At 32.5% G+C, this 144179-nt stretch overlaps 11 protein-coding genes and 1 non-coding gene across 15 annotated transcripts; 6 read left to right on the top strand and 6 right to left on the bottom strand.

Annotated features, from left to right (window-relative positions):
• Positions 1–6390: 6390 nt before the first annotated feature.
• Positions 6391–13156, top strand: LOC124921192 (SMR domain-containing protein At5g58720). 2 transcript variants are annotated; one of them, XM_047461818.1, is made up of 11 exons: positions 6391–7247; positions 8214–8239; positions 9191–9313; positions 9501–9586; positions 10416–10648; positions 11497–11582; positions 12102–12158; positions 12242–12309; positions 12392–12498; positions 12581–12651; positions 12769–13156. In XM_047461818.1, the coding sequence occupies exons 1-11, from the start codon at positions 6716–6718 to the stop codon at positions 12892–12894; spliced, it is 1515 nt and encodes a 504-aa protein (XP_047317774.1). In that variant the 5' UTR covers positions 6391–6715; the 3' UTR covers positions 12895–13156. The 2 variants fall into 2 exon arrangements, with proteins under 2 accessions (XP_047317774.1, XP_047317775.1); XM_047461819.1 differs by lacking the exon at positions 12392–12498.
• Positions 13157–16097: 2941 nt separating this feature from the next.
• On the top strand, positions 16098–16723 carry LOC124921740 (protein ELF4-LIKE 1-like). The gene has a single exon (XM_047462434.1). It carries the CDS (start codon positions 16138–16140, stop codon positions 16603–16605), a length of 468 nt encoding a protein of 155 aa, XP_047318390.1. The 5' UTR covers positions 16098–16137; the 3' UTR covers positions 16606–16723.
• A 94-nt stretch (positions 16724–16817) lies between these two features.
• On the bottom strand, positions 16818–17692 carry LOC124921334 (CRIB domain-containing protein RIC1-like). The gene is made up of 4 exons (XM_047461982.1): positions 17632–17692; positions 17438–17541; positions 17304–17352; positions 16818–17224 (listed from the first exon to the last, which is right to left on the bottom strand). Exons 1-4 carry the CDS (start codon positions 17690–17692, stop codon positions 16818–16820), a joined length of 621 nt encoding a protein of 206 aa, XP_047317938.1.
• Positions 17693–18436: 744 nt separating this feature from the next.
• On the top strand, positions 18437–18508 carry TRNAQ-UUG. Its single transcript has one exon. It is a non-coding gene; the product is annotated as a tRNA-Gln (tRNA).
• A 316-nt stretch (positions 18509–18824) lies between these two features.
• On the bottom strand, positions 18825–26892 carry LOC124920893 (casein kinase 1-like protein 10). The gene is made up of 14 exons (XM_047461471.1): positions 26395–26892; positions 26265–26305; positions 25326–25395; positions 25082–25230; positions 24920–25015; positions 24236–24306; positions 21955–22016; positions 21795–21858; positions 21630–21714; positions 20399–20525; positions 19895–19968; positions 19749–19815; positions 19484–19644; positions 18825–19397 (listed from the first exon to the last, which is right to left on the bottom strand). The coding sequence occupies exons 1-14, from the start codon at positions 26471–26473 to the stop codon at positions 19086–19088; spliced, it is 1458 nt and encodes a 485-aa protein (XP_047317427.1). The 5' UTR covers positions 26474–26892; the 3' UTR covers positions 18825–19085.
• Positions 26893–44098: 17206 nt separating this feature from the next.
• LOC124921317 (putative E3 ubiquitin-protein ligase XBAT35) lies at positions 44099–46490 on the bottom strand. 2 transcript variants are annotated; one of them, XM_047461955.1, is made up of 9 exons: positions 46380–46490; positions 46080–46157; positions 45917–45997; positions 45736–45824; positions 45553–45647; positions 45392–45473; positions 45066–45312; positions 44895–44980; positions 44099–44731 (listed from the first exon to the last, which is right to left on the bottom strand). In XM_047461955.1, exons 2-7 carry the CDS (start codon positions 46123–46125, stop codon positions 45178–45180), a joined length of 528 nt encoding a protein of 175 aa, XP_047317911.1. In that variant the 5' UTR covers positions 46126–46157; positions 46380–46490; the 3' UTR covers positions 44099–44731; positions 44895–44980; positions 45066–45177. The 2 variants fall into 2 exon arrangements, with proteins under 2 accessions (XP_047317911.1, XP_047317910.1); XM_047461954.1 differs by having other exon boundaries at positions 46080–46194; positions 46380–46482.
• Positions 44267–45171, bottom strand: LOC124921343 (putative E3 ubiquitin-protein ligase XBAT35). The gene is made up of 3 exons (XM_047461992.1): positions 45087–45171; positions 44895–44980; positions 44267–44731 (listed from the first exon to the last, which is right to left on the bottom strand). The coding sequence occupies exons 1-3, from the start codon at positions 45169–45171 to the stop codon at positions 44267–44269; spliced, it is 636 nt and encodes a 211-aa protein (XP_047317948.1).
• Positions 46491–47227: 737 nt separating the features above from the next.
• Positions 47228–48596, top strand: LOC124921545 (dihydroneopterin aldolase 2). 2 transcript variants are annotated; one of them, XM_047462218.1, is made up of 3 exons: positions 47228–47397; positions 47935–48142; positions 48229–48596. In XM_047462218.1, the coding sequence occupies exons 2-3, from the start codon at positions 47946–47948 to the stop codon at positions 48434–48436; spliced, it is 405 nt and encodes a 134-aa protein (XP_047318174.1). In that variant the 5' UTR covers positions 47228–47397; positions 47935–47945; the 3' UTR covers positions 48437–48596. The 2 variants fall into 2 exon arrangements, with proteins under 2 accessions (XP_047318174.1, XP_047318175.1); XM_047462219.1 differs by having other exon boundaries at positions 47938–48142.
• Positions 48597–55404: 6808 nt separating this feature from the next.
• On the top strand, positions 55405–56266 carry LOC124920937 (V-type proton ATPase subunit G 1-like). Its single transcript, XM_047461527.1, has 3 exons — positions 55405–55570; positions 55705–55805; positions 55908–56266. Exons 1-3 carry the CDS (start codon positions 55483–55485, stop codon positions 56049–56051), a joined length of 333 nt encoding a protein of 110 aa, XP_047317483.1. The 5' UTR covers positions 55405–55482; the 3' UTR covers positions 56052–56266.
• Positions 56267–61526: 5260 nt separating this feature from the next.
• On the top strand, positions 61527–63940 carry LOC124922234 (long-chain-alcohol oxidase FAO1-like). The gene is made up of 3 exons (XM_047462968.1): positions 61527–61739; positions 61815–62087; positions 62180–63940. The coding sequence occupies exons 1-3, from the start codon at positions 61527–61529 to the stop codon at positions 63938–63940; spliced, it is 2247 nt and encodes a 748-aa protein (XP_047318924.1).
• A 12295-nt stretch (positions 63941–76235) lies between these two features.
• On the bottom strand, positions 76236–77993 carry LOC124921613 (eukaryotic translation initiation factor-like). Its single transcript, XM_047462285.1, has 5 exons — positions 77724–77993; positions 77426–77594; positions 77133–77258; positions 76555–76620; positions 76236–76469 (listed from the first exon to the last, which is right to left on the bottom strand). The coding sequence occupies exons 1-5, from the start codon at positions 77906–77908 to the stop codon at positions 76422–76424; spliced, it is 594 nt and encodes a 197-aa protein (XP_047318241.1). The 5' UTR covers positions 77909–77993; the 3' UTR covers positions 76236–76421.
• Positions 77994–79509: 1516 nt separating this feature from the next.
• Positions 79510–80549, bottom strand: LOC124920875 (acid phosphatase 1-like). The gene is made up of 2 exons (XM_047461447.1): positions 80160–80549; positions 79510–80095 (listed from the first exon to the last, which is right to left on the bottom strand). The coding sequence occupies exons 1-2, from the start codon at positions 80543–80545 to the stop codon at positions 79708–79710; spliced, it is 774 nt and encodes a 257-aa protein (XP_047317403.1). The 5' UTR covers positions 80546–80549; the 3' UTR covers positions 79510–79707.
• Between the last annotated feature and the right edge of the window lie 63630 nt (positions 80550–144179).

Raw genomic sequence — 144179 nt, forward strand, 5'->3', positions numbered from 1 at the left:
TTTATGGGAATGAAAATCATACTGCCACATATATATGTAAATATATATATATATATAATAAATTTGAAATGTAAATATATATATATAAAAAAAAAAAAAAAAACTGAGTTTGAATAGTAAACTAGGTTAGTTTGAGAATAAATGAACAAACTAGGTTAGTTTGGGAAAGTGAACGCAGATTAGTTTAGGAAACTGTTCAATGACTGTGTGGCATTCACATGTATTCAAATAAACCACTTAAAAATTACCATAATCATTAATTTTTCTGTTCAAATAGGATATTTTTAATTATAACTAGATTTGACATTTCGGGTTTCGAAGTTCATAATTAATTAAGATATTTTTTCTATTAAAAAAAAGAATGACAGGGATGAGAAATTAAGGGAGGAAATTGTTGAGAGAATAATATCATCACTGTTATTGAAAAAAAAAACATAAAGTATAAAATACAGTATATTGATAAATTTTATTATTTGTTAGCCAATTTGTATCACGTCATATTTTTACCTATTATCTCTTTTAAAGTTTTCTTAATCATTTCTCTTAAATAATAAAATAAAATGTATACGTGACATTGTAGGATTTAAATGCACGTGATAAAATTATACAATGAAATTATATAAACGGATTCTTAATATAATATATATTATAATATATTGAAATTTTATATTATTATAAAGAAATAAACTTACCTCTTATAAAATATAATGAATAAATAAATATATTGGTGATTTAATATATTTAATTATGTTTATAGTGTTCGGGGCAAAATCTAGGTGAGATCAGGACGGAGCGGTGGACACAAATAACATCCTCATCCCATCCCCGTTCGATTTTGGGACAATTCGGTTTGGTTTTCGCGGGGCGGTTTCAAATTGCTATCCTTATTTATAGTGCTCAAGACAGAATCAGAGTTGTAAGCACTAAAATTCTACCTACCCCATTTATAAATTTTAAAATAATTATTTTGATAATATTTGAATAAATAAAATCAAAATAATTAAAATAAATTTCAAAGTCTCATCAAACAATTAATTGAATTAATTATTATAATAATTAAATCCTAAATTAATTAAAGATAATTACCAAAGAAAATAAATAAAATAACTTGTGATAAATCTTGTATCCATTTTGTCTCAAATTAATTAAAAAAAATAAAAGGGATTAAAATAAATAATTTAGAATAAATGTTGGATCTATTTTATCCCAAATAAATTATTTATTAAACTAAAAAATGTAAGCATATCATAAAAATTAATTGACAAAATAAATGTCATATTTATTTTAAATATTTTAAAAGATTTAAAAACAAAGGCAAAATGGTAAAAAAAATCATCTTCAAATAAACCCTTAAAGTTAAAATAAAAAATAATTCTGTAATCCAATGCAGCCAAAACCTAAAAGAATCGCTGCAACAAAAATTACAGTCATTAGATGAGCGCTGAATTGTCATCCAACGCCCATGAGTTGTCTGCGTCGCCTGCTGTTACAGAAGGAATGCACTTTCGTGTCGTACATGATCGACTAACGCACTAATGCCATTAGTCGAAAATCGAAACGCAACAGAACGCTCCATCATGGACGGAACCCAAACAGAGCGTCTCGCGTTCGTCATTTATGCTCGAAACGATGTCGTTTCGCCATGGATCGTCGTCTTCATCGCGATCGCTGGACAGATATGAACAACAACCATCTTTGATTTTTCAAAGATAGAACTTTGTCATTTCTTAATCATTTAGCCTGATTCAAAAAGTTAAATGATCACCCTACTTTGATGATAATTTACCCTACATCTAGGATTGTCATTACGACCTACACCAACAACTGACCGGAAGAATAGTCAAAACACCATTATGGATGTTTGACTAAATGAAGCTCATTTGGTCGATCAATAGACCTTGGGAGGCTATAGATAGCCTCCCTCGATCAATCTGAAGACAATAGATCAACTCTCAAGCTCTCTATCAGAATTTTCAAAAAATTCGCCATTGAAGCTTCAAACTTCTAGATTTTTGAAATTTTCATACAATACCTTAAAGATTGGATCTAGGCATCCCAAAAACATCCCTAAGATCTAATGAGTGTTTTCAAATGCTTGATAATTTTTCAATCACCCTTTAATTCAATCTTCCAGTTTGAAATTAAAATTTTTATATTTCAGTTTTCATAAGTTTGTATATTGTCCGATTGTTGAATTTTCGATTGGAAAACGATCCTAGATCATTTGCAAACTTTTTGTTGAAGCTAAAACCGATCAATCAATCTAAAATAGAAAACCGCAAATTTGAATTTAGAAAAATCTAAAATCGAGTTTTCTATTAGCTGCCCATAAAATTTCCCAACATATTTCTAATGATGTTAAGAACCTATTTGGATCATGTTTCATCCATCCCGATCATGTTTGATCAAAATGAAAATTTTCAAAAAAATTAAAATTTCAAATTCTTGAATTGGTCCAAATTCATGTTTTGATATCAATCAATCAATCATATGAAGCACAAGGAAGCTATTACCAATCTCTTTACACTTCATTACAGCTAAAAACCAAAAACTCGATTTTGGTCTCAAAACTGTTTTGATGAAATCAAACATCATTCAAGTTGAATCAAACCTTGAGATGATGTTCATATTGTTTCTGGGAGTCTTGTGAAGCTACCTAAACCCCTAAATCAAAGGATTCGAGCCTCAATCAAAACTGCAAAACCTGTAGTTTTGATGTTCTTGAGGACCAAGAGGTTCGATTGTGGTTTTTCAACTAGGACCGAGAGGATCGAATGAGAATTTTGGACATCATACCAAAGATCTTCAAACCTAGGATTGAGAGGTCCGATCAAGAACTGGTATAGGATCGGGAAGCATTTGCACTGACCGTGAATTCAAGCAAAGGACCGAGAAGTTTTTGCACCCGACCGAGAATTTTAGCCAAGGACCAGGAAACTTTAGCACCCCGACCGAGAATTCTAAGCCAGGACCTAGGGTCTTAGCCCCCGGCCGATAAAAATGTACCTAGGACCGAGGACACCAGTCCTAAGGGTCTGTTTGGTTGCACTTCTAATTTCTAAAATATTTTTGTGATTTTGAGACTTCAAACCATTTTTTAAAAATGTAAAAAAATAGAAAATGATTTCAAAATAATTTTGAAATATTTTCCACAAATGGGCTCATTTGAAATTTATTTCTAAACCATAATGCCTTTAAAACTAATACTCTTCAGGTATATTCCTTTATATTCAACGTCATCAGCAACATGTACTAGCATTTAAATATTATTGTTACAATTTAAAATACACAAAAAACATGTGCATGTCTACGACCAGAAGAATAATTGGTTAAAATAAAACGTTATACAACCAATTTCAAAAGACAAGATTTTATAAAGTAAATACCGTTTTCAAAACGGGTACGGAGGATAAAACGCGAAAGTCTTTCCCGAGTATCACCAAACTACGAAGTAACGCAACTCTAGTAAAAAATACGTTTGTATACGTTACATTTTTATTGATTAAAAATCAATTGGCGAATCTTTATCTAATAAATAACCTTTAAATTAATTATTTTTAATTAATTTAAATAAAAGATTATTTTAATCAAATTGTTATTTATTTATTTCAAATTTAAAAGATTATTTAAAATTTGATTAAAAAATATTTTTTATAATTAATTTTAAAATTGTCAGGACTTGTTTTAATCTTTTAAAATAATGTTTTATTTTTATGAGATTACTTACACACAAACCGAAGTTAAAATTTTTCGAACCTCGAACTTTTTTGGGATAAGGATTTTTTAGGGGTTACAAGAGTGTAGTCGGGGCGGGAGACACACATATCATCCCCGCCCCATCCCGGTCAACTACCGACAAACTGAGGAAAATCCGTCCATAACATAACAATTCAAATTGGAAACCACAAAGAGGATTATAATTGTCATATCTAATCATAGTTATCAGATATGTATCATTCATAATGTTATTATTATGATTTTTCTCAAATTAATTCCAAAAAACTAGTAGAATCGGTCGGGGAGTTAATTGTTTTTTTCGAGGATTTAGGAACTCGCTAAACCGTTGGGTAACATGTTTGTATTTTTTTATTTACATGATTTGTGACTTTTATTTATTTATTTTATTTTATCATGTCATACTTTTCGTTATGCTTACGCGATTTTTATCATTTTTAATATACACGAACCATTTAAATAAATGACCGCGATATTTTAGTATTCAAATAGACATAGGGGTGGGTCGGTACGGTATAACTTAATTTTTGTATTCATACCTTATACCTTACCGAAAGTTTTGATATAAAAAAAATCCATTTACTTTACATTGATTTCAGTATACCTTAACTTCGGTACGATATCGGTATTATACTTTTGATATCTAAAAAAACATATTAACTTAAACAAAAAAAAATTAATATGGTTATTACATAAATGTTACACAAAAATCAAAATTAAAGATATTTATTATAAAATAAAATATATATATTTTAAAATCTAACATTTTAAAAAGCAAACAAATGTTAAGAATTAAATTTAATTACAAAAATTGGAGTTAACAAAATAAACCTTTAAGTTATAATATTTTATATTTGAGATTAATTTGGTAAATTTTGAGTTCTTTCTAGTAGCTCTCACTCCTTTCTTAGCTTTAAGTAAAGCTTTCACTGGTGATAGTGAAGAATGTGGAAAGCTAGTCTTCAATAGTTCAATAGTAAGAATCAAGTGAACCGGATTGAATGTCAAGAGCTCTTGTTACCGAGTGCGTTAACCTGTCTATGTTCGTTTACACCTTGGCCTACCAAAGTTCAGACAAGAAGTGGATTAGCTAACTCGTTAGAACGGGTGCAGATATGGTGCACGAGTAAGGCAACCTATGCAGTTGCATAGGCCCCCATTTTTAATATTTAATAGTATTAAATTATTATCTTATCTTTTCCTTTTATTTCTCATTTAATATTAAATATATATTATACAATATATATATTTTTTTATTTCCTTTTTAATCTCTTATTTCTATGTTATTAACAGAGCAGCCCCAATGTTTGGAAAAAACCTAATTTTTGATTGCTAAAAAAAATAATAAAAACCTTTTATTTCTCATTTAATATTAAATATATATTATACAATTTATATATAATTTTTTTTATCTCCTTTTTAATCTCTTATTTCTATATTATTATTATTATTATATTATATTAACTATTTAAATCTCATTTTATATAATTAAATTTTTTTAAATTTTTTTATCATTTTAGGGGCCCAAAATTTAAATTTGCATTGGACCTAAAATTCTTAGGACCGACCCTTGATGTAGAGCCCTAGTAAAGCGGTACTCCATGCTTCTAACTCGATGAAAATAAGTACACGCAACTAACTTGTGAACTCGGATAGCCTAGGGCAGATGAAAATAAAAAGAAAGAGGATAATAATCTATGTACACACCCGATGAAAGATAGTTTCAATGAATCTTTTTTTAAGAAAGACTCGAAAAAGTAGCCTAAGCTTATATAAGGCTGACTACTGGATCACTCTAGTGCTTCGTGTATTACGGACCCTCTGCCATCTATTACAGCAGAGCCGTTTCATGAGCGGGAGGACTAAGCGCAGTAACATATTAAACTTATTAAATCTATTTTTAAAAGAAAATAAATCAAAGACATAATAAAATAAATATCTATTGTAAAATAGAATGTAAAGAGATTATATCTATTGAATAATATTACCGTATAATAATATTTTTATAATTAAATTAATATTAAATTTATTTATTTTTTTATAAATAATATATATATATATAATTTATAAATATTATTTTGGTATTTCAGTATATTAGATACCAAAATTTTAAAAATCTTTTATTGTATTTTTAATTTCTGTATTACTACCATATTTACCTTTTTCTCAATATACCGTATAAATTGATATTTTTGATATATTGTGGTATAATATTTTGGATATATCTATTTTATCGATAATTTTTCTCATTCATTATTTTTTCTCTTCGTTTAAATAAAAATTACAAGTTTTGACAAATTATATATCAAAAAATAAAATAAAAATAGTTTAATAATAATTTTTTTTTATCTCGATCCAAGTTCATAATTAAATATGGTATTTTCCCATAAAATATTAGTTTAAAATAATTTTATATTAAATAAAAAATCAATTTTGATTCTTTAAAGTTTTTGACTATGAATATATATTTTTTATAAATTGCCTAATTTAACTTGTTAAAGATAATTTTAGTTATAAAAAATTGATACTTTATTTAGAATAATGTGTCTCTCCCAAAACGAAAAAGTTTGTGGGCCTATTGGTCCTACATAATTGGGGGAGTAGTACTAATAAATACCAGTACGACCACGATAAGACTCCTTTAGGCATACACATCTCTCATCTAACGACTTTATTTTGCCTTTCCAATTAGGGTTCGGAAAAAGGATATCATCAATCAATCGATCACCTTCATTCAACAAATACCAATTCCTCTGGAGTCAACATCTACAGAACCCTAATTTGGATAGAGACCAACATCTTCCAGATTAGGGTAAGTACGTACACACATCAGCTCTTACAACCACTTATATATAATCGAGATCTCTTCTTCCCTTTTCTCTATATGTTGTTGATCATCTTGCGCCGTTAATACCTGCACGTACGTATATACATACATACATACTCTTCTAGTGTTCTGTTTCTGTTTGTAAATTTTGTTATGAAGCAATCCAAAAAGAAGCAGAGATCGCGAGCAACAAAGCAACACAATGGGAAATCTGTTGCGCCGATGCTTCCCAAACAGAAGGAAGAAGAAGAACAAAGGAAGGATATTACAACTAGTTTGAATGTGCAATTCTCGTCTATTTCCGTTGGGGAGAGAAAAGAGGGGTTTCCTGAAAAGGATTTAGCAGCAGTTGCTGACGATCAGGCGTCAACTTGTTCTAGTTCCAACGGAAGTAGTAGTTGTAGTAGTGGTGGTGGTGGTGGTGGTAATAGAACGTTTTTAGTATCATCTCAGATTTTGAGCTCTCATGGGAGGAGTAAAAAGAAGGTTATTGCTTCTACTGGTACTGTTTCCTCCGTTCTCGGAAAGCAGTATATTGCGACGTCGAATTTCAGGACGGATGATTCGTTAAAGTCGAGATGGAGCAAGAGTGCAGGCTCAAGTAAAGAGGAACGTGAACAATTTTTGTGCTCTATGCTGGGGAACGACTCTGATTTAAACATGGGTGTGGTTAGAGACGTCTTATGTGAGTTCTTACTATCACTCCCAATGCTACTTTATTTAGTCTAATGGGTTTCAATTCCTCTTTGATTTGCAGTGCATATATGTTATTGGATATTGAATTTGGAATGTATATGTAGTTTGTGCCTATGTTTAGTGAATATGGTAGCATTGGAATGATTTTGACTTCCTTGGAAATTAAAAGTGGTCCTGCTAGATTGTGGTGATACTAAGGAACAATGTAAATCTTGTGTAGTCCACGTTTGTGTTATCTAGTTATCCGAGATCTTTTATGTTTTTATTTTCTTTGTCTCACTTCAGCATTTTGTATTTTCAATCCCATGTGAGCACGATATTTCATGTGTGGAGGTTGATTCTTGGTTTCTCGACCTTAAGAAGTTTCATGTGTATGATTTCGACGGTTGGGGTTTGGGGTTTAGTTTGAAATTAAGTTTCAACGCAGTTATAATATACTCAAATTGCTAAATACAGTTTAATTGGTTGTTTCTAAGGAGTTCATTCTCGATATGCTCTAACTCATAACTTATATGTGGAAATCTGTATCAATTAAGGACAACATAATGAGAAATTGTGTAAATAGTTTTCTCTATAGTAGAATCACATATTTGATTTGTAATGTTCCGAGTCAACTTACTTGCAAGAGGCTTTTTATAGAACTTTTGCAAATAGCTGGTTATCAAAAAGGGTATGATTAGGTCTTTTGTTTTTCCAATTATTTGGTTGAACCTTTATGGTTGGCCTTATTTACCTCCTTTGTGCTCAAATTAAATCTATTGCACCGTTCAATAATTCTTATATCTTTTTTGACTGGAAAGGTTTGCCCGGGTTTATATCTTTTTTGTTTTGAAGAGTCAACCTAAACTAAACACAAATTGTACCTTTCTCGTGCAAAAATTACTGTAGCTCTTAACTAATTATTCTGTAATGAATTATTTTCTGTATCTTATGATTGACAATTTTATTTTTGCAGGTCAATGTGGTTATGATCTGGATGAGGCAAGTGTTTATAAGTCTTTTGACCTTTAGTATAGATGCATTCTAATATTCCATGTAGTAATTGCTTGTGCTTCTAGTAATGCTATGCCTCCTCAGAGAGGTGATTGTGCTTCATTATATTATGTTACATAAATTCCAATGAATATGATTAAGAGACTTACCACCAAGAGGTCTCATGTTTGATTCTCATTCAAAGTACCTGAATTAGGTAGCGGGGTTATGTCGGTGGGTTGTTGTGCTAGCCTCGCGCGCGTAAGCTAGCCCGGACACCCCTGGTATCACAAAAAAATGCTAATGAATTGGATTTTCATCTCCAGTTTCTTCATTCATCTAGTATCATTCATGTTAATCCATTTCAGCACTTTTTTTCGTTCCTTTTAAAAATTACTGATTTCTTATTTAACTGTTCCTTTTAAAATTACTGGCCAAAGGTTTTGGGACTATTTTACTCTTTTAGATTTTAGACGTTCTTGTAGTTTTTATTTTGCAAGATCAAATTTGAAATGAGTATGATATCTGAATCTGGAATTATATGCTAATATCCTATATCAACATGTCTCATTTTGTTATGTCATTCTGCTCGTGTAGTTATTAGTAGAATGTAAACAGTAGATATTCCCTTCAAACATCACTTTTTGATTACCCTTATTATTAAAATGATATTCAGTATAATTCTTAGTTATGAATGGCACCAAATAGTTTCCTGTGAAATTGGACATTAAAAGTTAAATTGATATAGTATAGGCATAAGAACTTGATTCTTGACCCACACCCTTTGAGCTCATCAATTTTAAATTAAGATTTGATCGAATCTCTTCAGACTTTACTTGCTCTATAAATCTAGTGCTATCATATTATTTTAGTTTCCTTGATGACATAATGATCTCCTTTATTGAACATCTCTCAACTCAATTTTTTTTTTAAATATCACATGTTCTTCTCTTCTTTCAGGCTTTAAATGTTCTTCTCGAGTTGTCTACTTCATCCAATGACCTGTCAGAATGTGATGGCTCTCAAGATTTAACCACAAACACTGACGATGACAGTCATTTCCATCTGGAAGGCGGTGATCATGTAAGTTGCATTGCCTGTGATGCTTCAACCCTTTGAATATTGTAGAATCATTTCTTAAATTGCTAATTATAGATTAATGTGAAATCTCATGCATTAATAATGTTCTCTGTACTTATATACAATTATTTGCAATAAGTAAGCCATGTAAGGTTTTACGAAATATCATATTTTTTCTATTTTGTTACAGCTACATGATATGGCATCTGACTCAACTTCTCATTCATCGGAAAATGAAAATCAAGATAATGTTTGGTTTTGGGGAAAACCTAGGAGGTACCTTACTTTTTTTTATCTTTATTTGTTTATCTAACAGAATGAGTTCTTATATGAACCACTCACCAGCATAAATAATTCAAGTAAACTTTGATGGATACATCTAACAAATACACCAACCAACCGAATCAAAATGACTTGAGAACCATCAAATCTTAAACACAAGTATTTTGCTTTTAGTGTGCCTTTTGATCACTTGGAAGAATTGTGGTTCTCTTTTATAATCCTTGGAAAAGTAAGGTGTCGCCTTCATGGAGTGTATAAGGCATGGAAGTCTTTTGAAAATTGTCAAGGGAGGTGGATACAGTTTGCATCCTAACATATTCCACTTTATGATTCCATTTTTGTAGAAAGATTCGATCTTTTATCTAATGGTTGACTAGAAAGTGAATAGAGAGGAGTGAAATTAAAGGGAAGGGGAAAGAAAAGTCATAATCTTGCTTTGATAGTTTTTACTCCCTCTTTCCCATCTCTTCTTCTCCTCCTCTCCTTTCTTTGGATCTTTAATAGTTAGTTATTCCTAAAGGTTCCTTCCCCTCCCAAATTGAAGTAATATAAATCTTGGTGGAAAATGGATAAAAAAACCTCCATTCTCTTCTCCTGCTACCTTAAATAGTAAACCAAACGAGGAGAGGGTGTTGCTTCTCCAACATTTTGTCTAAACTAACCAAGGGTAAAGTTAGTCCTTAATTACAGTGCCAACTTCTGGATGGTAAAGGTGTTCTGTTCTAAAGATAAACAGTAGTTCTTTGCTAATACTGCCTGGTAAAGTGCACAATGGTAGCTCAGCTACAATTTTACTTAATATACCTCCCCTCTTTGTTTTCAGGAATTACTCTGAGGTTCTCACTGATGCTAAATCCGTGTATCCAGTTCAACACAAAATTACTGATGCAGACCTCCCAAAGATGGTGTTGGAATCTTTGTTTTGTATGCCTAAGAGTTCTGAACACGAACCCAGTGCCATGAACTGGAAGGATGTAGTAAGGAAGATGGAGTCTCTTGGGCAAAAGGTTGCATCTGATCCTGCTGATTCTGCACGGAAACAACAGAACAATTCTGGTACTTAAAATTTTCAACAATCTTAGATCCTACATTGCATGAAGTCTTTTAGTGTCACTTTTTCCTAAAGTTGTCTCATGGTAGTGGATGTGAGACGAGTCAGCAGGTTGTTTTTTGTTGTCTATGGTGTATATAATCCATAAGCTTGTACCAATATCAAATGCAATTGTTTATCCACGTTAATTTGTCGTCAAATGCTATCTATGACACATAACATGTTCCTACACCAATTACGAGCTAGTCCTTGAGGGACTGGGGGTTTCATTCCCGTTTCGTACTAGTTATTATCTAGCCTTGATGCAACAAATGAGTTTGGTCAAATTATTGAGTTTGGTCAAAATATTGAGTTGCAAGCTTGTACCTGTCTTCCAAAGGGAATGGACATTCATCCACTTAATAAATTATCTATTATACACATTCCTCTTTGTTGGAAAAACTTTCTTCTTTTGTGTATTTACACTATCTGTATATAGAACAGAAAGGTGAACCAATACTCACTCTGGATAGATAATGATAGAAGTTGAATTGATGAAGAGGAGATCGGTTAACAGCTGTTAGTAAATTTTTATTCAATTTAAGATAGTGTTGATTTTGCAGCTTATTAGAGAAGTCTGTATTTTTCTCCTATATTTGTACATGAATTCTCTTGCCCCAATTAGCGAAGTTAATGTGTAAATTTTCACTTGTTTTCCTAAAGAAAATATGTATACTTTTTGTCCTTTATAGCCTGTTGTATATTTTTATATTCTTGACTTTATGTTAGGTCATGTGTTTGGATCATTCTTTTTAACACTAACACAATATTCTTGACCTAGTTTATGCATTTGTTTACATACTCTTGTTTTCAGGAACTGTTGTAAAAGGAGATGACTATCACATGTTTAGAGAGTCTGCCAAGGAACAGTGGGATGCAATGAAATCTTGCTATCAAAAGGTATATTTGGGAAAGTTTATCACTAAATTTTATATTTACTAATATGTTAATGAAATTAATAAAAGGTAACATGTGATCATATTGTTTTGTCACTGCTTCTATCGTTATATTCATGATCATTTTTCTTTATTTTAAATAATCGTTATGTAAATGACAAATATCATTTTGATTCATTATTATGTTCATTGTTAAGCATAAAAATAGTATATATGTCTGCTGGTGATATTTATCTATAGTTGTTAAATATTAATGTCAATTTTTATTTATTGTCACGTTGAGGATATTTTCTTTACAGATAAATACCTGGATCACTCTTTATTACACTAACACAATTGCATTTGATTTGAGTGAATTTAGTAAAAATAAGAAAATTACAAGCTTTTCCATAGGAGTTTGTGTCAGAATGTTCAGCTATTATATAGTAGCAATGCAACTCTGTCGTCGTCATGTTCTTTCTTAATCAATACAATATTTTTTAAAGAATACTTGTTGTTAATGAGTTAGACAATCCTTTTGTAGGCTGCAACAGCTTTTTCAAATGGCGATCGACAATACGCGGCTCATCTTTCTGATCAGGTATGTAAATGTACGATTGCATGTTAATTTGTATCTTGTGTACACTGCATTGCTGGCATGATTAGCTTTTATAAACATTTTAGGGAAGGTTGCACAACAAAATGGCTAAGAAAGCAGACAAAATGGCGGGTCAGCAGATATTTGACTCTAGGTATATTATATAATTAACCTTTTTCTAAAAAACTGATTTTATGCAATGAACTAAACTAGAGTCTGGTGCATATTTATTTTAGAAATAAGAGAAATGAAAATGTTATAACCATTGATCTGCATGGGCAACATGTGAAAAATGCAATGCGAATGTTAAAAGTTCATCTACTATTTGGAGCATATGTACGATGTGAGTGTCTACTGTCCTGTATTTTCTACCCTTTGTGTTTGATCTTGCTTGCAAAACTTTGATGTTTTCAATGTATATATAGCTGTCCAAACATTCCGGGTGATCACTGGATGTGGAAACCACGGTGTTGGCAAGGCGAAGCTAAAACAATCTGTATGTATTCTCCTCCTCCTCCTCATTGTTATTTTAAGTTTGAAATGTGATGATAATATTTAGCTTAACTTTGGGCTATCTATGATTGTTGTTTACTGCTACTACTACTACTACCAGGTTATTAATTTAGTGAAGAGAGAAGGGATCGAGTGGCGCGAAGAAAACCAGGGTACAGTGATAATTAGGCTTAATGGGCAAAGAGAGTTTGGGTTTATGGAGACGGAGAGCGACGAAGATGAATGATCTGATTGATATATATATGAAGACTAGGCTAATTGTCTTTTGGTATATTTTAGTGGTTGAAAATGCTATTGTTGTTGTTGTTGTACATGATGATTCTTTGTTATTTGTTAGATTTTTATTTTAATCATGGGGTGGTCAGATGTTATCCATCCATTTATTATTAATTATGAACAATCCTTAGTTGCTGGTCAAGTAATAACTATTACTTTAACAAGGTAATGTATATTATTACTTATATTTAACCAACAACTTATTATTATTATTATTATTAATTCTTAGTTCTTAGTTCTTGTAGCTCAACTTTGGATTGATTACTTTCTTTTGAAAACTGGTCATACTCCATTTTTTAAAGCCACTTTTATATTATAATACAGGAATAAATCTCTTAATAAGTAACTCATTTAAACTCATAAGTTTATTCAAAATTGATACATTTATTATTTATTTTCTTTATTCTAGTCTCTTTCCTCTCTTATCTATTCTCTTCTTCTTTCTTATTAATGATTTAAATTAAATTTATAATACAATTAAAGTTTTATTATACATAAAAGAAGATATTTCCAAAAGAATGAAAATATATTAAAGTGGTTTGCATCAATAAAAAAAACATTTTTAAGGGTTTATTTATTAATATTGTTTATCACATTTGGATGGAATAAAATGTCTAAATTTTTTTTAGAGATCAAAATGAAAGTGAACATGTTTTGAGGAATATTCGAATATGTAGGCAAATATTCCTCGGTGGTGAAAGTAATTGCCAAGCCCCCCCTTTTTTTTTTTTTTAGGACTCCTAGTTCCAACTTCAATCTTGGAGAAAGGGGATCAAGGCATTGATAGCTAGAAGAGGGAGGCTCCCCGGTTGGTCCAATCAATTAATTAAGTATACAATAAATAAACGAGAGACCTCTGATGAGATTGCGAGTAGTATTAGGTAGTTGGTCAGGTAAAGGCTGACCAAGCCAATGATGCTTAGCTGATCTTTTCGGATGATCAGCCACACTGGGACTGAGATGGGTTGATTTTTCAAGGATGAAGCATTGCTTTTGAGAAAGTCACTAGTTTAAATACTATTAAAATGACTTAATTTTATTTTTTATTATTATGGTTTATGTCATTTAAAATTAAAGCAAGTGTTTGTATTGTCTTTATTTCAAAAGTAAATTTTTATTTTGTTTTTTTTCAATGAAACAGTACTAAGATTTTTCTAAAAAAAATATAAGATATTTAAGAGAGGAGTGATAATTCACTAAAAATTAAAAAATTTAAACATAATTATTTAAATTTATAATTTTAATTATATACAAATGAGATATTAATATATATAACTTATAAATCATTTAAACTTATAATTTATGATGTAATATATGATATAAGTTAGGTATATATATAATTATAAATTTAAATGATTTATATAACTCAAAATAAATAAATAAATTAAAAGTTGATTAATAAAAAATAATAGAAAAAATAAATTTAAAATTTAATGTGTCAATTTTATTAATTTATAATGAATTATTAACCTATCTTTTAAATATTTTTCTATGGATAATAATTTTTTTATTATATTATAAATAGAAAAACAAAATTATAAATAAATGATAAATTAAATTTAAATAATTAATTGATAGAATAGAAGGATAGACATATGATATTTATTTAAAAATTAAATAGAAAACAACACCACAATTAAATATATACATATAAATGAGATTTATTCTTATAATATAATCTTGTAAAGAGCATGTTTCATTTCTTATCATTTTTTTTTTCAATCTAACATTTCATTTGGGAATCTTTTGAACGTCACATTTGGCCGCGTTTGTATTGAGATCGACTAAACAAGTATAAAATTGGGAAAATTCGAGTTAAGATGTCGGAATAAAAATATTACCACCATTGAGGTCATGTACGAGCAGCCGAAAAAAGAGGACGGAGAAAAACAAAAGAAGCCGGTGGCCACTCCCGAACAAGAGAATGTCAAGGTATATATAATAGGGAAAATAAATAAATTATATATATAATTTTTAAACTCTTTAGTAGTTATTTTTCCTTTTTTCTCTCTTTAATTATTTTCTTATATTTCATTTTCTGGTGAATTATATTATAAACTTAATTAATTAACTCAAAACAAAATGTTATATATTCTCTTCTTATATTATCATATTTGGTTAACTCTTATCAAAAACATTTTTATTTACGATTGAATATTAATATATCATAATTTGAGTTATATTTATTTTGAATATTAGTATGATTTGATTTGAGTTAGTTTATCTTGACAAATTTTTATTTTCTATTATAACTATTTTAAAAACTAATAAATAAATTATTAATATATATATATATATATATATATATATATATATATATATATATTAACGGAGAAGAGAAATAATTAATTAAAAAATTAAGAATTTTTATATTTAATTTTTTATTCTTTTAAATATATATTTATCAAATATAATATATATTTGAATATATATATTTTGTTAATTTTTATTTAATTTATTATTGTCTCTATTATTATTTTATATTTTACAAATAAGTTAAATAATAAAATATATAAACATATATTTACAAATTAATTATAAAAATAAATTATTAATAAAGATTGAAGAAAAGATAAAAATAAAATAAATGATTAATAAAGAGAAGAGAGAGAAATTATTAATGAACGAAGAGAGATAAATAAAAAGTTTAAAATGTTGAGTCATTTGCCAGTTCGCTGCACTCTACAAATCTTTTGCTCTCATGTCATTACTCAAAAAAAAATTTGGGTTATAGAAGACAATTTTTTTGTATTAATAAGAATGGAAGTATAAATAATAAAGATGTATGAAAATAAAAATTTAGTTTTTCGGATTTAACTTTTAGAATCTCACTTTAATTTGAATTTACTATGTTATAAGAGGAGTGATAGAGTGAGGGAATTTGGTGAGGGAATGACGTGGCATCACCTTCATTGGTTGGAAAATGTAAAAGTGGGAGGAAAGAGAGAAAAGAGAGAAATTATTTGATTTTTTCATCAAATAAGATTATGACACGTCATTCCCTCACCAAATTCCCTCACCTAATCATTTCTCATGTTATAATTGTGTCTTTTTATTTTGAAAATGTAATATTTGAAATGAGTGTATTTGACCAAATATATATATATATATATAAATTGATCTTCTTTTTCGGCAAAATTGATGCAAAGTGAGTCTGAGAGAGGTAGTTAAATAGGTTGAAGGAAAACGCGCGATGGATTCGAACATGGAGGAAGACAACGACGACTCTCAAACCCTAGAAAGACAACATCGAAGCAGTTTCAAGAGAAAACACTTCCATAACAACAACAATAACAACAGCGATGACGATCCAAACTTCGATTACGACGCTTCTGCTGCTGCTGCTACTGCACAAGGATTGGAAGAAGACGAACATTGCGATTCCGCCGAGGAGGCTTGGAAGACACTTAACAAGAGCTTTCGTCAAGTACAGTCCATTTTGGATCATAACCGAGTTTTGATTCAACTTGTCAACGAGAATCATCAGTCGCAGTTACCTCACAAACTCGTCAACAACGTTGCCCTAATTCGCGAGATCAATGCAAATATAGGTAAAGTCGCTTCTCTTTATTCCGATCTATCCATCAATTTCTCCAACTTAATTCATCAGCACAAAGCTTTAACCACCACCAACAAGGATCAAGTTAATATGAACACTTGAGAGACAACAATTTCTCCGATTCATCTTTATTTTATGAACACTTTGATTTGATTTGATATGATCTGATGAGAAAGCTGAATGAATGAAATTAGATTATTTACAGCAAGTTAACATTATATATATGAACTGATCTGTTAATTTGTTACATTTTCATACATCTGAAAGTAATTAGGTTTGTTTCTATTCTAGATCATCAGCATTATCATCATCAATCAGCCCTTAGAAACACGTTTAGCCCGATCCCCATATTCATTATCATCTTCTTCCGCAACTAAATCCAAACTCATCTCATTAGTAATATCGGACGATCCATTACCCGAAGACCTTTTTTCTCGAGCTTTAGGTCGTGGAAGCTTATCGGATTTCTTTTTATGGGTCGGGACTTTTGCACTCCGGGTCGTTGTCGATTCGTGGGCTGGGGATTCCCCACCTGAATTCTTGATACGCCTTGGTTTGGTGATGGTTGTGGTAGGGTTTGAATTAGGTTCCTTGGATGCTGATTCCAATATTAAGCCTCCGTCGGAAGAGCTACGTCGTCTTGTTTGTTTTTTATTGGATTTACGACGTGAATCTAATGCATCGTCGTTGTTTTGTTGTTCATTTCCTTGTGAAGGTGCTTCTAAATTTTCGAATAATTTCATAGTTAGAATTTCAGAACTAAACAGACATAAGATTTTGGGGAGAATTAGAAATAATACCTGGAGCTGGCGTTGGAGTTGATTTTGATGTTTCGGAAAATTCATTCATCTGTATATTTTTACACATTAAACGTTATCAATTATCATCATTAAAACGAGAAAAGAAAACGAGAATTAGCCCATAGAGAACCGACCCAGGTTGGTTGGGAGTTGGAAGGGCCATCAGATCCGATATGAGCAACATGTTTAACATCGGTGGGGAACCCGATCTCGATAGTTGCTTCTCCTTCTTTTTCATCTGCAATCGCCAAATTAACGAGATATATATGAACAATTGTACAAAATAAAATGAAAGAAAGAAAAGTAATATACATATATACATACATACCAAATATTTGAGAGATGTATCTCAAGCCTTTCAAAAGGCCTTTCACACTCTGTGTTGTCATTTTTGTTGGTTGTGTCCAAAATCAAATGATAATAATAAACAACATTTTCTCCATCAATTTGGTAAGTTTCAGGGATAAAATGTGAGAAATTCATATGTGCAATTTAATTAGATATCTTCTTCATCTTGATCTAAGAAAACCAAGAACAATAATATGGGATAAAAAAGACAAAAGACAGAGAGGGATTAATTAGATCTTCGATAGGGGCAGGTTTCTGTTGTTGAATATGAATTGTTTGTTCCTTATTTTGGTTAGGATGTTTTGGTTTGTGCTCCCTGCCTATATGCATGCATGCTAAATTAAAGTCCATCTTTTTAGGAGAACTTTATAACTAATTATTCAAACAAACGAACATCTCTAAACTTAGTTATTTTCTCCAAACCCCATCACACACATTAATATCACCCCCACAAAAATAATTGTTTTATTATTATCCCTCTTAAAGAAACAATTTTTTAGAAAAATATATATAAATCCATCTTCAAATAAAGCTAGCCGCAAAAAAATATTATTATTTTTTTTAGGCTCAAAATATGACATAACTTTTTGATTTTTTTAATTTAATTTGTTATTTATTTTTATAATTTTTAAAAATAGATAAAAATAAATAAATACATACGCTAATTTAGCTATTTCATTTATGAATTTTTCAAAATAATTTCATGCCTATCTAATTTTAAATTCTAAATCCTAAATCCGTCTCTGTTCATGTTAAAATTTAATATTTAATAATATTAAAACATCGGTTCTATGGTGTAGTGGTTAGCACTCTGGACTTTGAATCCAGCGACCTGGGTTCGACTCCCGGTAGGACCTCTTTTTTAGATTTTTCGAAATGGATATAATTATTTTTTTACCTAATTCATGATACAAACAAGTATTGTTTCAATTTCATATATTTAAACAAACAAAACAAAGCTGTTGTTATAATTGTAATTCTAGGTAAAATTCAACTATCTTATTATTGATATGTTTGAACAAGAAAAAAAAAAGTGAAAGCCAACAAGAGAGCAAGACTATGTGTTGGAATCACAGAAATATGAAACAAAAGATCAATTTAGGTTAATATATATCTTTTCAACTTAACAGAAAAGAAAGAAAATTCCCCCTCAATAGACATGACTCTTTGATGACCGTGAAGAAATCAAATTCTTTTTTTTTTACATCTTTTATAAGCCATTGACGAAAGACACTGTCTTTTGTTTTGTTTTTGGAAAGAAGTGATAAAATTAGGGTACAAGGATGGGTGGGGGGGGATTTGGGGATAACAAAGATACATGACAGTATATATTAATTAATTAATATAGGGAGAAAAGTTGAGCCCCTTACAAAACAAACAAACAAACAAACAGGGTCCTAATAAAATGGTTTTTGTTTGTTTGATTGTTGTTGTTCACTTCCTCTTTCCTGTTCCAATGGTCAGAAGTTCAAAACTCCTAAAAGCATCATCTCGACTGCCTCTGGCAACTTCAGTTCGAACGAAAGAAGAAGATTTCGATTGGAAACCAGCAGGTTGGTTTTTCGGGTTTGTTGTGGTTGTGGTTGCTGTTGATGACAGGCGACCGCCAGTGCTGCCTAAAGCTAAACGGCTCGTTCTGTTTTCACTTGGTTCGCCGGATGAGCTTGGCCTGCTGCTGCTGGGCAACCCTAATCTCCTCGTGCTGCTGTTGTTTCTAGACGAACACCCTCTCTCTGAATCAATTTGCTGAAAAAAATTATAATAATTATTGCTTTGTCAAGAGAGATGTCTCAACAAACTTATAAATAAAATGTTATAAAAGAATGTCTCACCACTTCTTTTGATGAAGGCACGTCATTGGAAGATTTATATCGAGAATGATCATTACTAGTATTGTTATGCTGCCTTGAAGAAGAATGTTGTTCACCAGAAACATTCTTTCTAGTAAACACATCAACTGCACCACTAAGCCTTTCCCGAACTTTTTGTTTCCCTACAATCATATGATTTTCGAACAAACACAGAAGGAAGGAAGGAATCGAATTTTCAGCTACTGAGATGAAATTTCATAGCAAACTGATAAAAAAAGGAACTTACCAGGTGCCTTTTCAGCTCTATCTGCAGATGATCCGCCAGGGTGGTTCACTGGTAATTTTTCAGCTGGCTGTTGTCCAACATAAAAGAGCAATAATAAGCATTAGCCCATTTTATTCAGAAAATCTTTGAATAACTAACTAACTAACCCGTGTTCTGGAACTGGAGCTAATTTGAGGATATTTCAAAACTGTCCAGTCAAATACATAGTCGAACTGATAACCTGCAGCACAACAAACAACACAATTCCATCTCATGTATAACATTTATGAACAACAGCCAATGAATCCATCCTACACACCAATAATAAGTCAAAAGGAAATCTAAAAGACATCAACATGTTAGACAGAAATTGATTGGTGTCTTTTAAATAGAATTTTGACACTAAATATATATAACATTGAGGTTTGATCCAATAGCTTTTCGGGAAATTTCCAAACGAAAATCTTTCAATTTGTTTCAAGTAGGCATTTTGGTAGTGTAATGGTGCCAAATCACCTCTACTAATCTTGCCTTTTGTCATTGTTTTGGAAGAGAAAACATATACCAGATTTGTGTGATCTCATTGTCTAAGAATCTACCAAGGTTTCATTACATTTTATGGCTTGCAATAATAAAACAAGCACAAAATGAAGTACAAATAACAAGCTTACCTTCTCGAATAAATAGGTCTCGGAAGAGTCTCTTCAGGTACGAATAGTCTGGTTTGTCATCAAACCGTAGTGATCTACAATAGTGGAAGTATGATATAAACTCTGAGGGATAGGATTTGCAAAGAACCTGTGAGAGGAAAGACACAATTAAAGAGTTATTGAGTAGGAGAGTCCAAAAGAAACACAGTTTGAGAGGGATGAGAATTGAGTATTTTGGCAGAAAAATAAAGGATAAGAACGCTTTTAAAACTCTTTTACTGTTTCTTTTTTTCTTGACACTTTGTACTTCTCACTATGATCTCAATAGTCAATTTAAATATTACTACAATACCAAAATGCAATTGAATATAAGTTTCTATAACCAAAACCAAGAGATTACAAAAGATTTTTCAGAATATGACATAATATTTATATCAAAGGACATCTAGGCCTTGTTTGATCTATGGTTTCTTGAATAATCAAGTGGTTATTTCCAAATAACCTTGTTTAATCTATGGTTACTTGAATAATATGGTAGTTATTTCCAAATAACCTTGTTTGATGTAGTTATTCAAAATCAGATTATTTGGGGTTATTTCAAAAACATTAAGGGTATAGATATTTATTGGAGAAAAAATAAAATTAATAGAGGGTGTTTTGGTTGAAGATTTGAACGTTGTGATTGATGAGTGGATTGTTCAATGGATAGTAAGTCAATTGAAATTAATCTCAAATAGTGAGATAGTTATAATTACTTAATTTAGTTTGAAAATTCCGAATATGTTGAGGCAAATGTTTATTTTGCCTAAAGAAAACAATTATATCGTTTTCCTACTTTGGGACATTTTTATTGAAAGGATTATAAGTCACTTTTCTAAAAAAAGAAATTAATCTCAAATAACTCAAATAACCCACATTAAACAAGGCCCTAGTCACGCCAAATAAAATGTTATTCAGGAAGTATTATAAGGACTTGCTCGAATTGGTTATTTGGGTAAAAAGGCATTATGAGTGTAAATATATGTTGACTCTTTTTAAAGAATTATATATAAATGATGTGATTAACGAGGGAATAGATGATTTGATGTGTTATTGAGATTAAACACAAATAACCCAAACCAAACAAGGCCTTCGTTTTTCTTTCTAGATAGTTTTTCAAGTGTGTGAACAACTCTATTGTTGTTCACACATAAATATCCAGTGGAAGAAATACAGGAAAATTGCTACCAAATAATAAAGGAAATGAACAAACCTCAACTGGCGTAACCATTTTCTTTTCACTGATGTTGTCATACTTTTGTTTTTTGGTCCCTGCTTTTAGTCCCTGCCAAGGAAGGCTACAACAGGAAAATCTACAGTTAGCAATGAAAAGTCTAAGGAAATTAAAAGCAAAAAATAAGACATCGGAATTTTCCACCTTCCTCGGAGGAAATACATAAGCACGTAGCCTAGTGATTCCAAATCATCCCTCCTGCTTTGTTCTGCAATATCATAACACACAACAGTGATGAAACAACTAGGATGTGAGTTGAAATAAAATATCTACAAAAAAATAAAATTAAATTACGGTACCATACCAATTCCAAGATGCGTGTTCACACTAGCATATCGAGCTGTGCCGGTGAGGTTTTTATTTTCCCTGTCGATCAAATATTTGACAAGCACAGATTCAAACTGGGTGTGGAGTTAAAGAAATATACTTGAAGAATTTACAAGGTTAAGAAAATAAACTGAATGCTTATCCCATCACCAAGAAAAACATGACAAATGAAAGAAATATAAGAATGAGAAGGAAAATGAAATTGCCTAAATAACTTGGAATAGGAAACAAAAATGAGAAGCTGTCTTAGATATTAAGAGGTGAAAATGAATAACAAAATATTGAGATGATGAAGGAATGCTTTGAAAAAATTGTTGTATTGATTCTTGATAACTGGTATTGCAGCTAGTTGAAACAATATAGTGATCAACGACTCAATCCACCATTTTACTGCTAGTATGGCACTACACTTCCAGAAGAGAGATCTTATTTTAAAGGATATTGACAAGATTAGAAGAGAAAGCCAAGATGGAATTTACATGTACAAATGTTCAAAACCACGTTTTTTTATCCTCCATCGATTCAGACACTTTCAATTTCCATTCAGAACAACCTACCACATCTTGTGGCAACTGATTCTACATTTGTAGCCACAGAGATAGCAGGGATATAGAAATAGATGAAGATCTCGTCGATTCCACTGCAAATTCTATTCCATACGACTTCAATCAAGTCAGCGCTTTTGGTTACCAAAGTCATTTAGAGATGATGTGTCTCCCATTGACATGTCTTTTACCCCAATTCACGACTGGTACTTGGTCTTATTTTATTTTCAGTTTATTGTTGCTCTGCCACTAACCTACAAATGACATGGTGTTCTCTATCACTATTGGAGCATACAGCCCTTGGTTTGAGGCAACAATAGAGAATATGAGTTGTTAATGTTCCAGGCACAACAGTTCTCCATCGCAGACTGACATCTACCAAAAGAAAGATTGTAAGCCAATAAACAGTGTCTTTTGTTTAGTATACGATAGAGGAGTACCAAGAGAACGTGACACTGTTCAAATCCACCCAATCCTTAAGGGTGACAATGATTACATAAGGATGGAGTGTTTGGGAATGTAAATATGTAGGATTAGGGTTAGGTTAGGGCAAGGTAAATAATAAGCGACCGAGAATATAAATAGCTTAGAGATCTTATACTATGTTATGTTGAAAATTAAATGGAAGTCCCCTACTCTCTTATTTCTCATCTTAGGCTTAACCATTCTCTTCTCAACCCTAATTTTTCTCCAATTTCCCTAAATTAAATTGTGTTGTATGAGTACCTTAATGGTATGAATATGATAAAATTCAAGAATTTGGTATAAACAGATATCTACCACATTCTTATCTGATTGAAACATAATCTTTTAGTTGGTAACATATAATCACTGTTGAGTAAGTCTGATTAAAAATCAATCTATCTAGATTCCAAAGGAAGTATTGGATAACAAAATATCTCCTTCAAGACATCATGCCTTCTGTTTTTTCTTCACTTTCTGATCAATGCTGAGATTACATATTCTTGTGACTCCATAGATCAATTAGAACACTTCTTAATTTTGACGAAGAATTCATGCTTATGAACGTGGATATTGGCTATTAAGCGTATCATAGATGGCATGAATAAGCATATCATACTTCCAATAAAAAGTAGAGCCGGTTGAAGACTTATCTTATGCATAATCACACCTACCCATAATGTACCTCTAATAAGGAGGCTTATGTTGAAGATATCCGAAGGTCACATCAGGATTTTGAGACTCTTAGCCTTAAGAGCCCTTTGTTCAGTATTATTTGGATTCTTGGTTGTTCATTGTCTGGTTATTTCTTTTGATCTTCATTTTAGGTAGCTTTCATCCTTGGAGGTTCTTCAGCCTAGATTAGTGGTGAATGGTAATATCTTCCCTTTCTCATTTTCCCTTTTTCTTTTCAATTGAGCAGTTGCTTGTAATAATTGAAATCACAACATGCGATAACTCATAATAATACAAGCTTTAACTTTTGAAGAAAAAAACACTCCTAAGGTACAAGTTAAACATTTTTTCAGGCCTCGTGCTGCATTTTTTGGACTCACGTGTACAAATACTTCATTAATACATAGATTTCTTGTTTGGTTATAAACAGAAAATCTTATGTCAAAACCTAGTAAATGTTAAGCATCGATATACATCCAAACCATGAATAGCAATTATTGCACTTATGATAAGAAAACAATACTACGCAGCAATATTCAACAGCAAACTTCAAAAATTGGCCAAGAACTACAGTACCTGTATGGTATATGCTTATGTGTTTGAAGATCCCTAAACTTCTTTGCAAGACCAAAGTCAATAGCATACACCTACAAGTTGAAAATACATAAAATGACCAAGGTAATAGACAACTAAGCATTGTGAGGAAAGAATAACTTTGCCAAGGTTTTTGTGTATTCTTGAATTTGATCTAGTATATATATACATCACAAGCAAACACCTGTTGTTTCCATGTACAGAAGTACAAGGGACAAAAAGCAATATAAATTGGAAGTTAGTGACCTATCTATGAACAAAGACCCGTATACAATATGAACACCCCATGTTTGATCAAGAGAACATAATTATAGTGTGGATCTTAACAAAGGAGGAAACTTTCAGCAAATAAAAACAAAGGAGAAAACTTTTAGCAAAAAACATAAAGAAGCATGAAACCATCATAAGATGCATCTTTAACACCCATACAAACAACCAGAATACGCTATGAGATAAATATCACATGTAATCTTAATTGTTAAATGTTAAAATGCAGAGACACTATAAATGCCAAAATGCTTCAAGTCACACAATCACATGTAGAAAAAAAAAAGACTGAACACTTTCGACAAAGTAATCTAACTTAGGTCCCATACACCCAAACAAATTTTAAAAATAAAATAAAATTCAATTGAACTCCTATCAAAGCGCTCAGATACCACATACCTGATTTGCTTTGCGCCCTAACCCCATTAAAAAGTTGTCCGGTTTTATATCACGGTGTAGAAAGCCTCTTGAGTGCATATACTCAACTCTATTTATCTGCATTGATTATTAGAAGATTGGAAAGGCACAAAAAAATGCAACTCTAGCAAGCAGCATACTTACTAACTGATCTGCAAGCATTAGAACTGTTTTCAGAGTAAACTTCCGATTACAATAATTGAACAAGTCTTCTAAACTTGGTCCAAGAAGGTCTATGACCATAGCATTATGTTCTCCTTCAACCCCATACCATTTAAGGTGCGGAATGCCAGCTTCAATACAAAAGAAAAAACAAATATGACTTGCTAATCTCAGTCTTTATGCAGTCATAAGTCTAGTGAAGGAAAAAGGAAAGAACAAGGATTACTTGCGCCTTGAAGAAGCATGTACAGTTTTGATTCATAGTGAAGTTGAGGATGTCTCGTCTTAACCGATTCCTAATGAATCAAAGACTATAGTCAGATCAAAATAATCCTAAGAAAATGGTTGTAAAGAAAATCAAGCTCGTGAAAGAGCTTCCTGGAATGAAGTCCATCATGAACAGATTGAATAAAATGGAAATTTCAATCTCTATTAATAACATCCACAACCAATTAATACAAAACTATAACCATCTATTGCCTCAACTAATATGAACAACTGAGACAAACATTCATCAGAACTTAAGAGGTAAAATACAAACAGAACTTATCAAATAGTGACATCAAAGATATACTAAAATTTAATGTACAAGGACATAAAGATGCATGAATCGAAAATACACAATGTAGATTGCTTAGGCCTAGGAGAGGCACATAAGTAAATTGTTTAGCATACATACACTTTCCTTTTCAGTCAAAATTGATAAAAGATATATATATATATATATAGAAAGATACATTTTTCCCAGTAATTGATGATCTTCATGGCATGGTCTTGAGCTAGATCGATTTATAATTAACCTGATTATTGGCACTCCTACACCAAATCATGAAAGTAACCAGATATTCCTTTTTAATATGCACAACCAGATATTTGCTTATCATTTTATCCTTGGTTATATGAAACAAAACCTATACAATCCATACCTGAGTGCTATCCTAATTGCTTTGATTACAAATGACTAACCCAATCGATGGTTTTAGGTCAAATAAATTATCTTATACTGGTGCAGTCACAAAGATGGTGAATATGTGTTGGTAGGGTAAGGAGGAGATGGGAAGGGTTGAGTTCCTATAATCTCTGAATATGTTTACAAATATGATAGATAAATCTTTTACAGTGAAATAGCATTCTAGTATCTCCATCATAATGTATATACACATACCATCTTCACGGCTACCTCCTCCCCAGTTTGCACATTTACCGCTGGAAGAAAATTTAGGGGAAATTGTGAAAGTTAGTATTATGATAAAAAAAACGAAAAGGGCATTAGCAATTGTAAAGAAGCTACCTACCTATATAAAGCTCCCCAAAGGATCCGCTCCCAATCTTACGCCCAAGCTTAAATTTGCCAGCAATCATGACATGTTCCATGTTTAAACCCTAAAAAAAACTAGAAAGGGGGTCTTTTTCCTGAGATAAAAAAGATTGATTGAACCTGTAAATTAATTATATCTCCCTCAAATCCCAGGAAAACAGAACATTCCTCCTCCAAATTGCAACAGCCTCCAACCCTAAGCCTTTCCCCAGTTATGGTTCAAAGAGAAGCCTCGCGATATATAATCAGATTGTTCCCGATGGATGGATGGATCGAGAAGAATCGAGGGTGCATTGGCGAAGGGAATTAAAGCGCGAAAATGTTCAAGTGGATTAGAACCATAACTGATGATGCAAAATTGATCTGCAAAAGGGGGGAAAAAGAGGAGGAGGGTGGGAGAGAGCTGCGCAGGCAGACAGGGAGGGGAAATGTGAAATATTTGGTCAGAGGAAGAAGAGGAAAAAAGAATCTAAGGAGAAAACGAGAGATTAAGGGATGAAAAAAGATATAACCAAGAGACCAAACATACCACCAAGGAAACCAAAAACAACAACAACAACTGTCTTCAACAGATGGATGGATCAAAAAGACAACATTATTATTATTATTATTATTATTATTATTATTATTATTATTATTATTATTATTATTATTATTATTATTATTATTATTTCACCTAAAACTTTTTATTTTTCTATTAATATAACTTATGTAATTTAATATATCATTTAATACAATGAGTTACGATAAATACAACAAATGTTTAGCAAAAGTAAGGCCACGAATCTTACGTGGCCTTGCCAGCTAGGAGAGAGAAAAAGCAAAAAAAAAAAAAAAATTATTTCTACATTTTGCATATCCTCTTTCACTAATAGTGTTTCATATTTCTGCATTTCTTTCTCTCTCTGAAACGTATCCGGCATCATTTATTTCTCTTCTCCGGCTGCATTTATTTCTCTTCTCCGACTGCATTTATTTCTTTTCTCCGGCTACATTTACTTCTCCATGGTATCTTTTTAAGGATCTTTATTATTATTTTTTATAGATCTAGGGTTTAGATTTTACAGATCTAGGGTTTATATTTTACAGATCTAGGTTTACATTTTACAGATGTATTTATGGATTTATTTCAGAACTGTTTGAACTTTTAGGAAACCGAAACACCGAACTTGAACAACCCAGTAGATGAAGAACTTAACCTGAACAAATCTATCCCTGTTGAACCCGAAAGGTACCCGATTGCCCAATTGGTATAAAAAATGTAAATTTCAATGTGTCAAAATGTCCCGAAACCTACCATTTCTGGACCTAAAGAGGGTTGTTTAGGGACCCTAAAGGGTCATTTCGGGTCCCGAAATGGGTAGTTTCGGGATAAAAAAATATCCTTCCTTGTCCTGAAATGGTTGGTTTCGGGACAAAAATGTTGTGTTCAGGACAAAAAATGATGTGTTTCGGGACCTGAAATAGGTGGTTTCGGGACCCTTTCTTGTCCCGAAATGGGTGGTTTTGGGACCCTTTCTTGTCCCGAAATGAGTGGTTTCGGGACCCTTTCTTGTCCCGAAACCATTTCAGGACAAAAATTGTTGTGTTTAGGGACCCAAAATAGGTGGTTTCGGGACCCGAAAGGGTGGTTTCAGGACCTGAAAGGGTAGTTTCGAGACCTGAAAGTGTGGTTTAAGGACTTTTTCTTACGGTTGCACTTAATTTTTGCAGTCACATTCCCATTGTTGGAATGACATTTTCCTCCGAAGAACAACTTCTTGAATTCTACACATCATATGCCCATTTAACTAGATTCGGCATTACCAAGTTAGGGAGCAAAAATGTAAGTGGTAAGAGGAAATACTTCAGCGTTGGTTGTGCCAAGAGTTTTATGAAAGAATCGAAGGCCAAAAATAAGTTTCATCAGCCTAGACCAATAACGAAGACAGATTGTAAAGCAAAGATTAATGTTGTTGTTCGAAATGAAGGGGAATATGTGATAACAAGTATTTCTCTTGAGCACAACCATACATTAAGCCCTAAGAGAATACGTCATGTTATATCCTACAAAGTAATTGACGGAATGTAAAGAGAAGATTGGATACAAACGATGAAGCTGGAATAACTGTGGCCAAAACATTTCAATCACTTGTAGTTGAAGCTGAAGGGTATGAAAACATGTCTTTCGATGAGAGGACATGTAGAAATTACGTTACAGAAGCACGAAGGTTGATGTTAAGGAGTGAGGATGCTGAAGCACTCACTAATTATTTCTTAAGAATGCAAACCAGGAACTCAAACTTCTTCTACCTTATTGATTTGGACGAGGAATCCCGAATTAAAAACGTGTTTTGGACAGATGGTAGGTGCAGGGCTGCCTTTGAAAATTTTCATGATGTTATCTCTTTCGATACAACATATTTGACAAATTGCTATGACATGCCTTTCGCTCCGTTTGTTGGTGTTAATCATCATGGTCAATCCATTTTGCTTGGATGTAGGTTATTGTCAAGTGAAGATTCAAATTCTTTCACTTGGTTTTTTAGAATTTGGTTGGAATGTATGGATGATAGACCTCCAAATGCCATAATCACAGACCAATGTCGATCCATGGCGATTACAATTGAGAAGGTATTTCCTAAAACTCATCATCGATTTTGTTTGTGGCATATAATGAAGAAACTTCCTATAAAACTTGAAAGTCATACTGAATACCATCTAATAAAGAAGATGCTGAAAAACATAGTATACAATTCCATAAATATTCAACAATGCGAAGAGGATTGGAATAGACTAATTGAAGATTATCAGTTTGAAGATAATGTTTGGTTAAAATCTTTGTATTTAGAAAGATCTAAATGGATACCTGTTTATGTCAAATGACAATTTTGGGTCGGGATGTCAACATCTCAATGGAGTGAAAGTATGAACGCCTTCTTTGATGACTATGTGCAGTCCAAAACATCCCTCAAACAATTCGTCGAGCAATATGATAGGGCTCTGTTGAGAAATATCGAGAGAGAAAAGAAATTGGATTTCCAATCGTTTAATTCTTTGATACCAACTGTCAGTGGATTTGCCTTTGAAAGGCAATACCAAACCTTCTACACTCTAGATATATTTAGATTGGTTCAAAAAGAAGTTAGAGGTTTGATGTTGTGCGACATCTCAGTCATTGAAGAGGAAATGTCAGTTTGTATATTTAGAGTTGAGGAAATCATTTTGGGGGTTAATGGAGAACATGTAAGAGATGTTTCTTATAAAGTATATTACACCAAAAAGGATTGCAATGTGAAATGTCAATGTCGATTGTTTGAGTTCAGAGGTATTTTGTGTAGGCATATCATGGCTGTGTTGAAAAAAATAAGGGTGAATGAGGTACCAATGTATTATATAATGGACCGGTGACGTAAAGATATTAAGCGTGGGTATTAAAATATCACAAGCATTTATGATTCAGATATGTCTGTGGAAGAAAAAAACGTCACAATAGTCTAACTCGATTGATGCAAGAGGTTCAACAAGTTGGAGTAAAATCTGAAGTCAATTGTTCTTTTTGGATGAACGAAATAAAAGACTTAATGGAACAGTTTATGTCACTTAATCATAGAAGCAATGAAACATCTAAAGACTAAAGCACAGAAGCATCTCCATCTCCATTTCAATCTCCCGCTACATCCATTTTGATACACTCTCCTAACAAAGTTAGAAGTCGAGGACGACCACCAACAAAGAGAAAACAATCTTTAATTAAAAAAATCCCCAAAACTTCGAGATCAAAAAAGAAGGGAAATACGGCCACAACATCTACAGTTTTGGATTCAACACAACAACAACAACAATGGAATGATCCACTTTCAACTCAATTATCATTCACATCACTTTTGTCCTCTCAAGTATATGTCGAAGATAATGCGTGTGGGGATAACATTCAACGAAGATAGTAACTTATTTGAACATGTTGTTGTCACTTCGAATATTTTACATTTTTATCATATCTTTAACAAAGATAGTACTTATTTGATCATGTTGTTGTCACTTATTTGATCATGTTGTTGTCACTTATCTTTAACCATCGATTTCGGGTCCCGAAACCATCGTTTCGGGACAAGAAACCACCATTTCGGAACAAGAAACCACCATTTCGGGTCCCGAAACCATCGATTTCGGGTCCCGAAACGACCATTTCGGGTCCCGAAATCACCATTGGTTTCAGGACCCGAAATTGATGGTTTCGGAACCCGAAATTGTGGTTTCTTTTCCTGAAATGGGTTGTTTCTTGTCCTGAAATGAATTGTTTCTTGTCCCAAAATGTTGTGTTTATAATTGATTATAATTGAAGACTAGAAAATAATTAAATATAATTGAAGACAAGAAAATAATTGAATAAAATGTACTAAATTAATTAAGAGAAATGTACTAAATTAATTAAGAGACCTCCTTATTTATATACAACTTATACGTTTCAGGACAATCTTCTTTTAAAATGTTGACAAAATTATTTAAGATGTTCTTCAGATTTTGGTTTAAATTTGAACGGATGATCATTGTAGTGTATTTGACTCGCAAAGCTTCAAGCATTCCCTTTGCCTACAAAAAATGATAATCCAGCGGTTATTAAAGATTTGTAAAACAAATAAAATGTGAAAATATGTAACTTACATTTTTTATGGTTATACCACAATCCCAATTTGCATCGCCCATGTAAGTATGAATATGTCCCATGCAGTATATTGCGCAATCCGTTTTATTTGAACTATCTTGCCAAGGTAATTTCAAAACATTGACCGGGAATTGGGCAATTTGGGTTGCGATCTCTTGGTCGATAGTATTGAAGTACTCCACAACGTTTTGTACCTGTTTTACCAAAGAAGTTAATAAACACTTTAACATACATTATGTGTAAAAAACACTTCAACATTATCAGTTTCCGAGTTATGACATATTTATGTTCCCATGCTATATCTGGGTCTAGTGGGAGGTTGTCGAGGACTTCAATTACTTTCTTTGCAATGTTGATGACAACAACATAATAATGACTTTCGTATAAAATTGAGAAAAATATATGCAAAAATATCACCAAGATTCAGATGACATATATGAGCAAGAATAAGATAATATAAAAATATTGGACTTACCAGATTAACAGTTTTCATGTCTTCGGGTGTTATTTTGAAAATTCTCATTTCTTCATTTATTCTTTCAATACAAATTTTTTTAAGTGCCCAAAAGTCCTGCAAATGAAATCAACATGACAATAAGACAATTAGTTTAAACAACAATGAAAGATATAGAGACTTACAAAAACGACTGTCGAAAAACTATTTTCCCTTCGGAAGATGATTTGCAGTACTGACTGATCATGTTTGCCCACGTATCAATAATACCACTTTCAATATGGCATTTATTTTTCATGGATTGAAATTGCCCTATGTTGATATTGGTATGCTCGGATACATACAATACTTCCTTCCTGAAACCACATAAAGAAGAAAACAAGTTAAAAAAAGTCATTTCGGGACAAGAAACCACCCATTTCGGGTCCCGAAACCACCCATTTCGGGTCCTGAAACCACACTTTCGGGTTCCGAAACCACCCATTTCAGGTCCTGAAACCACACTTTCAGGTCTCGAAACCACCCATGTCGGGTCCCGAAACCACACTTTCGGGACCCATAACAGCCAAACACATAAGAATTCAACTTTCGGGTCCCGAAACCACACTTTCAGGACCCATAACAGCCAAACACATAAGAATTCAACTTTCGGGTCCCAAAACCATCGATTTCGGGTCCTGAAATCACTCATTTCGGGTCCCAAAACCACACTTTTGGGTCTCGAAACTACATTTTCAGGACCCTTAATCCCACTTTCAGGTTCCGAAACACCCTATTCTAGGGCCCGAAATAACCAATTTTTAAAACCAACATTCAACTAAGAAAGCTTGATTTACCTCGCATTATCAGCATCTTCATTTGCATAAATGAACCCAAAACGACTTCATCTCGGTAATCTATCATGACAAAATCGAAGAAAACTTGATTTCTTTGCTTGTTCTTGATCATATATTGACATTGAAGGCGTGCTGGAATTTTCATGACATTGAGGAGATATTTTCTATGTTTTTGACCAATTTTTTTCCTTTCACCACCACTTTAGGAACTTCTTGACCACCCTCTTTTTGTACCACCAAATCAGGTGCAACTTCATGAATTTGGGCAGACTCGAAGTTCTTCGGCTTGTTCTGCGTCATATATGGAGATTTAAGGTGTGCTGGAATTTTCATTTGTCGCACGGGATTTTTCCTTCTTTTTCTTGGAGCCACCTCTATTCCATCGTCCTCCTCAGTGTGACCCCCCTCACTGTGACCCGCCTCATCAAGACCCCCCTCATTTTGACCTGCCTCCTTGTCACCGGCCTCTTTGTCACCCCCCTCATTTTGACCAGCCTCATTTTGACTGGCCTCCTTGTCACCGGCCTCCTTGTCACCCCCCTCATTTTTACCAGCCTCATTTTGACCGGCCTCCTTATCACCAGCCTCTTTGTCACCCCCCTCTTCAGTTGGTGTTCGATCCTTGAAGTATTTGTGCATGACATCCCTGAAAAGTTTATTCCTGTCCATTGCTCTGTAAATGATGTGCATGACGTTGTCATATAATGGCGTTGCATCCCAGCCTAAACTTAAAGATTCCATTTTTCTCATGACTTTTTCAATCATCACTGTACATTTCGTAACCCACACCAAATTCTCTGTAAAAGTCATTCTATCTAAGTCCGGAGCTACTGTGTTTAGAGGTGTTATATTAAGAGGTGGTAGGCGATCATTCATAGGTGTTGAATGCATTGGTTCTGACTTCTTCCTATGTGGTGACCTCTTCCTAGGTTCTGCTACTACTGCTGCCTTTGGAGTCTCAGACACCCCCTCATCATTATCCTCCTCATTCATATCATCCTCCTCGTTCTCCTCCTCCTCGTTCTCCCCCACATCATTATCCTCATCGTTCTCCCCCTACATCCCCGGTTGTGGAATTCGTCTCACAACGCTTCCGCGTCCAAATCCTCCATTTTCCCACTATGTATTCAGCCTAAACTTCAACGTCGTGTCATTCCAACATGATAGTATTGGAAATCGTCGCTCATTAACTCCTCCCAGTAAAGGGTTGCTCACCCTATACACGTAGCACAACTGAAAACAAACATATGTTAAAACCAATTATTTTTGAAAATAGAGAAATTAATTAATGATAACTTACAATAAGGAACGTCTGTGGTCCTTGGAAATGTCGTTTTCCATTCTCCTTCACTTTTGCCCATGATTGAACTAATCCTTCAAGTACAAATTTGCACCAATTGAACTTCTTGATATTATGAACATCTGAAATAGATTTCAGAATTCTATACCTGCAAGTGAAAAACATATTTGATGATTAATTAACATGTCATATATCATGCAAATGAAAATAACAGAAATGAGATATATCTGGATAGTTGACCTAGGTGATCACACCAGAGAAAGAAGCTGACAACAAATAATACGAAGTCTATCTTGAAATTGTTGTCAACAGCTTTGTTCTCAATCATTTTCATCGACGTAACAGTCACTAAAGGAGCGCCATTAACAGGGTTACCCCATCGAGTCCTAAATGCCTTCAACTTGTCATCGATCTCATTATTCTTGTATTCTACAATGTCCAACTCACCTCTAGGGAGACCCAATATCATTTCAACATCCTCTTCTTCGATTTTGACTTCCTCACCATTCTCTAGGGTGAATACACATTTACTACAGTCAAATTGTCTGACTAGATAATGATAGTAGATGGCCAAAGTCTATTGACTTCACAGCCTCCTTTTGTTCCTTAGACAGTAGTTGAAGAAGATTGAAAAGCCCAAAAGACGATGTCCTAGTTAAAAATAAGTTGTGGGGGGCTGATTTGGGAGCTGCTGCTCTGGGGGATTTGGGAACTACATTGGGAGTTGTTGGGGATTTGGGAATTCCGACTTTGGGAGCTGCTTCTTAGGAATTCCTTTTACGTTTATTTGCCCTACAAAAACAAAAGATAAACATTTAAAAACCATGAAGCATATAATCAGATAAAAACCATGATATCTACTCATTTCAGGCCCTGAAACTAAGCTTTCGGGTCCCAAAAACACCTATTTCGAGTCCTGAAACCACACATTTCGGGTCCCGAAATACCCTATTTCGGGTCCCGAAACCACACATTTTGGGTCCCGAAACCACACTATTGGGACCCATAACAGCCAAACATATCAAAATCCCATTTTCGGGTCCTGAAACCACACATTTCGGATCCCAAAACCACACTTTCGGGACCCATAACAGCCAAACATATCAAAATCCCATTTTCGGGTCCCGAAACCACACATTTCGGGTCCCGAAACCACACTTTCGGGACCCATAACAGCCAAACATATCAAAATCCCATTTTCGGGTCCCGAAACAACACATTTCGGGTCCTGAAACCACACTTTCGGGACTCTTAATTCAACAAACATATCAAAATCCCATTTTCGGGTCCTGAAACCACATATTTCAGGTCATGAAACCACACTTTCGGGACCCTTAATTTAGCAAATATATCAAAATCCCATTTTCGGGTCCTGAAACAACACATTTCGGGTCCCGAAACCACATTTTCGAGACCCTTAATTCAGCAAACATATCAAAATCTCATTTTCGGGTCCTGAAACAACACATTTCGGGACCCTTAATTCAGCAAACATATCAAAATCCCACTTTCGGGACCCTTAATTCAGCAAACATATCAAAATCCCATTTTTGCATTATATAATCATACTTTCGGGTCCCGAAACAACATTTTCGGGACCCATAACAGCCAAACATATCAAAATCTCATTTTCGGGACCCATAATGCAGCAAATACACAATAATCATCCCTTTCTATCGTTAAAATCATCAAAAATATAAAAATCTCTAACCCTAACCCTAACCGCAAAAACCTAAACGGTCTTCAAATCATCAAAATGATCTAGGATTCTAAAAGAGAAGATGTTATTTATCTTGTCCTTGAAGATCTTGGAGTCTTGCATGGAGATGTACCTGGATCACCAGCCTGAAAAAATAGTATGAAGTGAACACGAATGCAGACAATGAAGTGAACATACCCGAAGGAGAAGACCTACCATTTTCGATCGAAAGAAGATGAAGAAAGTTGAAGAAGTTAGGGATGTCGGAGAGAAAAATCGCTAGAGAAGAAGTCGGAGTTCGCCGAAAGTGATAAATGAAAAGAAGAAAGAGAGGAAAGAAGAAAGGGGGGAAACTGAAACGTTTCATTTTTTTATTTTTTTTTATTTTTTTCCTCTCTCCTAGCTGGCAAGGCCACGTAGGATTCGTGGCCTTGCTTTCGCTGGTCAGTCGTTGAGAATATCATTTCTCTAATACAATCTTTTCTCTATTTAATATGGTATTAGAGTCAAACTTTTATTCTTGAGCTATAAATTTAGTCTTTCATTGACTCCATCAATGGTTAATCTTAGCCATTAATGGAGGGCTCTAATTATTATTATTATATTTTTTAATAATATTTTTTTCTTTCAAATAATTCTGTTGATTTCTTATTTTTTCGTCAATCATATTATCTGAGTTTATTTTCAGTTGTTGCTTTATTCCAGTAGTTAATGTCATATGTTTATTAGTGTTAATCCAATCATATGTGCTTCTTTACTGGTTATTTAGTCAACACACTGTTATTCTCTCGCTAGAATGAGTTTTACAGGTGTTCTTTCACCCCAGTATTCTATTCCCATGGGATTCTACCTTTTCGCTGGTTTTCTTAATGCAACACACTGTCAAACCGTCGTTGGATGAATTTTGAGACTCGCGAGTAACTTCGGAGTTCATTCGATTGTTGTTTTGCCCCAGCATTTAATGCCCATGGGATTCTACCTCTTCGTTGGTTTATCAGTCAACACACTGTCATCCTGTTACTAGATGGAGCTCAAGAGTTTATTAAGCTTAAAGAATACACCATAAATATTTCAACATCTCGTATTCAACCTCAAGTTGTTTAAGCATTTTCCGTCTCGAGTTTGAGGAGGAATGCTAAAATATAAGATAATATATGTGTAAGATATTATCACAATAATATATAAATTGTAATATATATTATATTATATTATTATTATACTATATTATATTAGTTTCTTTATAATCTTAATTTAATATCTATATAATAGACATAACTTATGTAATTCAATATATTATTCAATACAATCTTTTAACAATAAAGAGAAAAAGATTTATATTGAATTGTTATATTGAATTATATAGGTTATGTCTATTATATAGATATTACATTGAGCTTATACGGAAACTAATATAATATAATAATGATATAATATACTAATGATATTATCACAATTTATATAATATTGTGATAATATCTTACATATATATTATCTTATATTTTAATATCCCTTCTCAGACTCAAGATGTAAACGTTTGAATAGTTTGAGGTTGAAGATGAGATACTGAAATGTTAATTATGTATTCTTCAAATTTCATAAATTCTTGAGCTCCATCCAGTTACAGGATGTCAGTGTATTGACTGATAAACTAACAAAAATGTAGAATCCCATGGGCATTGAATGCTGGGGTGAAACAACAATATAATGAACTCCGAAGTTACTCGCGAGTCTCGAAATTCATCCAACGACAGGATGACAGTGTGTTGCATTAAAGAAAACTAGCAAAGAAAGTAGAATCTTATGGGAATAGAATGATGGGTGAAACAACACTTATAAAACTCATTCTAACGAGAAAATAGCAGTGTGTTGACTAAATAATCAGTAAAGAAGCACATATGATTGGATTAACACCAATAAAAATATGACATTAATTACCGGGATAAAACAATAACTAAAAACAAACTCAAAGAATATGATTGTCGAAAAAAATAAAAACATTAACAAGATTATTTGAAAAAAAATATAATAATAATAATTAGAACCTTCTATCAATGACTAATGTAATCATTGATGGAGGCAGCGTAAAACTAAATTTATAATTCAAGAACAAAAGTTTGATTCTGATATCATGTTAAAATAAAGAGAAGAAGATTGTATTAAATTGTTATATTGAACTACATATGTTTTGTCTATTATATAGATATTATATTGAGCTTATAAGGAAATTAATATAATATATTTTTACCATTTATATAATATTGTGATAATATCTTATATATATTATTTTATATTTTAATATTTTTAAATATTATTTATTTATTCATATTTTTTTTTTATTTCAAACTTATATATAATATAGTGTCCAATAATGATAATTATTATTTTTTATTGAGGAAGATAATATGATTTATATTCACGTTATCACTATAATGAAGATAATTATATTCCGTAAATAATTTTTTTATTTTGACCATTGAGAATTAATCGTGACTTTTGTGTTCTAGTCCTTAATGTAAACAAAAATAAATAAATAAATATATATTTATTTTTATATTTTATATGAGTTTTAAATTTATTTTTTCACAACAATATTATTATTTTTTATATTAAACTATATATACTACCTACAAAATATCATTTTTTTAAGAATATAATATAGTTATTGTTCAGCCTTATTTTGCAGCGCCTGCCTACCTTTCTTTTTTGTGGCCTAGCTTTGATCTTCCGGAGCTGAGGCAGAAGAAGAAGATTCCGTAGTAAAAACAGAACTAGATAATATTGGGAAATTTGAGGAAATGACCCCAAAATAGGGCTAAATAGCCGATGGTGCGGGCCACTAATTTTTATAGCGCTGGTGACCCCCAAATATTTTAATGACCATTATACCCATGCGTCACGCACCCTCCAGATGCGTGACGCACCCTAAACCCTATAAAGACTTAATTTTTTTTCATTTTCGTTTCATTTTCTCTCTCATCCGGCCCCTTTCTTCCCCGTCTTCTCCGCTCCGCCGTGAAACCCTAATGGTGGCGGAGAAGATTTTCTCTTCTTTTTCAGCGATGAAGAACGAATCGAAGAGGCACCGTCGACCATGGCACCATATTCAACGGCCTATAGCTTCGAAGAACATCCAATGGAGACGAGTTTGCACAGCGCTGAGGATTTCGAACAAATTAACATTTCATTCGACCATTCCACTATATTTTGTGTTTATTTCGTTATATTTTGTTTCGATTTCCTATTCAGTTCGTGTATATTTCCTTTATAGAACGTTCCTCATTGATTCGCTGATTCGTTGAATGCAGGTTGTTTGTTTGGTAGGATGCGTCAAGATGGATGCGTCAAGATGGATGCGTCAAGATGCATGCGTCAAGATGGATGCGTCAAGATGGATGCGTCAACATTGATGCGTCAACATGGATGCGTCAACATGGATGCGTCAACTCGGATGCGTCAACTCCGATGCGTCAACTCGGATGCGTCAACTCCGATGCGTCAACTCGGATGCGTCAAGTAGGATACGATGCGTCACATTTATTTTTATTTTATATAAAAACCCAAATAAGCCTCGACCACTATTCATGCTCTCTCTCTCTCTCGCACCCGACGACGCACCTGCCTCGACGACGCACCTGCCTCGACGTCTCTTCCTGCTCGTCTTCGTCTTCTCGTTCATTCATTGACTTCATGAGGTTAGTTTTAGTTATGTTGGTTTATGTTCATGTTAGGTTTTAGGGTTGGTTGCTTCTTGTTTGCAAATGGTTCATTCATGGTTTATGTTAGGGTTTAGGGTTGCTTCATGCTTGCAAATGGTTCATGCATGTTTTATGTTAGGTTTTTAGGGTTGCTTCTTGCTTTCAAATAGTTCATGCATGTTTTATGTTAGGGTTTTAGGGTAGGTTGCTTCCTGCTTTCAAACGGTTCATGCATGTTTTATGTTAGGGATTAGGGTAGGATGCTTCTTGATTTCAAATGGTTCATGCACGGTTTATGGGTTGGGTTGCGTCTTGCGGTTGCGTCAAGCAGTTGCGTCAAGCAGCTGCGTCAAGCAGTTGCGTCAAGCAGCTGCGTCAAGCAGTTGCGTCAAACAGCTGCGTCACGCATCTGACAGTTGTTTCTAGCTATTTTGACGGTTGCTTTTCTTCTCGTTTGTTTATATTTGTTGTGAAAGGTTTTCACAAACATTGTTGTTTTTGTTTTCCCTTTTGTAGATGGCAGACTTCACGGTTTATGATTTTCCTAGTAGGATTTCATTGAAATCTGTCCTAGCCTTGAAAAAGTATCTGATAGGTTTGAAGCGCTGGGTCTTATGGAGAGGGCTCTAAATTCCCAATTTCAGTATTTATTGAGAGGAGTCCCAGACTTGTTGTTCTCAGGGACCATTTTACATCAGTTGCTGGTTCGGAAGGTGAAGGCCAATTTGAATAGGATGATTTTCAACTTTAATGGGGAGGAATATACTTTTGGTCTGAAAGAGTACGCATTGATTACAGGCCTCAACTTCGACAGATTGCCTATATACAAAGATGAATGCCGAGGTTGTCCACCCTTGCTGATAAAATATTTCAAAAGGAATACGTCAATTCGAATGATGGATTTGGAATCTATTTTCATGAAATGCACCGATAAGGAAGACGCATGGAAGATCGGGCTGATCTGCTTGATTAACTAGTACCTCTTCTCATATGACCCAAAACGGCTTTTAAATCTCAAAATCATCCATATGGTTGAAGATGTTGAAGATTTCCTCCGATTTCCATGGGGGAAGGTGTCCTTTAGATTCACCATGAGGGGTCTTGACCAGGACATGAAACACCACAGGTCCGTATATATGTCCAGGAAAGGGAGTGGAGTTACTAATTCTTTTGCTTATAACGTGTATGGGTTTGTACTAGCACTACAAGTGTGGAGCTATGAGATCATTCCAAACTTGGTCCCTGAATTCGCCACAAGGAAAGACGTTGATGGCCCTTTTCGCCCAAGATGATGAGGGCACATGCTGCTGAGATGATGAGGGCTCATGCTGCTGAGATGATGCTCTTGCTCTTGCGGTAGACGGTGCTGGCATCACTGCTTTGCATGTTACTCTATTATGTCCTAGACCTGCACATGAACTGCATCGTCTCGGGACCTTACGGACCTCACCTTAGGATGTCCTACGTTTAGTTTGTGGCCGACCTTTCTTAACCTTCACAGGTGGTTTTAGACACACGCGTTGTTTGATAATATCGGGAAGATCCCAATTCTCTTCATCACCAACCGGATAACATATCTCCGCATATGTATTCAACCAAGATACAGTTGTATAATACATATGAGAAGGAAAATAAAACGATTAAAAATAGGTTAAATAAATAGGTTCAAAACGATTAAATACCTTGAGCATAAGTCGTAAGGAACCACATTCCTGTGACGGGCAACAGCCAGTGCATGTGTACAAGGAAGACCGGAGACTTCAAATACCCTACAAGTGCAGTCCTTGTCCTTCAAATTGACTTTATAATGTGCCTCATTATCATGCACATACAACTCAAATCGGTTAAGGGATGATACGGTATAGAATCTTGCTTTCTCAAAACCATCACATAATAACTTTTCATACGTTGGAGATAAAAATTCTTGGTGGTTGGACGCTTTTTCTCTTTTATCATTAAACCACCCTTGTAATGTTGTTCTTAAAGACTCAAGCATTGCTGAAATTGGATACTTTCTGGCTTCTCTGCACTGACTATTCAAACTCTCTGCATAATTGTTTGTGAGTTGATTGTATCGCTTACCGGGGAAATATGCTCTACTCCATCTTTGAAACCCAATCTCTTCCAAATAGGCAGCAATCCTATGATCTTTAACCATGATCTTGTCAAAAAACCGATTAAATTGGGGGATAGTGTATGCACGAGAAGCCAAATCAAACTCGACATGACAATTATCAGTTTTGAATTTGGCATTAATATTCATCTTTATGTGATATGTGCACGCACCGTGGTCTGCTTCTAGAAAAACAGCACACAAGGCATTGGCTATACTTGGGTGTCTATCGGATACGAAGACGAGATCATCAACTAATCCAATTGCTTCTCTAAGTTTTTGCATAAAATAAGTCCACGAGTTATTATTCTCTTAATCAACAACGCCGAATGCAACAGGATACAGTTGCTCATTGGCATCCAATGCAACAGCCACCAATAGTTGATCTCTCACCTTGTGCTTGAGAAAACTTGCATCAACACACAATACGGGACGACAGAAGGTTTTGAAACCCCTAATTGAGAGGCCTAGAGACATGAACATATACTTGAAGTGGTCGTGCTCGTCTGTCTGAATATCTGTTATGGTACCCGGATTATTCTTCTCCAACATGTATAGGTATGAAGGCAATTTTCCATAGGAATCCTCTACCGTTCCTCGCACTGCCGTTAAAGCCGTTTCCCTTGCCCTCCAAGCCTTATTATAACTTATAAGTCAAAAACATCTCATAAGCTGACTGCATGTCTTCAATTATTTTTTTAGGCAAGTGGTTATGGTGATGGTCCATGTACTTACCCTTCATGCACTGCCCAATAACCCATGCCGGTGTTTGCATTTTTTTTTCCGACCTCGACAAAACTGAGCATGAGTGTTGTCGATTGAATTTCCGAATCTCAAACATCTCGGAAAACTTACCTTTCACAGCACGTAAGCTCCACTTGCATGTCTCATCCATACATTTCACATACCAAAGATGTTTTCGAGACTTTTTCACTTTGATTTCAAAATGATAAGTCATCGCATATTTATATAGCGTCAGTTGAAGTTCTTTTTTAGTATCAAATAACGTACCGACTTCTAATACGGTTTCACTAGTTAACGCCAATGCAAATGAAGGGTCTGTCGGTGATACGTCTGTAGGGTCTGTCGATGGTGTACCCATTGATGGTCTTGCACTAGATGGTGTACCCATTGACGCTCTTGCACTAGATGGTGTACCCATTGACGCTTTTGCACTAGATGGTGTACCCATTGACGCTCTTGCACTAGATGGTGTACCCATTGGTGTAGGTATTGACCGGTGCGGCGTGCGTGCAACTGCTGATGCAGGACTAGTAGTAGCTTGGAAATCACTAACCCGTTCATAATTAAAGTCAATAACGCGTTCATGATTAATCAGTTCATGATGAGCCCGTTCATCTTCTTCTCCTCCTCCTTCATTTTCACTTTCAAATAAAATCTGTTGAGAAACAACTCGAGAAACAACGCCGGGTATAGTTTTTTGAGTAATGATTGGTAGTGTAGTATCTTGACTTGGGTACTTCTCTACTAATGAGACACAAAGTGGTGACGAAGATGACGAACTTCGACCCGATATCAACCGTGATAAATACATGCCCACATCTTTATCTCCCTCAATAACAACAGGGGGAAGTTTTGCAGAAGGATCATACATGACTTTAATCACTAAATCATATGCAGACTTTTGCACGTTAATCGTCTCATAGATTGTATCAACTAATTCAGCAAATGTAGTACATTTGGGTATATCCATGGTTTTGCATGATTGTGTAGAGAAAAACCTGGTACCATTGGCTGCAATTTGCCACTCTCCATTCTACACAACAAATACGTCAGCAAATACTTCAGCTGCAATTGAAAAAATGATAGTATCAATCGAGAGACACCGTAACAATGAAATGCAAGTAAAGTGTCTGGGGTGCGTTACGCATCTGCGTAACGCAACTACGTGACGCAACTACGTTACGCACCCGGTTTTCCGCCGCGACGGTGGCATTCCACCTACTCATTCCCTAATCATTATACCCTAACAAACAAAGCGTGGAAAGAGAAATAAAGAAGGAGAAGAATACATGTAGCAGCAGAAAGAGACATTGTGAAGGAAGAGAAATGGATTCCGCCGTCGTCTTCGTCGGTCGGTGGTTGTCTTTTTTAGAGAGAAGGAGAAGGGAAGTGAAGAAAGAGAAGAAGAAAGAAAGAATGAAGAGAACTAACATTTTTTTTATTATATAGTAAGGGCATTGTGGACTTTTCACAATGCCCTCAGGTGCGTCACGCAACCGGAGGGTGCGTCACGCAACCGGAGGGTGCGTCACGCAACGGGGGTATTTTCGGCAGAAAATTGTTTTGGGGCCACCAGCGCTATAAAAATTAGTGGCCCGCACCAAACATAATTAGCCCCCTTTTTGGGGTCATTTCCTCAAATTTCCCGATAATGTTTCTACCATCTAATTATAGTTCTTATTAGGGCCGTCCAGAAATTTGGCCTAGTCGAAAAAAAAAATCTTATTTTTCCTATTCATTTTTAACTTGGTATTATACATTGAAACATATAATATTATAGAATAGTTTTATATTTAAATGAATAAAAATATTTTATTTAATTAATTAAATATTTTACATTTTTTTTTTATAATTTTAGGGGACCGAGAGGTGGGCCGGCCTTGTTTCTTAATAACAACCTCATTTTAGTTTAATGTCTCTTGAAATTGTGATTTTTTTACTTCAACTCATGTTTTTTCAATACATTTTATTTTACCTCTAAACTAGAATCTAAAAAATAAAAAATGATATAAAACATAATAGGGGAAATGATTCATAAGATAATCTTCATATAAAGTAAAAAATTATAATAGAAAAACAATGAGAAAACAACAGTTTTCAAATAGGGCTAGTATCTAAAACTTATAGATTAAGTGACTATGTTTATCCAATTCATCATGATCCAAATGAGATTTATATTTTTAAACCAAGATCCATAAAGTCTACAAAATAGAAGCTAAAAAGTAATATTTAGTACAATATCTTTCAACTTGTATTACCACTACTATACTCTTTTGTCATTATACATAATTAAGAGAAGTGTGAACTATATATATACTTGAGTATATAAGATTTATGGCCCAAATAAACAGTTTTCAATCATATCAAACGGAGTAAAGCCTCACAACCTGGTCGATCTGAGCACGACATACTGGGCAAGCCCACTTGTTTGCTTTGATCTCTTTCAAACAAGATATGCATCCTGCCATGTGACCACATGGAACACAAGCTCCCTCAATAGGGGCATCCAAACATATAACACAAGACAAATCTTCTTTCACCACCTCTTCTTTAGATGAATCAATGTGGCTGACATCGATTTTGGGATAATGGATTGGATCATCCTCTTTGATTGTGTAGTCCATAGGTGGGGCTGATGGGAGAGTTGTCACAACTGTTGTGATTTGATGATTGAATTGTTGGTCCCCACTGTCGTTGCTTGAGCTAGCTTCACCAATGACCCCCGGTTCATTATTCATTTTTGAGACATTTGTATGAATATGAGGCAGTCTTGTTACAGTTTCAGATTCAGCTAAATCCATGCTTTCAGCAGCTACTGGGGATATTACCTGAAATACACAATCTGCTTGAAAACCGAGGGAGTGTTTGTTTTATGATCTTGATATCTATAGTCTGAGGCTTTTTGTGTGTCACGTGGGTTATTTGAGATTAATTTTAAACAACCCATGATAGTAAAGCCTTAATTGCATGGTTCTTTGTGAGTCATTGTACCTGAGGAATTCCTTTGCATGCATTGAAGAACTGCTGCAATTGGCATTGACCATTTTCATCTGCTGATTTAAATTGGAGGTGTGTTTCTGCAAACAAAAATTGAACAAATTAGTGAATGATGTATTGCAGTTTTCTAGATTGTCAATAGTTATATGGAAACTTATTACTTACGTCTAGATCCTTGATGTTTACCTCTTCCCTCTCGGGAAGCCACGATACCTCTCCTCCGCCTCCAGCGTCTTGAGACTGTGGATGAAGGCAAAGTCAAATCATTCATGTAAAACTAAACACACAACAAAACAGGAATTGGATTACTGTTGGAAATGTTGGAAATAGTCACTGTAGGATCAGGCTGGTTAAAGTAAGGTTCTTCCACATTGGATTTCCACAATGCAATGAGAGTCCTAGGATTTGCGTCCTGTTGATCCAGACAATCATTGTTAGTTTATGTTCAGATTCAAAAAAATTGAAAGCAAATCTTTCGATTGATCAAATACCAGAACACTTGAATAAATGGCAAGCTCCAACTTAGAAGTATTTGCAAGATTGCGAGAGCCAATTGGTACTACAACAACCCAACTGCCAACAGATATCAATGTTAAGGAAGTGCCAAAATTTTATCGATTCAAACTAAATACTTCATGAACTCTACACTCACACTCTTCTAGAAGGAAGCCGAGGGGCAAAGACTTGATGAAATTCAGGACTAGAGACTTCCTCCCTCAGCCAACCAGAGAATAAGCAGATATGGTTCTAAACAACATTAGAATAGAAAATATCAAAAATTAAAATATTGCTAAGTTAACATCAAAACAGTAAAATGACATATATGCTGCACTACCTCAATTGCACGCACTACATTGTTGTTCCCATTGGTTCTAGCAACATCAACAGGCGTTTGGAAATCGTCATTCATCAATAGCGCATTTGCTGCAAATTTTCCACCATATGCAGACTAAACTTGACAAGAAATGAAGAGAAAAAGGTCAATTAACAAGAAAGCAGAATAATAGTATGCACACCTCCATGATTAACAAGTAGCTTGACAGTCTGCTCAAGCCCTTGTTTTGCTGCGTGATGCAATGGTGTTCCAGCATGACGTCCTCAAGATGATAATTGCGATAAATTAACAAAGACTATCATCATATCTCTATCATTTATCAAATAGAAATTAGGCATATATACCTGGACGATAAGCATTTACGTTAGCGCCCAATTCAATCAAAGTCATGGCAACATTGTACAGTTCGAAACTGATGCAAGCTGTAATCAAAGGTGTGTTCATTTCTTTATCAATCCACTGCACAAACAATTACTCTATCCTTAAGCACGATCAACTAATTTACAAAGTAAACGATTCAAATTAACCTTCTTCACACCTAATCAGACGACGACACTAAATGATAAAAAGCACAGAAAACATGCATATATGCAAGAAAACCTAGGAAATTATATCATATCAATCATTAGATTATAAATATTTACCTCCAGCCCTGCACCTTCTCTGTGGAGAGCTTTGATTCCTTCGACATTAGCACAAGTTACATACTGGTGCAGCAGCTCATCCTTGGATTGTTGTTGACCCATTTCAATACAGAATACAATCATTACTTGGAAGGGGAAACTATATATATATATAGGAGGAGAGACTACTGGAATTTAATTAGTTTAGGTTCACCTAATAACTGTCACCAGTGTACATGTACAATAAATTTGATGACCCACCAATAATATTTATTTTTATTACTTGGGTGTCACACTCACCTATAAATAGATTGAAAATCTCAAATAATAAAACAAAAAACCCTTTGCATCAAAACCCAACCAAAAATTTACTGTAGTTCTTGTTTTGTTTTGTGGAGGCTGTATGAAAACCCCAGAAAAAATCGCGAGAAATGACAGTGGATGATGGGAGTAATAATAACTTAAAATGATTACATGATTGGGATTTAGGTGGTAAAAACATCACAACCTACGAATTTTGACCAAGAAAATAATTCTACTAGTTAGCTATTCGTGGATGTTATTATTACCGGTTAGTTCAATGTTATCCGTACAAATAAAGCATGTATTCACTAAGAAAACGTTACATGTATAAAGAGGGTAACATCGAATTAACCCTTATCACCATTTCAGTTATATGAGAGGCCATAAATGATTGTGTCTTCAATAGAATATAGTCATCATCCCTTGTCTACATTGATCAGGAAAATCCTCTCCACATATATTCTAACAAGGTCAATAATAATTAAATTGGAAAATGAAATAATATTTAATTATAGTGGTTTATTTAAATAACCCTAAACTGAAGAAACCAAAACTAACTTCTTGGTGAATGAGCTTATATATATTCCGCCGTCATCTCATCTCCAGAGTGCAGAGGTACAAAGAGACTGACTTTCAAAAGAAAACGACGATTTATTTGAGACCCATCTTCTTCTTCTTTTGCCTACAGCTCCAGAATTCCTGGTGGGGGTTCTTCATCTTCTTCAGCTGCCTACAGGTTAGTTACAGTCCAACTCCAACTTCGGATAATCAATTTCACTATATTTCCGATTCATCTTCTACATCTAAGCTCTCTAGACTCTTCTTCCGTCCGGGTATTTAGAAACCCTTTTTAAATTGACTAAAATGATTCATTATATTCTTCATATATCTTTGTTATGTCAGTTGAGAAGCTGTTCTTCCTTTTCTAAAGAAAATTTATGAATTATGGAACTTTATGATGTCTGAGAATTCCCAGGAAGGATTGTAGCATTTGTTTCTGGATATGTAGACAGACTGTATTGTTCATTTTACAATTTCTAACCGAACCATCTGCATCCCTAATCATAGGAAATTGGAATAGAGATATAACCCATATACAGTCAAAAACTTTATTGATGATATGACATTATATTTGAATTTTCACTTCTTTCTATGGTCTTTTGGTGTATGTATGTATAGGGAGGGGTGGGTTTGAGTAATTAATTATCTTGACCCTTTAGGGTAGTGGCTACTTAGTTCCATTTGTGTAATGTTTAAGATTATATTACTGCAGCAGGATCACAAATGGAGTTCCAACAAATTCCTACAGGAGACAAGCTTATATTGAGGGGACTTGCTTTCCATGGCTTTCATGGGGTTAAGCCAGAAGAAAAAACACTTGGACAGAAGTTTGTAATAGATATTGATGCTTGGATGGATCTCCAACCTGCTGGCCTAACTGATAACATATCAGCCACTATTAGTTATACTGACATATACGGGTTAGTGAAATACTTTTTAAGCTCAAAATTCATTTATATTTCTTCCAAATTGTCTTGGTTTGGATTTGGGATCGTGATTTGAGCAGCATTGCTAAAGAAGTTGTGGAGGGTCCATCTCAAAATCTTCTGGAGTCTGTGGCGCATCAGATTGCATCCAATACCCTGTCCAAGTTTGAGAAGATATTGGCTGTTCGAATCAAGGTTGAGAAACCACATGTTTCTGTTGGTGGTGTTCTTGATTGTTTGGGCGTTGAGATCCTTAGATTCCAAAAAGGAGACCTATTGAGAAAGTAAATGGTTTGTTCCTTTGTTTTGTTATACTTCAATTATGGGAAAATAATCTCTTCTATGGTTTCAGTTGAATAACTCCCATGGTAGATATGCTATTCTAGTGATGTTGATTCTCAGTCTTTATCCTTGAATGGCTATAACTATATAAGAGGTTTTATTTTCAGGGTTTGTTTTATTCAGCTCATTTGTTAAATGCTGATATACTTTTATTCGAAAGTTAAGCTTAACTAGTTCCAATTTATCTCATTCTTATTTATTCGATTAACACTTGAGTCTCTTGGTTTTCATATTTCATCTATTAAGTGTATTTAAAATCTTTATATACTCAAAACTTTTAGTTTCTCTTATTTTTGTATAAATAATACTCTTGTAATTGTAATAATACATTGAAATATATTATTAATCTACAGTAAGTTCTTGCTTACTTATCTTCTTTAACTTGGTATTAGAGCCATTATTCGGTTTTAACAAACCCCTGTATCCATGGCCTCTTCTTCATCTTCTTCCGCTTCAACCACTCATCTCTTCTATAATCTCACATCCATTAAACTCGATCGCAAAAACTATCTTATTTGGAAATCTCAAATCTTACCTACCCTAAAAGGTTATGGCATCTATCCATATGTTACTGGAACTAATTCTGCCCTTGAAGCCTTTCTCCAAGTTGATGCTGCTGACGAATCTAGTGTCCTCACTCCAAATCCTGCTTTTACCATATGGGAGGAACAAGATCAGAGGATTCTTTCATGGCTTCTCTCTACCCTTTCAGAATACATTCTAGCCCAAGTGGTTGGTGAATCATGCACTACATCTAAAGCCCTTTGGTCTGCTTTAGAACGTACATTCGCTTCTCAATTTCAAGCTTGTCTAATGCAGCTTCGTCTTCAGTTTCAGACGGTAAAGAAGGGCTCACTCCCAATGGCCGAATATTTATAGAAAATAAAATCAATCATCGATAGTCTCGCTGGTGCTGGAAAAAACATATTTCAACAAGATTTAATCTTTTATGCTTTGGGAGGACTTGATCCTGAATACGAATCTCTCACTGTAGCGGTAACCACTCGCACCGACCCCATCGGCATCGAAGAACTCCAAGTAATGTTTCTTACACATGAGATTCGCCTTGAATCACTCCACTCTACCTCTCCAACCGCTAATTTTGCTTTTGGATCGAGAGGGATTTCAAAACCATCCCACTTCCAACGATCGCGATGTTCGGTCTCCTCTCCGAGTGATTATAATGCAAAAAATGAAAATGTCAATAGACTGATCTCTCATAATTCTAATGGATATCAAATAAACGAGCCTTCAAGTTAATCTCAATTTTTACACTCCGACCGGGCTTCTACTATCGTGTTAGGGTATCCTTCTACTAATGAGCCTTCTATTTTAGGTCGTGGACCCAATAGAAATAAAATACAATGTCAATTGTGTGATCATTTTGGTCATGCAACTAATGTTTGTTGATCAGGTCTGTTTTGTAAGATTTGCAACTTTACATGTCATTCAATTGAAACTTGCCGACATCATCAGAATCAAAATTCAAAGACACATTCTACTATGATGACTACACCTTCTTCTGTTTATGACTCGGTCTGGTATCCCGATTATGGTCCTACTGATCATCTCACGACGAATCTTGACAATCTTAGCATTTTAACTCCATACAATGGCATAAAAACTATTAAAATGGGAGACGGTAACCATCTTCCTATTTCTAATATTGGGCAATCATTCATTCCATGTTCCAATAAAAACTTTCATCTACGTAATATATTACATGTCCCATTAATAATCAAAAATCTTCTAAGTGTTTCCAAATTTTCTACTGATAATAATATCTTTTTTGAATTTCATCCAAATTATTGTATTGTCAAGGATCAAGTCACGAAGAGGGAACTCTTTCGTAGTACACTTAAAAATGGGCTATATCGTCTAAACTTAATCGTCAACCCTCCGCCCACTCATCAAGCTCTTATTGGAACTCGTTCATCTGCCAACTCTTGGCATTATCGTCTTGGACACCCTTCATCGTCAACATCAACCTTTATTATGTCTTATTTTCATTTATCTATTATTGCCAACAAGAAATTAAGTTTTTGTGAATCTTGTCAATGTGGAAAAACACACAAAATTCTTTTTCCTGTTTCTCAATCTCGTTGTAAGTCTCCATTAGAATTAATACATTCCGATGTTTGGGGTCCTGCTCCTCTTTTCTATACCAACAGTTTTCGATATTTTGTCAATTTTATCGATGACTAAAGTCGCTTTACTTGACTATATCCTATTTATAAAAAATATGATGTCTTGTCAACCTTTATTAAATTTAAGACACTTGTTGAAAATCAATTCAACACATCTATCAAAGCTCTACAATTTGATTGGGGAGATGAATATAGGAGTATGAAATCTTATCTTGAAACTCATGGCATCCAACACCGTCTATCATGCCCTCATACAAGTGAACAAAATGGTGTTGCTGAACGCAAGATTTGGCACCTTACAGAAATGAATCTCACTCCTCTTGCTCATGCTTCTATGCCCCTATCTTATTGGGATGATGCATTTTTGACAAGTACGTATCTAATTAATCGTATTCCTTAAAACTTTTGGATGTTTTTGCTTTCTGGTCACTCGATCATATAACTCTCACAAAATTGATCTTCGAACTTTAAAATGCATTTTTCTTTGCTATAGTCCAAAGCACAAAGGCTATCGTTGTCTACACCTTCCTTCCGGCAGAATATACATCTCTCGTCACGTCACTTTTAATGAATAAACATTCCCATTTAAAAGTATATTATCAGAATCTACCAATCTTTCTACACCATAGTCTCTCTAACACCGCACTTTCTTTTTTTGCCACGTTCATCACCTCCAATCTCCCTAATTTTAACATCACAAATTCTTGAACTACCATCTTCTCCAACATCCAAACACTCATCATCTTCATCAAACTCCAACCATCCATCTTCACCAACCAACTCTTCAACATCAAACTTCTATCAACCCTCATCAACAACCAACTCATCTTCAATCAATCCTCCTACTCTCATATGTGGACTTTCCACCGTTATACATGCTCCTGAACGTTCCTCTTATCATATGATTACATGTGCCAAAACTCGTGCCCTTCACAACACCAACATTGCCACAATCTCCACCTCTCTACCCACATATTTCTCCACTGTCAATAAAGATACTCAATGGCGTTCCACCATGGAAATGAGTTTAATGCTCTAATTCAAAATAAGATGTGGTCTCTTGTTCTTCGATTCTCGTAGAATATCGTGGGTTACAAATGGGTTTTTAAAATCAAACAAAGAGCCGATGGTTCTATTGAACATCACAAAGCTCGTTTAGTTGCAAAGGGATTTAATCAACAAAAAGACATTGACTATCTTGAAACATTAAGCCCAGTTGTCAAGCAAACTACCATCTGAACCATCCTCTCACTTGTCGTCACTCGTTAGTGGTCTATTCATCAACTTCATGTTAGGAATGCATTTTTACATGGAACTCTACACGAGGAAGTTTGTATGTCTCAACCGCATGGGTTCACTCATCCTGATTATCCTAATCATGTGTGCAAACTTCACAAATCACTCTATGGACTCAAACAAGCTCCTCGTGAATGGTATATACTACCTTGAAATATGATATTCTTTCCATTGGTTTTCAAGAATCCAAAAATGATTCTTCTTTATTCATTTACCATTCTCCACAAATTAAATCGTTATTTCTTGTCTACATGGATGATATTATATTCACTAGCAATTCTTCCTCTCACATCTCATCAATCATCTTTTAATTTAACCACATTTCTCCCTTAAAGATTTAAGTTCATTACACTATTTTTTTGGGATTGAAGCTCATCGATCTACCTCCGACATTTTTCTCTCTCAATCAAAATATATTAATGACATTCTTATCCAAGCCAATATGAGTGACTCAAAACCTCTTAATACTCCAATCTCTTCTAGGTCATCTTTATCTCGCCATGATGGCGACACTCTTCCTAAACAATTTTTGTATCGCAACATTGTTGGTGCTCTCCAATATTTGACGCATACTCGACCTGAACTAGCATTTGCTGTCAACCATGCCTACCAATTCATGCAGTCTCCTACCACCACTCATTGGTCTGTAGTAAAAATGAATACTCTACTACCTTCGTTATACTCCTTATCATGGACTTCTCATTCGTCCATTATCTTCTCTCGATATATCTGCCTTTTCTGACTCTGACTGGGCTGGTTGTCTGGACGATCGTCGCTCCACAACTGGATACTACATATCTTTGGTGACATTCTTATCTATTGGAATTCAAAAAAAACAACAAGTTGTTGCTCGGTCTAGTATCGAGTCTAAGTATCAAGCTCTAGCTCATGCCACTACTGAACTCATCTGGCTCCAATCCTTTCTACGTGAACTTTGCATCTCCCCACTTCAACCTCCACTCTATGGTGTGACAGCATTGGTGGTGCATTTCTGTCGGTCAATCCAGTTTTTCATGCTCATACAAAACATATAAAAATTGATTTTCATTTCATTCGCGAACGTGTTGCTCAAAAATCTCTTTTCATCCAATACATACCTACTGATGATCAAATTGTCGACATCCTCACCAAAGGACTTATGTCAAACCGATTTGCTTTATTACGTAACAAACTCAAGGTGTGTGTATACCCGTTTCGTTTGAGTGAAGGTATTAAAGACTCTACAATTAAAAAGCAGTCTCTTGATTTTCATATTTTATCTATTAAGTGTATTTAAAATCTTTACATATTCTAACCTTTTAGTTTTTCTTATTTTTTTGTGTATAAATTCATACTATTGTAATTGTAATAATACACTGTAATATATTCTTAATCTACATCAAATTCTTGTTTACTTATCTTCTTTATCTCCCATGAACATTTTATTTATAAGCGATAATTTATTCGCTAAAAGGTTATTAAGTGTAACTTATTCTTGTTTCTAAGCCAAATCATAATAGCCCAAATTCTTATTTTGGAAAATTTATGTACAATTTTTTCATCAATTCTCTCATAATCATGTTAATTAATTCACTATAAAAGTATTAAAATACATTTTATTTTAATTATTTTTTTAATATTAAATATTAAAATCCATTGTAAACGTTTTTTACTCTCGAAAGACTCATGCCCAATTGATCCTCTTTCATTGGATAATTTCGTTCGCTCATGTTTCGTAAAGCTATTTTTTCATTTTCGTTCGCTCATGTTTCGTAAAGCTATTTTTTCATTTTTTCGATGAATCAAACACACTGAATGTCCCTTTTATTGTTCTCCATTTGCCCAAGGCGAGAAGGAATAAAGAATCGGCCATCTTTCCATCAAGCTTTGGTAGATTGTCTTATATTATAAGCGAAAATTTCACTTAAAATCACTTATAATAGCATTGTTTATTTAAATGAGTTCATTAGCATTGTTTAACATGTAAGAGTTGATTATTAGGGTTATTTGAGTAAAGTTCTACATTGTATTTTTTTAATATTTTTGTTAATGATTATCCTAAAACACTTTATTATATACTGATATTTATCTTAAAAATGATTTTTTTTTTGTTTTATAAAATACAATTTTATTGATAATTTGAATAAGGTCAAGAAACAACAAATAAAAATGGAAAAATATCCACTTTAAACTTATTTAATTTTATAAAAGAAATTAAAAAAAGTAGAGAAGAATCAAAATATTGTAATATAATAAATAATAATAATGAAATAAATCCAAATATGAGACAGATATAGGTCCATTATTCAATCACAGATCGAAGTTGAAAAAAGCTACGGGAGAGAAGGAAGCTTCAGCGCAGATCTGTTCTTCTTATTGGGCACCACATTGTTTCCTTTCTCTATTGCAGGCAGGCTGATTTCTCCGATCGTTGATAGCTGCAACCGCATCTCTCATTCGCCGATAACTTCGCGATCAGCTTACAGGTTCATTCATATTCTTCCACATTTTCTATTTTCTGCGTCTCCTCTGTTATCTAGCTCAAATCCGTTCATATTTCGTATCAGGATACATGATTGTTCTTTGCGTTTCTGATTTTTGATCTTTTCAGTAGTTTAATGGAATCATGTCAATAATAAGATGTTGTTCTATGATAGAAATGATAAATCGAGTGTATTTTCTATTGGTGGAACATCTAAAATTCTTTTAGGTATTGTTGTGATATACGATTATGATCATTCCTGTCATCTGAAAAGCAATAAGATACATTGTAAGATGGAAGTGATTCAGTTATATTCCAATTTAGCTGTATTCATATTATTATGAAGTTCCTTTTTCACTAATTTAGAACATTTTCCAGTATGTATTGTTTTTGTTTATGATATTGATGCCTTGAGGAAAGAATTGTTCATTGGTATTCTCCTGTAAGAATACATAAATTGCGTAGAATCCTCTATCTTTCCGTAGAATTGTGTAGAGAAGACCATGTTTTCTACATATATTTGAATAATAAATTAGTACAAGGAGAGCACGATTTATAAGCAATACAAAATGAAGAAGAATTTCTTAATATGCATAAATGAGCCTTCCTGGAGAAGACAAACAATCTACAACCCTTTGGAATAATGCCTCTTGGAAAGGATAAAAATGTGCTTATATTGTAGTTTTCACATTTTCTCACTTGTCTTCTTCAATTTAACTGTTCTTTCTTTCTGTTTGACCAATTCTTGGCATGGACGTATAAGTTTTGTTTGCTAAAGCACTTATTTTGATGTATTCTAATGGATTATGAGCTGCAACTGGAATCCTGTAAATTGCACTTCCCTAGTGATATTATCATTTTGACATCCTTTTCTGAAAGAAGGATGGTGCAATGTTTGGTTAACGCTAAATGACATAGTTTCTTCAACTGTCATAAACAATTACTTGTTCTCTCAGTTTCTAAGAATGCCTCTTTCTCGGAAACTGGCAAAATCTTCTTGTAGCTTTTTGCTCTATAATCTCGAGTATATTTTTGATCTCAACGGTTGTCTTAATTTTGGATTAGTTGTTTTGAACTTAGGACCAAGCATGGAAGCAAACAGAAGCCAAAATGGAATTCAGCTCTTGCTTGCTGCAGAGCAAGAAGCTCAGCACATTGTCAATGGTGCCAGAACTGGTATGTTCATATTATTTGTTTAATCTTTCTGATCATGATAAACTGTGAGATGGATATAGATGATGATAACATTGGATATTGTTAAAAAGGGTAGACTCAGCTCACTGAACCTCCCTGTTTCTTACCATTGACAGCAAAAACGGCTAGACTGAAACAGGCCAAGGAAGAAGCAGAGAAGGAAATAGCTGAATTCCGTGCTCAGATGGAAAAAGAGTTCCAGAAAAAGGTGGCAGAGGTAAAAAATAATCTGAAAATTAGTAACAGACCATTGAGAAACTTACTGGTAAAGCATTGCATGTGTTCTAATTCTTCATTTAATCTGTGAATAATAATATAGAGTAGTGGAGACTCTGGTGCTAATGTGAAGAGACTTGAACAAGAAACCGAAGCAAAGATTCAACACCTGAAGGTAGAGGCTGCGAGAATCTCTAACGATGTTGTCCAGATGCTTCTCAGGCATGTCACTACCGTGAAGAATTGAACCAACATCTGATTGTTTTGCTTGTGTTTGTTGTAGCCACCCTTCAATTTGATTTATTTAAACTGCGTTATTGTGGGGAGGTTTGTATTGGTTGCTTGTTTCCGTGACGAATAAAAATGTTTATTTTGCAAGCAAAATTGCTTCGAGTAGTTTTCCGTGATCTGCTCGACGAACTTGCTGGATTGAATAAATTATTATATTTTTTTCTCTGAAAATATTTGTGTTCTATTTGGTTTAGTTTTCATACTGAATTTTGTCATATTTATAAAAGTCTCTTAAAATTTGTTTACCTTAATTCATGTATTATACAAGTAGGTATTCACCTTTTTAACTTAGCACAAAAACATGGATCAAAACATTATAAGTTTGTATTATAATTGAAAGATATAAAATTTTGAATTGTTTATTTTAAAAATTGCTAAAAAAACAATGCAGAGGATATAATTTTATGTTTTATCTTACTAAAAAGGCCAAACTCAGTCCCTTTCTTTAGCTTGGAGTTGAGAAGATACCAAAAAAGGAAGCTTCAACGCAGATCGCCCTGTTTATCTCGTGCTGCGATCGCATCTTAGCAATATTAGATACCTCATCTCCGATTCGCGATCATTACGGCCAGCTAACTGGTTCATATTCATCCACATTCTCTAATTTTTGCTACAGCTGTGTGTTCTCTGATTTCTAGCCAAAAGACATTTCTGTTTCGTTACAGGAATGCCTGGATGGATTTGATATATCGCATTTCTATGTTTTGATATTTTGAATAGTTTTAATGGAATTATGTGATTGAGATGATTTGTGCTAGAAATGTTAACACTATCATTTGCAAGTTCTTGATGATGAAGCATATTTTCAAATGGTGTTGGGAGATACAATAGTGATATTTGCAATCAAATGCAAAGACAATAATATATATGCAATGGTTGTTGTTATGATAATTGAATCGAATTGTCATGTTCAACAAGATGAAAAGATATGCAATGGTTTAAAATATTTGAAGAGAAGGTGTAACTCATTCTCTGGCATCTTCTTATAGATGTTTCAAGTCCTAGAAGCAAATTTCATGATATGTATCTCTTTGCTGAATTTTCTCGAGTACACTTTTGATCACAACAACCGTCTTAATAGCTGAATTCCGTGCTCAGATGGAAGTCGAGTTCCAAAGAAAGGTTGCAGAGGTAAAGATCATTTTGTGTTCACAATCAATCATCAGTCATTAGATAGATAGATAGGTTATAGCTTCAAATACTTGCATTTATGTTTGGACACTTTGTAATATACTCTTATTTTAACCAACCAAATTGCCTAACAGAGTAGTGGAGATTGTAGTGCTAATGTGAAGCGACTTGAACAAGAAACCGAAGAAAATATTCATCGCTTGAAGGTAGAGTCTGCGAGAATCTCTAACGATGTTGTCCAGATGCTTCTCATGCATGTAACTACCCTGAAGAATTAAACTAAAATATGTTTCTTTGTTTTAAATTGTGTTTGTGTCACCCATCACCTGGCTATTTGATTGAAATTGGGCATGGGAAACAAATTATTCATAGAGTTGAGACTAGATTTGTTTTAAATAATAGTAATACATAATATTTAATTTATTGAATTAACTTCATATCCATTTAAATGTCTTTAAGATTCTATACATTTAGAACTTGTTCAGCTGAAATTTATTTAAATAAACAATGTTTATAGCGGTGATTTTGAAAAAAATATAAGTTTTTTTAATTGTCAGAGAGGATGAAATCATATATATATATCAATATATGATTATAGGGAATTTTAAAACAAAACAATATATTACTAAAATTTGATGAAAAAGAATGAACTAGTATGAAAAAAATAAAAGTTTTTTTTTTTATAAAAATAAATTATTTTATAAAATGTCATTACAAATAAGTACCTGGTTCGATAAATTAGAATTGTCCGAATAAATAATTCCAAAAAAAAATTGCAATGGTTTTACAATTAGTTCACGATAACTAAATTAAACTTTAAGTTCGGATCCAGCGTAGGAAAAAGACTCCGTCTTCCAAAAATCAAAAAAATATCATCTTTGGACGCTTTGCAATATGTATATATATATAGATCTGAATTAATACAATAAGTAAAACTTCCATTTTTAACTCATTTGAAACAAATATCCTTAATCTATTAATCCATTTTCTTAATAATAATAATTTTAGTTGCCAACAAAAATAAAATTTTATCATATTAAATAATTAAACGTAACAATATATTATTTTAGAGAAATTATATATACATCACATTTATATAACACCATCATCTCATACAGGCTACAACACCTACCTGATTTGGTAAGAAAGAAAAAATATATTTTTAAAAAATTATAAAAAAATGAGAAATATTTTTATTATTTTGACAAATCAAAGTGCGGTACAAAAGTATTTCTCATTATTTTAATATAATAACCAGATCACTTATAAACTTTAATTTAATGTATTAATATTTCTTAACATGATTGTCTTACCATATCATTTTTCTTTAACTTGAATGGTTAAAAAACAAAATGCTGAATTCTACTCATATTTTTTTAATGTTAAGATAGTCAAATATTAATTAATTCATTTGAATAATATAATTTATTTATTTTTACTAACTATTAAGAGACTTTTTCTTATTTTTATTATTAAAAAACAGTTCAACTCAAAATAATCTTATTCTCTCCTTATGTGATTTTTAGTTTTTTCATTTGTTAACAACTCTTTGACAACTTTTAAAAGTAAGATTACCGATAATATCCTATGTTTGAAGAATCCATCGAACTAGTAGTATCATTGGAATTGTTTGCTTCTGAATTTTTTGCGATGGCCAAAACTTCAACTACTCTAAGGTGACTATCGATATTTTCGAGACTTTATAAATGGTGGAAGATTTTTGAAAAATAGAATTTCGGTCGAAATATAAATAAAAATTTATTATTTTTTAAATTATATGAATATTTTCCAATCAAGGAGACTAAAAATAACTTCAACTGTTATATTTTTTAAAATGTCAAATAAATGGGCAAGTTTTCCTACTCAAAATTGGTATTACTTGAAAAAATGTTAATTTTATCATCGAACTATAATAAAATATTAATGTATATCACTGAACTAATTTTTGTCTGTTCGTACCACTTTAGTTGAGCTTAATGTTCATTTATTTCACTACTCGACAAACACATTCAAAACTCGTTAAATTTTCCGTTAAATGATGACACGTGTGATTGATAAGTGTTTTTTAAAATTAATATATATTATATATTTCTTTTTATTCACTATTTTTAAATAATAAAACTTAATTTTACATTTTCAAAAGTATTAATCAAACAAATTATACATTTTGAGAGGCATTAACAATAATTCATTTTTTTTAATTAATATATTTTCAACATTTATTTTTATTAACATTTCTAAATAATAAAATTCGAATAAAAATAAATGTTAAAAATATATTAATTAAAAAAATGAATTATTGTTAATGCCTCTCAAAATGTCTAGATTGTTTGGTTAATGCCTTTTAAAATGTAAAAAAATTATTATTTAAAAATGGTAAATAAAACTAAAAATATAATATATATTAATTTTAAAAAAATGACATGTGAATCACACGTGTCATCGTCATCATTTAACAGAAAACTTAATAAACTTGAATGTTTTTGTTAATTAGGGATATAGATGAACATTAAGTTCAACTAAAGTGGTATGAACGAACAAAAATTAGTTTAGTAATATATATGAATATTCCGTTATAGTTCGATAATAAAATTGATATTCTTCCAAATTTCCGTATAATATAATTATTCAATTTTAAACTTCATCTCCACCATTCATCTCAGGCTTTATATAGATCGAATTATTAAGTACAATAATATAAATAAAAAAGATAATATTAAAAAATTATATCAAATAATTTGGATTGGATAGTCACATTTCAAGCCTTTACCCATTCATTATTGTCAAATCCATATTTTTTATTTTTTATTTCTTCAAATAAATACATTTTTAATACTTTTACATCATTTATAATATTTTTAAGCTACCATTATACACTTAACTACAACTTAAAATAAGTGAGAATTGAACTCATAACCTTCTTTCTTAAAATTTTAGAGAAATGATTGAGAGAATTTTAGAGAAATGATTGAGAGAGAATTTAAAAAAAGAAATGATATTAGTTAAAAAAATAACAAATTTTATCTCTTTTCTTTCCTCCCTCTTATACCTGTCCTAATAAGTGATATGGTCATAATCATTCCCTCACATATTCTCTGTCCCAAATTCTCTTCATCTATCTATCCTCAAAATTTTATTATGTTTAACCTTTTAAATTTAAGAATTTATAATTTTATTTATTGTTAAATTTAAACTTCCTAATAAAAATTTGGTTGGCACAAAAATTGTTTCAAATCAAACCCAAAACATGTCAAAATATATAATAATGTTTATATTTATATAATATATTTTTTTCACATAAAATATGTACAACTTAAGTTTTTTTATGAATTAATTCTATCAATATTTTATATGAAATAACACAAAACTAGTTTCACATTGATTTTTCAACAAATTTAATCTCGTATTTACTTATTCTTTTTCCCTAGAAAAGCCGAATATAAATATTCACTTTGTTACAAAAAATACTTGTAAACATCAAAAATGAAAATGATTTTACAAACTTTTTTTCCGGTAATCTTGTAAGTTATTTTGAATTACATTGAAAAAGACTCTTTGATCCGATAATTATCAATATCTTTATTTGACTATGTTTAAGATAGTTAAATACATTTTTTAATATTTATGAACTCTCAAAATGTTATATTATAAAATAATAAATCCTTTACAAAATTAAAACTGAAAACAAATTAAAAAATTTGATTGTCAATTAATTAATTGAACTTTTTCTAAAAGTTATAAACATAACTTTGGAAATCACGTTAAATTATAAAACTGAAGAATTATTTATATAATAAATGCTTAATCAATGAAGATGAGTTTTTCAAGAATAGCATGTTAGAACAAATGTCAAATAAAATCATATGTTTGACTTACAATCCAAAAACCCCAAAACTAAAATAATAAATTCTTCAAAATATTTTAAAAATCATCATTTATTTTCCACTAAAATTGTTCCTATAAAGAGGAATAATAAAGATCATCCTAGTCATTCTTAGAAATAAATAAAAAAAAGTCAAAAATTATTATGAAGAAATGACCTTTAATTAATGTTTATATAAAGTAATTAATTATTATATTCAAAACAATTAATATTTACATAATATGTTGATAATAACATGAGTATGAAATTATAAGATAAGAGTAAAAAAGATATAAAATATATTTTTAATTAATTAAAATTTCAAAAGATGGTAAAAGATTAAATATTAAAATATTTCAATGAACGTTTCAATATGAAGATCATTAATATAATATATATAGAGAGAGTAGAGAGAGAGTAAAGATGGAGAAAATAGAGATGGAGAGAGATTGTCATCCATTACTGAGGGGAGGAAGAAGGAGAGAAAGCAAGTACAGTCATGGATTATCTTCAGTCGAAATGGATACTCTGGCCAGTATATGTGAAACCTTCATACAACCCGTTTCATTGATCAATTCTGATCAATCTTCAAATAACAATATCAATCAATTTCTCATGGCTTCTGGTTCTCAGAATCCAATTCCTGATGAGGTAAACTAGTTAGAAACCCATAATTATTATTATTGATTGTTGTTGTTTTGATAAACCAATGTTGATGATTTGTAGGTGGCGGAGATGGTGAAGAAAAGGGTGGGGGAAGCAATGATATTGCTAAGATTTGTTTTGAGAATCCTTTCAACAAAGCTTGGAACTTTATTCATCTCGGGGACAGATTGTCTTTCTACCAAATGGGCATGGCCAAATGTCTTCTCTCAAATGCCTTTAGCCGCTAGGGAGAAAGTCATCCATAAATGGATGAACAATACATTGTTTTTCATTCCAATCAGGCTCGCTTTCGTTCTCATCAAATTCATGCTCCTTTATATCTTCTATTCTCGAGTAATTAATTAATCAACCCTTTTCCGCATCTTTCCCTGTTTTTTTTTGTTCAGAATAATGAAATGATTCTATTCTATTTCGACCCATATCAGGTAAATGATCATAACTTCGACAATCCTTCATGGGCAGCCATGGGATATCATGTCGACAGGTCAAGAAAGCAAACCATGGATCATCACGACAGGAGGCGGCCTTTACAAAAGGGAATAGTTGAAAATGATGATACCCTCATAGCATCCCTAATCCAGAAAGGCCTTAAAATCACTCATGATGATGATTCTAACAACGTTAAGATATCATGCGACGTGGTGATTGTGGGATCTGGCTGCGGTGGAGGTGTCGCGGCGGCGGTGCTGGCAAAGTCGGGACTGAAAGTGGTTGTTATTGAGAAAGGGAATTACTTCCATGGAGATGATTATTCGTCTTTAGAAGGACCTTCGCTTGAACAATTATATGAAAAAGGTGGCATGCTTCAAACACTAGACGGGAAGATTATGATAGTTGCTGGATCGACAGTAGGAGGCGGCTCAGCTATTAACTGGTCGGCGTCTATCAAAACTCCGGAATTTGTTCTACGAGAATGGGCAGAGGAAAGGAATGTTCCATTTTACAAAACCGATGAGTACGCGATCGCGATGGAAAAAGTATGCGAGAGAATTGACGTCACAACCACCCAGAAATGCCATCGCGAAGGGTTCCAAAACCAAGTCCTTCGTAAGGGCTGCGAAAAGCTAGGACTAAAAGCAGAATTCGTCCCCAGAAACTCATCTGAGGATCATAACTGCAGCTTCTGTTGCTACGGTTGCAGGACCGGAGAGAAACGCGGCACAGACACGACTTGGTTGGTGGACGCGGTCGAAAACGGCGCAGTTATCATAACCGGATACAAAGCCATTAAATTTTTACTAATCAAGAACACCAATAACAGTAGTTTGAGAAAACACAAGTGCGTTGGAGTCATCGCCCAAACCTTAAACCCTACAAAAAGAAAAACCCAAATCAAGATCGAGGCCAGAGCGACGATTTCCGCATGTGGGTCACTTCTGACGCCGCCTCTGTTGCTAGCGAGTGGTTTGAAAAACAAACATATTGGGCGAAACCTGCATCTCCACCCGGTTCTAATGGCGTGGGGATACTTCCCGGAATCAAAAAACCCTGATCTGACCGGAAAAAACTACGAGGGAGGAATAATCACTTCCTTAAACAAGGTAATGTCCGACGAAGATGAAACGAACGTGAGAGCCATCGTGGAGTCACCGATAATGGGTCCGGGTCAATTCGCGGCCTTAACGCCATGGGAATCCGGGATGGATTTAAAGAAGAGACTGATGAAGTATTCAAGAACATGCCATTTGTTTTCTCTCATACGAGACAGGGGTTCGGGCGAGGTTAGGAAGGAGGGACAGATACGTTACGAATTCGATCCGATTGACAGGGAGAATATGAAAGCAGGGTTGAGACAGGTTTTGAGGATCTTGATAGCTGCCGGTGCGGTTGAGGTGGGAACGCAACAGAGCGATGGATTGAGGATGAAATGCGGCGAGGGAGGAGATGGGATGAAGGAAGAGAAGTTGGATGAGTTTGTTGATAGGGTTAGTAGGGCGGGTGATGGGCCGAGATCGATGTCGAAGAGTTGGAAAATTTATTCGTCGGCGCATCAAATGGGGAGTTGTAGGATCGGGATGAATGAGAAAGAAGGGGCGGTTGATGATAGAGGTGAGACTTGGGAGGCGGAGGGGTTGTTTGTTTGTGATGCTAGTGTTTTGCCTACGGCGGTTGGTGTTAATCCGATGATCACCATTGAAGCAACTTCTTATTGTCTTGCTACAAGGATTGCAGACTCTCTTAATTAGAAAACTCTCTTTAATTATTGTTTCAATTTTGGTTACCTTAATAATAAAGATACTCTCAGACTATTTAAATTTAGTGCTACAACGAAATAACAACTTGTTATTTCATAGAGTTCACAAATTTAAATTATCGCCAAGAAAAATGAAATAGTCGGTTGTAGATCTACAGTGATCCGGACATCCTGCTCAATAAGCATTAAAATAGGTGGCAAGTATGAGCGGTGACATTGAGCGAATAAAGATTTCATGACAAGGAGTGTGTTTGAGGAATCATAGAATGTGTTTTACTATTGTCCAATGAGAAATTGTCGAAAATTGCATTATTGATATGCTCAATTAATAGCGAAAGCTAACTCAGGACGAGTTAGAGTGAGATACTGAAGAGCTCCTACTATGCTTTGATATTGGAAAAGATCCTCTAAAGGATCTCCATCATATTTAGAGGGAGAAGAGTCAAAAGAGATAGGAGTATGTATAAGTTTATGTTAGGATCAGGATCAACGATATAGACGGGGGTTTGCTTACATTGAACGCTTACACACACTTCGTTTGATATTAACTCTGTTAGAAGTTAATATCCGTTTCTATTCTACGCAAGCCTTCACAAACTCTTAAACCGAGTTTAAGTGCGGAATAGTTTGTTTAGACTTGAAGCAATACGTGAATGAGATTGAAAGAAAGGAACACACGGGGCAAGAAGTTTTATGGATGTTCGGAGTAAAAGCTCCTACATCACCCCTTCTTCTCAACCTTGAGAAGGATATACACTAGAAGATTTTGTTTAAATACAACACTTGTACAAACCTAGCCGAACAACCAGGACTTAATTACTGTCTGTTTTCGAACTCCTAACACACTCACTCTGTTGAGCAAAAACAAATTCCGTCAACTTACAATACTAACCAACTCACACAGAATAGATAGTATGTAATACAGTTTTAACACTCTAGTAAACTTGAGAACTTTTATGATTTTTTTGAGAGCTTGAGAGAGTTGTGAATGACAATATTTCAAGAGACGTTTTATCTTGTATTTCTATTGTCAAAAGGTTATAAAGAAAGTTGTCCTTTTTCTTCTTAAGTAGGCAAGCTGCAACAGTCATATAACGGACACATTTGTTTCATAGAATGTCAGTCCTTATTTGATTGGTTGAGTTCTAGGAGAGTACATCAGATGAGATATTATTTGATCTTGTCTGTACTTGGATGATAGTAAGACAAACTGTCATTAATTGGATTACGATGTACGAGGAGCGTATATCTCAAAAGGTTTGACTCGTCTTTAGTTCTTTTGGCATAGCTCCGCTGCTACCGAAAGATCTTCATCAGTCTTTGCACAAGAATGAAAATAAGTATCTAGGGCGTATAAAGTTGACGTCTACAACTACGGAAGCGTCCTTGCATGGTACCGAGGCTAGTAAATTATAAGAAGTAGGAAAAACCGGAAGCGCTCTAATATAATACCGATTTTATTGAAAAAAATCGATTTCAATAAAATACCAGATCCGCTTATTATATAACCGAAGTTATATAATACCGGAAGATAAAACCGGACGTGCTTCTTATATAACTGAAGTTATATAATACCAGAAGATAAAACCGGACGTGCTTCTTATATAACCAAAGTTATATAATACCAGAAGATAAAACCGAACGCGCTTCTTTAATATAAAACCGATGTGTATAGTACTGATACGCTTTGATATAATAACAAAATCTAAACTACCGGTTACGTTTTGATAAAATGTCGAAGATCAAACAAACCGGTTACGCTCCACAAAATACTGGATACGCTTCAGTACAAAACCGAACTTGCAAATAACTAGACGCGTCTTCACAAAATACCGATTTGCAAAATACCGAACGCGTCCCTTAATATAAAACCGATGCGTAAATAAGTGGCTGCACTTTGATATAATACCGGAGAGCGAACAAACCGGGCGCGCTTCATAAAATACTGATCTTTATAGAATACCGGATATGTGTTTGTAAAATACCAATTTTACAAACTATCAGAAGCGTGTTTGTAAAATACCAATTTTACAAACTACCGGAAGCGCCTCTTTTATAAAACCAAAGTTTGCAAAATACCGGACAACTTTTTCTTTCTGGTTTTCTTAATCTGCACAGGATTAAATTAACACAGTAACGTTCTTATTAATATGCTAATAGTTAATTAATATTAACAATTAATTAACTATTTTGACTTAACAACTTAAATTAAAGCATATTTTCAAGAGTTAGAATGTCATCCACATATTTGGATTGACAAAGAAACATGTCATCCTTGGTACGTGTTGATTTAATGCCAAAAGAGTAGTGTATTTGACCTAAATCTTTAACTAGAAATAGATGTTTTAAACGAATAATATTTTTTTTAACAAATGATTGGGAATTTAATGTAAGAATAATATCATTCACATATGCCATAAAATATGTGGATATTGTTGATGATGACATATGAATAAAATTTTGTCAAACTTGAATTCAGTAAAACTAGTTGACACTAGAGCACTACGAATAGTGGAGTAGCAAGTTTAAGGAGCCTGTTTGAGACCATATATTGATTTGTTTGACTATGTGATTAGGAAAATTTAGATATACAAATTCAAATGTTTGAGACATTTAAACTTCTTCATCTAAAGACCCGTGAAGATATGTATTGTTGATATCAAGTTGATGTATAAAATATTGATTAGAGACCAAAGTTAAAAAATGTGAATAGTTGTATGTTTGGCCACTGATATGAAAGTCTCTTCATAATCAATGTTTTGTTATTGATGAAAATATTTTACCGAGACGTGTTTTGTAATGATCAATTATCTCAGTTGAGTTGTGTTTGAGTTTGAAAATTTATTTATCACCAACGATATTGTGTGACGATGTACAAGGGATAATATACCAAGTTTTATTTTGAACAAGAGCATTATATTGTCCGTCATGGCAAGTCACCATTGTAGATCATTATTAGCCTTAGTAAAACACATAGGTGTGGTAGCGGAAGTAATACAAATGGAGCATAAGAATGTATATAACGTGATTTAATGTGAATGACCATTATTAAAACATGTAGGCGAATGATTTATTATACTAATTTGTTGTGAAAGTGAGATAGTATATGTAATATTTGATGGAGTAAAATATGTAATATTCATGGGTGTTGGTGAAATGATACAAGAAAATTGTGAAGATGACAAATTATTATGAGGTGGTACATGTAGTATTTTTGTCGGAATAGATTATTGAACATCATTAGATGGTAGAGACAATTGCACTAAGTCATTATTTTTTAATAGAAAAGTGAGTTCGACAAAGTTAACATGTTGAGAGATAAAAATGCGAAGACACTTTTAAAATTTTGAATGGTGATCGTTGATGTAGTGTTGGAGTTGGAAGACGATTTATGAGATATGTAGCTGTTTTAAATACTTCATAATAATATAGTGACATAGATGCATGAGACAATAAAGTAAGATCATTTTATGTATGTGACAATTTTTTCGTTCAACAATACCTTTTTTTTAGTATGTGGACAATATAAGCGATATAAAATACCATGATGATTTGTTAATAGTTTGAAATTTTGGTATTCTCTTCCCAATCAGTTTGCAATATTTTGATTTTACAACTAAACAAATTTTTAACGAGTCGAAGAAAGTTGATAGACGTATCCAAAACATCAGATTTTTTCTTTAGCTGATATATCATGTGAATTTACTAAAATTATCCATAAAATGTACGAAATAACGACAATTAGTAGACGAAAAGTTAGAATCAAGTCCCACAACATCCGGATAAATTAGGTAAAAATGAGCTAAATATGTAGATTTATAAGTTGAAAAAGATAATTTATGTGTTTTCCCATATTGACATGATCACAAAATGAAATAGTATTATTAAGGTTAGAAGTGATATGACTAGTAGTAACATGTGAATTTAGGCTCCAAGTGGGATTCTGCAATAATAGACGATGTAACTAGCATTGTCATAGTGTTAGCACTAAAATTTTACATACCCAATGAATAAACTTTAAAATAATTATTTTGATTATTTTTGAATAAATAAAATTAAAATCAATGTCAATTTCTAATTAAATGATTAATGACAATTAAACCTAAATTAATTAAAAGATAATGGCCAAGAAAAATAAATAAAATAATTTGGGATAAATGTTGTACTTATTTTATCTCAAATTAATTTTAGAAAATCAAAAGTGTGAGCAATAAAAATCTACATACTCAATTTATAAAATTAAATAATTACTTTGATTTATTTTTCAATAAATAAAATCAAAATAATTAACCTCAAGGCCAAAACCTAATTAAAATAATTGATTAGATTAATTTTTGTGATAAATAAAATCTAATTAGTTAAGGATAATGGTAAAATCAAATAAATAAAATTATTTGGGATTAATGTTGTACTCATTTTATCTTAAAATAATTTTAGAAAAATTAAGGGATTAAAATAAATAATTTAGGAAATGGGCAAAAATTATTTATTTAACCCAAAAATATAAAAAAATTGGCAAAATATGTGTCATATTTATTTTAATATTTTTTTATGTATTTTAAAATATTAAAATTAAATCCAAAAGGGTAAAAGAAAAATCAATTTCAAACATAAAAATAAAAATAAATATGTAATCGGGTGTAACCGAAATACAGATTTATTGCTACAGCCAAAACCGTGACCATTAGATGGATGTTGAATTTTCATCAAATGCTCAAGAAGCGCCTGCGTAGCCCGTTGTAATCGAAGAAACGCTCGTCCACGTAACAACGAATCAGCTAACGCCCGTTAACTGAAACGCAACGCAACAGAACGCCTATGACTTAGCTAAACGCTCTGTGTTCACATTTTCTCTCAAAACGATGTCATTTTACGCATAGTTCGTCTTCTTCGCCGCGATCGCCGGAGGGATAAGGACGAATCCCATCTTTGATTTTTCAAAGATGGAACTCTACCGTTAGTCCACCTTTTTGGTTGATTCAAAAGGTGAAATGATCACCTGCTTCGGTGATCATTTCCCCTACACATTTAGGCATCAATCATGCATATTCCGACAAGTTGATCCAAGAACAGCCAAAACGCCATTAATGTCTTTTGGCTGATTCAATCCACTTGGATGGATCAACCGACTTAGCCTCCCTCAACAATTCCCTCAACAATTCTGAAGCCAAGAGATCCACTCTCTAGCTTCGAATCGCGATTTACAAAAAATCCACCATTAAAGCTTCAAGCTTTTGGATTTTTTGAAATCTTTACATAAGGCCTTAAAGTTTGGATCTGAGCATCCTCAAAGTTTCCCTAAGATATAAGGAGTGTTCTCTAATCCTTGGTATGCTTCCAATCATCCTTTAATTCATATTTCCAATTTGAATTTAAAATTTTTATATTTTAATCTTCATGAGCTTGTATATTGTATGATTGTTGAATTTTAGGATTGAAAATTGATCCTAAGATCATTTTTAAGCTTTCTATCCGGGTTAGAATCAATCAATCAACCTTTAATAGATAAACCCAAATTTGAATTTTGAAAATCCAAAAATTGAGTTTGTTGTTCTTAGGCCAATCCTCAAGAACAACTGCCCAGAAAGCTCCCCAATATGTTTATAACAATATTGGAAAACTATTTGGATCATTTTTTATCCATCCCGATCATATTTGATTAAAATAAAAAAATTCAAAATAATTTAAAAAATTTAGTTCTTGAATTGGTCCAAACGAACAACCAGTGTTCATGTTTTGGTACCAATCATATATATGAAGTATAAGGAAGTTATTGGCAAGCTCCTTACATTTCAAAACAACTTTAAAAAAAAATCTGATTTTATGGACATAAACTGTTTTGAACAAATTGATCATCACCCAGGTCTATTGATACCTTAGTATGATGTTCTAAATATTTTTGAGAGTTTTGTGAAGCTACCCATGCCCTTAGATCTAAGAATCCAAGCCTCCATCAAAATTGTAAAACCTGCAATTTTGATGTTCTTGAGGACCGAAAGGTCCGACTGATAAAACTTAGTTAGGACCAACAGGTCTGACCGAGGCTTTTTAGCCAGGGTCGAGAGGTCCGACCGATATTCTTCATCTAGGACCGAGATGTCCGACCAATGATTTTTACATCCAACCGAAAAGCTAGAACTAGGGGTGTAAATGAGCCAATCCGCTCGTGAGCCGCTCGGTCAAAGTTCGATTCGAGTTCGGTCAAAATCGAATTCAACCCGAGCTCGAACTAACTCGTTTAAGATTCGAGACAAATTCTAGCTTAGGTAAGACTCGCTTGATGGCTCGTCAAGCTTTTTTGAGCCTAATCATATAATTTTTTTTATGTTTACTTTTTAATCAAAATTTTAAACATACCCATAAGACTATATATGAACTTATTGTTTATGGGCCTCCCCAAAATCCAATTATCCACATAACCCTATTATTTTTTTTAATCACTATACAAAAATATTATATTTATTTAATATAACATAAAATATACATAGGGTGAGAAATATTACCGATATTATAAGTATATCAAAAATATCGTACCGCAATATATCGAGAGTATCAATTTTTTGGTATACCAAAAAAAAGTAAGGTATGATACCGATACCAAAATTATTGGTACGGTAAAGGTTTGAGATTTTCAATATTTTGGTATATCAAGATATACCAAAATAATATTAAAATTAAAAAATATTATACCATACTTATAAGGAAATAAAAGATTTGATATTAATTTAATTATAAAAATATAATTTTTGAAAATCAAATCAAAATATAATTTTACTGTAATATAATTTGATATATATACAATCTCAATGTATTATATTTTATAAGATATAAAACTATTTTTATTTCAATATAAAGTGTTTTATTTTTTAAAATAAACCTAATGGAGTCTAATATATTTTCAAGTTCATCTAAAATACAATACATTACTTGAAAGTATTCTTCTTGAGAAGACTCTCGACTTTCATTTGCATCTCACTCTACAGTCCACACAACACAACACAACAATCTTCCAAGATGACTCTCGACTTCCACAACCATTTTGCAAGAAAGACTACAGAGACTGCCCTAAATCTCGCTCCGATAAAACCCTAAATCTTGTTCAGTTGTTGCTCTATTTAAGTACTAAATCTAGATATTAGTTGTTGATATATCCACTATGGGCAATAAGTTTCAATGCCCACTCCAACTATTATCTTGAAGACTGTATAGACTATAAAGTAATATACATGACAAATGTCAAAACATTCCCTCAATGGTCAATACCTTTGCTTTCTCTTATCTTTCAATTTCTGAAAACTCGTCTTCACAAAAGAACAACTAAGCCGATGAGCAGATTATAACATGTTTAATTTGGAAATTAGATTTAGCTTATGCAACATATATTTCTTTTGATTTCATTTATTTATCTTTTAATCATATTAATATATGTCTATGGAAGATACATCAATTCTACTTAATATAAATATTGGTGTAGCTGAAATTAATGAGGTTATTCTCAACTACAACCAACACACAAGAAAATGACGAAGAAAAAAAAGGATGATGGGTTCTAAACAAAGAAAAGGAAAAAACTTCAGAAGTTTGGAATGATTTTGACATATTTACAATATGTACATTTTTATATTATTTGATTCCTCCAATATGTCAAAATCATTCTAAACTTTTTGAAGTTTTTTTCATTTTTGTTTGGAACCCTCATCCTCTTTTTTCTTCATCATTTTCTTGTCATTTTCTTGTGTGTTGGTTGTAGTTAAGAATAACCTCGTTACTTTCACCTACACCAATATTTATATTAAGATATATTAATCTGATTAAGAGATAAATAAATAAATCAAAACAAATATACGAGAAAGAAAAAACATATGTTGCATATGCTAAATCTAATTTCCAAATTTAACATGTGATAATCCATTCATCAGCTTAGTTATTTTTTGTGAAGATGAACTTTCAGAAATTGAAAGATAAGAGAAAACAAAGGTATTGAACACTAAAATAACGTTTTGACATTTGACATATGTATATTACTCTAGAGTTTATATAGTCTTCAAGAGAATAGTTGGAGTGGGCATTACAACTTTTGTCCACAGTGGGTTATGTCAACAATTACTGTATAGATTTAGTGTTTAAAGAGAACAACAATTGGACAAGATTTAGGGTTTTATTGGAGTGAGTTTTAGGGCAGTTTCTAGAGTCTTCTTGCAAAATGGTTGTGGAAGTCGGGAGTCATCTTGGAAGATTGTTGTGTGGACTGTAGAGTGATGCAAATGAAAGTCGAGAGTCTTCACAAGAAAAATAATTTTAGGTCGTGTATTGTATTTTAGATGAACTTGAAAATATATTAGACTTCATTATGTTTATTTAAAAAAATAAAACACTCTATAATGAAATAAAAATAGTTTTATATTTTATAAAATAAAATACATTGTATATATTAAATAATATTATAATATAATTATATTTTAATTTGATTTTAAAAAATTATGTTGCTTTAATTAAATTAATATCAAATATCTATTTATTTCCTTATAAGTATTATATAATCCATTTTTTAATTTATAAATATTATTTTGTTATATCTTGATATACCAAAATACTGAAAATCGCATACCTTTACTGTACCAATAATTTCAGTATCGGTATCATACCTTATTTTTTTTGGTATACCAAAAAATTGATATTCTCGATATATTGCGGTACGATATTTTTGATATACCTATAATATCGGTAATATTTATCACCCCTATGTATATTTTATGTTATATTAAATAAATATAATATTTTTGTATAATGATTAAAAAGATAAAAGGGTTATGTGGATAATTGGATTTTAGGGAGCACATAAGCAATCAATCTATAGATAGTCTCATGGGTATGTTTCAAATTTTGATTGTAAAATATAAAAAAATTATATGATTAGGCTCGCAAAAGCTCGACAAACCATCAAACGAGTCTTACATAAGCTCGAATTTGGCTCGATCTTAAACGAGCTGGCTCGAGCTCGAGCTCGGCTCGAATTCGATTTTGATCGAACACGAATCGAACTTTGACTAAGAGACTCACGAGCGGCTCGTCTTATTTACACCCCTAGGGACCTCTCGGTTGAGGTGCGAGGATGCTCGGTCGGGTGCGAGATTCTTCGGTCGAGTTCGAGAATTCTCGGTCAGGTTTAGGAATCCTCGGTTGGATGCGGAAATTCTCGGTCAGGATCCTTTGGTCAAGGTTCGAGGATCCTTGGTCGGATGCGGAAAATCATTAGTTAGACCTCTCGGTCGAAGCTCGAAGATTCTCTATCGGATGCTAAAATCCTTGGTCGGACCTCTCGGTCATTGTCGAACCTAGGTTTTCAGTCCTCAAGAAAATCAAAACTGTAGATTTTGATGTTTTTTGTTTAAGGCTCGGGTCCTTTTATCCAAGGGCATGGGAAGCTTCACAAAGCTCTCATGATCATTTTGATCATCATCTCAATGTATCATTTGATCGGGAAGGGGTTTCATTCAAACCAAACAATTTTGGTAAAAAAGGGTTTCTAGTTTTTGAGATTTGATGATGTGTAAGGAGCTTGTCAATAGTTTCCTTATGCTTCATATGATTGAATGGAACTAAAACATGAACACTGGTTGTTCGTTTTGATCAATTTAAGAACTGAAATTTTCATTTTTAATGATTTTTTGCTTGTTTTTGATCAAGCATGATCAGGATGTATTGAAACTAGTCCAAATAGGTTTTCAACATCAATACAAACATTTTGAGAAGCTTTATGGGTTGCTGTTCTTAAGCAATAACTCAAGAATAGAAAATTGGATTTTGAAAATTTAGGTTTTTTTTTTTATTTAGCTTGATTGATTGAGTTTTGTTTCAATAGATATCTTGTAAATGATCTTAGGATCGTTTTCCAATCGGGAAATCCTACAACCAGACAATATATGAAACTGTGAAAACTGAAATATAAAAATTTCAATTTCAAACTGAAAGATTGAATTAGAGGGTGATTAAATGCTTATTGAGAGTTGAAGAACACTCTTTAGCTCTTAGGGAAGTTATGTGAATGCATGGATTAGAGCCTTAGGGCCTTACACGAAAATTCCAAAAATCTAGAAAGTTTAAAGCTTTAATGGCAGATTTCTAAAAATGTTTGATTGAGGGCTTGAAAGTGGATCTCTTGACTTCGATTTCCTTAAGGGGGCTATTTATAGCCTTCCGAAGTTGGTTTGTGAAGCAAGTGGATCAGATTGAGTCAAAAGTCATCAATGGTATTTTGGTTGTACTTGATCCAACTTGCATGATCAGGCCATGATGAAGCCTATGATCGTAGGTGAAATGATCACCATGATAGGGTGATCATTTCAGCTTTCGAATCAGCCGTTTTGTTAGACTATTGACAGAGTTTCATCTTTGACAAATCAAGGATGAGATCCATCCTTATCCTGTTCGTAGTCGAGTGGAAGAAGACAAATCAAGCGTGAAACGACGTCGTTTCGGGTGTAAACTTGAACGTGGACGCTCCATTGGCGTTCCGTTTGAGTTTCGTCTACGATTGGGTGTTTCGTCGCGATTAGGCTAACGACGATGAGGCGCGTGTTAGTTGATCCTCTACTGCGCGGAAGCGTCCTTCTTCTGCTGCAGCGAGCTACACGGATGGCTCATGGGCGTTGGATGAAAATCCAGCGCCTATCCGAAGATTGTGGTTCCTGCTGCAGCGATCCTTCTAAATTCCGGCCACACATAATTATAGGCGATTTAAAAGTTTAATAATTTGTTTGAAATTGATTTTTTTTTCTTACCCTTTTGTCTTTGTTTTAAGTTTTTAAAAAAATATACAAATATTTTTAATAAATATGACACATATTTTGCTAATTTATTTTATTTATTTTATATTTTTAGATTTAATAAATTATTTATTTGAGATAAAAATGAATACAACATTTATCATACATTATTTGTTTTAAATTTTTTTGATTTTTTTAAAATTATTTGAGATAAAATGAGTAAAATATTTATCTCAAACTATTTTGATTTTATTTATTCAAAAATAATTATAATAATTATTTATAATTTTATAAATTGAGTATATAAAATTTTAGTATTTACAATAATAAATAATTGATTAATTCTTATTCTCAAATTCTAATTACTTCTATCACATAACTACAAAAATAAAAAATATAAAAGAGAGTTCAAAATAAAAAAGAAAATTTAAAAATAAAAATCAAAAATACAAATTAATTGACTCGAAGGTCCTCAACGGATTTTTTTTATTTAATCTTTGATATTTTAATGATAATGACATTATGAATGAGCATTAACGACATACTTTGATTGTTAATGTTCTCTGATTTTTTCCAATCATATAGTTCACTAGTAAGGGATAGAGATTTATCTTGTAAGTCTCGCTATTTTAGCCGCCTCAATCAATGTCCCCTAATAGCCATCCATAGTCTCTGGCATAAATACTCAACAAATTCTACAAAAGACTCTAAATATTTGTTACAACGTGACAATGTAAAGAAGATGGGAGGTCGTCTCCACATCCTTGTAATAAATACGACAACAACTCTAAATAATCACATCATTCCGCATACATCTTTTATCAGTAAAAATCCCGTCGTAAATAACACTCCAACCAAAAAATGAGTTTTTAATAGACATCTTAGACTCTCACAATAACAAAACTCAATCCGATTGACTTTATTGAACAAAGTGTAACAATATCCAACGTTTCAAATCACGCAACCTCCAAAAACAGATTTAACCTCTTTTAATTTAACTATGAACAAAACCACTGTATCGAAACTCGGACAAAAACTAAATTAAATTGTCTATAAAAATGTTAATTACAATTCTAATTTTCCTCTACTTATTTGAGATTTTTTCCTTAAAAAAACAAGAAATTTTTAAATTAATAAAATATATTACACTAAATAATTACTGTAAAAAAATGTCACAAGAACAAGTAGACAGAAGTAGTTTAGGAAAACGCACCAAATGATTTTGCCATATATATCAAAAGCTGCTAAAACCCAAATAGTAATTCAACAATTTTTTTTATAAAGAACCTCTCATCCTTTCATATATTAACTTCCACTAAATGAAATACAAAGATGATTATTGATTACAAAATAATATATTCAAATAAAGAAGAGATCATGAAATCAAAAATAAAGAAGACATCATAAAATCAATTATATTATTAGTAATGGTTGGTTGAAAATAAGACACCATTATAAAAACAATTATAAAGAAGACACCATTTAAGGTGTTCAAAATAATTTGTAAAGAATACTAAATAATTGCAGATAATTTCATCATGAATGTTCAATTTAATAAATGGAAATCCAATAAGGCAGGGCATATGAATACATTAGTTGAATTTAGGAAAAACATTGTACAACCATGGCTGCTATTGATTTTACAATACAGATTCAAACTGTAAAATGTTTTCTTTACCGCAGCTTATAGGTTCTTCATGGGCATCATCATACATTGTATCGGCTTTTTGCTGATCTGTCGCGTCTAGAATCATCCTACGAAAACCAACAATGGTTCTTTTGAGATTTAGACACAACAAAAACTATAAGCATGGAGAAATCAGCTTAAACATAATCTTACATGAAAACTGTAAGTAAGCTTATCGTTCACATCAAGGATTTCCTTCCATTTCCTCCCTATGCCCATCTGTTCCAAATAGTTCATCAAACAAAAGGATAAGACCAACAGCAAGAAAACACGCAAACAGACAAACTTTCACAAGAAAAAAAAATATTGAGTCCAGTGAAAGCATGTCTAACTTTCAATTTTTTTTTAATGTGAATCAAACCTAAGACTTTTGATCACTTAGACATGTCTAACTTTTCCTAAACTCTGAATCTTAGATACTTTGCTAGCCTCCAGAATCTTTCCTCAATCCAATCTCAAAGGAATTAACCAGGTTCCAAATAACTTTTTATGTATCATTTTGTCATTCTACCAAGAAAGTCTTCTACTTTAATGTTGAATAATGTTCTCCTATTGGGTTATGATTTAAACACAGAAAAAATTCCTCTTTATATTGAAAAGAATGTCACTAACCCAATCCTACTATTTACATTCTAATTAACAAACAGAAAATCATATCAATCAATTTTTTACATAAAAATGGCACATTACAGAAATACATCCAGCATACAAGTGTAGAAGGGAGCAAGTACCTGAGCAGCCTCATTCGACGCACTCTTGGTCCATAGCGCAATTTTATCCTGTCTCGGGCGAACGCTTGCAACAACACCACATATATCATCAGCTTCATCAAATTGTTCTCCAATCAAAGCCATTAGCTGATCAGTTAAAATCAAGACAATCAATCAGTTTCAGTGGTAAGTAACAAAATTTCCAATCAAATGAAGACTTTTCACTTGGAGAGATTCTCAAATTCATACAAGAAGTGGACTATGATGTTTATTGAAAAGAAATATCAAAATCTTGTAGAAGTTAATGGCATTACAGTTTCAAGCCACATGGTGTCTAGATTAGACTTTCCACTGCTGGTTACAGTCCATTTGCCTCCATTTGCACATTCAGGATCTTCCCACTTGGGCTCAATTCCGGATCTAAACAGATGAAAGTCAGCATTCGTAGGCAACTTGCTAGGCTTGAAGATCTGATCGTATAGACTGCAAAAAATGATCAATAAGAATTTCAATTGTGTTTCATTGATTTGATTGATTCTCGACCGATAACAAAAAGACAAACAAGTTTAGATCGATGATGAGATTTGTAGCAGGGTAAAACAAACACTATACCACCAGAACTCCTCAACGGTTTCGAAAGTGTGGACCTTTCGAAGGGAGGTGCCCCAGGCGGCGCCTTGCTTAGGCTTGGATTGGTTATCCAACCAAAAGGTCCATTGTCTTTGCAAAGAATGAGTCTGCTTCGTCGTCTCCGCCTCATTCGCGGTACCAGACGCCATGGATCCGCTGGATTCCATATGAGTCTATTCAACTTTATCTTCTTTTGATTTGAAGAAGAAAGAAAATAGTAATCGGCGGCGGGAGGACCGACACTGGTCTTATGTTTGAAGAGAAACTTCCAAGAAAATCAGTTCCATTGGGCCGCATGAGCCCAACAAATGCCACCAAACCAGCCTTTTACATTTTTTTTTTTCAAGAAAATGATAAACCTCCTATTATAAAATGAGCCAGGGTGGTACGTCAATTAAACGAAAGTAGAGTCTGCGTAAACATGTTAAAATCTCGAGTTAATTCTTAAAATTTTATGATTTTATAATTTTACATATAAGGTTAATGAGTCTGATTTTAAGTAACTCTTAAATTGGTAAATTCTTACGATTTTAAATTTACGATAATAAAATTTTACGATTTTACGAGTTTATAAATAATTTCAATTTTACAATCTTACGTTTAAAAAATAAATTTATATTTATAAATTAAAAAATAAAGTTACTATTTTTTAAAATAAATTGATTAATATAAATAATTTTATAGTATAATTTGTTTGTACTATGTTATTTACTTATTATCATTTTTAAGTAATTTTATATTTAAATATATAAATTTTAAAATTGATTAGGTATAAAATATTTAATTATATATATAAATAATAATAATATATAATTATTATTTTTTAAAATTAAACTCTTACGATTTCATTTAAACTCTAAATTTTACGAGTTACAACTAACCAACGATTTTACGTAAACTCTCGATTTTGACAGCCTGATCAAGTGTATATAAGAGAGAAAAATGTCTAAATTTAATTTAGTTCCTTGTCGCCAAATCGTCTCTTAGTTCTTCCGGCGAAAATCGTCTTCAAACCCAAAATCTTAGATTCATTCATTGTGTAAACTCAAAAACACAAATTTTTTTCCCATAAATTTTTCCTTATAAAATTATTACGTTTTTTAATAAACTTAACAATATATTTCATATATAATAAGGCATTTTAAATTGTTTGAAACTTTTTTTCTAATACTCTATTTTCTTTATATTGGTTTAATTCATAAAAAATAAAAATATATATATATATATATATATATATATATATATTAATGTAACAAGCTAGCATTATTCCACATATATTTAAATGTTTGAAGTGGAAATTAAACTTATAATTTTTAACTTCTTAAAAATTATTTTTGATGACTTAGAACTTGTAATACTCACCTCAACAGGTAAAAAGAAAGTCATTTTTAATGAACTTTTAATTTTTCTACCTATCCTTTAATTAAGAAGTTACAAATGAAAATTAATCAAAGTATGAATTTATGGATTAAAACATTTTTTGAAGTACAATACTAATTTTCATCACATGACTAGTTATGAGTTTGAAAATTTGTAATAATTTTTTTAATCAAACCCTTGTTAGTTGATTTTGATTTTTAGAATGATATATATTAATAGGACTGCACTTTCATTGAGAGAATATTGATTTTTTTTTTTTTAAAAGTCAATCTTATTCTTATTTCAGGTTAGGGTGACATTAGTGATAATCTAAATCGAGATTTTTGGTCTCTTCATCAAAATATTTTAAAACTTATAACTAAGTTAATGAAATGCAATATTAGAACTGAAATGCAATATTAAAATTTTATTTTCAAATTTAACACATTCAAACAAACATAAGAAAATTGAAACCCAAACCCAACTCAATTACAATGAGGACAATGAGAATATTTCTCACCAAGAATTCCTCACTTTAAAGATAGAAAAAATTTGAAAACATGAATAAATATTATAAAACATAGAGAATTGTTGGTTAATTGAAGAATCAAGCAACATAATAGACCGAATTTGGAAGCTTGAATGTTCTCTTAGCACTAGGAAGTCCCTTAATGCTGCTCCATTGATCACCAAGAATACCCAAAATTCTATAACCAGATTCAACCAATTGTTTCCTAGCTTCTCTTTTGTAAAGTTGAACTGTCTTTCCTTCATCATCTGGTCCCCTTAGGATTAAAGAAGTCCATCCATGATAACCAACATCAACAAGATTATCAATGGTGGCAGATCTCACATATTCCCTTCTAGAAGACAACAAAATGATCTGAACTCCTCTAGCCTTCAAGTAATTAAACAACTTCAAAGAAGATGTAAGAGCTGGTGCACTTCCCTTCCTTATCCATTCCTCAAAGCTTGTCAAATTCAGCTTTTCTCCCCTGTTTTCAATTCATTTTTTAATAAATTTTCAAGAATGTAAAACAAATATAAAAGCTAGCTTACCCAAAATGATGTTTCTTGTAGTAGGGGACGGTTGAGAGAAGGGTGTCATCGATGTCGAAAATCCAAGCATCTCTTCCATCGAGTCTAAGGGTGCAGGAAGTGGAGATGAAAACGGTGCATTCATCAACGGTCCTCTCAGAATCAATGTCGTATTGAGATGAAGTGGCGTATTTCTTGAGATAATCGATGCATTCTTCGGGGACAACTTCAAAATCTCTGATGTTGTTGAGCTCGACATTTAGCCTCCAGCTTTCGCAGTAGTTCTTGAGGGTGATTTCTAGGCCATTTTGCTTTGCATTCTGCAGGCTCATGATGTTCCAATCGGCTGATATTACTACAATGGAGCTTAGGCAAATGAGAAGAATGAGGCTATTGGTGTTTGCCATTTTAATTTTCTTGGTTCTAATTGGGAAGGAAGATGGGACATTAAATAGGTTCGTTGGAAGCTGTCACATGGACCAATTAAAATCAATCTATTAATTTAGCTGGCAACAGACCAATTTGGCTATTTGCACCAAGGAAGTGTTAATTTAATTAGTTGGTTATGTTATATTAAAGAGAATAAATTAAAATAATTTATTGTATTGTATACTATTGTATTGAATTAATGAAAGGTAACAATAATATATATATATATATATAGCCATCTTGTAAATTATAATATTTAAATTAATTATTGAATTTAACTAAACTATCCATTCTCTCAAATTGTAATTGAAATCTTTACGTCTAGAATAATTGTTGCATCTATAAGTAACGCAATAACAATTATATGTATCTTAAAATTAGTATGAATTCAAATATCTTATTTAAGAGATTAAACATGTCAAGTTTGATTCTCACTTAAAAAAATACTATAATTTAAATATGGATGATAATAGTGAAAAATTGTATTAGCCAAATAAACAAAATAGACAAATTTATTTATGTAATAAGACACACAATATTTTTGTTAGATTGAACTTTATGCATAATATCAAAACAATATTAATATAATATTAAGAAAATAGGCATATTCATTGATGTAATAAGAACGGATATCATGATCTATTAATACAAGGGATCCCATTATACAATATTAAGTGAAACACAAAATGCAGACAAATAATTGACAACAACAATAGATAATATAATATACAACCATGAGAACATGTTAAGCATAACTACTAATTAAGCTATCATTATTTTTTGGGATCAGTTTGAACTAAACAAAGATAAACATATTAAATTATTTATATATATATATATATATATATATATATATATATATATATATATATACCCTTCTTATCCTTATTATTATATTTATTATATATTTATTATTTTAATTTATAATATTAAATAAATAATAACATTTTATACAAACTAATATATATTATTATATTAAATATATTAATTAATATAAAATATAAACCTAATATTATAAATTAAAATAATAATTATATAAGAATACATAGTTGTTATAATAGAGAAACATTAATATTAGATATTAAATAAAGTAAATTTTGTGTATAGAGAAAGTTATTTTAATTGTTAATAATATTATAGAAAAAATATAACTTTATAAATTTAAGAAAATAAAAAATATATATTTAAGTTTATTATATATTATTATTAAATTAAAATATTAAACATCTAAAATATTATAAATAATAAAATAATTTATTATCATTTTTTAAAATATTAAATAAAGTAAATTTTGTTTGTAGAAAAAGTTATTTTAATCGTTAATAATTATACAAAATAAAATATATATTTCATAATTTTAAAACAATATATATATATATATATATTTAAGTTTATTATATATTATTATTAAATTAAAATATTAAACATCTAAAAGGTTATAAATAATACAATAATTTATTATATCATTTTTTAAATTAATTTAATATATATATATATATATGAGAAATGATTAGGTGAGGGAATTTGGTGAGGGAATGACGTGCCATAATCTTATTCGTTGAAAAAATCAAATAATTTCTCTCTTTTCTCTCTTTCCTCCCACTTTTACATCTTCCAACCAGGTGATGCCACGTCATTCCCTCACCAAATTCCCTCACCAAATTCCCTCACTCTATCACTCCTCTCTATATATATATATAATTTACCCAAAAGATTATTATTAAAATTTATAATTCATTACAAAAAAATAATTAATTTATATTTTTTTATAAAATTTTATTAAAATATTATTTATTTCATTAATATAATTAATTTAATTTAAAATATATTTATTAACTTTCTTTAACTTATATTTTAATAATTATTATAAAATAAAATATTTATATTAATAAAATAGTTTATAGTTAGATTTATTTAAAATAAATTATGAAAATATTATTGTATATTTTAAATTTAAATTTAATATAATTAAAGTATATATTTGGTTTAAAATAAAAATAAAATAAAAATAATTAATTTAAGCTAAATTTGTTTTAAAGTTAATTAAAACTCTCTAATTAATGAATTTAGTTATTTTATTTAAAAATAAAATAAAAATATTATATATATGTATATTATTATCTATAAAATTATTAATAGATTTTGAAACAATATTAATTTGTAAAATATTTTAATAAATCTTATTATTTGTATAGTTTTATTAGGTATTTAATATATAATTAAATATGTATTATAATAAAATAAAATTATTATTTACAAATATTTTATTTAAAATTACTATTATTTTTAATTATAATTCTAAACACTCATTTGTAACTCTACAATAAAGTTTTTAAATAATTCCTATGTCAAAGTCATCAAAATAATTTTCTAAAAGTCCTATACTAGTTTAATGTTCGCCGAATAGGGCGATCATTGTGTGCGGCCACCGTAGCCAACGGTCAGAATAAGGTCGCGACGACCTAGCCCAAGTAGAGACTAGAATAGGGGCCTGGCCCCATGTGGAAGGTTAGGCCACAACCCAACGTGTGCAGGAAGTAGGGACCCATACCCAACCAAGCGGAAACGGCTAAGACCCAAGACAAAGGAGTCAACATGCGTTTGGAAGGTCAACAACCATCCCTCACAAGGATTGTCCAGCGCTCATCCGCGATCTACCACCTAGGATGCCTATAAAGACTCACATATTAATGATGGAGAAGAGGAGGACAATAATAAAGGATTAGAAGAACTCCTAAATCAAAATCTATCATGGACAACCACCATCAACGCTTCTAATATTTAAAAAAAAAAATTCCAAGTACCTGCAAAATTTGATTACATCAACCTAAAAGCTTATTTATTCTCGAGAAGGTTTTTCAATTATGTTGTAACTCGAGTTATAAACAAAATTTGAAATTTACATATTTGAGTTCTTGTCTTCCATTTGATTATTGTAATTTGATTGTAAAATCATTTGGAAGTTTTCTAACTAGACAAATTCAATTCATTCATCTTAAACAATAAAAGTCCCATTTGAAATTTGAATTTTCAATTTAAAAAAAATTAGGTTACTTTTCTTAAATTCTAGCTAGTTAAGAAACAACCCAATAAGCATAGTAAATCATTCAAATAGAAAGAAATATAATTTAATTAATAAAATTATAACAATAAAAGAATTATAAATATTGATAGATATTTATAAGAATATAATAGATATAAAATAATATATAATATAATAATATATTATTAACACTCTTCTTCAAGCTCAAGGTGGAAGAGAATTGAATAACTTGAGATTGGAGACTAAATCTTAAAAACATTGAGGTGAATGAGATTTAGTAAAATGTCGATAATCTGAGCTTGTGAAGAGTAAGAATAAATTGTATGGTACCATTAATGACATGATGTCATGTCAGATGACAATCAATTTTGATGTGTTTGATACGTTCGTAAAATACATCATTATAAACAATTTGCATTTCACTATTATTATCTCAGAAGAGAGGAATAGTAGAGGATAAAGAAATGTGCCAAGAAATAAACAATAGCTAGTAGTGGATAGGGGTGAGCATAATTTGGGTTTACCCAAACCCAACCCTAACCCAAACCCAAAATATTAATTTGAGTTGGTTAATATGGGTTGGGTTGAGTATGGGTTAGATTTAATTTGGGTTGGGTTAGGGTTACCCAAATTATATAAATTTAATTTAATTTTTCTATATAACACGTTTTCACATTATAACACGTTTTTCACATGTTTAATACGTTTTCATGTTTTTAGTACATTTAACACGTTTTTAACATATTTAACATGTTAACACATTTTTAACAAGTTTAACACGGTTTTCACATTTTTGGCACATTTAACATGTTTTTGACATTTTAACACGTTTTTGATATGTTTAACACGTTTTTCAAATGTTTAATACGTTTTTCACACTTCAAACATATTTTTCATGTTTTTGGCATGTTTAACATGTTTTTGACATATTTGACACATTTTTCACATGTTACCATGTTTTTCATATATTTTTGGCATGTTTAACACGTTTTTGACATGTTGAACACGTTTAACACGTTTTGGCTCATTTAACACATTTAATACGATTTGCTACGTTTAACACATTTTTCATATTTTGGGCAAATTTTCACGTTTTTGGCACGTTTAACACGTTTTTGGCATGTTTAACACGTTTTTAACATTTTAACACATTTAACACGTTTTTGTACATTTAACATATTTTTGACATGTTTTTTTTGTCACGTTTTGATAAGTTTTAACACGTTTTGTCACGTTTAACATGTTTTTGGCATGTTTAACACATTTTTCACGTTTTGGCACGTCAAACGTGTGAAAAACTTATTAAATGTGTTAAAAATGTGAGAAATATGTTAAACGTGTCAAAACGTGTTAAACGTAGAAAATATGGAAAACGTGTCAAAACGTGTTAAACGTGAAAAACGTGTGAAAACGTGTTAAACATGTTAAAAATGTATTAAACGTGTTAAGAATGTGAAAAATATGTTAAACGTGTCAAAAACATGAAAAACGTGTCAAAATGTGTTAAATGTGTCATAATCGTGTAAATCGTGTCAAACATGTCAAAACATGTTAAACATGTTAAACATGTCAAAATATGAAAACAGTGTCCAACGTGTCAAAATGTGTTAAACGTGCCAAAAACATGTTAAACCGTGTCAAAAACGTATTAAATGTGTCGAAAACATGAAAACGTGTTAAACGTGGAAAACGTATTAAACGTGTCAAAACGTGTTACACGTGCCAAAAACGTGAAAAATGTGTGAAAACGTGTTAAACGTGTCAAAAATGTCAAAAACATATTAAACGTGTCAAAATGTGTTAAACGTGCCAAAAACGTGTCAAAATGTGTTAAGTGTGTCATAATCGTGAAAAACATGTCAAATGTGTTAAACGTGTTAAACATGCCAAAAATATGAAACACGTGTTCAAATTGTCAAAATATGTTAAACGTGTGAAAAAACGTATTAAACATGTCAAAAACGTGAAAAACGTGTTAAATATTTCAAAACGTATTAAAAACGTCAAAAATGTGAAAAATATGTTAAAAATATCAAAAACGTGTTAAACGATTAAAAATGTATTAAATCAGTCAAATACATGTTAAATAAAAAAATAAAAAAAATAATAATTTGGGTTACCCAACCCATACCCAACCCATATTAGTAAATAATATGGGTTGAATTATGCGTTGGGTAAATTTAATTTGGGTTGAATATGGGTTGGGTAATACGGATTGAGTTTACCCGTTTGCTCACCCCTAGTAGTGGATCGACGATCCAAGCCCAATCAGCATCAGAGTATGCTCGTAGCTTTAGAGGAGGAGAGTGAGCAAATTGTAGTCCATTAAATAAAGTTCCTCTAATGTAACGTAATATGCAAAGAACGACAAAGAAGTTAGTAGTACGAGGAGATGACATAAATATTATTAACACTCATTCATTCATACTCACACTCATATATACTTAACTTATATTTCAATGATGTATTATTAATTAACACTCTCTCAATTTGAACTAGTATTTCATTGGGACGTACATATACCATCATATGAATAATGACATTATTAACCTCACTCCCAATTCAAACTACAATTTTCTTAAATTATATTTGATATTTTTATTATATTTGGTTAATTTTATTATTTTCAGTTCAATATTCGCTAATTAATATGTAATAATATTTTAAAATAATAATAATAATATTAGTGGTTGATATATCATAAAATTAATGTATCTATTATTAAAATCAATGTCTTCAACATACATACTTTTTATTATATTTTGTTTTTATTTAGTTATTATATGTATATATATTACTGATAATCTAAACGCAAGATAATTTATTAGGATTTTAATTTCATTCTACATTAATATATTTTTTATAAACTAAGAATGATATATTTTTAAAATGATTTTTCTTAGTTTGAAGTAATTTTTTATTTTGAATTTAAAAAGTTAACGCAACTCCTCATATTTATAATTAGTGATGACAATAGAAAGGATCGGAATGACAATATAAAATATAATTCTTACATAAGAAGATGTTGATAAAAAAGCATAAAATAAATAATGCAGAAAATATTAATTTTATTATTAATTTTATTTTAGTGATCCTATTATAACCTATCAATTTTCATTGATAATATTAAAAGACACGAATTTTAGCATAAAAAATCTTTCAACAAATTAAAAAAATCACTAAACTGTAAAGTGCTTAAACCATCCACTCTACCACTTATAACGAGTTAGACAATATTTTTACAAATAAAAGTTTACAATACAATAGATTACATAAACTTTTAAGAACAACATCATCATTCAAGATGACACATATATACAAATGTATATTTACCGATGGTGAAAATACTTAAACATAGGTATCTAGAAAAAGAAAAAAAAATTATTTCCTTCAATTGAACTTACAGCATATTATATAGTATATAATATAATTATCAGTTCAAACCCAATGTGTCGTACAACATCAATGCATCCAAGCCAAATCCTGCTCACAGATGTTGCAATTCCTCCTCCAAAATCTCCATGTGACGATATTTTAGGGCAATCATAAACACCCAACACATCGAGTTTATAAGATTAAGGCAGAGGCTTGAACTCGTTGTCGGTGATCCATACATTGGACTATCAACAAATACGACAAAATTTGACAAAAGATGATATGAAGAATTGTGTTTTCAATACTGAAGAGAAAGTATGGGTTGTGTACTATAAGGCAAAACATACCTGAAATTGAAGAGTTTCTATTTGGATGTGTTTTAGGGTGAGTGATTATCATCTTCACCAATTATCACTACAATCAAGTGATCTTCGAGCATTTATCAATAATGTACGTTTAAATTTCATAATATTCCATATTCAAGTATGAAGGATATAGTTAAAAATTGTTCTGCACTTGAATGTGTATCTATTAGTTTTGATTTAAAGATTCCATATTTTTCACCTTTGAATTAGATAGAATTATGTCATTGATCCAAAAATTTTCTCTACGTTACCTTTCTTTGGATTTGACTTTCCTTTTTAATGATGTTAGAATATAAACTCTTTGTTCAACTCAATACCATTCATTCCCTAGTTGCTTGACATCTCAAGATTTGTTTGTAAGGTTTCAAGTATTAAGCTGAACAAATAGATTTCATCCAAATATTATTAAAAATGTAAGTCAAATTCAAAGAAAGAAAACATTTTTAAATCAATGACATAATTTCATCTAGTCCAAATCATGAAAACATAGCATTTTTGAATCAAAACTAATAAATATCAAGCGTAAAACAAATTTTAGTATATTCAAACATAAATATGAGATAATAAAATTTGAACGTACTTTGATAAATGCTCGAAAATCACTTGATTGTAGCGATAATCGGTGAATATAATAATCATTCAACCTAAAACACATATCCAAATAAACACTTTTTAATTTCCTAAACTTTTTTAGTACACAATCCATGTCTCCTCTTTAGTATTGAAAACACAGTTCTTCAGATAAAGTTTTTTACCAAATTCTATTACTGGTTGTAAATAGGTTGTAAATAGAGTTGGCGTTTCTCGAACCATAAACGCCTTAGGCTATGTCATGACTGCCAAATACTGAAAATGTCACCCCACTAATAGAAAAAATAATAAATAATAAAATTGTGGGAAAATTTCAGCAATCAAATTGTAGTTAGTGTACCTTAACCATGGCACATATGACACCTATCTCGTATTCAAAACATTATACAACTTAAAACGTTGGCTGCAATTTCAAAAGTAATTAAAATTTGAAAATACTGAAGATGTTATATCTATGATAAAAAAAAATAATAATAAATACCACTGAATAAACAACTTGTTTGTGGGAAATTTTGTGGAAGCTAAGCATGGCAGCTGGGCAAACATTACATCTGCTGTTAGATTGAGCTTGGCCAAAATTTCCTATAAAGAGAATTGATTTTATTGTGAGAAATCTCAATAAAAGGCTTATCAATAAACAACTTGAATAAAAAAATTAATTATCTCCAACAGAACAGAAAACCCAAATCTTATTTGAAGGCGCACCAATCTAGTTATCCTATATACACCATTGAAGACATAAACTTTAATAATTCGACTTACAGTCCATTTGAATCGATCGTATCGAAAATTTCTTTGAATCTTCATTTTCCAACTGTTACAGATAATCAAATTAGAAGAATCTCATACTTCTGGCAACAAATGATTCGAGAAGAAGAAAACCAAATTTGAAAGGAAATGATAGGCGGCGGCGAGAGAGAAACCCTAGATAGAGAAATACTGATCAAAATTTGTAGGGTTTCTTTTTAGGGGAGACCCTATTTATGTTTTATGAATATGTATAAAATACAGTTCTGTCCCTAAATCACTTTAAACTTTTAAATTATGCTAAACATTTTAAAACAATTTTACGCTGACCTCAAACTTATAATAAAAAAATATACAAAACAGTATTCTTTGATATGTCTGAGGGCACATGAACTTTTATCTTTAAAATTAATAAAAAAAATAACTTAATTTAGTTATTTAATTATTTTAATTATTAGTTGCTGGTGAGAGTGTTCAATCGGTCGATTAAACGGTTCCGGTTAAGTCCGGTTTTACCTCTTATTTTACAAACGGGTTAATCGACCAGTATTGGTATCGGTTTTATCGGCTTTGGAACCATTGGTTTCGGTCCGTACTGATCGGTTAACCGGTTTAACCGTGAATCGATAATTAAATTTTTTAATTAAGTATTAAATTTATTAAATGATTTTTTTTTTCAAAATCTTTGTTTGTGTGGTACTTTTATATTATTCTTCATTTTTATCTATATTATAATATATATTATTATTGTTATAATATAATATATTATAATAATATTTCATAGATATATTTAATATATTTTAGAATATTTATTTTCAAACTAATAGTATTTTTTTAAAATAATTTTATACAAATTATAATTTAAAATTAAAAGAAAAAATAATATATATATATATATTATTAAATATTATTTATAATATATCTAATATTTATAAAAATAAATAATATAAATATATATGATTAAATTATTAACCGTTTACCGGTTAAACCGTTAACAAAATAGTTTAACCGGAAACCGAATCATTTAACCGGTAAAAAATCGGTTAACCAGAACCGTTAGAACTGATTAACCAATAAATCAGCAAAATAAAATCAGCAAAATAAAATCGATAAACTATCGATTCGATTGAGTTATCGGTTTTCCGTTTTTTTTAAAAGCTGAGTAAAAGGTTAAATATATATATTTTTTATTTCATGTACTTTTAGATTTGGAGACCCTATTCTAATCCATAAGTTGTATTACTACTTATCTTAGGTGGTATGCAGCAATATAAATGCGAAACACACTTACCATGAAATTAATGTAAGGACCAAATACTTAGTTTATTGTCACTAATAGCTCTACAGATATTTGACTTTCAATAATAATAAGTTTAAAAAATATTGTTTTCTTGAGAATACTATACAATATGCAGAATTTTATAAGATTATATAATTAATTTGAGTTTTTATAATAAGATATCTATTAAATAAGTCATTTGATGTATTTTTATCTTGTGTATTAGAGGCAATAGATTTTAAGTAGCTTTAAGAATTTTGGTCATTAACTACTCTAGATGTATTACTTATGTACTTTTATTTTGTTATCATTTTAATATAAGAAGTAGCTTCAAGAATTTTTGTCATTAACTTGACTCTAGATGTATTACTTATGTACTTTTATTTTATTATCATTTTAATATAAGAAGTAGGTAGAAATAAAAAATTTTGCCGCTATAACATTTATTTTTCATTTTCATTGAAATCCTGAATTGAGATTACTTACGTTTAGGGCCGGCTCGGGTAAGCCCAACAAGCCCCCGGGCTAGGGCAGCCCACTCCCGGGCAGCCCATTTAATAAAAAATATAAGATATTTAAATAACTTTATGAGTTTTTTAAAATTAACAAGATGTAGATTAGTGGTTCATGTTAGAAATTTAAAATTTTCATTTGGTTAATAATTCAAATCTCACCCAAAACATCTTTTTTTTTATTATCAATTTTTAATACAAACATAGGGCAATAAAAAAGCAAACTTTTAATTCTATGGGGGACTAGGGCAACCCAAAACTCGGGGCCGGCTCTGCTCACTTCAAAATGACATCAGATCGAGTTTCAATAGATTAATTTAAGCAACAAATATAGAGAAAAAATGATGTTGAATTCGAACCTCCTTTCCAATAGATTCTCATGAACAAATATTAAAGCGTGCTAACAAACTTTTGGGACATATGTCAAAAACTACACCCACCATGAGAAATCTTTGAGAATCTTTTTTAAGTCCAAAGAAAATTAAATCAGATAGTTAGACATTATAATCTCTCTCATAGAAAAATCGAAACAATGAAACAATGTTTCATTGATGGTTGATTCTAATCAACATTGGTAGAAGCAGTGGTTGAAAAGGGAGATCATGGATTCTAAACGCTTTAAATAAAAATATCAAGAAAAACTTCATTTATATAGTGATGACAATAATCCATTTTTATATTTAGATTGATTCAAGAAGATTTGAAGTAAAGAATAAACAAAACTCATTCCAATTACAACTCTAAAAGGATATAAACTTAGTTAATCAAAGTCGACATAGAAGTACTTCTCCAAGATGAGTCAGCTCGGTGGATTTTGGAGGGACTTAAACTTAATGTATAGGAGAGAATTGAACCATATATATATATATATATATTTATTTATTTTAAAATCTACTAAACTACAAGTATATATAAGTTTTAAAAGATTTGAATAAACAGAAATTTTGTGGACCAGCTAATTTGATGGGCTTAGACACTATAAGCTAAAAGTAAAAAATTTATTAAGTAAAATATTTGTTTAGAGGATGACCACTATAAAAATACAATAAGAAAAAAAATATAAAATAGAGAACATAAACAAAACTAATGGTTAGATATTAAAAGTTTTGACGAAACAAACAGACAGTTGAACGATATCGGGTTTGATTCGAATCAACTGTGTTGAATCCTCACAATATACTCTACAATCTGACTAGTCTAGATCTTTGTTTGAATCCTCGCGACTTATTTTACAATCTAACTAGTCTAGATCTTTGTTTGGACTTCATCAGATACTCGTTTGAGTATTCCAGTTCGGTGAGATCTTTTCCTATTATTGTTCTTGTTTCTGTAGCCACCATTAATGAAAAAACTTTGTATTAGTGAATATCTAGGGTTCTAGAGAAGACTTTCGTGTAACTCACTACAATATAATGAAGTTGTTTAAGAGGTCTACGGATTCCGTAATTTTTTATCCTTGTGGGACTTTCCACTCTAAAAATTGATGTGTCTTTGTGTGCTTGATTTTATTACTAGTTATTTGGTTTGATTTTCTTGATTATTTCATTATGCAATACAAAGATAAAAAACAATTACTCCACAATTTATTAAGTGGTTTTACTTAACAAGTGACATCAGAGCATTTAGTTGGAGTGATCAAATTTTTTGTGTGTCAAATGAAAGAGAAAATCGAGAAAATTAAGTTAATCTCGACGATCTTTTCAGTGTGGAAATGCAAAATCTTGATTTACTGATTTGTATAGATTTATTTAGGCATGTACAATAAATGAAAAAGCTCGACATGATAAGCGATAAAGATTGAAAATTTATAAATTGAAAAGTAGTTACTACGATTAGGCAGTGGATTGGCCAACATATTTTCCACCATATTACAGAAGAAAACGACATGCAAGCACTTTGGAAAAAATTGGAGTCGATGTTCGAGGAGTATTCTTAAAGGAACAAGGCGATGATAATTTGACGACTCTTGAACTTGAAGTACAAAGACAATGGGAGTATGAAAAAACACACTAGCAAGTTCATTGTCTTGGTGAATCAATTAGATGATATCGATGGAGATGACTCTCGATAATGAGCTACAGACTCTACTATTTCTCAGTTCGTTACCAGATAGTTAGAAAACTTGATTATTTCACTAATCAATTTAGCGTTAGATGGTGTTCTAACGATGAACATGGTTAAAGATAGTCTTTTCAACGAAGATGTTAGAAGAATAGAGAAATGTTGACTAGCTTTAGAAGCCTAGTAGGTGAAAATTCAGAGCTACATGGAAGGAGTTGGAAAAGATCTTCACACTACAAAAAGGAAAAGAATGACTCGAACAAGGAAGATCAAAGTCTCGTGGTGTTCTTAATGCTATCACTGTAATAAACTAGGGTACATGAAGAGTGAATGTCGAATATAGAATTGAGAGAAAAATGAAAGGCAGAAGAATGAAAATAAATGAATATAGTGTTAGAAATCTTGTCTTGAAATAATAGAAATATATATATAAATTATGTTACAAATAAATGAAATGAAATTAAATATAAAGAAGAACGAAATCACCAAATACAATGTTTATTCAACAAATTTCCCTTAAAATAGTTTCACCGTCTTCTTGTGCTGGAGCTTATTACAAATGGTTGTCTCCCAGGGTACAACAAATCTAGTAGTGATTTAGCATCGGAATCACTACGCAACGAACTTGATAATGTACCAGAACTATCACTAGGTTTTAATAGAAAATATCGAGCGAAAAACTCGAAGAACACTCACAAAATAAAAAGAGGACTTTTAGAATTATAGAGTGAGAAAAATAAAGGATAATGTAGTGTGGTGAAATGAATAAAGAATGAGTATATATTGCTGAAAATTAAACCTTCAAATAAAACCATCCAAACGTTTATTAACAATGAATATTGCTCATTAATTTTTCAATTAGTCAATAACTAATTAACATCGTTACTTATACGTTAATTTGTTAATGTTAGACATTCAATGCTAGATAATTGAAGAGTCTATGCGTTAGCCAATTGATAGACCAATTAAAGTTAAATGTTTATCATAACATTATGCTTTAATTTTCTAATTAGGCATTAAATATTAATTAAATAATTAATATTTAATTATAATTTGGATTAAATTTATCGTTAATTCACGTTTGAATTTGTGTGAATTTAATTTGATTTTATTTATTCACAATCTTATTTCCATTTATGAATGGAATTAGATTAATTCCAACATATAGTTGTAGAGAGTGACACTATCGTCGTGTGCGAGGATGGTTGCGTTAATCTATAAGTCAAGATAATGTATGTGTGATTGATTTTGGTGCTTCTTTTCACGTCACTTCCCATGGTGATTTATTCTCTACGTATTCGGGAGAAGATTTTGACAATATTTGAATGGGTAATAACGGTTCATCGAAGATAGTGGGTTTATGAATTATTTTGGTGATGGTAAGTGAAAGCTCACAAAAGGTTCGCTCGTAATGACTAGAGGAAGGAAGAAGAACATGTAGTATGTAATGCAAGCCAAATTGTACAAGGGATAGATAAACTTAATCTGGAAAGATGTGGATATTGATTTGTGGTGCAAGTGGCTCGACCACATCAGCGAGAAGGGACTTCAAACTCTCACTAGGAAACATTTTTTCGGTTTGCAAAGTACGCCTCTGAAAACCTGTGATGTTTTGCTTAGTTTGAAAAATACACAAAGTTGTATTTCATACACTCCCTCTACATAGAATATCAAATGTTCTTGATTTGATTCATACTGATGTTTGATCAATGTAAGAAAAATCTCTCGATGGAACATATTATTTCGTAACTTTTATTGATGATCACTCTAAAAAATTTGGTTTGATGCTTTGAAAACTAATAATTTTCATACCAGATTTGAGAAAAAAACTTATAGAAATTTGTGAAGCTTGGAGTTAGATAACAAAGTTGAGTACATGTGGCCATTTGAACGATATTGTAAAGATCACGGTATAAGATTGGACAAAACACCTATAATGAAACCTCAATGCAACGATGCGGCTGAAGAATGAATCAAACGAATTGAAAAAATAGTGTAGTGTATTTTGTCTCATTCAAAGTTACCCAAGTTATTTTGTGGGGAGGCAACAAGAACTACAGTTGACTTGATAAATCTTTCTACTGCAGTAGCATTGAATAATGACGTTCCGAACATTATTTGGACAGGAAAAGATGTCTCTTACAAATATTAGAGAGTCTTTGGTTAGAGGGTGTTCGTTTATATCCCAAAAGATTAAAGATCAAAGTTTGACGATAATGTGAAATCATGTGTCTTCATAGGGTACGGTCATAAGGAATTCGGATACAGGTTATGAGAACTAATGACGAAGAAGATCGTGAGAAGTAGAGGTGTTGTGTTTTTTAAAGACCAAGTTACAAGTAATAGTGACAAAGTTGAAGAAGCTAAGTATTTTACTAAAATTCCTACAAGGTTTGATGCAACTCCACCTACCATGAGTTTGATCATGGGGAGACACTTAAGAAGGTGACGGGGATGGTGTTAACAACGACGAGCCAATTGAACATATTGAGTATGAAACTACATTGTCGCTAGTTGAACAACCATTGAAGATCTAATAGGGAGTATCAACCACCTCTTAGATATCCTTCCAATGAGTATCTATTGCTCACGAATAGAAAAGAAACATAAACTTACTAAGAAACAGACAAAGTTGAGGACAAGAACGAGTGGTTGAAAGCCATACAAAAGAGATGCAATACTTACATGATAACCACAATTACGATTTGGTAAAGCTACTTCAAGAAAATAAAACACTCACAACTTAGATACAAAGCTCGGTTAGTTGTGAAAGATTTTGGTTAGAAAAAAAGGATCGACTTTGAAAAATTATTCTCTCTGATGGTAAAGAATTTCTCAATTCGAGTTGCACTAGGGTTGGTTGCACGCCTAAACCTAGAGGTTGAACAACTTGATTTGAAAAAAAAATCAGAACTATCCTAGGGATATTTATATGGAAAAGTTTTCATGGTGAATTGGAAAAGATATTTATATGGAGCAACCCGAGGGATTAAAATCAGAGTCAATGAACAACTTATGTGTAAGTTGAAAAAACTTTGTACGGACTCAAGTAATATCTGAGGTAGTGGTATAAGAAATTTGACTCATTCATGATGAGTAATTAATATAATAAGCTACAGCATATCACTGTGTGATTATTAAGAAATACTCAACTAACGTCTTCATTATCATGTTGTTGTGTGTCGACGACATGTTAACCATTAATCGTGATATTGCCAAGATTGACAAACTGAAAGTAGAGTTGAACAAGTCTTTTACAATGAAAGACTTAGTTTCGGCAAAGAAGATACATGGAATGAAGATCTCGCGTGACATGAAAAATGGGAAATTGTGGATATTTCAAGAAAACTACAAAGAGAAGGTTTTTCAACAAACCTTGAGTGATTTGATAAATATTACTACACCGAATCAAGATAGAAGTTTGTTGATTATGGCCCATTTGCTATAGGGAATGTTCTTAAACAAACCTTGAGTGATTTGATAAATATTTGCTCAAAATCAAAAAATTTCTTAAAGCACTAGTTAATACAAGAACTATAAAAATAAATTTCTCATATAATTTTTAAAGTTTCAAAATTCATTCTATAAAAAAATATGACAAATTATGTATAACCTATTAAAATAACTTTTATCTTCCACATATTACTGGGGAAATTTGATGAAATGACCCTCATAAAGTCATTATTTGGAGAAATGATCAGCGCCCAATAAAATTTGCGGAAATGACCACTTCCCATTTTTCAGACGAAAATAACCCCATCGCGTGACGCGACGGAACCTTAATTCGTTATATAAATTCTCAATATTTTTTCATTTTTTTTCTCTCACTTCTCCGTCTTCTCTCTATAAACCTTAAGCGGCGACCAACCATCGCGGACGACGAACGACTATCGGCGAACGACGAACACAACGACAGATAAAACTCGTTCTAATATCATGTAATTTATGTTCTTATTTCCATTATAGTTGAACTGAATGTTTGTTTTTCATTTTTAGCAAATTCGAGACTTGATTCATGTGATTCGAATTGTTGTTGGTTGTTGCTAAACTTTGTAAGTTGTTGGTTGAATGCAGATGATGATATTGATGCACTTTTTAAGTTATTGGTTGAAAGCAAATAATGATGAGGTTAGATGCGCTCTCACGTTGATTCGGTCCCGTCTCGTGATTCATGTGATTCAGTCTTGTCTCGCGACGACAAGCTTGTGATAGTTGGTCGCGCTATGGCACGGTCACAGTAGTGGAAAGCGAAGAGGCAGCACGGTCGTGGCAGCGTGGAAAGTGAAGAGGCGGTACGGTCGCGGCACATGAAGCGTGGAAGGAGAAGAGGTGGCACGGTCGCGGCACGGTTGGTCGCGTCTTGCGACGACACGACCGTGTTTCACAATGACACGGTCACGCCACACTTATTTTAAGATTAGCTATATTTTAATTCTCTTGAATATGTTTACAGTTAGTTTTATTGAACAATGAGTAGTTTTATTGAACAATGAGTTTGATGTGTGGATGTTGATGCAAATTAATTCATTTATTTTGTTATCTATATGATTATTAGTTACAACTAGTATGTATCCTGTGCATTTGCACGAGTAATAATATAAAAAACTGTAAAAAAATATTACGGTAAAATTTTATGGGCGGGTCAACCCACAATCCGACCCAAATATCCATTTACTCTCACATATATCCAAATTAACCACAACTCTCGACCCGGCAATCCGGACACTTTAAAAATTAAGCATCATTATATATATATAGATTAGTTAGTTAAAAAGTTGAACTTATATTGTTAAAATGTCACGCGTTTATCAAATTTTGGGTTGAATTTAAAATATAAAGTGTTATTAGCCTAGTTGGTTAAAAGGATGTACTTGTTTTGTTAGGTTGCAAGTTCGAACCATACCTATAGCATTTTTAATTTTATTTTTAACCATTTTAAGTTTATGGGCGGGTCAACCCACAATCCGACCCAAGTATCCATTTACTCTCACATATATCCAAATTAACCACAGCTCTTGACCCGGCAATCCGGACACTTTAAAAATTAAGCATCATTATATATATATAGATAAGCAGTAGCATTCCTTAACCTATTTTTTGTTATTATAATTCCAAAATACTTGGATTTGAAAGTTTAAGTGGAGTGAATATTGGTTATTACAAACCGGTGTTGATTTTGATTTAATATTTTCAAATCGCAACTGAAACACTACGAGATTATTATTATTATTAAAAATAATTGAGAGAAAGAGCTTGAAATAACCCTTGATAGTTGTGACACTCCAAATACACAATTAAGTGACACAATTACACACAAACAACATCCTCAATTAACACACAAGTCTTTTATAATAATAATTAAAGACAATAGAAAAAACAAGCAAAATTTAAAGAGAAAATGATTGATGAATAAACTAAAGTAGAACCAAATTAACCAATCTCTATTTTGCTTGCACACTGTCCTACTTAACCAATCTACATGTTGCCTGCTCAATTGCAAGTCCAACCATTGCAGGTGGCTTAACCAATCTATGTTTGTGCTTCAAATTAATTTTGTATCTTCTGAAATCATACCTACACAAACAAGGAAATCATATGAACAAGCGTGTTGTCACGTGACGAGCGTGCTGTCACATGACAAGCATGCCGTCGCGAGACGTGACCAACCATGTCGCCACTGTATCGTGATCGTGCTGCCTCTTCGCCTTCCACGCTTCGTGTGCCACAACCGTGTCGCCTCTTCACTTTCCACGTTGCCGCGACCATGACGTGGTCGTGTCGTCTCTTCGCCTTCCACGCTACTGCGACCGTGCCATAAATTGTATGGTCGCGTCTCGCGACGACACGAACGTCTCGCTACCATACCATTTTTAATGAACAATTGCAGCTATTAGGAAACAAACAACTATACATAAACAAAACAAAACAAACAACTACACCATGTTATGAAAACTATACAAACAACAAACAGTGGTCGAGGAAGAAAAGGTACACCAGTTGCCTCCATCGTGCTCGTACTCATGGCTGTGTCGTTGTGTCCGAAATTAGCACCATCGCCTCGATCGCTCATGGTTGTCTTCATCTTCACCGTTGTGTGTTAGGATTCGACTTTGAGTTTAGAGAGAAAGAGGAGAAGACCGGGAAGAGAGAGAACGAAGAAGAAATAAATGAGAAAAAAATGGGTTATAATAAATATGAATGGTATTCTTGACATTTCATAGTCACATCGAGGATATATTTGTCCAAAAAATGGGAAATGGTCATTTTCACAAGTTTTATTGGGCGCTGGTCATTTCCCAATTAAAAGCATTATTAAGGTTATTTTATCAAATTTCTGAAATAATATGTGGTAGTTAAAAGTAATTTTAATAGGTTATACATAATTTAGGGAAATCGAAGCAAATGACCCTAAAGAGATACCCTTATTTGCATATGTGGTCACCGTATAATTTTTATTGCGTTGGTGACCACTTTATATTTTTTGACGAAAATACCCTCATCGCGTAATGCGATGGGCCTTCACGTTTCGCGAAGGGAAAAGGTTCTTTATATAAATATTCAAATTTTTTTATTTCGATATTTTCCTTTCTCTCTCTACTCCGCATTCTCTCTCGCGACGGCCACGGAAACCTAAACGAACACATATACAGATCGATGACCAAAACTCGTTCTAATATCATGTGTTCATCTTATTGTTTATTCTACGTATCGATTTATATTTTTAATTTTTTATATTCATTTTCAAATCCTAAACCATGAGGTTATTCTTATTGTTCATCTTGTTCATATTAGTTGTTGTATTTTTCTAGGGACGGCGCCACAATACACGGGTTATAACCCGAAGGGAGTCATCCTCCTAATAGTAATATCCTATATAATATATAACTAAATAACATCATGTTTGATTATTTCTCTATTAATTAGCCCGGAGGCCCCATCAATATAATATATTTATTATCTAAACAATTTGTAATTTATCATACTAATATATTATATAAATATTTATTCATAACTAAACAAATTCTAAATTATCAATACTAATTTATTATATTATATAATATATTTATTTATAATAGAACAATATCTTAATTTATTAATTCTCAAATAAATAATTCAGCTCAATAATATAGAATCTATCTATTCCTAATTAAAAAGTCATAATTTATTCATTCCTAATTAAACTCGGTTATTTACCATTAATTTATATATAATTTATTATGTTTAATTAAAAAAAAAATATATCCCTAATAATAATAGTTTGTACTATTTTGAAAGATTGAAGTTTTTCTTTTTCCCTATAATTTTTAAGGCTAATTCGAAAAATCGTATTCTGGCTGCTTAGATTTAAATTCATTCTCTCAACAAGTTTGTATAATTTCAATTTTATAGTTATTTTTGTCTATATGAATTGTTTTTATATTATTAATGTTCCGATGTTATTTTTCTTAGTATCTAATCTATATGTAGGTTGAGAATCTTAAATTCAATATCTTTTTAAAGCCAAGAATTTATAATGTTTCATTATTTGAGCCACTTAAACCAAATTCGGTAATTTCTGATGAGAATTTAAAATCTTCTTCTAAATCTCAAATAGGTTAGTTTGATGAAACTACCCTTCAACAAAATTCTGAACTGCGTATTTAGACGAACTTATATTAAAATTCAATAACTTTTTTAATGTTAAATTCAGAGAAAAAGAGAAAAAAATAATATTTCGTTTTTTTTAAGCCAATAATTGATAATGCTTTATTATTTGAACCAATTAAACCAAATTCAGTCATTTCTGATGAGAATTTAAAATCTTCTTCTAAATCTCAAATAGGTTAGTTTGATAAAACTACCATTCAACGAGATTCTGGATTGCGTATTTAGATGAACTTATATTAAAATAAGGCCATATCAACTTATGTTGTCAGTGTATCTGGAGATTTGAATTTGGAAAAACAACGTGAATTTCAATACGTAAATTTCTCATGGTTAGAGTACTCTCCTTCGGAGGATAATGTATTTTGTTTTCCATGTTATCTCTTTGAATTTGATAAATCCCAACAATCTACATTACCATTGAAGGTTTTAAAAGTTGGAAACATGTTAATGACGGAGGTAAGTGTGTCTTTTTGTTTTACGGGGTTATCGACCTTCTTGAAGACCTTTATACACGTTAATTTATTTTTATTTTTTTATATTTTGCCTAAGATCTTTATTTTTTCTCTTCGGTAATTTTTTTTGATATCATGCTTTATTTCGTTGCGCTTAAAATATTCATATTTTTTAATATTTTATAGACTATTTAAAAAAATTATGTTATACGAAGGTTTGAAAAAACAAAATCAATAACTGATCTAAATCAGACGCAACCATGAAGAGTTAAAAATTAATGATATTTAGGTAAAACAATCTCTTTCCCTAGTAATTATTAGAGTAACTTTTGAACATATATTAGATATATGTATTTCTATAATCCTTTGTTTGGAATTTTTTAAAAAACAAATTTAAGATGAACATCTTACAAAGATAATTTAAAATTAATGAGATGAGAAGAGGGGAATACATAAAAGAGTGCAAATTTTGGTAGAGTTAATGTGGCTTTCCAGATGAGGTTAAGATACATACCTCATTGTTACTATGTCTGATGTTTGTTGTTGGATTAATAAGCATGTATATAAATAAATCAATTCAGTAAAAGTAAAGGTACTACTAATTTTGACATTTTGTATAAAGTAGAAGGTGGAGAGTTGTTGAGTTATATTAACATAAAGTATACTTAGATATATAAAAGATACTACTAATTTTGACATTTTATTTAAAGTAGAAAGTGGAGAGTTGTTATGTTATATTATGTTGTGGATATTGATGATATAAATAACACTTTTTATAATGTGTTTATGTTCGAGAAAAGGGCAATGATTTAATCCTCTAAAAAACAACGTATTATGACACTAATTGTAATTATTGAAAAATTGAGTAAAATGTGTAACAAAATTGTATGAAGCAATCAAAATAAGCAAGATAAAAAAAACAAATAAAACTAGCTTAAAGCTCAAATTGAGTCGGTAACTCAGTAAGAGTTAGAGCAGTTTCTAAGGGGTCATGGTGCATTAGTTGATTCATGTTCATCAGTTTCTGTAGTTGATTCAGGTGCATGTGCATCAGTTTCAAGATCAATTATTGGTATAGGTGCATGAAATGGTTCATGTGCATCTAATGCTTCATGTGCAAGACCATACATCCATTGTTCAATTAGGGGGCCATATATATATTCTTAAAATATAAGAACAAAATCCAATTAAGAAAGGAGAATCCTACCAAAATAGTAATTTTGGTAATTTCTTTGTTAATATCTCCACTCATCTAATTTCTGATGAGAGGAGTCTACTTTCCTTTTATTGGAGCAATATTTATTGCTTCTGATAAGCCATTGAAAACTCTCGTCAAAGTAGTTAAGCAGCTGGAATTTCATTGTCAAAAAAATAGTTACATCCTACAGTATAAAATCCGTACAACAAACCCATGAAAACGTACTCAGACAAAAGTCAATACAAAGATAATGGATAACCATTTTTCTAATAATCTCTACTAAAGAGAAACAAATATGATGGAGAATATTACTTCAACATTCATTAGATGAGTAGGATTATTAAAACCTTCTCCTAGGTATAAACGCATTAATGTTAGATAAATAAATAAACTGGTGCCCAACAAATGGATAAAGACATAAATTGAAGACTGAAATGCATCACCACGTGAACAAGCAATCGAAAATCGAAACTATTAGGGATGAAATCCATAAAGGATAAATTTGAGTTTCTGTACATCTTTTACCGAACAAACACATGTTTGATCCTCTTTTAATGAAATTATGACACATGTCTTATTTAACCACCTGAAAAATGTATAATAATTTATTATAATAATAAAGATAATTTAATTAATAATTCTTGTAAATTAAAACTAAAATCAATACCGTAGAAATGCGTTTGGAGTGGTTTGTATATGATTCCCAAAATAATAAATAGTATCATCTATATAACATTTCAAGGTTACATGAAATATTATAAAAACTTCACACATGGCTAAGCTTGAAAAAACAAATACGAAACTTCATTTTCAATATTGGTGTAGGTTTATGACAGCAACCAAGCAACTAAAAATGACTACACGTGTAGTAATGTAATATAAATCATACTCTTCTAAACCTGGTGTTATAACTTGTTTTGTAAAGACAGAAAGTGAACATAATCTAATTAGGCCGACTCCAATTGTAATACAAATTAATCAAGCATATAGTAATGGTTTATGAGAAGGCAATAAGGTTATTAAGCACATTAAAAATTACTTAATTTCAAAAAAAAAACATTATTTAAAAATTAATTAAATTCAGAATTTAACTTATTTTTAATTAATGTGTTTAAAATAATTTTTAAACAGGGTGTGTTATTATATGGATAACGAACCTACTGCCCTCGATCTCATCATTACTATATGCTGCTTTAATTTGTATGACAATTGGAGTCGGCCTAATTAGATCATGTTCACTTTATGTCTCTATTGGTTATAACACCAAGTCTAGAAGAGTGATTTATATTACATGACTACAAGTGTAATCATTTTTTTTTGCTTAGTTGTTGTCATAAGTCTACACCAATACGGAGGATAGAGTTCCGTGTTTGGTTTTTTTCAAGATTAGCCATGTGTGGAGTTTCTATTATATTTCATGTAACCTTGAGATGTTATATAAATGACAATGATATTAATCTAGATTTAATTCGTTTAATCTGTGTTCTCTGAAATTTTTTTCAAAACTCCAATTTAGAGCTAACGGATGATACTATTTATTATTTTGGAAATCAGATTCAAACCTCTCCGACCGAATTTTTACAGTATTGATTTTAGTTTGAACTTACAAAAATTATTAATTAAATTATCTTTATTATTATTATAATAAACTATTATGCATGGTTAAATAAGTCACGTGTTATAATTCCAGGAAATGAGGATCATATAGGTGTTTGTTCCATAGAAGATGTACATAAACTCAAATCTATTATTGGATTTATCCCATAATAGTTTCAATTTTTGTTCACCTAATAATGAATTTCAGATTTTACAATCTAGAGTAGTGGATAACCCACGGGTAAAAAGTGGTTATCTAGGATCTTCCATTTATGTCTTTTTCCCTTTATTGGGCACCATGGGAGGTTTCTTTATTTGTCTAACATTAAGGCATTTATACATAGGAGGAGGAAGTTTTAATAATTCTACTCATCTAATGAATGTTATAGTAATATTCTCCATCATATCTATTATATGTTTTTATTTAGTAGAGATTATTATAAAAAATGGTTATCCATTTATCTTTGTATTGGCTTTTGCCTCAGTACATTTTCATGGGTTTGTCGTACTATTTTATACGGTAGGATTTAACTATTTCTACGTCAATGAAATTGAAATTCCAGCCTGCTCAACTATTTTGACAAGTGCTTTCAGTGACTTATCGGAACAATATAAAATATCATAAGAATAAAAGGACAGCATGCTCCTCTCATCAATAATTGGATGAGGATCATATAGGTGTTTGGTGTTTGTTCGGTAGAAGATGTACATAAACTCAAATCTATTATTAGAATTATCCCATAATAGTTTCAATTTTTGTTCACCTAATAATGAATTTCAGATTTTACAATCTAGAGAAGTGGATAATCCACGGGTAAAAAGTGGTTATCTAGGATGTTCCATTTATGTCTTTTCCCTTTATTGGGCACCATGGGAGGTTTATTTATTTATCTAACATTAAGGCATTTATACATAAGAGGAGGAAGTTTTAATAATCCTACTCATCTAACATTAAGGCATTTATACATAAGAGGAGGAAGTTTTAATAATCCTACTCATCTAATGAATGTTATAGTAATATTCTCCATCATATCTATTATATGTTATCCTTTATTAGAGATTATTATAAAAAATGGTTATCCATTTATCTTTGTATTGACTTTTGACTCAGTACGTTTTCATGGGTTTGTCGTACTGATTTTATACGGTAGGATTTAACTATTTCTACGACAATGAAATTTCAGTCTGCTTGACTACTTTGACAAGTGCTTTCAGTGACTTGTTCGGAGCAATATAAAATATCATAGGAATAAAAGGACAGCATACTTCTCTCATCAATAATTGGATGGGTGGAGATATTAACAAAGAAAATTACCAAAGATATCAATAATTGGATTCTCGTTTCTTAATTGACTGTTCTTATATTTTAAGAATATATATGGCCCCTAATTAAACAATGGATGTATGTATGGTCTGCACATGAAGCATTAGATGCACATAAACATGCAAATGAATCAGTTCATACACCTACACCAATAATTGATCTAGAAACTGTTGCACATGAACCAATTCATGCACCTGCATCAACTACAACTATTGATACAGAAACTGATGAACATGAACCAACTAATGCACCAACACCATGACCTCTCAGAAACTCTTACCCTTACTACAAAATCAGTTGTCACCGACACCGACTCAATTTGAGCTTTAAGTTAGTTTTATTTGTTTTTTCATATGGTTAATTTCCAAGTTGTTGAATATTGAAGGATATAACTAAAAAATTTCATGATGTTTTTTTTTATCTTGCTTATTGTGATTGCTTCATACAATTTTGTTACACATTCTTCTCAATTTTTCAATAATTGTAATTAGTGTCATAATATATTGTTCTTTAGAAGACCAAATCAATGTCTCTTTCCCAAACATAAACACATTATAAAAAGTGTTCTTTCTATCATCAATATCCACAGCATAATCAATGTTAATATAACCCAACAACTCTCCACCTTTTACTTTATACAAAATGTCAAAATCAATAATACATTTTATATATCTAAGTATACTTTTAATGAATTGGCTTATTTATATACCTAAATATTAATCCAACAATAAACATCAGACCTAGTAACAGGGAGGTAGGTATCTTAACCTCATCTTGAAAGCCGCATTAACTCTAGCAAAATTTGCACTCTTATGTATTCCCCTCTTCCTATCTCATAAATTTTAAATTATCTTTGTAATGTGTTAATTTCAAATTTGTTTTTAAAAAAAATTCCAAACAAAGGATCATAGAAATACATATATCTAATATATGTTCAAAAGTTACTCTAATAATAATGGCTAGGGAAAGGGATTGTTTTACCTGAATATCATTGATTTTTAGCTCTTCATTATTGCGTCTGATTTAGATTAGTTGTTGATGTTGGTTCTTCAAACCCTCGTTCAATCAGACCCTTCTCCCTAAGAAGCTTGGAGGCTTTGTCAGAAAGATTAAAATCAGCACTTGAAAAATGGGAAAAACAGAAAGTGCAGATAAATCTATACTAAACCTTAAAAACTGGTGCATCCACGTCTTCCACTTGTATGCCCTTTGTGTTCTCATCCTTCATAGGACCAGTTGTGGGCAGAAAAGACATCACCGTCCACTTCAAAGTTCACGTTGACGGTTCCCTTATCACTTTCCATAAGCTGCCCAAATTGCTGACCAATGTCAGATGATGGTATTGGTATAGAATATAATACAAATATAATTATATATTTTGTTCATACAAACAAAATCGACTACATATTTAAGATCAAAATTATAAATTTCAATTATCAAGATAATTAGTTACATATTTATTAATAAAAGTACACTTTAATAACAGGGTCAAAGGAAAGAAACATACTGTTATAAAGTGTTGGTCAAGTCTTAACAAATAATCTGTCTTTTCAATTTTGTCAAAAGTAATAATCTCAACAAGAACATAATTTATTCCCAATACATGAAATGACCATACAAAAATATTGACTTGTAAAAACCTTACTCAAATAATACAAATGTGGACGACAACTAAAAAGAAATAACATCCTATTAGCAAACATCTCCATCCATCAGATAATATCAAATTGTGATCCTGATTCGTATAATGCTCAGCACCACTATAAAAAAAAGGATATCTGACCATACATCAGTAAGTAACTATCTCATAAGACCATCAAACATATTTTCTTCTGCAGCATTTTCACTTCACTAATTCATATACATTATGCACAACATATATAACCTCCTTTGTGAAGCATGCTCACCAATATTCTATATAATCAGGTTTTCATTAAAATACAGTAATTGATACATGTCAAATCTAAATAATATTTTTTGATTTTTTGGATTTATTATATTTAATTAACCAAGTAACTTCCAATGAATCATTTTTTTAATCCAAACCTGCTTGAATCTAAATCAGTACATAGGAGGATGTATGTTTCCAGTCCATAAAATAAACAGTAAAGCAAGAACAACAGCAGCACACTTTTAACATATCAAGATTTTAAGAAGTCTTTTAAACCAATTTAAACACACTAAGTGCACTTGAATGATATTCAAAATGTGTTTAAAACAATCTTGTATGTCTGTAATGATCATGTCAGCAACACAAACAAATAACAGAGACTTGCATAACCATTTTATAAAGAATTTCTGTAATCTTTTTTTTTTTTTTTTCATTTTTTGTTTATTTCATGCTTCTAATTCAACATATGTTTAACATATATGAACTGAAGCTTCCCTGATAAACTCAAATACATTTTCTCTTCTTCTTTTTTTAAATAAAACAAAAAGTAAGATTAAAGGCTTACGGAGTTTCTTTTCTCAAGCCGCCGAGGATGAGAATCATTCTATCTTCCTTTGTCAATCCTCCTTTTCTTCTTCTTTTCCCTTCTTGCTTTTATTCCTGGCTGATTAGGTTTTTTTTCTCTACCTCATTTGTCCTTGCACTCTGAGGCCTCGCGATCCTCGCGTTTTGCTTCAGAGTATGATGTTCTTCTGAGCTGGGCCTGTTTGATTTCCTACTTTTGGGGTCTGGGGCTGGACTGGTGTGCACAATAAAAGAAATCATCTGCAAAAGCAAGACAAAACACAAATAATTAAATAGATAAAAAAAAAAATCATTTTTATATCCATTTAATCTATTTAATTTATTTATACTATTTTTATTTAAAATAATTCCAAATTTTAATTATAAATAGGGTGTAAAATATGATGTCTACACCTATAAACTAAAATAAAATTATTTAAATAAAATACATTAAATAAATATATTCTTCTAAATTAATTTTTCCATATCACTTTTCAATCCAAGCTTAATATATATTTTTAAAGATTTGATAGTAAAAAAATATTAAAATAAAAAATATTTTTTTTAAAATTTGATAGTAAATTAAACTGAGAGATTATTACCAAGGTTTTGAAAATCGTTCCGATTTACTGAGAGACGAATACCGGTTTGAACAGTTCTTCTGATCCGGTCCGACCACCAGTCGGAACGTTTTCTATTTTTTTTATTATGTTATGACATTAACATTTTAATTATGGGGAAAATGAAATATAATAAAGATGAAAAAAAATGTTAGCTACTTTAATTATAGATTTGATTAACAACTCATAAAGGATAACTGATAACATAATTTAATATATTTGACTGTAAATTTATTTATTATTAATATTTTTAATTTTGTATATTTTTTTTTACATCTTTCATTTTTCTCTCTCACCAGTTATCTTTGATATTTGTTCGGAACTGTCACAGGCTGCTGAATTCATCTTTAATATTTGCTCGGAGTTATCACATGCCGCTAAGTTTGGAACCAATCGGATCAGAACTGATACGATCGTAGTCTTTGGGGAAGAATGGTTGTCATGTCTGTTTGGAACGGACTAGACCGACCACAATCATAGATAGAGAGAAAGTGAAACGCATCAGGTAGAAGATAACTTTTCGAACCGGTTTATATATTACTGATAATCTAAACACAAGATAATTAATTTCATTCTATATTAATATATTTTTATAAACTAAGAATGATATATTTTTAAAATGATTTTTCTTAGTTTGAAGTAATTTTTTATTTTGAATTTAAAAAGTTAACGCAACTCCTCATATTTATAATTAGGGATGACAATAGAAAGGATCGAAATGGGAGGTGCGTTTATCATCTCCACTTCGTTTGTTTTCGGGAAATTCCTGGGTACAATTTATATCATATTTAAAAAATATATAAAAGTTATATGTTAAAATTTTATAAACGAATTTTTTTAAATAAAATATATTGTAATATATTGAAATTCATAATATTATTATAAAGAAAAAAACTTAAAATTCTTATAAAATATAAAATATAAAATAAATAAATATATTAGTAATGTTATATATTTAATTTTGTTCAATAATATTCGTGATATAATCAGGACTATATCGGGAAGGAATGTCTCATTCCAGCCAATGATCAATTAATCTCAAACCGAGCAATTCAGATCAGAAACTTTATAGCAGATTATAATAGTCATCCTTAAAATAATAAAATGATTCTTAGTAAGAATCGAATATGTGATTTTGGTGTAATTTTTTTTACCCAAATTTATTCCCCAAATAGCTAATATAATCCGCATAATCATGACTCATTCTTAAATATGAGTGTTTTTAATGAAAAACAAATTTAAAACTTTTAAGTAGGATTATTGATACTTTGGTGAATTAACTTTTAATAATGATTAAATATATAAATTTATTCTTGAAATATAAACTTACATTTACATTTACATTTTGAAATATAGTTGAAATAGACAAGATACAAAGCCAAAGTCACAAACATAATGTTTACGTATTAATGAAATATCATACCACATTAAAATAATTTAAGTGACAAAAGTCTGACTTAAAGTTACCAAAAATTTCAATTTTCTTTCACTAAAAAAATGTTTTAAGTTAACGGGAGAATTATTATTGTGGGTATCTTACTAAACAAACTACAACCATAGTCATTAGTAATATACTCCACCTCAAAGACAATACAAGTGAAAATTAGAATAAAAACAAATCCTTGAGAAACTCACTAAAATCATATTAAACAATGAACTTAACTTGTAAACTAAACAATTGTAAGATTATGTATACAATATACAAACACTAAGATAAGCTTTCTTCAATTAGACATAGCTCATATTTACATTGACCATATAACTCCATATTACAAATTCTTTAGTTTCATTGTTATAGTTTTCTTTTAAAAATCATTTCATTGAATTTGTTGTCCTATTATATTAGTGAAAATAACACCATCTATAAGGACTAAATGACATTATTTTCTTTATATGTTATTAATATTTTTAATTTTGTATATTTTTTTTTACATCTTTCATTTTTCTCTCTCACCAGTTATCTTTGATATTTGTTCGCTGTCACAGGCTGCCGAATTCATCTTTAATATTTGCTCGGAGTTATCACATGCCGCTAAGTTTGGAACCAATCGGATCAGAACTGATACGATCGTAGTCTTTGGGGAAGAATGGTTGTCATGTCTGTTTGGAACGGACTAGACCGACCACAATCATAGATAGAGAGAAAGTGAAACACATCAGGTATAAGATAACTTTTCGAACCGGTTTATATATTACTGATAATCTAAACACAAGATAATTAATTTCATTCTATATTAATATATTTTTATAAACTAAGAATGATATATTTTTAAAATGATTTTTCTTAGTTTGAAGTAATTTTTTATTTTGAATTTAAAAAGTTAACGCAACTCCTCATATTTATAATTAGGGATGACAATAGAAATGATCGAAATGGGAGGTGCGTTTATCATCTCCACTTCGTTTGTTTTCGGGAAATTCCTGGGTACAATTTATATCATATTTAAAAAATATATAAAAGTTATATGTTAAAATTTTATAAACGAATTTTTTTAAATAAAATATATTGTAATATATTGAAATTCATAATATTATTATAAAGAAAAAAACTTAAAATTCTTATAAAATATAAAATATAAAATAAATAAATATATTAGTAATGTTATATATTTAATTTTGTTCAATAATATTCGTGATATAATCAGGACTATATCGGGAAGGAATGTCTCATTCCAGCCAATGATCAATTAATCTCAAACCGAGCAATTCAGATCAGAAACTTTATAGCAGATTATAATAGTCATCCTTAAAATAATAAAATGATTCTTAGTAAGAATCGAATATGTGATTTTGGTGTAATTTTTTTTACCCAAATTTATTCCCCAAATAGCTAATATAATCCGCATAATCATGACTCATTCTTAAATATGAGTGTTTTTAATGAAAAACAAATTTAAAACTTTTAAGTAGGATTATTGATACTTTGGTGAATTAACTTTTAATAATGATTAAATATATAAATTTATTCTTGAAATATAAACTTACATTTACATTTACATTTTGAAATATAGTTGAAATAGACAAGATACAAAGCCAAAGTCACAAACATAATGTTTACGTATTAATGAAATATCATACCACATTAAAATAATTTAAGTGACAAAAGTCTGACTTAAAGTTACCAAAAATTTCAATTTTCTTTCACTAAAAAAATGTTTTAAGTTAACGGGAGAATTATTATTGTGGGTATCTTACTAAACAAACTACAACCATAGTCATTAGTAATATACTCCACCTCAAAGACAATACAAGTGAAAATTAGAATAAAAACAAATCCTTGAGAAACTCACTAAAATCATATTAAACAATGAACTTAACTTGTAAACTAAACAATTGTAAGATTATGTATACAATATACAAACACTAAGATAAGCTTTCTTCAATTAGACATAGCTCATATTTACATTGACCATATAACTCCATATTACAAATTCTTTAGTTTCATTGTTATAGTTTTCTTTTAAAAATCATTTCATTGAATTTGTTGTCCTATTATATTAGTGAAAATAACACCATCTATAAGGACTAAATGACATTATTTTCTTTATATGTTATTAATATTTTTAATTTTGTATATTTTTTTTTACATCTTTCATTTTTCTCTCTCACCAGTTATCTTTGATATTTGTTCGCTGTCACAGGCTGCCGAATTCATCTTTAATATTTGCTCGGAGTTATCACATGCCGCTAAGTTTGGAACCAATCGGATCAGAACTGATACGATCGTAGTCTTTGGGGAAGAATGGTTGTCATGTCTGTTTGGAACGGACTAGACCGACCACAATCATAGATAGAGAGAAAGTGAAACACATCAGGTATAAGATAACTTTTCGAACCGGTTTATATATTACTGATAATCTAAACACAAGATAATTAATTTCATTCTATATTAATATATTTTTATAAACTAAGAATGATATATTTTTAAAATGATTTTTCTTAGTTTGAAGTAATTTTTTATTTTGAATTTAAAAAGTTAACGCAACTCCTCATATTTATAATTAGGGATGACAATAGAAATGATCGAAATGGGAAGTGCGTTTATCATCTCCACTTCGTTTGTTTTCGGGAAATTCCTGGGTACAATTTATATCATATTTAAAAAATATATAAAAGTTATATGTTAAAATTTTATAAACGAATTTTTTTAAATAAAATATATTGTAATATATTGAAATTCATAATATTATTATAAAGAAAAAAACTTAAAATTCTTATAAAATATAAAATATAAAATAAATAAATATATTAGTAATGTTATATATTTAATTTTGTTCAATAATATTCGTGATATAATCAGGACTATATCGGGAAGGAATGTCTCATTCCAGCCAATGATCAATTAATCTCAAACCGAGCAATTCAGATCAGAAACTTTATGGCAGATTATAATAGTCATCCTTAAAATAATAAAACGATTCTTAGTAAGAATCGAATATGTGATTTTGGTGTAATTTTTTTTACCCAAATTTATTCCCCAAATAGCTAATATAATCCGCATAATCATGACTCATTCTTAAATATGAGTGTTTTTAATGAAAAACAAATTTAAAACTTTTAAGTAGGATTATTGATACTTTGGTGAATTAACTTTTAATAATGATTAAATATATAAATTTATTCTTGAAATATAAACTTACATTTACATTTACATTTTGAAATATAGTTGAAATAGACAAGATACAAAGCCAAAGTCACAAACATAATGTTTACGTATTAATGAAATATCATACCACATTAAAATAATTTAAGTGACAAAAGTCTGACTTAAAGTTACCAAAAATTTCAATTTTCTTTCACTAAAAAATGTTTTAAGTTAATGGGAGAATTATTATTGTGGGTATCTTACTAAACAAAATACAACCATAGTCATTAGTAATATACTCCACCTCAAAGACAATACAAGTGAAAATTAGAATAAAAACAAATCCTTGAGAAACTCATTAAAATCATATTAAACAATGAACTTAACTTGTAAACTAAACAATTGTAAGATTATGTATACAATATACAAACACTAAGATAAGCTTTCTTCAATTAAACATAGCTCATATTTACATTGACCATATAACTCCATATTACAAATTCTTTAGTTTCATTGTTATAGTTTTCTTTTAAAAATCATTTCATTGAATTTGTTGTCCTATTATATTAGTGAAAATAACACCATCTATAAGGACTAAATGACATTATTTTCTTTATATGTTATTAATAATGTTATTTGTCCATAAAGTTAATAGAGAAATTATAAAGTATAATTCTTACATAAGAAGATGTTGATAAAAAAGTATAAAATAAATAATGCAGAAAATATTAATTTTATTTTAGTAATTCTATTATAACCTATCGATTTTCATTGATAATATTAAAAGACACAATTTTAGCATAAAAAATCTTTTAACAAAGTAAAAAAATCACTAAACTGTAAAGTGCTTAAACCATCCACTATACCACTTATAACGAGTTAGACAATATTTTTACAAATAAAAGTTTACAATATAATAGATTACATAAACTTTTAAGAACAACATCATCATTCAAGATGACACATATATACAAATGTATATTCACCGATGGTGAAAATACTTAAACATAGGTATCTAGAAAAATAAAAATAAATTATTTCCTTCAATTGAACTTACAGCATATTATATAGTATATAATATAATTATCAGTTCAAACCCAATGTGTCGTACAACATTAATGCATCCAAGCCAAATCCTGCTCACAGATGTTGCAATTCCTCCTCCAATATCTCCATGTGACGATATTTTAGGGCAATCATAAACACCCAACACACCGAGTTTATAAGATTAAGGCAGAGGCTTGAACTCGTTGTCGGTGATCCATACATTGGACTATCAACAAATACGACAAAATTTGACTAAAGATGACCTGAAGAATTGTGTTTTCAATACTGAAGAGAAAGTATGGGTTGTGTATTATAAGGCAAAGCATATCTGAAATTGAAGAGTTTCTATTTGGATGTGTTTTAAGGTGAGTGATTATCATCTTAACCAATTATCACTACAATCAAGTGATCTTCGAGCATTTATCAACAATGTACGTTTAAATTTCATAATATTTCATATTCAAGTATGAAGGATATAGTTAAAAATTGTTCTGCACTTGAATGAGTATCTATTAGTTTTGATTTAAAAATTCCATCACCTTCGAACTAGATAGATTTATGTCATTGATCCAAAAATTTTCTCTACGTTACCTTTCTTTGGATTTGACTTTCCTTTGAGTATAAACTCTTTGTTCAGCTCAATACCATTCATTCCCTAGTTGCTTGACATCTCAAGATTTGTAAGGTTTCAAGTATTGAGCTGAACAAATAGCTTTCATCCAAACATTATTAAAAATGTAAGTCAAATTCAAAGAAAAAATACATAGAAGACATTTTTAAATCAATGACATAATTTCATCTAGTCCAAATGGTGAAAAACATAGCACTTTTGAATCAAAATTAATAAATATCAAGCGTAAAACAAATTTTAGTATATTCAAACTTAAATATGAGATAATAAAATTTGAACGTACTTTAATAAATGCTCGAAAATCACTTGATTGTAGCGATAATCGGTAAATATAATAATCTTTCAAACTAAAACACATATCCAAATAAACACTTTTTAATTTCCTAAACTTTTCTAGTACACAATCCATGTCTCCTCTTCAATATTGAAAACAAAGTTCTTCATATAAAGTTTTACCAAATTCTATTGCTGGTTCATATAAAGTTTTACCAAATTCTATTGCTGGTTGTAAATAGAGTTGGCATTTCTCGGACCATAAACGCCTTAGGCTATGTCGTGACGGCCAAATACTGAAAATGTCACCCCACTAATCGCATTAAAAAATAATAAATAAGAAAATTGTGGGAAATTTTGTACCTTAACCATGACACATATGACACCTATCTCGTATTCAAAACATTATACAACTTAAAACGTTGGCTGCAATTTCAAAAGTAATTAAAATTTGAAAATACTGGAGATGTTATATCTATGTTGATAAAAAATAATAATAATAAATACCACTGAATAAATAACTTGTTTGTGGGAAATTTTGCTGGGAAAACATTACATCTGCTGTTTGAATGAGCTTGGCCAAAATTTCCTATAAAGAGAATTGATTTTATTGTGAGAAATCTCAATAAAAGACTTATCATTAAACAACTAGAATAAAAAAATTAATTATCTCCAACAGAACAGAAAACCCAAATCTTATTTGAAGGCGCACCAATCTAGTTATTCTATATACACCATCGAAGACATAAACTTTAATAAATCGACTTACAGTCCATTTGAATCGATCGTTCTTTGAATCTTCATTTTCCAACTGTTACAGATAATCAAATTAGAAGAATCTCGACCGTCTTCGTATATGATACTTCTGGCAACAAATGATTCGAGAAAAAGAAAATGATAGGCGGCGGCCTCAAACTTATAATAATATTATTTGACGGCGGCTAGAGAGAAAACCTAGATAGAGAAATACTGATCAAAATTTGTAGGGTTTCTTTTGAGGGGAGACCCTATTTATGTTTTATGAGTATTTATACAGTTCTGTCCCTAAATCACTTTAAACTTTTGAATTATGCTAAACTTTTTTAAACAATTTAACGCTGATCTCAATTTACCGACTTTGGAACAATTGGTTTCGGTCTGTACTGATCGGTTAACCGGTTTAACCGTAAATCGATAATTAAATTTTTTTAATTAAGTATTAAATTTATTAAATGATTTTTTTTTTCAAAATCTTTGTTTGTGTCGTAATTCTATATTATTTTTCATTTTTATCTATATTATAATAATATTTCATAGATATATTTAATATATTTTAGAATATTTATTTTCAAACTAATAATATAATTTTATACAAATTATAATTTAAAATTAAAAATAAACTAATATATATATATATATTATTAAAAATCATTTATAATATATCTAATATTTATAAAAATAAATAATATAAATATATATGATTAAATTATTAACGGTTTACCGGTTAAACCGTTAGAAAAATAGTTCAACCGAAAACCAAACCATTTAACTGGTAAAAACTCGGTTAATCGGAACCGTTAGAACTGATTAACCAATAAATCAGAAAAATAAAATCGATAAACTATCGGTTCGATTGAATTATCGGTTTTTCCGGTTTTTTTTTTAATTCTGCAGTTGTTAGTGAGTAAAAGGTTAAATATATATTTTTTTTATTTCATGTACTTTTAGATTTGGAGACCCTATTCTAATCCATAAGTTGTATTACTACTTATCTTAGGTGGTATGCAGCAATATAAATGCGAAACGCACTTACGATGAAATTAATGTAAGGACCAAATACTTAGTTTAGTGTCACTAATAGCTCTACAGATATTTGACTTTCAATAATAATAAGTTTAAAAAATATTGTTTTCTTGAGAATACTATACAATATGCAGAATTTTATAAGATTATATAATTAGTTTGAGTCTTTATTAATAAGATATCTATTAAATAAGTCATTTTGTGTATTTTTATCTTGTGTATTAGAGGCGATAGTTTTTTAAATAGCTTTAAGAATTTTGGTCATTAACTTGACTCTAGATGTATTACTTATGTACTTTTATTTTGTTATCATTTTAATATAAGAAGTAGGTAGAAATAAGAGATTTTACTGCTATAACATTCATTTTTCATTTTCATTGAAATTCTAAAATGAGATTACTCACGTTTAAAATGACATCAGATCGAGTTTCAACAGATTGATTTAAGCAACAAATATAGAGAAAAATGATGTTGAATTCGAACCGCCTTCAAGCCAATAGATTCTCATGAACAAATATAAGTGTGCTAACAATCTTTTGGGACATATGTCAAAAACTACACCCACCATGAGAAATCTTTGAGGATCTTTTTTTAAGTCCAAAGAAAATTAACTTAGATAGTTAGACATTATAATCTATCTCATAGAAAAATAGAAACAATGTTTCATTGATGGTTGATTCTAATCAACATTGGTAATGATTGAAAAGGGAGATCATGGACTCCAAACTCTTTAAATAAAAATATCAAGAAAAACTTCATTTATATAGTGATGACAATAATCCATTTTTATATTTAGATTGAACTTCAAGAAGATTTGAAGTAAAGAATAAACAAAACTCATTCCAATTCCAACTCTAAAGGGATATAAACTTACTTAATCAAAGTCGACATACACATTTGGAGAAGTACTTCTCCAAGATGAGTCAGCTCAGTGGAGTTTGGAGGGACTTAAACTTAATGTATATGAGAGAATTGAACCATGTATATTTTTTTATTCTAGTTGTTAATGTATAGGAGAGAATTGAACAATATATATAGTTTATTTTAAAATCTACTAAACTCTACAAGTATATAAGTTTTAAAAGATTTGAATAAATAGAAATTTTGTGGGACCATCTAATTTGATGGGCTTAGAAAGCTAAAAGTGAAATTTTTTATTAAATAAAATATTTGTTTAGAGGATGACCACTATAAATATACAATAAACAAAACTAAGGGTTAGATATTAAAAGTTTCGACTAGATAATTAAACAGTTGAACGATATCGGGTTTGGCTCGAATCAAATGTGTTGAATCCTCATAACATACTTTACAATCTGACTAGTCTAGATCTTTGTTTGAATCCTTACGACATACTTTACAATCTGACTAGTCTAGGTCTTTGTTTGGACTTCATCAGATACTTGTTTGAGTATTCCACTTCGGTGAGATCTTTTTTTCCTATTATTGTTCTTGTTTCTGTAGCCACCACAAATGGTAAAAACTTTGTATTAGTAAAAATCTAGGGTGCAAGAGAAGACTTTCGTGTAACTCACTACAATATAATGAAGGTGTTTAAGAGGTTCCGTAATTTTTTATCCTTGTTGGACTTTCCACTCTAAAAATTGATGTGTCTTTGTGTGCTTGATTTTATTACTAGTTATTTGGTTTGATTTTCTTGATTATCTCATTAAACAATACAAAGAGAAAAAACAATTATTCAACAATTGTTATTAAGTGGTTTTACTCAACAAGTGACATCAGATCATTTAGTTGGAGTGATCAAATTTCTTGTGTGCCAAATGGAAGAGAAAAATTCGATCGGGAAAATTAAGTTAATCTCGAGGAACTTTTTAGTGTGAAAATGCAAAATGCTTAATTTACTGATTTGTAGAGATTTATTTAGGCATGTACAATGAATGAAAAAGCTAGACATGATAAGCGATAAAGATTGAAAATTTATAAATTGAAAAGTAGTTACTACGATTATGTAGTGGATTGACCAACATATTTTCCACCATATTACAGAAGAAAACGACACGCAAGCACTTTGGAAAAAATTGGAGTCGATGTTCGAGAAGTATTCTTAAAGGAACAAGGCGATGATAATTTGACGACTCTGGAACTTGAAGTACAAAGACAATGGGAGTATGAAAAAACACACTAGCAAGTTCATTGTCTTGGTGAATCAATTAGATGATATCGATGGAGATGACTCTCGATAATGAGCTATAGGCTCTACTATTTCTTAGTTCGTTACCAGATAGTTAGAAAAGTTGGTTATTTCACTAATCAATTTAGCGTTAGATGGTGTTCTAACGATGAACATGGTTAAAGATAGTCTTTTCAACGAAGATGCTAGAAGAATAGAGAAATGTGAACTAACTTTAGATGAAAATTCAGAGCTGCATGGAAGGAGTAGGAAAAGATCTTCACACGACAAAAAGGAAAATAATGACTCGAACAAAGGAAGATCAAAGTCTCGTGGTGTTCTTAACTGTTATCACCGTAATAAACTAGGGTACATGAAGAGTGAATGTCGAATATAGAAATGAGAGAAAAATGAAAGGCATTATAAGAGTGAAAAATAAATGAATATAGTGTTAGAAATCTTGTCTTGAAATAACATAAATATATATACAAATGATGTTACAAATAAATGAAATTAAATTAAATATAAAGAAGAACAAAATCACCAAATAAAATGTTTATTCGAGGCATTTGCTTAGCACATTTCCCTTAAAACAGTTTCACCGTAACAGTTTCACCGTCTTCTTGTGTTGGAGCTTATCACGAATGATTGTCTCTCAGGGTACAACAAATCTAGTAGTGGTTAAAAATTCAAAACGCACTTAGAGAGAGAAATTTTCTCTAGAGATTTTTTTTCTCACATCAGGCACGACCGGCACATCAATGCCGTCGGAGCTTTTGACGTCGGAATGATCTCAAATTTCTCTAACAGGTGCGTCTCTTTCCCCCCTACAATCTGACCGAAGGAATTTCAATTTGAACGGAGGAATCGGGAGAAATCACGATTATAGTTTCTAGATCGGATATTTAGGTCGTTTTCGGCACGATCGACACATTCTGTACGATCGACAGTTTACGCGTTCATTTCGTTTCCTTCCATTTTCTGGCGCGTATGCCCCTTTTTATTTAATTGGCATACGCTCCCTTTTTTTTCGAATTGAATTGGCCCGTACAGGTTTTAAATCGATACACTCGCAAATGTATCGATCTAATTGACTTTAGAGTCGTCACTTTAGTTTACTTCCCAAAGAAACTAAAGAAAAGAAAAACCATAGATTCGTTTTAAAAGTTCGGTGTTTCGTTACGTATTAGAAAAGGGCCTACGGCGCTATGTCCTATACGTCTGTCTTTACAGACTGTCTCTACTCTAAGTAATTGGCCATATGATGTTTGAAGAATTATTACGTTTTCGTTCTAAGTTCAGAACTCTTTTGCTTGTGTGAGAAAATCTTAATCATTTTGCAAGGGGCTAGTCCTATTCATGGGGTATTTGACAAGGATAAGGCATTGAAATGTATTAAAAGGCATTGAAAGGCATCAAAGAGCATTGCAAGGCATAGAGCAACATTGTCAAAGAAAAACGAGAATCAAAATTCCCGAGAAAGATCAAATGAGGATAGATGAGGAGAATAACAATTCGATTGGAGGACTAGAATTTTATTCTTTTGCTCAAAGGAGAGAAGAGAGTGGATTAACTTAAGGTCCCAAGTGTTTCCCAGTTTAAAATTTTCAGAGTTAAAGAGAACTCCGAACACAACACATTAAAATGAGTTATTTTCAAAAATAATTTCCAAAATTCCCAAAAATTTCATATGATAGTCAAAAATATTATTAAAAGCTCATAGGAATCGAGTTTGGAATTTTCGGAGTTATAGAACCCCCGATATGACACTGCAAAGATAGATATTTTTCCAAACGGGCCCTAAAAATCTCGGGAAAAATTATTTTTGAAGAAAATAATATTTTGGAGTTTTTGGGAAAATTTGAGAAAGTTTAATAGTGGTTTGAATGTTAGAATCATATTTTAAAGTGGTTTGTTAAAATTGGGAAACAAACAGGACCAAGTTTATTTTAATTTTGTTTTTTTGAAAGTTTTAAATTAAAATAAAAGGAAAAGAAAGTTTAGGGGTCCAATTAAAACATCAGGAAAAGATCAGGGACTACTTTAATTTCGAATTAATAAATTAATTCGAAATTAAAGTTCTCAGGCTTATTTAAAAATAAAAGAGACCCAGGGGCCTCTTTGAAACTTCAAAAGAAGTTGAAGGAAATGAAATATAACAAAAGAAATCAGAACTCTAGCCGGCCCTATGCTCTCCTCCGGCGACTTCTCCAGCGTCTTCTCCGGCGTCCTACTGTAGTTCATCCTGCGAATCCAGCCAGATCCAAACCTCCAGTGAACGAAAATCAAACCTCCTGTTAAGCCGTGAATTTGCTGGATGTCGCCTATGCTTCATTTAACCTCCCGGCTATCGCGGAGTTCGTCGCGACAGTCCATTTGATCACTAGGAGTTCACCTACGCGCATGGGTCGTCGTTCGATACTCAACAACAAGGTTCCAATCGAAGAACATCTAAAAGAAAGTATTTAGCTTGTTCTTCCTTTCAATCGATAGAACCTTCACAGTTTCATCAAAATGAAACTGTGATTTTGGACAGTGCTTATTCTAATCCTATTCCTCAACCCTAGCTACTCCTAAATGATTATCTACCAGCCACGATTTAACCAGATTTATCTATTTTAGCATACAAACAATTAATAGACTCAGCCAAATATTCAACCAACAATCAAACAAACGACAAATTCGACTTTCGAGCATCAATATTAACTGGAATTGGTGTACAAAACCGATGCCTCAATCATAGTACTACGATCTACATCGAATAGACGATTACCTGAAGTGAAGAAATCAACAGAATGGATAAAGGATTGGAGCTCGCCTGGATCTTCCGCCTTGATGCTCCTTCTAGTTCTGTTGTCGTACTGTCTTCTTCTCCCTAGCTAGTTCTCCAGGATCGATCTCTCTTCTTTCTCCATTCAGTAACCGCTCCCTCCAGAACTGAAAACTGCCCCCTCAAAACTGCTCCCCCTTCTCCCATTTTAACAGATCTCTTTTTTTTTCGGCCTTTATTTGCACCATGATCCCAAATAAATCTCCCTGGCCTCGTTTTTGCTCAGAAAATCGTGAAAATTTTATGGTCAATCCTTAACATCACGAAAGTGAATCTCCTTTTTGAATGAACCCAAACGGACCTTCCTATCCAAAGTTATGATATTTTAAAGTCACCCCTCCATTTCAATCTTTTCAATCCCGCGGTTTTCACTTTCATAACTTTAATAGCCCATAACTTTGTGCACAGGGCTTTACCCATAATGAGGTTGGTACCATTGGAAAGGAAAGACTCTTTCCTACATCCCCATTTTCTCATTTTCTCACGAAATGGTCCGTGTTGGTCAGGAGACTAGCCTCACAGAAACGTGTTAGTTCACGCATCACCTTCGCTGAAGGCGACTTGGACTGAGCTTCAGGGAGAACTGGGAGAAATATTTGGTATTGTTGGAAAGAAAATTCAAAGGGATTTCCAAAGGTAGTTCATACACTGAATATGGATCATTGTTAAAAAGATATGATATTTGGAAGTGCAGCATAGTTTCAACTGGCTCCCAGGATTTGAATCGGTAGTACTGCTTCCCTTGTATAGATAGATGAGGGCCTTAATCTTCGAATTACGGTTCGGGAATAGTTCCATTGGAAAGATATGCGAGTTATCTTTCCAACCCAACTTGAATTATTCAAAACCATCAATCACAGATCAAGTTACGAATTTTTAAGTGAAAGGGTGTTCGGTTTAAACCTTTCAGGAACACCTTCCACTCATGACCGGATTACGTCTAGACATAGGGCACCAATGGGAGATTCGGCTACACCATATGAAAGAGGACTAATTTCTCTTTTCAAAGCATCTAAGATCATTGAATTTCATCCAGTATTGAAGTAGGGATAAATTCATGAAGTTTAGGGTTCCAATGGAAGCTCCATGGGGACTTCAAACTTAAGGATTTTTGATTTTCTTTTCCAATAATCCCCTTTTCAAATAACCCACTTTTCAAATAATCCGATTTTCCCACTTTAAATCTTGGCACGTGCTTGATCCTTCTTTGACCCGGGTTGACTCGTCGGTTGGTAGGTTGACTCGGGTTGACCCGTTCTCTTGATTTCCCTCTTTTCGAGCACTTCTGCACAAATTTGCAAATAGTAACATTACACTCAAAATTCAAGATTTTCAAAACGTACAACATGAACATGTCGCGGGTTAGGAAAACAGAGTCATTATGATATTCGACCTTTGGATCGTTATCTTTTAAGCTTTTCTAAGTCGGTTTTCCACGAGGTGTTTCTATTTTTATTTTCCCGGTTCAATAAACAAACATGAGTATTATTTCGGGCCGGGTTTTTTATTAGGTATCTAGGTGTAAAAATGTGGTGTCTACAAGCACGAACAACACAAACGACACGGATTCTCGCCGTGACCGCGCTTCTACATCGGAAGTCGGCCGCCATCCTCCAGCACCTTCGATCGGTTGTTGTGCGCCCTCTGGAATGTGTTCTTTTGTGCAAGGAACGGTCGCGGTCATCTTCTCTTACCGTTGACCGGAGCATTTCGTCAAACCCCCTTCTGCAAAGATTTGACGTCGAATTGGCGTCGGTCGCCCTCATCTTCTCACTTTTCGTTTACAGGTTAGTTCGGACCTCGGTCGGGACATCAAACTACACCGCAAGGCGCGGATAAGTCTCCATTGAGCTTCTTTATCGCCGTTTGAATCAAGTGTTCGTTCTGGAGGAAGCTTTCGTAGCTACAGACCGTTCCAAAATTGCTTAAACCCTTTCTTGTTTGAGCAATTATTTTTAAGCCCCTGTTCCGGTGCGTCTGGTTTCCAATCGTGCTGTTTGCGCCCACCCTTTGCTTTAGAATTCCAACCTCTGTGTCTCCTTTGAAGATTAGGAAGTTTGCGCTTGATCTTTCCAATGACTGGTACGCGTCCGTCCAGTGTAGTTACTCGGGCAAGGGGCATCCTTCAAGTCCGCCCTGATGATCCTAAGAAGGTGCTGAAGGGGCCGTCGACAAGCTGCAAGGCTAGGTCTGATAGACGAACTCGCAGGTCTCTTAACAATCCCATGAAGCAGAGGCCAGAAATCATGGATGAAGTCATAAACAACTGAGAAGATGTGCCTATTGATTCTATGCCAAATACATCATCGGGTATGAGTTCTTTTCCACATGCTGATGAATTACATGAGAATAGTTCTATTGGGGATTCATACTGTAACAATATGCATGTTCATAATAGAAATGATAGGATTGAATTGATAGGAAAAGACAGTACTGCATATAGAATTGATAGGACTTTAATTCCAGAAAATTCTGTTGTTACTAGACTTGTTGCACAGAATGGACCGTTAGAGTCGCTAGTTGGTACCCTAGACCTGACCGGTCATTCTGTTGGGAAATTGGATTTGAAATCTTGTCTTGTTGAAATTGATAACAATCGGGTCGCTTGTGCTGAAAATTCGGTCCCAATGTTGGAGATAATCTGTCAAAAAGGCTCTAAGGTAATGCAGGAAAATGACATAAATTGTACAGGTTTATTGGGTCCTATTGAAAGCTCAAAATTGGGGTCTGTTTCTGAATCGGGTGAAAACATTATGCTAAGATTTATGTCTGTTCTGAATGATCCTACTGAAGTTGGTACTGGTGTTCCTATTGAGGTAAGTATTACAGAGCTGAATAAGACTGTTGATCGAGAATTAATAGGTTCAAAGAATATTACAAGGTTGGGATCAGTTTCAGAAGTAGGAAAACATGACAGTTTGGGTAATTCAGGTGCAAAGAAAGATCAGAAAACAAATTTTACTGGTCCTGCTAGAGAGGATGCTAAACTGGGAAAAATATATCATTTTGAAATTGCTTCTACAGGGTTGGAGATATCAGCTGCTCAGAGTCCATTAGGTCCAAAGAAGGATATAATTTCAGAGTCTTGTTCTGTAATGAGAAATATTGCAAATCTAAAAGTCTCGTGTTCCATTAATGATCAGAATGCTAAGTCTACCTGTGTTGCTAAGGATCAAATGGAAAGTCAGATATCCAGACTATGTACTAGGCTTGAAAAAGGTTGGACATAAGACACTAAATGCGCTCAGGATTCTGAAACTGAGGCTAAAATTGCATGATATTCTAAACAGCCTGCACATCTAGCTGAAACTGTTAAAGGACATAGTCTAACAGAATCTGGAAATACTGAAGAAATTGAATCTGAGTTAGAGCTATTCATGGAAATAAATTCATCTAAATTAGAAAAGCCTAATAATACAGATCTAAAGGATGATGAACTGAACTTGAATGGTATAGCCAATGGTGAAAGCTTGGCTGAAAATTATATTGTGATAGGATCGGCTATATCGATAGAGACGGTGGTCTGGCTAAGGATGAAGGCTTATGAAAAACGGTTTGATAGAAATCATGTTAGGGATTAATATCTCTTTCTATTCTACGCAAACTTGTGTAAACACTTGAAACAGATTCAAGGCGGAATTGTTTACTTGGTTTTGAAGCACAAGATGAAATATAAAAAGATGACAAAAATGAAGAACACAACAGTTTGTTTATGGATATTCGGAGAAACTCTCCTACGTCACCCCTTCTTCCAACCACCGAAAGGATTCACAATAATATGATGAGAATCAAATACAGTTTACACACACTTAGCTCACTATTGAATAGAACACTTTCTGTTCAATTACAAGATGAAGAATATAACTCAGCTAAAGGTGTTTTAATTCTAGCTCTCTCTCTCGATTCACACACAGTACAATCAGAAAGAAGCTTCACAGAATAAGTTCAGTAAACAAGATGATTGAGCAGTTTGTCTCTCTACAAAATCATATTGCTTGTTTGTTTGTATTCGCTTGAAAACCGATAAGGTGCTTCGTCCGTTGTCCTTAAGATTGGTTAAATACAGAGCAGGAGCTAACAGTCGAATCTTCAAGAATGATACGTGGCACTCTTCCATTGGAAAGCCTCCATTGTACACAGCAAGTTTTGAGCACAAGGATCGTGGCTGTACAGAACTGGTAGTGCGCTGAATATTCCATCAGGGATGTACCTGCAAAACGGGTAATATGAGGAAAATTCTCTTACGTGGCATTCCTTGATTGGATACGTATAGCTGATGTACTAATCTTCACAAGAAAGTGGAGCAAGAGTAGGGTACAGCTATAGCACGTGGGTAGGAGATATGCTAGATTCAAGCGTACTGCTTAAACTAAGCATTAGACGTATTTCAGTTAGACGGATTGTGAAAATCAGTCTAATGAAATAGGTCAACTCTTTCTAATGAAAAACGTCTATTAGACCGCCTGGTCTAATAGAATTAGACTCACGTCTAATTACAATAACCATTAGACTGGCACGTCTAACTCCACTGAGTTAGACGCACGTCTAACTTTCACGACCACACGTCTAATTATACAATAACCATTAGACCGGCACGTCTAACACCACTGAGTTTGACTGGCACGTCTAATTCCGGTTCTACCTCAGACTTGTCTGAAGGAGTTAGACGCACGTCTAACTTTCACTAATTAGACTACCCGTCTAATTATACAATAACCATTAGATAGTCACGTCTAACTTCACTGAGTTAGACTGGCACGTCTAATTCCGGTTCTACCTCAGACTTGTCTGAAGGAGTTAGACGCACGTCTATCTTTCACTATTTAGACTACCCGTCTAATTATACAATAACCATTAGACCGGCACGTCTAACTCCACTGAGTTGGACTGACACGTCTAATTCCGGTTCTACCTCAGACTTGTCTGAAGCAGTTAAACGCACGTCTAACTTTCACTAATTAGACTACCCATCTAATTACAAGTATATTAGACTACACGTCTAACTCCGATGAGTTAGACTGTACGTCTAATTCTATTAGACTCACGTCTAATTCCGTGTATTCATTAGACTTGCGTCTAATTCTTTACATCTATTAGACTTACACGTCTAACTCCGATGAGTTAGACTGTACGTCTAATTCTATTAGACTTACGTCTAATTCCGTATATTTATTATACTTGCGTCTAATTCTTTACACATCTATTAGACTTACACGTCTAACTCTGATGAGTTAGACTGTACGTCTAATTCTATTAGACTTACGTCTAATTCCATTAGACTCACGTCTAATTTCGTGTAACTATTAGACCGTCTGTCTAATTACACGTCTATTAGACTGCACGTCTAACTCCGATGAGTTAGACTGTGCGTCTAATTTTATGCGAAAGAAAATCAACATCGGTCTAATGACACTCATTAGATCCAAGTCTTAAGACATCTTGTCTCAATACACTTGTATTGAAACTCATATATTATTTCATCATCAAAATATCAGGGGTTAAATTATTTCAACACTTAGTCAAAATAATTTGACCCAACAATTTCCCCCTTTTTGATGAAGAAATTGCAAACATGCACACCTATATAACAACATGCATTCATCAAATAAGTAAATAAACATGCAAGTAATCATTCAAAAACATCTAGATTAGTCACATGTGAGTGTTTTCAGAAGAAACACCCAAAACATTGTTCAATGTAACCAAGATAAGTTTACCAAAAATATCATGAAAACATTCAAAATAACTTCAAAAAGACATTCAATCACTAGTCTTCTTCTTCTTCTTCCTGGTCATGACTTCTGGAAATAATAGACTTCGACCTAAGAAATCTCTATGACTGCAGTTAGAGGGGAGTTGGAGTCTTCACTTTTCCTTTTCTTAGACTTAAGCGTTTCCACCCTTTGAATGTAATATACCACTTTCTGGTAGTTCAGGATCTTAGAAGGAAGGGGAAAATTCTTACTGGGTTCATTCAAACGATGACAGAGAAAAGAGCTGAGAGGACCGTCGAAGCCGAAAATCTTCTTCCTAGCGACAACCATTCTGACAAGATTCCTGAAGAGGAAGCTTGTCCAGTTCACCGGAACACCCCTGGTGATAGCCACTATTATCTGAAAGACCTTCGTACAGTACTTGTAAGAAGTTTCTTTAGACAGAAGGGATTTTGAAATGATATCACTTAAGAGAGCATATTCAACCTTCAGGAGGTTTTTCTTTCCATGAATGTCTACTTTAGGGAATCGGAAAATACTTTTATCATCGAAATCATTAGGTTAGGATGAGTGGTGGAGAAATCATCAATACCTTCTGTTGGGAGATGGAAAAACACCAAAAGATTCTTCTGTGATCCAAACCATCTGGCCCATTACGGCTCCAGCAATAACACTATCTTGATAGAAGCTAGTGGTTTGGAAGAATTCGTTGACTAGTTGTTCATGATAGGTTTCATGAGGGGTGAGAAATCTTCTCAGCCCAGAAGCTTTTAACGATTCGAACATCCTATGCATGCCCGGTGATTCAAGAGTGGCTATGGATTGAAAGTCCACTTGAATTGATTTTGGTCCGAAGGGCAGCATTATGATTTGATGAACAAGGATCTTCTATCTTTTAGAGTGAATGAACCTATTAATATTTGGGTCTTAATCATGAAGAAGAAAACTAATGATTGTTTCTACCGTCAAGAATTTCAAAAGACAAATCCCAATAAACGTAGCATTTAATGTTAGCATGAAACAGAACGTCTAATACTAAGTGTACAAGCAAAAGATGTCAGAAATATTAGTCATTTCTTGCATATTGAGAGACACGTGTCTTCAATTCTTTTGAGGAATGACTGATTTATTTTTCGGCAGGAAAGGAAACTTAACCAGAAATCATTAAAAGACAGCTGTCCAAAAAGCCAGAAGATGAAGAGTCTAATTACACCAGTAGTTAGACGTTTTATTTTCCTTTTTACATTTTCAACTTCTTTTTGAAAATCAGTCTATTAGACGTGTACGTCTAATTATGCTATAATAGCACGTGAGACACGCGTGTCTGATTAGACGTGAGCATTCTCTTGCTCAAGACGTAAAAACGTCTAACGTCTATTAGCCGTGTCCGTCTATTAGACGTATCCGTCTAACCAAGCAGGTTTAAATAACCAAGACAATGATTTCATATAAAGGTGAAACTGCTAAGGTAGATGTTCGTCTAAGTAGCTGTGTTTCTCAAACTCTAAATCCTTAGGACAAGTTAAGACCTCCGTCTTTCATTTCTGTTCAGTTGCGTTTTGAACGATATGTCCCCCCTTAGTTTATGCACGTAATTACGTAATCAAGATCAACAAGACCTAACAAGTTTCTAAAATGAGAAAACTTAGCTTCCGGTAGAGGTTTTGTGAAAATGTCTGCAGTTTGTTGATCTGTAGGAACATGTTCAAGACGAATTTGCTTCTAGTTAACGTGTTCTCGGATGAAATGATGTCTGATTTCAATATGCTTTGTCCGAGAATGCAGAACTGGATTGTAGGAGATTGCGATAGCACTTGTGTTATCGCAGAAAATTGGAGATTCATCAGCCTCAATCCCATAGTCTCTGAGCTGTTGTTGAATCCACAAAACTTGAGAACAACAACTACCAGCTACAAGATACTCTGCTTCTGCTGTAGATGTTGCGACTGATGTCTGCTTTTTGCTGAACCGTGTGATTAGACGATCTCCAAGGAACTGGCAAGTTCCACTTGTGCTTTTTCTATCAATTTTGCATCCTGCATAATCTGCATCTGAGAAAATAATTAAATTGAAACTAGAATCCTTCGGATACCACAGTCCCACATTTTGAGTTCCCTTTAAATATTTAAGAATAAGTTTAGCAGCAGTAAAATGAGAGAGTTTAGGATCAGCCTGAAATCTGCCACAAACACCAACAGTAAATTGAATGTATGGCCTGCTAGCAGTTACATATAGCAAGGAACCGATGAGTCCTCTATATGCTGTTACATCGACACTTTGGCCACCCTCATCTTTATCCAATTTAACTGAAGAACTCATTGGAGTAGCTGATGCAGAGCAGTTCTCCAAACCAAACTTCTTTAGCAGTTCTTTGGTGTATTTGGCCTGGTTGATGAGAGTTCCGTTTTCCAGCTGACGGATCTGAAGCCCAAGGAAGAATGTAAGTTCTCCCATCATGCTCATTTCAAACCTATCCTGCATCAGATTGGTAAATTTCTCACACAGTTTGGGATTAGTTGACCCAAAAATAATGTCATCAACATATATTTGAACAAGTAATATGTGAGAATCTTTAGTAAATTTAAATAAGGTTTTATCCACTGTTCCAACAACAAAATCATGATCAAACAAGAAATTGGTTAAAGTGTCATACCAAGCTCTAGGAGCTTGTTTTAGACCATACAATGCTTTGTTAAGCCTATAAACATGATTTGGCAAAACATGATCTACGAAACCAGGGGGTTGCTCAACATATACTTCCTCATTTAATTTTCCATTTAAGAATGCACTTTTCACATCCATTTGAAAGACTTTAAAGTTCTTGAATGATGCATATGCTAGGAAGATTCTGATTTCCTCTAGTCTTGCAACCGGTGCAAAAGACTCATCAAAATCAATACATTCCTCTTGTCTGTATCTTGAGCAACTAAACGAGCTTTGTTTCTAATGACTAAACCATCTTCACTAAGCTTGTTTCTAAATACCCATATTTTTCCTATGACTGACTTGTCAGTTGGTCTAGGAGTAAGATACCACACTTTATTTCTATCAAATTGGTTTAACTCCTCTTGCATAGCATTGATCCAATCTGGATCAACTATAGCTTCACCAATCTTTTTTGGTTCAATTTGAAAAATAAATGTAGAATTGGCCATTTCATCCATCAGTTGACGTCTTGTCCTTCGAGGAGAAAAAGGATTTCCGATTATCAGTTCTGGTGGATGATTTCTGTTCCATCTGAAGTTGGAACCAAGGGGATTGGTCATCTGAACCGGTGACACTGCGACATCCAAACTCTCAACTTCTTGTTGAACAGGAGTTTGTACATCTGGTTGAGCTTCAACCGGATCAGCCACAGGATCAGATAGAGCCATCCGCTTGTCCAAGGTTTCTTCTTCTTCATTTACAGACTCAAGATTAGCCGCTTGCAGTCTGTCAGCAAGATCAATGGGTTCATTGGATTTGCTCTCAACAGGCTCATCAAAAACTACATGAAGGGATTCTTCAACAGTCTGTGTTCTTTTGTTGTATACTCTATAAGCCTTGCTTACTGATGAGTATCCCAACATGAATCCCTCATCTGCTTTAGCATCAAAAGTGGTCAAATAGACATTTCCATTGTTATGGATAAAACATTTACACCCAAAAATCTTAAAATAAGAAACTGTGGGAATTCTCCCATAATACAGTTCATAGGGAGTTTTATCAAAACGTTTGTTAATTATAGACCGATTTTGTGTGTAGCAAGCAGTATTAATGGCCTCTGCCCAGAACCTCTGAGGAACATCTGATTCAGCAAGCATGGATCTCGCTGCTTCCTTCAGAGTTCTCACTCTTCTCTCAGTAATGCCATTTTGCTGAGGAGTTCTGGCACTAGACAACTCGTGCCTAATTCCAGTCTCCTCAAGATAAGATGATATGTATCTGTTAGTGAATTTAGTTCCCTGATCACTTCTGATGCATGTGATATTTAAAGATTTCTGATTCTGAATCCCTTTAAATATCCTAATCAAGTTTTCAGCAGTTTTATCTTTCGATGGTAAAAATGCAACCCATGCAAAACGTGAAAAGTCATCGATAACAATTAAGGCAAATCTCATTCGTCCTATACTTTTTACAGGAATTGGACCAAAAAGATCCATATGTAAAAGTTCTAGGATACGGCTGGATTGTGATTTCCCTTTGCTTTTGAACGATGATTTGTCCTGTTTGCCTAACTGGCAATCAATGCATATCTTGTCCTTTGAAAACTATAGATTGGGTAAACCAATAACTAAATTGTTTGAACAAATATTGTTGATGGTTTTAAAATTCAAATGGTTCAAACGTTTATGCCATAACCATTTCTGGTCATTCTTGGCAATAATGCACATAGGATCAGATGTCTCTTTTTTCCAATTCATTTTATATGAGTTTCCTACTCTACTTCCAATTAATAAAATGTTTCCATCTTGGTCTTTAACTAGACATGTATGAGTTTGAAAATCTACTGATAAACTATTATCACATAGTTGACTAATGCTGATTAAGTTATAACACAGATTGTCAACAAGTAGTACGTCATTAATAGTTAGGTTACCATGGATAATCTTACCCTTACCCATGGTCTTACCCTTCTTGTTGTCACCAAATGTGATCTTAGGTCCAGAGCAGTCTGATATATCAGTGAGAAGCCATTTGTTTCCAGTCATATGCCTAGAACACCCGCTATCAAGATACCATATAGATTCCTCCAGTCCTTCATTTATTTGTACCTACATAAATAGATATTTACAATTTTTTGGTACCCACATTTAATTGGGTCTTCGGTCAATCAGTCCCTTAGGAATGCATATTTGTGTTATTCTAATGGATTTCCCATTTTGAGTTGTAATCAATGCGTATGTTTTTGACTTAGCAGACGGCTTTCTGCTAGCCACTGATCCTTTAACTTTTGAAGAAGATTTTCTTTTAAAACTCCTTGACTTAGAGTCAGGTTTTAAATTACCAGACTTATTAGCCTTTTCAAGCTTATTCTTAAGCCAGCTAACAGTTGGTGGAACATAAACTATTTCATTTTTGAAATCAACTTCTTCATGAATAGGATCAGATTCCATGTCAATCATACTCCTTTTGACAAAGTTTATAGGCTTAAACTTATCAGTTGGAGAGATTGACTTTTTGCATGACAGATTAGGGTCATTGCTTTCATATCCCAAGCCGGATCTAGATCTAGCAGGTTTCAACATGATGATCTGATATTTAATAGCATCTCCTGATCTTGTCTATGCACTAGCAATATAGTTTAGCCTCTTATTTTCAGATGAAAGAATTTGAATCTGTTCTTTGAGCATCTCATTCTCAGATGAGATCTCTGTTAAGTTTTTATCAAAGACTTTTGGTTCAGATTCTTGGTTAGGATAAGGAATAATTGATTCATATTTAACTTTCATTTCATAAAAAGAGTCAGCTAACTTCTTGTACTCAATGGCCATTTCATTGAGTGCATTAGTTAACTCCTCGTTTGTAAATTCTGGTGCAGAGATATCATTTACCTTAAATTGGTCATCTGCCATCAGACATGTTACAGCTTCATTCTATTTTTCGGCAAGAGACTACTCCGAATCGCTGTCAGCCCATCTGGACTTGTTCTGACTGCAAATGAATGCTTCCTGGTTCTTCTTTGCTTGAGAATTCACACCATGGATCTGGTTGAGCTTATCCCATATCTCTTTTGCAGTGGAACAAGACTTGATCTCACAAAACATATTCGTGTTGAGAGACTGGAACAGAATGTTCTTAGCAATATTATCCAGGTTGTTGGTCACCTTATCTTCAGTGGTCCACTCACTTCTTGGCTTTGAAATCTTTATGAGTCATCGGTGATGACACTCCACATATCATAGTCAATAGCAGCTAAGTGAGCTTGCATTCTTATCATCCATAGATCGTAGTTATCCTTTGACAGAAGAGGAATTTCATTGATGCAAGACATTCTTTGGGTTCTTGATGCTTGAGAATAGAAACAAGGCTCTGATACCAATTGATAGGATCGGCTTTATCGATAGAGACGGGGGTATGGCTAAGGATGAAGGCTTATGAAAAATGGTTTGATAGAAATCCTGTTAGGGATTAATATCTCTTTCTATTCTACGCAAACTTGTGTAAACACTTGAAACAGATTCAAGGCGGAATTGTTTACTTGGGTTTGAAGCACAAGATGTAATATGAAAAGATGACAGAAATGAAGAACACAACAGTTTGTTTATGGATGTTCGGAGAAACTCTCCTACGTCACTCTTTCTTCCAACCACCGAAAGATTCACTATAATATGATGAGAATCAAATACAGTTACACACACTTAGCTCACTATTGAACATAACACTCTCTGTTCAATTACAAGATGAAGAATATCACTCAGCTAAAGGTGTTTTGATTCTAGCTCTCTCTCTCGATTCACACACAGTACATCCAGAAAGAAGCTTCACAAAATAAGTTTAGTAAGCAAGATGATTGAGTAGTTTGTCTCTCTGCAAAATCAGATTGCATGTTCGTTTGTATTCGCTTGAAAACTGATAAGGTGCTTCGTCCGTTGTCCTTAAGATTGGTTAAATACAGAGCATGAGCTAACAGTTGAATCTTCAAGAATGATACGTGGCACCCTTCCATTGGAAAGCCTCCATTGTACACAACATGTTCTGAGCACAAGGATCGTGGCCGTACAGAACTGGTAGTGCGCTGAATATTCCATCAGGGATGTACCTGCAAAACAGGTAATATGAGGAAAATTCTCTTACGTGGCATTCCTTGATTGGATGCGTATAGCTGCTGTACTAATCTTCACAAGAAAGTGGAGAAGGAGTAGGGTACAGCTATAGCACGTGGATAGGAGATATGCTAGATTCAAGCGTACTGCTTAAATTGAGCATTAGACGTATTTCAGTTAGACGGATTGTGAAAATCAGTCTAATGAAATATGTCAACTCCTTCTAATGAAAAACGTCTATTAGACCGCCTGATCTAATAGAATTAGACTCGCGTCTAATTACAATAATCATTAGACTAGCACGTCTAACTCCACTGAGTTAGACTGACACGTCTAATTCCGGTTCTACCTTAGACTTGTCTAAAGGAGTTAGACGCATGTCTAACTTTCACTAATTAGACCACACGTCTAATTATACAATAACTATTATACCGGCACGTTTAACTCCACTGAGTTAGACTGGCACGTCTAATTCCGGTTCTACCTCTGACTTGTCTGAAGGAGTTAGACGCACGTCTAACTTTCACTAATTAGACTACCCGTCTAATTATACAATAACCATTAGACCGGCACGTCTAACTCCATTGAGTTAGACTGGAACGTCTAATTCTGGTTCTACCTCAGACTTGTCTGAAGGAGTTAGACGCACGTCTAACTTTCACTAATTAGACTACCTGTCTAATTATACAATAACCATTAGACCGGAACGTCTAACTCCACTGAGTTGGACTGGCACGTCTAATTCCAGTTCTACCTCAGACTTGTCTGAAGGAGTTAGACGCACGTCTAACTTTCACTAATTAGACTACCCGTCTAATTACAAGTATATTAGACTACACGTCTAACTCCGATGAGTTAGACTGTATGTCTAATTCCGTGTATTCATTAGACTTGCGTCTAATTCTTTACATCTATTAGACTTACACGTCTAACTCCGATGAGTTAGACTGTACGTCTAATTCTATTAGACTTACGTCTAATTCCGTGTATTCATTAGACTTGCGTCTAATTCTTTACACATCTATTAGACTTACACGTTTAACTCCGATGAGTTAGACTGTACGTCTAATTCTATTAGACTTACGTCTAATTCCATTAGACTCACGTCTAATTCCGTTTAACTATTAGACCGTTCGTCTAATTACACGTCTATTAGACTGCACGTCTAACTCCGATGAGTTAGACTGTGCGTCTAATTTTATGCGAAAGAAAATCAACATTGGTCTAATGACACTCATTAGATCCAAGTCTTAAGACATCTTGTCTCAATACACCTGTATTGAAACTCATAAATTATTTCATCATCAAAATATCAGGGGTTAAATTATTTCAACACTTAGTCAAAATAATTTGACCCAACATATTGATTCGTTGATTGATGACATCATGAATGACAATCTGGGTCTGGGTATGGATCTCATGGAAGCTACAAATAAGTTGGGTCAGAATATAAGTTAGGGTATAAGAGGTGAAGAATGTATGAAACTGGAAGAATTAGCCAACGGTTTTTGCTTGGCTGGGTCTGATGAGGGGTTAGCCAACGGTTTTCGCTTGGCCGGGTTTAATATGGGGTTAGCCAACGGTTTTCGCTTGGCTGGGTCTGAAAAAGATAATTTGGTTGCAAAAAAGTTGGGTCTAACAAGGGTGGATAACATGAATATTCAAGTCATTGATCTTGAACACGTCGGTCCTGGACACACTAAAACTACTCATGGCATTGGTCATATCTCTTCAAATGCCGGTCCTAGCTCTTCAAACGCCGGTCATAGCTCTTCAAATGTTGGTCCTAGCTCTTCTAATGCCAGTCCTAGCTCTTCTAATGCCAGTCCTAGCTCTTCTAATGCTGGTCCTATCTCTTTAAATGTCGGTCCTGACATCACATATTCACCTTCTACCAGTCATAATTTCCAAGATAATAAATCTACTAACAAAGCTATGAGCCACCAGTCGAATCAAAAGAACCAAAGCATAGATGTTGATTTGGAATCAGACGATAGCACTAACTATAATGAAACAATAATATGCGACCTCGAATATCATAAGTCCATGAAGAAGATATCGGCAACAAAGATCAAGCCAAAAGCAAAGAGCCATAATTCTTCCAAAACAAGTGCTGAAATTGAAAATATCGATCAAGAAACTGGATCGAATAATTCTAAAACAGCTAAGAAGGGTAAGAATGGATCGAAAATCAAAGAAAGGAAAAACATGAAAACAAATAACTCAACTTCTAAGAAGAATGCTGAAGTAAATCCCAAGGAAACTATGACACCCGAGCCTAACCCTGAGATATTGAACATGGGTGCGTTTTCTCCACTCGTTAATCTGGATCCTGAAATGTCAATTGATAGCATTTAAAAGAGGAAAAATGATACACAAGAGAAGAGCACTAAAGGGGATATTCTAAAGAAGATCGAAACAATTGAAGGCAACGGTTTTGTGGGAAATATAAGGGTTAGATGGACCGAAAAGAACAAACAAGTCAGGAAAGATAGCATCCCTGAAACAATCATCTCCTCAGCTCCTCTTACTGATGCAATTCCTGGCAAAGAAAATACTCAGGCTGATAACAAGGATCCTACTACTAGTCCAACGTGGTCAATGAGGAAAAACGAAATAACAAATTTGGCAGGACTGAGAAACCAGATGAAGAAGCTATTTTTCCAAATTAATAAACAAGAGATTACGATGCCCCAAGAAAGAAATGATCAGTTGAATGCTCAGTTCAACAGTCACTATCTAAAGAATTGGAATCTCTTCAAAAAAGACCAATATGATGAAGTGATCAAGTGGACGGTTGACGCCATGAAGGAAATTTCGAAATGTAATAAAACAAAGGTGTACACAATCATGAGCAACCCAAACAAAACCTGGCAAGAAGGAAAGGTGTGGAATGGAAATGCCATGAGCGATTCAGAAAAGAGAAAATTCCATATAGACATCTTATTCCCAAAGGTAATTACACTTGATCATCCGCACCGGTTTGAGCTCCCACCAGAAATTGAAGAAAAATGTGTCAAGGCATGGGAGTTTGTCATAGTTGGTCATTTTATGGGCAACACGAAGGCACCATTTGCTGAGGTTAAAAGAACGTTGATGGGTCAGTGGGAATTCTCTGGTCTAGAGAGGATCACAATCAATGATCATGGATTCTACTTTCTATCCTTCAGGAATGGAAGCGAAATAAAGTCGATCATAGAGAGCGAATATACTTTTATCAGGGGAAAAAGATTCAAGTTGTACAAGTGGAGAGAGGAACTTAATACTAATCATAGACTGCCTGAACTTAAACAAATCTGGGTGAATCTCAAGAATGTTCCACCACACATGTGCAACCCGATGGGCCTAGCCTATATTTCAAGAATTATAGGCAAACCACTTATGTTTTACCCAACAATGGAAGGCTACGAGCGTGCATCTGTGGCAAGAGTTAGTGTCGAAATCCATCCAAGTAGCTCTCTTCCAATCAATCTTGAACTTAAATATAGACTGGGAAATTTATTTGACATTGGAGTACAATACGAATGGAAACCAAATCGATGTATATGGTGTAGCACTATCACACACACTACGAATAAATGTCCAGTCAATAATAATCTAAAATCGAAGGCCAATAACAACACTCAAGTAAGCGATATCAATGACTCTAACTAGGCTCAGGTTGAGAGAAATATGAACAGGTCTGAACTTAACAACAATGAATGCACTGAGGATGATAAGATGGGCAACCAAAAGCAAGAACAGATAAGGGTAAGGAAGAAGATAGGAAAAGAATGAAGTGGGTAAGGGTACAAGCTGGCCCTACTAACGTTGATCATATTGGTCATGTTCAGGGCACCGGTCCTAGGGATTCTGTTTTCTCAAGAATAGGTCTTATTCAAAATGTCAGTCCTGGTCAGGGTATCGGTCCTGATAAAGCTAGACATAGACACACCGGTCCTAGAGCTTCTCATAAAGCTATTGTTCCTAGCCATATTGACCATATTAAGCCTGGTCTTGGACTTGTTGATCATGAAACTACTCAAGCAATCGGACTTCCTACTATAGATTTTGATGAAAAATGTGCAACCATTGCTGATCCCGGCTATATTGGTCCTGATACTGGCACAAGTCCTATTATTGTAGATGATACTATTGTCAGTCCTAACTCCACCGATCCCAATACTGATCAAAGAACTGGTCTTGATGTAAGTACATGTCCTAGTTCCAAAGTTTCTAAGTTTATGAAATTCAAAGATCTATGGGACGGGGAATACTTGAACAATATGAAACAAGCAAAATTGGATTTGAAGGCACTCCAATAGGTCGTGATTCTACTCTTCATAGTTCTAGGAATGCAAACAGGAACCGAAAAAACAATGTCATCAAAATTATAAATGACCTGATCCTTGGGCTTAGAGCCACCTTTCGAGATGATGAACAGGAGAATCTTGGAATAAGTAATAAAGAAGCTCTTGAGAATGGACTGGGAAATCTTGGGTTTTGTGAAATCAAACGATCAAGTGCAGAAGAAGACAATTTGGTCTTGAATAAGGCAGTGAGCCTTAGTTCTGAAGTAGGGCAAATTAAAACCGATAACAAACACGAATCTAGTAGTGAAGAGGTTCAAAGTTAGAAAAGACCTACTAAAGAAGAACAAGATGAAAATCGAAGACAAAACAGAAAGATCCTGGATCCAGAAGCTACTAAATCTATCACGGGAGAAGATGAGATCTACATGAGGCAACCCTCACTCAATGTCAATAGTATTCCATGTAATCAAACTGTAGCCATTGAGGATAGTGAGGCAAGTGATGCTTATGATTTCTCTGATGAAGAGGTCCATGACAGTCTGGAAAGTCAGGAACCCAACACTTATATTTATTCATGAATATAGTGACATGGAACATAAGGGGACTCAATGACCCTCTAAAATGTAAAGAAATCAGGATGATCATTGAGAATTAGAAGATCACTATTATGGGTATTCTTGAGACAAAAGTCAAAAGTCGGAACGTTGAGAAGGTTAATAAACTGTGTATTGATAGTAGCTGGGAAATCATTCACAACTCAAATGACAAAACGGACAGAATCTGGGTTATTTGGGACAACAAAGTTGTTGAGGTGATGACTCTCTTTTCGAATGATCAAGCAATCTTGGTGGAGGTCAAAGACAGAATCACAAGAATCGTGTTTAATCTTGATATTGTCTATGGTAGCAACTCAAGCACTGACAGAAGACTCCTATGGAATTGTCTTAGAAACTGGATCGGTATTGATAAATCTTGGACTGTCATCGGTGATTACAACGTAACCAGAAACGAATCTGATCGTAGCCCAGAATATGAAATTACTCGGGATATGATTGACTTTAATGACTACATCAGAGATATGGGTTGTATCGAGCCTACCAATTCTGGGAACTTCTTCACTTGTTCTTCTATGAGAGGGAATGAGCAAATTAGAAAAAGTAGAATTGACAGATGTCTGGTAAATGAGAACTGGATTAACCAATTTCCGAGAAGTCAACTTCATGTTTTGAATCCGGGTATATCTGATCACTGTCCGATTAAATTGTTCTGGGAAAAGGAAGAAAGGTTCAAAAGGCCCTTTAAAATTTTCAATTTCTAAATGGATAATGATAAATTCAAGGGTATTCTCGAAAACGTATGGTCAACAGATGTCAGAGGTTCCAACATGTATAGGGTTTCTGAGAAGCTTAAGCTCCTAAAGAATCATCTCCAAAGCTTTGACAAGAAGAAGTTTAGCAATATCTCCAATAGAGTTCTGGCTGCTAGAGAAGAACTAGAAGAAGTTCATAAAAAGTTATTAAGGGATGATAGTGATGAACAACTCAATGAAACAGAAAGATATGCGCTTGAAAACTCCAGGAAGCTGAGTCTGCTTGAAGAGAATTTTGTTAGACAGAAATTAAGACAGAGCTGGCTTTCGTTGGGTGACAAAACACAGCTTTCTTCTACAGAAAATTCAAGGCTAGAAACATGAGAAACAATGTGTACAGGCTGAAGAATGATGATGGTGAATATGTTCAGGGTTAAAAGGGCGTCCAAGATCTGGCTATTGATTTCTATAAACAGCTTATGGGTACAAGAAAGCAGCATCAAAGTCACATGAATACCTTGTATCAAATTATTGATAGGAAAATCTCTGCAGAAGATAGTCGCGAGTTGATAAGGGTGGTCACGAAGGTTGAGGTTAAAGAAGCTCTGTTTAGTATTGATGGGAATAAAAGTTCGGGTCTTGATGGGTTTAATGCACAGTTCTTCAAAGATAATTGGTCGGTTGTGGGTAAAGATGTTACTGATGGGGTTCTGGAGTTTTTCAAAAACAGGAAAATGTTAAAGCAATGGAATACAACGGTCCTAACCTTGATCCCCAAAACTGCGGTACCTGAGAAAGTACAAGATTTTAGACCAATTTCCTGCTGCAATGTGATTTATAAAATAATTTCAAAAATCATTTCTAAACGTTTTAAAAATTTAATAGGAAAATAATAAATCTTAATCAATCTGCATTCATCCCCGGTAGGACAATCTCTCATAATATTCTTCTCATGTAGAGCCTATTAAAAGGCTACGGGAAAAAGAAAATATCCTTGAGAGTGGCTTTTAAAATAGATATCAAGAAAGTTTTCGACTCTGTTAGATGGGAAGCCATTCGAGACTTTCTGGTTGTTTCTGCTTTTCCTATGATTTTTATCGATTGGATTATGCAATGCGTTTCATCATCCTGCTTTGTTGTTAGCGTCAATGGAGTCCACAAAGGCTATTTCAAGGGTGAAAACGGGGTAAGGCAAAGGGACCCCCTCTCTTCTTACCTTTTCGTAGCTATCATGGCGATCTTTGAGAGCATCTTCGCGATGTTCCGAAAGAATCGTCCATACATCTTTCACCTATTCTGTGAGGTAGAGGAGGTAACACATTTATGCTTTGCTGACGATTTGTTCATTCTAGCGCACGCAGACGTTGATTCCATTAAAACTATTAGGGCTGCACTAACGTTCTTTTCTGAGGTAACATGTTTAACTATTAATGAAAGCAAAAGTGTGGCATTTTATGGAGGCGTGAAGGACGAAACAAAGAAGGACATCTTCAACATCATGGGCATCAATGAAGGCAGCTTTCCCATAAGGTACTTAGGAATTCCGTTAACTGTGAAGTAGATCGAGATCTCACACTGTAAGCCGCTGATTGAAAAGGTAAAAAACACGATATCTGGTTGGGCAGCGAAAAAACTTTCTTATGTAGGGAGGATCGAACTTATCAAAATCGTGGTTATGGGCATAGTTGGCTATTGGGCGCATCAAATGGTCATTCCGAAGATGGTAATGAAGGAACTCGACACGCTGATGAGAAACTTTATCTGGGGTAGTAGTAGAAGAGGAGGAAAGAAAGTCAAATGGACCGCTCTCTGCAAACCGAAGGACGAGGGAGGCATCGACTTGAAGAACTGTATCGAGTGGAACAAGGCTCTAACCTTCAAGCATCTGTGGGCTTTGGAGCGCAATCAGGAGTCACTATGGATCAAATGAGTGCATACGAGGTTTATGAAACACGAAACCAGCATCTAGACCTACAAAATTCACGAAGGTATGAGCTGGTCTCTAAAAAAGATTCTTAAACTAAGAAGCGATATTGCAGATCTTTATGACATCCGACTAGGGGACGGGAAAGACACTTTATTCTAGCACGACCCTTGGTTTGAAAACCAGCTTATCATAGACAAGGAGGAGTTTCAAAATACTCGTATCAGAAGGGACTGTGCAAAAGCGAAAATCAGAGACATCAAAGACGGGAATTGGAACTTGCTCTTGAGAAGAATCTAGAAGGAAAGAGGATACTTGATCATATAAGTAACATACAACTACACGACAGACCGGATATTCATGAATGGAAAGCTGAGGACAATGGGAAGCTGGTATTGAAGAAAATATGGGAGGTAATCCGGGAAAAAGCGCAGAAAGTAGAATGTGCTCCTCTTGTATGGTCAACGAAGAATATCCCTCGACACCCGTTCATCCTATGGCTCGCCTTCTGGGAATGACTCAACACTCGTGATCGTATCAGTAAGTATATGAGCATCCCGGACGCGAGCTGTCTTCTATGCATAGGAAATGAAGAAACCATAGATCACCTATTCAGGAGCTGCTGTATTGCTTCGGAGCTTTGGGACATATTCTATAAAAGCCTGGAGCTGATCAGTTTCCCGAGCGAATGGAATGAAATCAAAGAAGCAGCACTACTCAAAGCCAATGGAAATAGATTTGCAACAAGCGTGTTCAAGTGCGGCTTTGGAGCAGTGGTGTATAACATTTGGCAAGAACGGAATACAAGGGTATATGAAAGAACCCGCATGAGCATTGACGAGTTATGAAAAGATATTGTATCAGATTGCAGCGCCCTCGCGGGAACGTGGAGAAGAATTCTAAGCACGGAGCAGAACTGGAACATCTGGAAGAATTGGAATTTACCGTTTTTTAAACTCACTAGAATTGAAAGCATTGTAAACAGATAATTCATTTACGTTTTTAGCTTTTTAGCTTTTATTCAGAATGTTACGACTTCAAAATCATTCTAGGCCTGTCTAGAATGATCTCTTAAACTCATAGTTTTTTTTCCCGTTTTTGGGAATTTTTAATGAAATGACACTAAGTCGTTTTTCCCATTAAAATCTAGTAGTGATTCAGCACCGTAATCACTACGCAACGAACTTATAAAGTACCTGAATTATTACCGGTTTTCAATGGAAAATATCGAGCGATGAACACAAAGAATACTTACAAAATAAGAAGAGGACTTTTAGAATTCTAGAGTGAGAAAAATAAAGGATAATGTAGTGTGGTGAAATGTATAAAGAATGAGTATATATTTCTGAGAATTAAACCTTCAAATAAAACCATTCAAACGTTTATTAGCAATGAATATTGTTCATTAATTTGTCAATTAGTCCATAACTAATTAACATAGTTACTTATACGTTAATTTGTTAATGTTAGACATTCAATGCTAGCTAATTGAAGAGTCTATACGTTAGCCAATTGATAAATTGATAGGCCAATTAAAGTTAAATATTTATCATAACAACTTTAATTTTCTAATTAGACATTAAATATTAATTAAATAATTAATATTTAATTATAATTTAGATTAAATTTACCATTAATTCACGTTTGAATTTGTGTGAATTTTATTTGATTTTATTTATTCACAATCTTATTTCTATTCATTAATATAATTAGCTTAATTCCAACATATAGTTGTAGAGAGTGACATTACCGTCGTGTGCGAGGGTGGTTGCGTTAATCTATAAGTCAATATAATGTACGTGTGATTGATTCTGGTGCTTCTTTTCACGTCACTTCCCATGGTGATTTATTCTTTATGTATTCGGGAGAAAATTTTGACAATATTTGAATGGGTAACAACGGTTCATTGAAGATAGTGGGTTTGTGAATTATTTTGGTGAAGGTAAGTAAAAGTTCACAAAAGGTTCGCTCGTAATGACTAGAGGAAGGAAGAAGAACATGTAGTATGTAATGCAAGCCAAATTGTACAAAGGAGAGATAAACTTAATCTGAAAAGATGTGGATATTGATTTGTGGTGTAAGAGGCTCGACCACATCAGCGAGAAGGGACTTCAAACTCACACTAGAAAACAATTTTTTCGGTTTGCAAAGTACGCCTACGAAAACCTGTGATGTTTTGCTTAGTTGGAAAAACACACAAAGTTGTATTTCATACACTCCCTCTACATAGAATATCAAATGTTCTCGATTTGATTCATACTGATGTTTGATCAATGCAACAAAAATCTCTCAATGGAGCATATTATTTCGTAACTTTTATTGATGATCACTCTAAAAAGTTTGGTTTGATGCTTTGAAAACTAAAGATTTTCATACCAGATTTGAGAGAAAAACTTATAGAAATATGTGAAGCTTAAATTTAGATAACAAATGTGAATACATGTGGCCATTTGAACGATATTGTAAAGATCACGGTATAAGATTGGACAAAACACCTCTAATGACACCTCAGTGCAACGATGTGGCTGAAGAATGAATCAAACGAATTGAAAAAATAGTGTGGCGTATTTTGTCTCATTCAAAGTTACCCAAGTTATTTTGAGGGGAGGCAACAAGAACTACAGTTGACTTGATAAATCTTTCTACTACAGTAGCATTGAATAATGACATTCCGAACATTATTTGGACAGGAAAAGATGTCTCTTACAAATATTTGAGAGTCTTTAGTTATAGGGAGTTCGTTTATATCCCAAAAGATAGAAGATCTAAGTTTGACGATAATGTGAAATCATGTGTCTTCATAGGGTACGCTTAGGGTTGTAAATGAATCAAATACTTTTGATTCGATTCGGTATTCGTATTTGAATTTTGATATTCGTATTCTTAATTTTTTGATTCGAATTCGAATAAAAATATTCGATTCGATTCGACTAATAAACGATTACGAATACAAAATCAAGATATTCGATTCGGTATTCGATTATATATATAAGTACGCAGAAGTTTTAATTAATGGTTTGCATTGCATTGTATTGGGAGTTGAATATTGAAATTGTAATTTAAACATTATCATTCAATTTTTA

This window comes from Impatiens glandulifera, chromosome 1 (assembly GCF_907164915.1).
Source record: "Impatiens glandulifera chromosome 1, dImpGla2.1, whole genome shotgun sequence".
Taxonomy (NCBI): Eukaryota; Viridiplantae; Streptophyta; class Magnoliopsida; order Ericales; family Balsaminaceae; genus Impatiens; species Impatiens glandulifera.

What these genes read in the sequence shown, in the direction of transcription:
- LOC124921192 (XM_047461818.1), top strand. Translation starts at nt 6,716, where the DNA reads ATGAAGCAATCCAAAAAGAAGCAGAGATCGCGAGCAACAAAGCAACAC. An exon ending in GTGGTTATGATCTGGATGAG is followed by an intron (nt 8,240 to 9,190) that starts GCAAGTGTTTAT and finishes CTCTTCTTTCAG; the next exon opens with GCTTTAAATGTTCTTCTCGA. An exon ending in AGGCGAAGCTAAAACAATCT is followed by an intron (nt 12,652 to 12,768) that starts GTATGTATTCTC and finishes TACTACTACCAG; the next exon opens with GTTATTAATTTAGTGAAGAG.
- LOC124921740 (XM_047462434.1), top strand. Translation starts at nt 16,138, where the DNA reads ATGGATTCGAACATGGAGGAAGACAACGACGACTCTCAAACCCTAGAA.
- LOC124921334 (XM_047461982.1), bottom strand. Translation starts at nt 17,692, where the DNA reads ATGACAACACAGAGTGTGAAAGGCCTTTTGAAAGGCTTGAGATACATC. An exon ending in CCAACTCCCAACCAACCTGG is followed by an intron (nt 17,353 to 17,437) that starts GTCGGTTCTCTA and finishes AAAAATATACAG; the next exon opens with ATGAATGAATTTTCCGAAAC. An exon ending in AACTCCAACGCCAGCTCCAG is followed by an intron (nt 17,225 to 17,303) that starts GTATTATTTCTA and finishes TCGAAAATTTAG; the next exon opens with AAGCACCTTCACAAGGAAAT.
- LOC124920893 (XM_047461471.1), bottom strand. Translation starts at nt 26,473, where the DNA reads ATGGAACATGTCATGATTGCTGGCAAATTTAAGCTTGGGCGTAAGATT. An exon ending in CTTTGGGGAGCTTTATATAG is followed by an intron (nt 26,306 to 26,394) that starts GTAGGTAGCTTC and finishes ATTTTCTTCCAG; the next exon opens with CGGTAAATGTGCAAACTGGG. An exon ending in TAGAGCTGAAAAGGCACCTG is followed by an intron (nt 19,645 to 19,748) that starts GTAAGTTCCTTT and finishes ATATGATTGTAG; the next exon opens with GGAAACAAAAAGTTCGGGAA.
- LOC124921343 (XM_047461992.1), bottom strand. Translation starts at nt 45,171, where the DNA reads ATGAATGATTTGACTTTGCCTTCATCCACAGTCTCAAGACGCTGGAGG. An exon ending in GGCTTCCCGAGAGGGAAGAG is followed by an intron (nt 44,981 to 45,086) that starts GTAAACATCAAG and finishes TTTTGTTTGCAG; the next exon opens with AAACACACCTCCAATTTAAA. An exon ending in CATGCAAAGGAATTCCTCAG is followed by an intron (nt 44,732 to 44,894) that starts GTACAATGACTC and finishes TGTGTATTTCAG; the next exon opens with GTAATATCCCCAGTAGCTGC.
- LOC124921317 (XM_047461954.1), bottom strand. Translation starts at nt 46,481, where the DNA reads ATGGGTCAACAACAATCCAAGGATGAGCTGCTGCACCAGTATGTAACT. An exon ending in CGTAAATGCTTATCGTCCAG is followed by an intron (nt 45,998 to 46,079) that starts GTATATATGCCT and finishes TATCATCTTGAG; the next exon opens with GACGTCATGCTGGAACACCA. An exon ending in ATGTAGTGCGTGCAATTGAG is followed by an intron (nt 45,648 to 45,735) that starts GTAGTGCAGCAT and finishes AATGTTGTTTAG; the next exon opens with AACCATATCTGCTTATTCTC.
- LOC124921545 (XM_047462218.1), top strand. Translation starts at nt 47,946, where the DNA reads ATGGAGTTCCAACAAATTCCTACAGGAGACAAGCTTATATTGAGGGGA. An exon ending in AGTTATACTGACATATACGG is followed by an intron (nt 48,143 to 48,228) that starts GTTAGTGAAATA and finishes TGATTTGAGCAG; the next exon opens with CATTGCTAAAGAAGTTGTGG.
- LOC124920937 (XM_047461527.1), top strand. Translation starts at nt 55,483, where the DNA reads ATGGAAGCAAACAGAAGCCAAAATGGAATTCAGCTCTTGCTTGCTGCA. An exon ending in TGTCAATGGTGCCAGAACTG is followed by an intron (nt 55,571 to 55,704) that starts GTATGTTCATAT and finishes TACCATTGACAG; the next exon opens with CAAAAACGGCTAGACTGAAA. An exon ending in TCCAGAAAAAGGTGGCAGAG is followed by an intron (nt 55,806 to 55,907) that starts GTAAAAAATAAT and finishes ATAATAATATAG; the next exon opens with AGTAGTGGAGACTCTGGTGC.
- LOC124922234 (XM_047462968.1), top strand. Translation starts at nt 61,527, where the DNA reads ATGGAGAGAGATTGTCATCCATTACTGAGGGGAGGAAGAAGGAGAGAA. An exon ending in AGAATCCAATTCCTGATGAG is followed by an intron (nt 61,740 to 61,814) that starts GTAAACTAGTTA and finishes GATGATTTGTAG; the next exon opens with GTGGCGGAGATGGTGAAGAA. An exon ending in TTTATATCTTCTATTCTCGA is followed by an intron (nt 62,088 to 62,179) that starts GTAATTAATTAA and finishes GACCCATATCAG; the next exon opens with GTAAATGATCATAACTTCGA.
- LOC124921613 (XM_047462285.1), bottom strand. Translation starts at nt 77,908, where the DNA reads ATGGAATCCAGCGGATCCATGGCGTCTGGTACCGCGAATGAGGCGGAG. An exon ending in ACCGTTGAGGAGTTCTGGTG is followed by an intron (nt 77,595 to 77,723) that starts GTATAGTGTTTG and finishes CATTTTTTGCAG; the next exon opens with TCTATACGATCAGATCTTCA. An exon ending in AGCTTACTTACAGTTTTCAT is followed by an intron (nt 76,470 to 76,554) that starts GTAAGATTATGT and finishes TGGTTTTCGTAG; the next exon opens with GATGATTCTAGACGCGACAG.
- LOC124920875 (XM_047461447.1), bottom strand. Translation starts at nt 80,545, where the DNA reads ATGGCAAACACCAATAGCCTCATTCTTCTCATTTGCCTAAGCTCCATT. An exon ending in TACAAGAAACATCATTTTGG is followed by an intron (nt 80,096 to 80,159) that starts GTAAGCTAGCTT and finishes AATTGAAAACAG; the next exon opens with GGGAGAAAAGCTGAATTTGA.